Source organism: Periplaneta americana, chromosome 6 (assembly GCF_040183065.1).
Source record: "Periplaneta americana isolate PAMFEO1 chromosome 6, P.americana_PAMFEO1_priV1, whole genome shotgun sequence".
NCBI lineage: Eukaryota > Metazoa > Arthropoda > Insecta > Blattodea > Blattidae > Periplaneta > Periplaneta americana.
In genome coordinates this window covers 187937686-188081864 of record NC_091122.1, presented here as the reverse complement: position 1 = coordinate 188081864, position 144179 = coordinate 187937686, and the positions used below count along the sequence as shown (strand labels likewise).

Here is a 144179-nt window from a genome sequence, read left to right as displayed (position 1 = left end):
CGGGATCGAACACGACACGTTTCTGTTATACAGTGGAACAGACACGCTACTATATGAGCTACCGAGACAGGACAGTGACAGCTGCAGTCCAGAATGTAGATCCCTTAGCAGGCATTTCCCATTCGGTACAGTGAAGCAATGATATTTTGTGACTCGGGCTATGTTGTCAACCTATCCTTCCTGGCCTTAAATGGCATTCTTTGTGATCCTTATTCTGGTCCTTGTCCTTCTTGTCGTCCTTGTAACAATTCCTGTACTAATTTGTACCATTTACGTCGATATCGAGTGTACCGCGCTGTAGAACTTTAAATTCAACGACCAAGATTCGTCTCATTCCTTTTAAGGGTAACTGTACATCATGTAATTTAATTTATATTCGAATATTTTTTACCCCTTTACCCCTGTACGCCAGTTTATATCACAATGTTTTTTTTTAAATGACTTGACAAATTGTATCTCAAAAATTAAGTACATATTAATTATATTATATCTTATTTTCGCTACAACAATGATGACAATATATAAATTCGCAATAAGTCACTTTTTAATAAATAATAATATTGTGGGATAATTATATTTTAGAAATTAAGACATTGTTCTTTCCACAATGCTTAACTCATTGGCAACATGATTATATAGTTACAATCTCGCAGGTAACACATTTTCGGGAACAACAAAATTTAGGGAGACCTATACTTTAGAGTTAATACAATTTTATTTTCACTGGGCTTACGTACTTTCACATACTACCATTAGTAACATTACAATAATATCATTGAGTTGCTTTTTGGTATGTGTAAAATGCTTTGTTTTCCACTCCTTTGCATAAATATATGTATATAATTTATGTATAGGTGTGCCCACTCGAGAGCAAGCTGCTTATTTGGCAATGTGAAAAACACGGAGTTGAGCAACTGTCCCTAAGCTTTATTTTAATACGGCCATTACAAATGCTAGTCCCACTGAAATTATATTGCAGTTGCTTAAATTCGAAAGGCAAGTTAGTAGGTATCATAGGAATATGTGAAGTAAAAACATCTTCTCCTTTTGTTTTACCAGTTAGTATAGTCACTTATATTTTTTTTTTTTTTTCACGCACCAATTCCTGTTCCATTGCATAATTTTGGCATGGAAATATTTTTACATAGTTCCGGTACTATTGGTTATTCAAAATTGAGTAGGCTATTAAATTATGTGCTTTCAAAGAATTCACGAATTCAGTTGGTTAAAATACAGCCTGCTCACTATCTACAACTCTTTATTTAAAATAAAATACCACTATTCACTATAGTTTCTCTCTGTATCCACTGATGCTTATTTAGAATAAAAATACCACTATTCACTATAGTTTATCACTGTATCCACCGATATTTATTTCGAATAAAATACCACTATTCACTATACTTTCTCACTGTATCCAATCATGTTTATTTCGAATAAAATACCACTTTTCACTATAGTTTATCACTGTATCCACTCATGTTTATTTCGAATAAAATACCACTATTCACTATAGTTTCTCACTGTATCCACTCATGTTTATTTCGAATAAAATACCACTATTCACTATAGTTTATCACTGTATCCACTCATGTTTATTTAGAATAAAATACCACTATTCACTATAGTTTCTCACTGTATCCACTGATCTTTATTTCGAATATAATAGTACTATTCACTATAGTTTCTCACTGTATCCACTGATGCTTATTTAGAATGAAAAGGCACTATTCACAATATCTTCTCACTCTATACTGATGCTTATTTGCAATCAAATAGCATTAATCACTATAGTTTCTCACTGTATCCACTGATCTTTATTTCGAATAAAATAGCACTATTCACTGGTGTTTCTCACTGTATCCACTGTTGCATATTTAAATTCAAATAGCAATATTCACGATAACATCTCACTGTATCACTGATGCTTATGTAGAATCTACTAATACATTAATAAGATATTAGATAGGCTCCAAAACTAGAAACGATTAGGATTTTACAGCTTGGAGAGCACAGCAGCCTACTTTTTTTAACTTGGAACACTTGCAATGGGTTTCATTCTTATCTTTCAGTGCCTGCTTTTCATTTTGGACCTTACACTATTTATTAATGAATATGTTGGCCAATACCTTGCTGCACTTCATTGCTAATAACCCATACTCCTTGTTAAAGTTTCAACTTTCCTAGGAAAACTTATAAATGTGGGGCTTAGAACAATAAGCAGGTAAGTGACAGTAACATAGTTTTGAGGAAATTGCAGTTAAAGTTCTACATGCAATGGAATATTATATACTAGCTTGGTGAAATGATGCCCATATAGCAGCACTGCTCAGTGTGATCACTTCCCTGATTTTTTCCCAAAGGAACATCCTTTTGGGCTATCACAACACGCACTTACCTCATTTTTTTAATAATGTCACTTACCTGCTTTTTGTTCTAAGCCCCTCAAATGAATATGGACATGAAAATGGAAATTTAGGCTATCTTCTCTGATAACGAAATAACAACGAACTTGTTTGGTGGGGTTAAATGTTCACAGTGGATGCTTCTTGTCCACTTACAGTATATCTTAAATCTTTATCTTTCGCAAAAAAACAATACATGTACAGTTGTCAAAAAAAAAAAAAAAAAAAAAAAAAAAAGTGGCCACACTCGTGAACAGCGAATATTTTCTAAGTCCAATTCGGGTCACAGCGATGTTACACGATGCATGTGATTTTAGAAGCAGTTCTGGAACTATGAAATCATTCCATATCTGCGCCTTGTGGACCAGCGGTAGAGTGTTCGCTTAATGATTTGAAGGTTGTGAGTTCCGGCCTTGTTCAACTTTTCATTTTATTTTTAGTTGTTCTTTAACGATAGGTATAAATACATTATTCAAATTATCATTTACGAGGGGGATCCAGGAAATAACGACCGTTTGCGCATACCCGCCGCGCAGCTGACTCCCCTTCCTTGTTTGAAAGTCAACTGGCTTCCTTAACATGTGTTGTCATAATGTTGTGAGTACTGGTTGCAACAAGTCGCCATTGTGCATTTTCTGTTACTTCAAAATGAACGACGTGATTGATAATCCCGCCGACTGTGAGGTAAGGAGTGTGATTCGATTTTTGAATGCCCGACATTTGAAACCTGCAGAAATTTACCGGCAATTGAAAGAAGTGTATGGTGATACTGTAATGAATGAAAGAAATGTGCGAAATGTTCAACAATGGGCAAACAAATGTCCACAACGAAACTCGACCCGAACGCCCATCACTCATCACAGAAGACCTGAAGACTAAAGTGAATGACAGAATCTTGCAAGACAGGCGCACATCACTCGACGAATTGCATATTGCCTTTCCTGACATTTCTCGTTCTTTGCTTGGTGAAATTGTGTCGCAACATCTTGGCTACCACAAAATCTGTGCACGATGGGTTCCTCCGCAACTGAGTGACCAACACAAAACTCAGAGAATGGCCTCAGCATTGACATTCTTGATGCGATATCACACAGATGGAGATGCCTTTCTTGATCAAATTGTGACTGGTCATGAGACCTGGGTGTCTCACTACACCCCAGAGACCAAGCGCCAATCACGTCAGTGGCATCATCCCTAATCACCCAAGAAACCGAGAATATTCAAACAGACTCTCTCAACACAAAAAGTCATGGCTACTGTCTTTTGGGATGACAAAGGTGTTCTTTTGCTGTATTTCATGCCAAAAGGCACTACGATCAATGTAAATCGTTATTGTGAGACTTTACGAAAACTACGGCGAGCCATCCAAAACAAGAGCCAAGGAATGCTTTTGAGAGGAGTTGTGCTTCTTCACGACAACGCCCGCCCGCACACTGCTGCTTCAACTCGAGAATTGCTGGATCAATTCGGTTGGGAAATCTTTTATCATCCGCCCTATAATCCAGACCTTGCTCCTAGCGATTTTCACCTTTTCACTAGGCTGAAAGACTTTCTGGGTGGTACGCGTTTTGGAAGTGATGAAGAGTTGAAGAAGACAGTGAACACTTCGCTTAATGAACTGGCGGCAGAGGAGTATAACACAGGATTTCTAAAGCTAGTGAACAGATACGACAAATGTTTAAATGTAGGCGGTAATTATGTAGAGAAGTAAAGGAAGCTTCAGTTATGTAACAGACTTTGTTTTTTCAAATAAATATATTTTTTTTTTATTATTACAACAAAACGGTCGTTATTTCCTGGATCCCCCTCGTATATTCTGTTATCGTTCTTTATCTATATTAATAATATTCAAGTTATTTATATTTTTTCGTTGCTTTAGCGATATATATAATATTCAAGTTATAATTTGTTATATTGTTATCGTTCTTTAGCGACGTGAATAATATTCAAATTATCATTTGTATAATATTATCGTTCGTTAGCGATATAAATAATATTCAAATTATCATTTGTATTCTGTTATCGTTCGTTAGCAATATAAGTAATATAAATTTAATGTTAGGTTTAGAACAATACAGCTGCCTAATATGAGTGTTAGTTTTTTCTTCTTATACTGTTATATTATTACATTACACTATCCTATAACATAACAAATTGGAAAGGTGTCACGAGCCTGATACATTGACATTTCAATTCCGAATTTCGCGACGTCCGACGTTCCTACGTTCTTCCGACTGAGCTATGTCATTTACCTGGTATTAACATAATTCAGCGCATTGTCAGAAACACTACAACTTAACAGGGACGTATTTTGCGGACTACCAGGGCTACCGGCAGTAGCCCAAGGAAATTACAAAAGAAAAAGTTTATAATATAACATAATGTAATAATTTTGTATTATTAGTTTTACCACATTAATTAAAATTAAGATAATCGTTACATTTTTATGCGCTCTCTGCTCTCGAAAAGAAACAAGTTGTCAAGGCGGCATCGCTGGAGAAACCGCTGCTACTAGGGGTAGCCTGTGACCGTTCCGCTAACGCTGTTCTGTCGCACAACTGCCCATCCCCCTCTCCCTTCTGTTTCCATTGTGCAGTGTAGGCCGGGTGAGTTGCCGCTCTCATGATCGGTTTCTTCGCAGGCACGAGGCAACAATACGCTTAGTACGCTAGCTCATCAATGTGATTGCGTTCTTGCAGTGCAGTATTTTAAATTTGTGATTTGTTCGAGTGTATAAGAGTTATATTAATTGTTCATTATTAAGTTTTTAATTTCCCAATTAAGTGATATTGTGAAAAATATGGCTGAACAAGTTCCTGAGAGGTTTGTGTTGAAAATGACTGTGTACTAGAAGGTTTATTAAAAGTGCCTTTTAACCGTCGTACATACAACGAGAAAGTTGTAATTGTGAAAATGGAAAGACCAACTCCTGAGTTAAATTTGTCCATGGACGTAAAAGAAAAACAGCGTGAATACACACGCCATTTCACTTCAACATCATATGGTAAGTGGAATTGGTTGTGTGGTAGTTCTAAACTATTTTGCTGGCCATGTTTGTTATTTAGACCGGGAAACTAATGTGTGGTCAAAAGAGGGGTTTCCTAATATGAACTCCCTTCGAACGGCAATCGTAAAACACGACAAATCAAAAGCTCATATTTGTAGTAGCACGAACTTTGCAAACTTTGGGAAGACAAGAATTGATTTACAGCTAGATAAGCAAAAAGCTCTACACATCAATCAACACAATGATCTTGTGAAAAAAAATCGGGAGATTTTACTGCGTCTTATTAACGCAGTCTGCTTTCTAGGAAAACAAGAAATTGGCTTTTCGGGGTCATAATGAGCGTGTGGAATCAAACAATAGAGGAAATTATATTGAATATTTAAGTTCCTTAAGTGAATTTGACCATTTACTGGCCAATCATCTTGAGAGTTCAACAGTATTTCGTGGTACTTCTTCTGCAATTCAGAATGACTTAATATTTGCTATAAGTGGGGTTATGATAAAGAACATAAAATCTGAAATAGAAGAAACACCTTTTGTGGCCATTGTTGTTGATGAAACAAGTGACTGCTCTAATCAGAGTCAATTGTCCACTGTTTTAAGATACGTCGACAGTACTGCCAATGTTCAAGAACAGTTTATAGGATTCACAAATGTCAGTTCGGACAAAATTGCTGCTGCTTTGTTTCAGCATGTGGAAGGGGGTTATAGCAGAATACAATGTCGGCAATAACTTAATTGCACAGACATACGATGGTGCTTCATTTATGGCGGGAAATATTAATGGCTTAAAAACAAGTTCTAGAAATGTATCCTCAAGCACTATTTGTCCATTGTTACGGCCATGTTCTCAATTTAGTTTTGCAACAAACTACTTCATTCCAGAATGCCGCATTTTTTCAAAACACTGTCGGGTTTAGCTACATTTTTCTCATCATCTCCTAAAAGATCAGAAAAACTCACGGAATTTATGAAACAGAAACTCACAAAAGTAGCACCAACTAGATTGAATTTTACATCTCGGCTTGTAAATACAGTGAAGGAATACAGAGAACAACTGACTGCTTTTTTGAAAATATCATTTGTGATGACTCTGAAGAAAACTGGGATGATGATGTAATTGTGCAGGCTCAAGGATATTTGTATTTTTTTCACACAGTTTCAGAATATATTTCTTCTTGAAGTCTATGCTAGTGTGTTCGCACATACAGATGTGCTCTACAATATTCTTCAGACAAAAAGTCTAGACATAGCATACTGCTTGCAAGAAGTATCAAAGTTAAAAAATACTATATCCGAGTTCAGACGTAGTGGGTTTCCATCCATATGGAGTAATATGGAAAATGAAAATTCTTCAGCCAATACAATGGAACCATCATTAAAGCGAAGAAAAGGAGATGAACTGAAATACAGGCAGCTGTACTACAGCATACTAGATCGTATGCCCATGGAAATTACTAACAGATTTTCTGATTGTGGAAAGCTTCAGTTCACACATCTTCTAAATTCTCAAAAATTTTCTGCTTATAGAGAAAACTTCCCAAATGAGGCACTACACAAATTATTTCAGTCCTATAACAGTCACTTTGATCAAGCGCGTTTGAAAAATGAATTAAGTGTAATATATTCAGCAGAAATCTTTGATTTATCGAACAAACCTATCCATGAAATATTATCTGCCATATATGAAAACCAGCTGAACCAAGTTATTCCTGAAGTCCTTAAATTGGAAACTTTAATTGTGACAATACCAGCTACGTCAGCAACAGTAGAAAGAACATTTTTCTGCGTTGAAGAGAATAAAATCCTACTGTAGATCAACTCATACACAAGAACGTTTATCCGGCTTGGCACTGATGTCCATTGAAAAGTCATTTCTACAGAAACTTCACAAGCGGCCCAACTGTAATTTCAATGACGAAGTCATCAAAGTATTTTCGTCCCAATCAAGACGTCTGGAATTCACATATAAATAAGTAAGGAATTTTATTATAGGGATTTTAAAATATATTTTGCGTAATAATAGGGTCAGTGGTAGCACAGACCCTTAAACCAGTATACGCCACTGCAACTTAACATTCATTTCAATTATATTCTGAATATTTAATAATGATATAAAAAGATTACGTTTGTGGCAATAATATTTATAGTTGTAATACCAATTGCAACAGCAGCAGTGTTAACAGCAGCAATGATTAAGGATGTATTGCGCGGAGAGTTCAATACAGATTTCTCGAAAACAAATTATGACACTGAGGTCGAGATTATATATATTCTTCTTAACTCTGTTGACTTCATGTTTGAAAATGATACAGTTATTAATAAGACTAACAAGTATTTATATTATTATTTCCTAATTGAAGAATATATATTTTTAGTATAATGAATGTTTTGCTGTTATTTTAAGACCTAGGTAGACGCTAATTCTCTGAGGAAACCACGACGCCATTTCTGCCTGTGACTGACTGACAAGACTCCACAAAGAGGTGCAGGAACAAATGAAAGTATAATACGTGCTGTGGTTCATCTTGGTTTTTCGGCATCCGAGGCAGGTAGGCATTTCAACGTTTCAGAAAGGACAGCCCGGAGATGGGTGCAAAATTATCAACGCTCGGCAATTTTTGGCCGGAAAGCTGGGAGTGGTAGAACGAAAATTTCAACACAACAGGATGCCAGATTAGTGGCTGAGCTTGAAAGGAATCCCTGTATACCGCTGCTATTTTGAAGGCAGTTGTTAATTTCCCTGCCCACGACCAGACCGTGAGAAATCGTTTAAGGGCCGCCAATTTGAGATCTCGACGTGCCATTCCTAGGGAAGTTCCTAAGGAAGAGCATATAGAGGAGCATTTAGTCTTTGCAGTAGGAAATGGTGATCGTGATTGGAAAAGAGTAATCTTTTCTATGAAGTCTCCTTTTCTACTGCAAAGGAAGGACCCACTCTTGTATATCGTCCTCCTGGTACCCGATTCGACCACAGATACGCTGCTATGCGTGCCCGCAGTGGTAGAGTATGTGTCATGTTGGAATTCTTCAGTTTCAGCAGGATAATCATCCAGTCCACACATCTCAATTGATTCGGGACTGGTTTGCAAGGAGACAGGATATTGAATTGATAGACTGGCCTTGTCGCTCTCCAAACTTGAACCCTTTAGAGAATATGTGTCAAGTAAAGAAGCATATGCGGAAAAATTGGCACAATCCCCCTCCAAGAATCCCTGATGATTTGTGGAAACTCGTCCATGGTCCCTGGGATGCCATGGCTGAGAACAGTTGTATTTGAAAACACTAGTCGATTCCATGCCCACTCAACTGCAAGATGTGATCGAGATGGGAGGAAGATGGACTAAATACTGAATCGTGGCTTTTTTTTTTTTAAGGCAGATGCCTGTGTTTTGTTTATGCCACGAAAGATATTTCTGTTGAGAATATAATCTTTCTTTCAGTGGCGGCTCCTGCATATTTCTTTAGAGGAGGAAAGAAATTAACGGCACTAAATGACAACTTCTTGAATAAAACATGGTACAAATTAGCCTACATGCATACATGTAAGACCAGGTAGTGTTGGGGTTGGCCTTCCCTTCTGTATAGCAATAATCTGTTCTTGTAAACTGAGTTCCCTAAATTGTTCAAAATATATTATGATTTCACTTCCATTCATTGTTGAATAATTGCACAAATTAACAATTACAAGGAAATTCACAACCTCGTAGCATTTTTCGAGCACACTACAGCATCACACGTGTTGGAAGAGACTAGCTAATTCGTAACGAGAACCATTTTACGGAAATGGGAATGGGAAATAATCTGAGGAAAGCACCCACCCACGTGGCCTGTGTTGCCACATGTACATTTTACAAGTTCGGTATCACATACTTTTGAAGAATGTCAGTTCTTGTAAAGTCATACTGTCATTATTGTTCAAAGCTGCCGGTGGCCGATTAATTTTTTATGTTAAAAATAATGTAGTTTGGAGTACCTAATTTCAGTTTCAAGTATATTTGTACAAAACTGACAACTTGGCTGTTGCCCTGTCTAGTAAACAATGAATATAAGTGAATTTCAGGGGCCAACTACGTAAACTACTTCCTCTTTGTTTTACATAAACCCGACTAACTTTCAAATATCCACGAAAGTTTCAAACCATGAATAGTAGCCTATATAAAGTGCAATGAAAATATTTTTTATTTATAATTTTAAAAAAGTTAACATGGTGTCTTTCATAGCGTTGCGTTAAAACTGTTTTTGTTGTCTCTCCTCCTAGATGTGTTATAGTCCGGTTGAATGCAACATCGTTAGGTGGCAGCGGTAGCGAGCTTGCTGCACAACCAGTCGGTTTCTATTTCCCGCCCATGACTGATTCAGAGGAGGATCTCCTCCCTCTCCGTTCATTTACTTGCCTTAAAACTCAGCTTCCTCCTCTGGCCGCTAGTGCACTGTTGTCTATGTGTGTTAACTGCAGTAGAGGAGGAATGGAGTGCCTTTCCTCGCATCTTTCTCACAGTTTTCTACAGCACATGAGTGCACATCGTTTAAAACTCAATCAACCGAGTTTTTCTTATAGCTGTGAACTTAAAAATTATCGAATCTTCCTCGAATTTCAAGGCACATTTTATTTGGTATTTACTTTCAAAAGAAAATGTGAGGACATTCCTCCCTTCCCTCTCCCGAGGAACCGCCACTGCTTTCTTTCCATTTGCAGCCATAATGTCATAAAAAAAACAGAAACAATTATATTTCCTCTCTCTCCTAAACAAAACAAAAAGAGCATTAGGTTGTGTTCGAACGCACGACCTTACCAACACTTGCCAAAAACGCTACCATTACGCTACAGATTAACACGCAAAATCTTTCATTCTGACTGTAGATATCAGGCCACGTGGTCCAACAACATGTAACATCACCTGTCTCCGAATTGTAGCGGAGATACCCGAAGGGAACTTTGTGTCTAGAGAGCGGCCACTTTTTCTTTTGACAACTGTACCAACGGACTTTCTTAATGATAATTCCATTTACAATCTGGGACATCAAGTAAACATGCCTCCACAATTATTGCGATACCTGCTACACTGTCAAACATGTCTAATCACTTCCACTTCCAGTAGCAGTTCCAGTATTGTTTAGAAGGTCCTGCTATCACCATCCTGTCAAGATCTGTTAACCTTAGCGAATAAAAAATATTTTGCACTGTAAAAGCACAAACCCTTATTTGTATGTAAGACTGCTAGAAAACGATATGTGAAAAAATCTGTAATAACTGAAGAAAAATATTTTTATGGACCCAAAAGTGAAAAAAATTAACTACCCAAAAAATTAAATTATGGAACAAAAATATTGACATTACAACTCTATTTCGTTGTCTCTTATCTGGCAGAATATAATTTTTGAACATAGAGTTTTTAACTTATTAAGTTTGCAAAAACGAATAAGACATGTAGATAACGCATTTTCCAAATACATGGTGATACTTTAAACCTTGATTATTACTAGAGGTAATTCTTATTCACAACAATGATAAATGCATTTGGTTAAAACTCATAACTGCCATGTCACGCTTGAACAATTACATCTCTCTGGTCAATTGTGGAGTCCTCCATACCTGAACTTGTTGAAAGTCTGTGTGGTCCAGGGGTAGGTGTGCAGCTACAGCATGCAATCCTCCGTGACAGAGGCATGGCTATTTACGCAGAGCACAGCCTGCGGGTTCGATGCGGAGGCCAGCCCCCAGTGACGCAGCAACCACTTCAGACAAATGCACCTCATGTTCCCCAGGTAGAAGCTCTGAAGCTTGCTTCAGCATTCTGGATGGCTTGCAGCAGTCGTCTTCCTCCTGCTAGGGCAACGGATATACGTAAGGGTCTAGGCTCCAGAGAATATACTAAACCCAATGTAGGAGTCAATGGGCTCTAATAAATAAACGGAAGAAAGACATCTATAAACTCCAGTTTGACTGAACATAGTGGGCTGCGAGTTCATAAGGGCTCTTTCAACAAAGTGACTAGAATAATAATGTCCTGCGAGATGTCTTTAATACTGTTAATTGCATCTTATCCATACATTTCAAGCATGGAAGAGTCTTTGCATAAGATGTATACATTAGGTACATCTATTAATTTTGAAAATGAGTTAAGCGATGATAGTTCAGATTCTGAACCAACAGCTGTAATGGTTATGTTTCTTAGTCCGAATTATCTATGATTTCAATACTATGTCTACTTCATTGTAATTCGTATCCTTAATTGGTATTTATTATTTCAATTCACTAATTTATAATTGTATCACTCTACTATTTCAAGATTTGCTGAAACTAGCGTTCAGCGACTTCCGCCGATTTTGGAACAGACACCGACGCACTTGAACTCCCAATATAGAAAACAAAAAGTCACACTCAATCGCTTTCACCTTCATCTTGACGGGATAATAAAAGCCTAAACTAACTTAACCTAAGTGCGTTGGTGTCTATTCCAAAATCGGCGGAAGTCGCTCAACGCTTGTTTAACCCAAGATTTTACTTTAGCCCCAACCTCTACCATTACTTACATATTAAAAACTAACCTTTTTGCTTCACACAATTGAACTTCGGCAATTCTGACATCCATCGTTATTGTCTATTTCAATAAACAGATGCATTAGTCCCTCTAGCCACTGCCATCGTGATCTAGACCAGGCCGTAATGCAGGATGTGTGACGTCACTCGATGGGTCGGGCTTTTCTATTTGAGTATACAGAGCTGAGTGAAATATATTACTTTAATGCGTGTCGGTGCTCAATTTTATTTAGTGTAATGTGTGTATAAGATACGCTCACTTCTTATTGCATAATATGTTGCAGAAATAATTACAAAACTGTGTTATTTTAATGTGAACGGAGTTTTACATGTTAACATAACCTGTTTGCATCAACATTTTAAGTTTGGAATGGAAGCTATTTTGAGATTTAATAAAGAAGAATTATTTATATTGTGATTTTAATTTAGCACATCTATCTTCCTTACTTGTGGGTAGAAAAATTTACCACAGTCCCTCCTATGAAATTAGTGTAGGTATGTACGGTTGTGTGTTACTTCATCAGGTAGGTTAGATAAATAGAATTAAATACGGCCCAGTATAGTAGGGAACAAATAAATAAAACAATTAAATTGTTATTCAATGTAATGTGTGCATAAGTTCCATTTATTTGTTGTATAATGTGGCAGGATTATAAAACCGTGTTATTTTTATGTGAAGAGAATTCAGCATGTTAACATAACCTATTTGCGTCAACATTTTAAGTTGAGAACGAAAGCTTTGAGATTTAATAAAGAAGAATATATTTAGGATAAACTTCAGAACACGGTTATCTTCCTTACTTAACGGTAGAAAATTCACCACACTCCCTCCTATGAAATGTACATACGGTTATATTACTTACTAGCTCTGAGGTATAGTTCCGGTAATTTCTGAACTGAAAACAGTTTAATTTATTTTTTGTGGAGATGCATTTAATCCTCTAAGCAAGGCATAATAAAAACCTGAACTAACCGAACTAATTAGTATATGCAAGGTGTATGAATACGAAGGGAACTACCTCAGCGCTAGTTTAGGCCTCGTAACTAATCAGACTGGAGTACCGTATGAAACGAATAAATACAATTGAAGTGTAGACAAATTGCATTTACAAGTTATACGTAGCGTTATGCTTAATTATGATGCATAATTGCGAATATAGAAATAAGGCAAGTACTGATAGAGTAAACATAACCTATATTTTCAACACATCAAAATATGCGTGCGATGCAACTGAAAATTGTTGAAACGTGCTTAAATGAATGTGCAAGAATTTCGTAATGAAGTGAGCATGCTTTAGTTCAATTAATTACAATACTAGATACTGTAACAGTAATGAAAACTATAAGGTATAATTTTTCACAATATACTGTATGTATCTCGCTTTTAGTTCAAATTGTGTATATTATCTAACGTCGTATTATTTGTAATGTAGATTACTTACACATAAGAAGGGCGCAATAATTTAAATTTAATAAAACAAATACGGTAAACTAACAATAATGGATTAGACCGACAAGAGTAACATCCGTAACGCTGCTCTTTGGCCTAATCATAATTTACTTTACATACGAGTCAATGTTTCACTTTCACGTGTATATTATTACACATATTTACTAACACCAAAAATTCACTTAACCACATAAGGGCGCATTGTTTAATCGAAATAAAGGCAGGTATTACACATACGAACTTTGCCTGCAACAACGTAATTTTTACACCAAAAATAATATACCTTACGTTGCAAGTGAACTGTGTCTCAAGTGTCTCACAATCACTGTTTAAAATTTTACTGACGCAATTACACTGCATTTCAGAGAAATATATGTTATTTTTCACGTACTGCAACTAATTGATATGGTTGAAAGACCACCCTTCGCGATCAGCTGTTAAGCGAGTCACGTGGTCTGCCTTACGGCCTGTATTAGATCACGATGGCAGTGCTCTAGCACACATGAAACAGTTGACTCTAATCTGAGGACATTCAGAAAGCGATCAAATTTGCAGTACACTCAAAGACAGCATTTTCAAATCCAGTGTTGCCAATAGCATGTTGCATAAATATTACAAGTTTCCAATACATTACACGCAAAATGAACGTATTTTATGAAAGCAACAATTTTATCTCAAGTTTACTTTATTACATTCTAGATGGCACTCAAATGTGCATGCGATTACAGACATTGAAATTGATGCACAAAAACTATTCCACTTCTGCAATAGGACTAATATATTTCGTATCCTTGAAGAAAAAAAAAAGCAAACATCGCAATCCAGAATACCTTGTGAAACTTCAGAACTCTGATCCGTTGAAATCACTGCTCCGATCCAAACAATGGCTCCATCTAGCAGAGTCTTTAGACATCATTACGCTCGCTATAGTAGCGCCGCCAGTCCATCTATTCCGAACTTGGCCAGGTAATTTATGCTCGGAACAGTAAAATAAATTCAGGAAAACTATCTCACAAGAATATATATTTCCATTTCAATAATTAGTTTCTTCCTTTTGAAGTCTTGCGAATAATTTTTAAATGTTACAATTATTCGTGAGGTGAAATTGGTTACATCACTACACTTCCATATACGTCTTTTGAGCAAACTCCAGCAACTCGCAGGTTGGCTCACTTTGTTCCGGCGCTGTACTACTAATTCCAACTTTGCAGGTTCGAATCTCGCCCAGGTAAGGTATTAAAATTAATTCAATAAATGTACAACAATTGTAGTAGTAGAAAATATAGAATAAAGAAAGCCCAAGGGCAAATTATATAAAGAGTGTTTATGCGGGGCGGGTTATGGAGGGGGTAAACAAATCACATAAGGGAGAGTATCGCAATGTCAACAGAAACTCAGACAACCTCTCTTCATGCATAAAAAATTAGAAGGAAGCGTAGACGGTATGATTCTATTTTAGAAGCAAACTTTCTAAACTTGATTTGTACATTTTCAGAAGATTCTACAAATTCTCTAAAAATTGACAGGTTTTCAAAGTTTGCCCCTCACACGAATGCTTCCTTCACTATTAAGGGTGTACAGTTAACACCCAATTAATTATTTCACTGTTTAACATAATAAGATCTGGAAATTTTTCGTTCTTAAGAGTGGAAAAATTCAAATATCAACAATAACATATAAATGACACTCGAGAGGAAATTAGACGCAAAATAAATGTGGGATACATTAAAAAGAAATACATGTCTTATACCAATACCGTATGTCTCCATGCCCGCCTCTAGATATTCCGTTACAGTTAAACCAACATACCAGTTCATACAATCAATCGTTCTAATAGAAAAAAAAAAAGTTACGAATAAAACATGGGTCATTCCATAGTGACACACGTAACATTTTTTAAGTACCTAACTATCATCTTCACAGGATATTTAATTAAATACTTAGTAAGTCATGAAAAAGACATTACTGTCTTTTAACATAAGTATTCCTAAATATAAACAAAAATTCTTAATGAAAAGGAATAATTAATAATGCAAAAAATATTAAATATTGTATGGTGTGACACACGAACATTTTCTTGCCACTAGATTTATTACCAAAATGGAAAATTGAAAATATCCACGGTTGTTTACAACCATATGTGGTGATATTTCCTGTGTAATGTCATGTGACGAATATGCCAATATGTCAACCATTCCCTTCCTTGGACATCTCAGACACTTTAAATTCTTCGCTATCACAAGATTTTGTAACTTCATATGTAGCCTATATTTGAAGTCTTTTTTTTACTTGGTCATTTAACGACACTGTATCAACCACTAGGTTATTTAGTGTCAATGGGATTGGTGATAGCGAAATGGTATTTGGCGAGATGAGGCCGAGAATTCGCCATAGATTACCTGACATTCGCCTTATGGTTGGAGATAACCTAGGAAAAAACCCAACCAAGTAATCAGCCCAACTTAAATTCTTCAAAATACTATCAAAAAATGTTCAAAATGTATTAATATTTATATCAATAGAAAAACTAATATAGATTTAAAAAGGCCTAACTTTTAGAATTGCTAAATTAATTAATGTTATTAAATAAAAGTATTTTAAATTAATATCAGAAATTTAGTACCATTTACCTAATGTGCAAATAATTATACCAATTTATTTGTACACAGCCCTAGTATGGTGGCTACCTGTTTATGATATAAATGTACTGCATAAGCTTGTTTTTAATATGAAATAAATTAACATAAACCAATTTTTTAAGTTTTTAATTCAAGGAATTAAAAAAATAATAAATATTTTATACGAACTTTAGGCATAAATTGTCTTATGCTAATTTTAGGCCTACACACTATATTTTTACAACAGTTGTTGTTTAGTCTGTCCAAAGACAGGTGTGAACCTCACAATTGATACCAAGAAGGCACCACTTATGAGGCAACTAGACCAGGAGATAATAGGATAGCATGGCCAGTTCCTTTCCCCCTTATAACAGTGTTATGGAACACATATTTTCAAGAGTGTTTAACTTACAGTTTATGTACATTGAAATAAACGTATACAGGTGCGTGTGCACGCACACACAATTATCTAAATCAACAATAAGTATTTGAAATTCCACTATTAATTATGTTTAAGCGTAAAGACTTCCAATAACAAAATTTGTAACTGGATTTTAGGATAAACTTTAGTGACACACGAACATAACATTTTTGTTCGTGTGTCACAGTCGTTGTGTTACGTGTGTCATGTGTTTTTCTTGTAGAATACGTACATAAATCAAAATGTTGTCCATATAAGAAGTTGATTGTTATGTGATGTTTCTCACTTTTACATTTATGAAACATGAAAAACTTAAATGGTTTTGAAGAAATATAAACAAATGTCCATTTGAGCGTGACACACGAACTCTCAACCTTTCCTTGTAATAATTGCAATCAAGCACGAAATAATCATTGTATTACGGTTTCTATGCATTGTAATTATTAACAAAGGTCCGCACTTCATTATTAATTGCATTTAACATACCGAAGTAATGATTTATTTGCCTTAAATGTGCATTCAAATATGTGATTTCTAATAGATAATTTCGCGCTCTTAAACCACAGGGTTCTAGGTGCTTTTTCTCCCACATACGTGTTGTTATACAATCAGTGTTATCAGATTCAAAAAATTCGGATCATAACGAAAAAAATTACATATAACCAGCAGAGATTCGTGAGATTTTTATTTTTCGTGAAAATGTCGCATTTTCGTGGAATGACCCACATGCAATAATTAAAACATTTCTACACAATGATCAGTACAATAATCAAGAGAATATTAAAACTCCACTGCGATTTAATTGACTATTACACGATTAGAAGACAGTATGCTGGCATAAAGAGTACCTTTACCAAAACGTTTCAACGGAGCCGCCATATTCAGTTGGCAGTCTATGCTCTAAACAAATAACGATCGCAAAGCATGTTTTATATTATCGTAAGGAATTTGCAGTTTAAAATTTTGGCAAAAGAAAAACTAGGCTAGGTCAGTGATAAATTAAACAAATGCTAGCGAAGTGATAAAATTGTGCGATATAACGTCTATTAAACTATAAGTCGGCTTCACTTCATATTGGGTATAACTGAGTCAATTTACCACAGAATGATAGACATCAAATATAAGAATTTTAGAACTATTCTCTATGTGTACAGCGATTTATACTAAACTATTGGGCGGATTTAGTTCATATTCAGTATCTACGACTTATTTTATCTGAGAATGATAGACATGAAATATAACAGTTTTAGTACTAGTACGAATCTGTATAGGGATTTCTATTACACTATTGGACGAATTTTCTAGTCAATTTAACACAGAATAATAGACATAAATACTAGTCAGTCTGTGTACAGCGATTTCTACTAAACTATTGGTCCGATTCTCTTCATATACAGTATCACTGAGTCACTTTACCACAGAATGATAGAGATCAAATATAAGAATTCTAATACTAGTCTGTAACTTGTGGAGCCCTGTATACCTGAACTTGTTGAAGGGCTCTATGCTCCAGAGGCAGCATGCAGTCCTCTGTGATGGAGGCAGGTCAGAGCAGAGCACGCGGGTTCGATGCGGAGGCCACTTCAGACGGATGCACCTCATCAAGCCCAGACAGAAGCTCTGGGCCGACTGAACATGATGGAGCACTGCGAGGCAAATAGAAACAGGTACGGTACTCACTCAATAAGGGTCTAGGTGCCAAAGAATATATCAAACTCAAAACAGGAGTCAATGGGCTCTGAAAAATAAAAGGGATAAAACACATCTAAAAATACAGTACAATAGAACCTGGTTTATACCTAATCGCAGTTTTACAGAACATTGTAGGCTGGGAACCCAAAAGGGCTCTTTTAACTCGTCTAAATTCGTTTTAAGCATTACAAAGTGACTATCAAAGAATGTTATTTCCTTTTGGAGTTTTTTAGTTTAATTAGTTGTTTCTGAAGTGGAATAACTATGTGCATATAGGTTTGGTCCTTCGATAATATTCAACAAATTTCAACTGTCGATATAAATTCATCGTTTCATGTAAGCTAATTTGAAAATGACTTGAATTTCAATTTTACGAACGATATCCGTATAGGTTAATGTTAACAGAGTTTTATTACTTCAAAACAGCACATTGGCAATTCAATGACGATAGCATATAAGAGTACTAAACTTAACATTACCTATATTTGTGTATTAATGCTTTCTCTACCTGCAAAGACGATATCCATTGATATGGCCGGGGGTTTATAGCGGGAGGCAAACCCTCCGCTGCCTCCCCAAAATACCTTCGCCATAATCTTTCTATATTATTCCTGAACCGTCAAAAACAGCATAATGTATAACAAACATGATAACAGTATCAGAGTTAATAGTAATGCCTACGAGATGTAAGAGTACTTAAAAAGTGACAATATGAACAGCTGGCGTCTTCTGCGCAATTACCATACCCCCGCTCCGGTGTTGTGCACGCCGAAAACAGAATTAGCGGTACTATAGATACACTGATAATTCAGGTCTACAATTTTCTTGATCTCTGTCAGTCTCGCAAATGTCGGGTTTAACGTCAGTGCGATCCAAAGAAGTTTTATAGTTTAACAATCTAAGGCTCGACTACAGTGTGTTTACGAATAGTACAATACAACATACTTACGGAATCTATGTAGCAAACACCGGTAGGCCTACATGGAATCCATCAGTTTGCGCTAAGATCCCAAAGCTCTGATCTGTTATATAGACTACATGTTGATTAAATAGAGAATTAATAGTGTCTTCCGAATGTTTCCTGCATTTCAATAAATGGCCATTAATTGTGCAATTTATTTTGAGGGAATGTGCGTAACTGTATTAAAGTTTACTTGTTGCATTGTGAGATAATTTCAGTGTTGTTAATGCTATTTCAGGGGTATGTGTGGAGACTTCTTTCTTATTAACATTATCTTTATTCCAATTCCCATTTTTTTCAAAAGATGTATTAGATTAAGTCAGATTTAAATTATTTAGTTCTAAGCACGCCATTATTCTTTCAAACGCCAGAGACAAAACTCCCCGAGGAAACGAGCTCGTGAAGGTAAACTATTAAAGAAAAGTGTTTGTCAGTATTTATATAGCACAAAATGAAGAAAAATTAATGGAAATCAGAAGTTATAATTACCTATATCAACTTACGTTCACCTGGTCTTGATGAGTCTCTAGAACACGACCAACTCATGCGACGCTACATTTCAAATGACGGAGTGACGCCTGTATCCGGTAACGTCTGCAATCTACAACGGTCGTCTTCTATAATGACGTAATTTGGGCGTGTTCTAAAGATGACCGATACATCTCAATCTGATAAGCGAGGGCTTGATGTCAAAGAACACTAACTCCTAGAGATGGCCAATATTTCACAAACCGATATTTTGTCACAGGTATTTTTTTGTCACAGATAAACCTGTAACTGATGACGCGAAATATCTGTGACAAAATATTGCTATCGAAATCTGCTCCGTATTCTGTAGGCGGTGTTGATTCAGTACTCTGTGACTGATATTTTCTCCTCTACCTCGTGGGTTTGCGCATGCGCATGATACAATAACAGCAATCTGGCGGTGATATGAATATTTTTTCGTGATATAATGACGAGTCTGACATTTTGTTTAGTCTCTATATATGTTTTATGTATTCCACGAGATCTTTACATTTTCATATAACTGTGAATTTATATTAACTTACATGCATTTTCCACTCAATTTTTACGTAGTAACAATATTTTTGCAGTTATACTTTTAATTACAAACAGAATAGTTAAATGACCCTACAACATTATTTTAATAACTTTACCTGTACTTCTGTCATTTATGTATGATCCAGTTGTAATGTAAAGCTCTAACACGAACAGTTCATCTTAGTATTAATTAAAATAATTGAACTTAAAACAAAATTATTTGTAATATGTTCATTATGTTGTTTATGGTTATTAACTCTTAGGAAATAGCGCAGTGCTTCCTAACATCGGTACTCATGTGGAGTGTTATTTCACCCAAATTAATAGGCCTAATCAATGTTCTAAACTTTATATTTAGTGATATTTGTCTAGATATTCTTAAAATCATCAACTTGCAAGTAATTTTCAACTTTTAAATATAACAATTTGGGGTAGTTAGCAAAAACTGAAAATACCCCTTCCATATACGAATCTGTGACAGGCCAGGTTTGGTTAGTTTAAGCTTTTATTATGCCTAGACATATACGATCAACGACTAAACTAGCGTTCAGGTAGTTCTCTTCCTACTCCGTGTATTCACCTTGAATATACGAATCTGTGACAGGTTAGGTTTGGTTAGTTTAGGCTTTGTTATGCCTTGCATATACGCTCAACTGCATCTCCACTAGAAATCAAATTCAATGATTTTCACTTCCGAAATCACCGAAATTATCTCAGCGCTAGTTTAACCCGATCAACTACTCTCCACACAAAAAAAAAAAATCCTTATAAATGCAACGATTTTCACGTCCGAAATCGCCGAAACTACTTCAGCGCTAGTTTCACCATCGTACTATAAATGATGCAGTGATTGCACGATTTAAATAATAACGCCATTGGTTACCAGTACTTTATTTTGTGTAAAATCCTGCGTGAACAACTGTTATGTTTTGTAATTATTTTCCAATGATTTTCCGAATACTTATGTTTCGTTAATTTTTATTCTATGACTCAATATTATAATGTTAAAGCACGACTTAAAATAATTTATCCATTATATTACCTATATATAATAAAAAGGATCAATTTTTAAAACGATTAGAATAATCACATAACCTCAATTTCTCCATACCCAATTACATTTAATAATTATCATCTAATTCAATATCTACAATATAACATCTTGGTACATGAGGTTAATTTTCGACATGTTACTGTTCAGTTAGGTATGTATTTATTTGTTAATGGTACATGTACATAATTTATTTGTTGGGTTTTCCCAAATAAATCACTGATGTGTGGAGTGTATAGAGAAATCGTATTCGCATTCAATATTTCCTGTTAATTTTTATCGGTGTGACAAAATATCGGTGTAATTCATGCATATTGTGCTTACTTCTCGATATAAAATATCGGTGTGACAAAATCGCAGGTAAAAGTCACAGTCACAGTTGTCACAGATATTTGAAAATATCGTTTAAGCTCATCTCTAATCTGAGGACGTTCAGAAAGCGATCAAATTCGCAGTACACTCCAAGACAGCATTTTCAAATGCAGTGTTGCCAATAGCATGTTGCATAAATATTACAAGTTTCCAATATATTGCACGCAAAATGAACGTGTTTTATGAAAGCAACAATTTTGTCTCAAGTTTACTTTATTACATTCTAGATGGCACTCGAATGTGCATGCGATAATAGACATTGAAATCGATGCACAAAAACTATTCCACTTCTGCATTAGGACTAATATATTTCGTATACTTGTAGAATAAAAAATAAAAAAAAATACCAAATATCGGGAAACCAGAATACCTTGCGAAATTTCGGAACAACTCTGATCCATTGAGCTAATGTTGAGATCACTTCTCCGATCCAAACAATGGCTCCATCTATCAGAGTCTTTACACATCATTACGCTCGCTATAGTAGCGCTGCCAGTCCATCTATTCCGAACTTGGCCAGGTAATTTATGCTCGGAACAGTAAAATAAATTCAGGAAAACTATCTCACAAGAATATATTTTTCCATTTCAATAATTAGTTTCTTCCTTTTGAAGTCTTGCGAATATTTTTTTAAATGTTACAATTATTCGTGAGGTGAAATTGGTTACATCCACTGCAATCATGATCTAATACAGGCCGTAAGGTAGACCACGTGACCCGCTTAACAGCTGATCGCGAAGGGCGGCCTTTCAACCATATGAATTAGTTGGAGTGCATGAAGAATAACATATATTTCTCTGAAATGTAGTGTAATTGCATCAGTAAAATTTGAAACCGTGATTGTGAGACACTTGATACATAATTCACTAGCAAATTAATGTATAATCACAGTCTACTATATACAGTCACGAAGCTTGAGTTTTGAGGGTGCTACAAACAAAAGACTGTGACGGTACTATTTTGCATTGCCTGTAATGAGGCGATATTAGCGATCCTAGTGGTGAGCAACTACCTAATATTTGCATATTTACTACGTATTGAGCTTCGCGACTGTATATACTAAGACTGTGGTATAATATTACTTTTGGTGTGAAAATTACGTTGTTCCAGGCAAAGTTCGTATGTGTAATACCTGCCTTTATTTCGATTAAATATTGCGCCCTTTTTGTGGTTAAGTTAATTTTTTGTGATATTTTTGTGAAATTAATACTATTTTCTCCCTCCTAGTTTTCTATAAATTTCATATCGGATGTGTATTCGACAAAACATGTTTCTAAAAATAGTTTCACACGACGTAATGTGTATGTTACGATGTTGCCTAAATGTTTAATGAAATATTACCAATGAATCGGACTAGATCTGAAAACTAATAAAAACAGCTTATAATCAAAATTGCAGTTACATCAGTGTTCCACTCACCGTTTCTAATACACATTTTCCCGGCACAGAATACCCTTTCCTACTCATATATGGCTTCCCAGCATTTCTTAAGGCTTTATTCTTATTATACTTCCATTCATGAATGTTTGTTTTGCGCTTCCGGCCTTTATTTCATTGTTTTCCAGCACTAATACTCAAAGCTTGTTCCGTTACTTCCACCATTTTAGAACAAATACATCACTATTCGCCGGAATACCAATATTGAAACAAAAATTCTAACCTTTGAAAAAGAAATTATGTCACTTTATGTCCGCTAGGCGGTGACATTTCTTTAATAGATCACTATTCCACTAAAAACTCAACTTTCGATTTTTTGTTGATTACATCTCTTTTCGGGGTAACTATTTATTTATTTATTTATTTATTCATTTATAGAATCTTTCAACGTTCCCACGGAAATGTCTCATGGACTAATCATAACTATAAACAGAGCAGAAATAAAAAATGAAATTAAAGATGAGAACGGAAAAGATCACGAAAGAAAAACATATATTATAAAATATAATAAACATAGTAAAAAAAACAGATTAAAAATGCAAACCAAAGCTTTTCCAGGAAACAAAGTATGGTACTTATTTTTTTTTTTAAGATGGGACTTGACAGTTAAGCGGCCGAACTTGGAACTACAGTGCTATGTTGCCAACTTCGAGCATTAAAGTATATTTTATGTTCGAAGGTTGCCAATATGGACTTACCACGCTGTCAGCTGATGGAAGCTATACTTCTTTTTATCCTCTCAGAGCTATACCAACAAACACCACCTACAAAGAAAGCCTTGCAACAAAATCTGAATATGTTGTGACGTCATGCTGTTGGGATTTGGCCTAGTGTTTAAAGCTCAGGCGGGAAGTTGGCAGTTTCCTCATGATTCTAGTTGAGATTATTTTATGTTTTAAATGAATGTGCATGTAAAATTACATTCAAGTGGTGCAATATTAACACATTATAAGGCATAATGCCTCAAAAGTGCAGTGTGCCGAACTGTAGAGGCAATTACTTAAATGGACCGAAAGTGAGTGTGTTTTCTCTTTTCCCACCAAGGAAGACCAAAGTTTAAAATGGATTAGAGCTATTCATCGGAAAGATTTTATTCCTACGACGAACTCCAAGGTATGTGTAATGTTAGATTACTGGTACCGAATTCTTTTCATACTAAAATCACATTAGAGGATAAGAGTATAGTTTGCTAACGTAACATAACCTCTCCTTTCATTGGTCATTCACGATCCAGTTTCAATTGTCTTGTAGGTGTGTGAACTTCATTTTAGAGAACATGAGATTGAAAGAACTACAAGCATGTTTGATGAAAAGATTGGAAAGTTACTTACTGCACCTTTGTCAAACCCAAGATTGATAAAAGGTTAGTTCTATATTTAATTTCTAGATAGGGTAGGTCTGCAATGCTGTTAATAATAGCCTATTCATTTTTTCTTAATAGAATATTAATTACAAAGTTTTAAAAAATTTAGATGTAGTTCCATCACAGTTCCCAAACTGCCCTGAATATCTCTCTGACATCACTGCTGTCTGCCGTGAAGACCCAGAAGACAAGAGACGTAGAATAGAAAACCAGTGTTTAGCAAATGCAATTGCTAACAGTTTATGTACATACAATGAACATATTGAGGCAATTACATTGAAAGATTTTGATGAATTGAAGTTGAAACTGGTTGGCAATAGACTTAATATTGAATGAGACTTGATAAAATAAGAAAGATGCATGTATTTCATTCTAATGAACGAGGAACGTAACCCTCATATTTCTTGCTGTGTTAAAATAACACAAGATTTGTATGCTTCATTATTTGTCAATAATTTATACAACAAATGCTGTAAAGAGATGGCATTACCAAAGCATGTTAATACTCTTACAGAAATTGAAACATTGATACATAATGCAAATTCTGTATATGCGTCTTCCACCATGTGTAACAGCGAAGATATTGATGAAACTTTGGCGGTTCTTGATGGTTTGGTCCAACATTTAGAGAGTATGTTTCCTGAGAAGCATCATATGTTGAGCTTCTTAAAAGAACAGATACATTTGCTACCTAAGAAAAGGGTAAAAAAACTATTCCTGGGAATTATTGATCTTCTCTTCATTGGTTCATTCGATATATCCCCACTGTTACAAATTCATACTTGGGTCCAGTAACTTAACTCTTCCTGCTCCACGTACTTTGAAAATAGTGTGTTCAAAGCTTTCAACAAACCCTCTACAGGAGCAAAATGACTATTTTCTGCTGTATATGAAAAGTAGGCTAAATTTTCATTACTCTCTCCAGAAGACAAGTTAGTTCTATTGTCAATGGATGAGGTCCATATTAAATCCCAATAGGATTTTAAACAGAGCAGGGTAGTATGTACTGCAATGAACAGTGATGAATGTGCCACAAGTGCATGTGTTCTCATGATTCACAGTGTACTTTCACATTATAAAGATGTTGGCCATATTCTGCCTGTCAGTAATATTCATGGTGATGTATTATTCATCATTCTGAAAAATGTAATTCTTGGATTACAAGAAATTGGTTTTGAAGTAACAACACTTATTTCAGATAACAGTTCTCTGTACAGGAAAGCAGTATCGTTCCTTAGCGATCCACCTGAACTGAAGCATAATTATTTACATCCATCCAAATGACATGACTAGAAAGCTCTTTTTCATTATAGACAGTCCACATTTTGAAGTGTATCCGAAATAACTGGCTAAATGTAAGGAACAAGCAGTTGTACTTCCCTGACATGGTTGAGTGTGAGAGAATGCATGTTGCGTCATTTAATGTACTGAAAGACCTACACTTACTAGAAAAGAATAATCTTTCAAAATATGGTTTCTCTCTCACATTGATAGCATTGTATCCAACAAATTTGGAACGTCAAAATGTTTTTTGGCATAATTAGAAAGATTAAATCCAGACGTTTGAGATGGGCAGGATATGTAGCACTTACGGGCGAATCCAGAAATGTATATAGACTGTTGGGATGTTGAGGGAAGAGATCTTTGGGGAAGCCGAGACATTGATGGGAGGGTAATATTAAAATGGATTTGAAGGAGGTGGGATATGATTACTGTAGAGACTGGATTAATCTTGCTCAGGATAGGGACCGTTGGCAGGCTTATGTGAGGGCGGCAGTGAACCTCCAGGTTTCTTAAAAGTCGTAAGTAAGTAAGTAAGTAAGTAAGACATTTCTCTTTTGCCTCTTAATCGCAACAACCACTGACCTTATTATCTCCCTCTCCTTACTGTGTACGCTATATTAAAATTAAATTATGGTTTATTTAACGACGCTCGCAACTGCAGAGGTTATATCAGCGTCGCCAGTTTGCCGGAATTTTGTCCCGCAGGAGTTCTTTTATAAGCCAGTAAATCTACTGGCATGAGCTTGTCGCATTTACACACACTTAAATGCCACCATCGACCTCGGCCGGGATTGAACCAGCAACCTCGAGTGTAGAAGGCACGTATAACCTTGTTGCATCTCGTATTACTACCGGCCATATATGTCTTCACAGAACGCAAAATTACTGTAAGTACAGATCACACTAAGCAAGCAAATGTATTTTTCTTTTAGCTGCCCAGATAAGTTGCGCGGACAATAGATGAACACAATCTAATTATTATGCAAAGCTGGTATTAATGTAGACTACTTATATAGGCCTACGTGATTTATTTAAACTTACCTGTAGGCTTTAACATTCTCGGTCGTTTCGGCTTTATTTTCATTAAAGCTGTTCCAAAATCTGGATCAAAATTGTCATCTTTAAATTTTTCAAAGCATAATCTGCATGTATAAGGATTGAATTTATCCTGTCTTTTGCACACAATTACCCATTTTTTTCTAATTCCTAAATCTTTAGGAATGGTAAAAAAAGACAACGCTTTATTTTTATCGTTGCATACCGCAACAGCACACCTTTGATTTGGCATAATGCATTCAAAGCAACAAAACAAGAAAAAACACGAGATATGCTTTGAAGCATTTTAGCTTTGGCGCCCTCAGCTATCTTGTGACGTCAGAATCGCTCTCCTTTCTCCGTCGAACCCTCGCAAACAAGCTCAGCCGGGAAAAATGTACATATTGTGCATTATGACCATAGTTTTAAGTTGATATTTTTTAAGTGTCTGTTTATTTTATTAGTTTTAAATTACTGATATTTTTAAGCGTGTGTTTATTTGATTGGTCCTCAAGAAGGACCGTTCACGCTGAAAAAAACGTGAATTTAACACTTTCAAACACACCCAAACACTGGTAAACACTTTCAATCACTCGCAAACACTGGTAAACACTTTCAAACACTCTCAAACACTGGTAAGCACTTTAAAACACACCCAAACACTGGTAAACACTTTCAAACACTAGTAAACACTTTGAAACACACCCAAACACTGGTAAACACTTTCAGACACTCCCAAACATTGCTAAACACTTTCAAACACACCGAAACACTGGTAAACAATTTCAAACATTCCCAAACACTGGTAAACACTTTCAAACACACCCAAACATTGTTGAACACTTTCAAACACACCCAAACACTAGTAAACGCTTTCAAACAACCAAAAACACTGGTAAACACATTCAAACACACCCAAACACTGGTAAACACTTTCAAACTAACCGAACCACTGGTAAACACATTCTAACACACCCGAACACTGGTAAACACTTTCAAAAACTCCCAAACACTGGTAAACACTTTCAAACTCACACAAACACTGGTAAACACTGTCAAACATACCAAAACACTGGTAACCACCTTCAAACACAACCAAACACTGGAAAACACTTTCAACCAATCCCAAACACTGGTAAACACTTTCAGACACTCCCAAATATTGCTAAACACTTTCAAACACACCGAAACACTGCTAATCAATTTCAAACATTCCCAAACACTGGTAAACACTTTCAAACACACGCAAACATTGTTGAACACTTTCCAACACACCCAAACACTGGTAAACGCTTTCAAACAACCAAAAACACTGGTAAACACATTCAAACACACACAAACACTGGTAAACACTTTCAAACTAACCGAAACACTGGTAAACACTACCAAACACACCCAAACACTGGTAAACACTTTCAAACACATCCAAACACTGGTAAACATTACCAAACACAACCAAAAACTGATAATCAATTTCGAACACACTCAAACACTGTTAAACATTACCAATCACACCCAAACACTGGAAAACTCTACCAATTATACCTAAACACTGGTAAGCACTACAAAACACTCCCGAAAACTGGCAACCACTTTCAAACACACCCAAACACTGGTAAACACTAGTTAACACAACCAAACACTGGTAAACTATGTCAAACACAGCGAAACACTGGTAAACACTACCTAACACACCCAAACACTGGTAAACACTTTCAAACACAGCCAAACACTGGTAAACACTACCAAACACACCCAAACACTTCTAAACACTACCAAACACAGCCAAAAACTGGTAAACACTACCAAACAAGGCCAAACACTGGTAAAAACTTTCGAACACAGCCAAACACTGGTAAACACTTTCAAAACTGCCAAACACTCGTAAACACTACCAAACACACCCAAACACTTGTATACACTACCAAATACAGCCATACACTGGTAACCACTACCAAACACAGCCAAACACTCTTAAACACAACCAAACACACCCAAACTCTGGTAAACACATTCAAACATACCCAAACACTGGTAAGCACTACCAAACACAGCCAATCACTGGTAAACACTTTCAAACAGAGCCAAGCACTGGTATGCACTACCAAAAACGCCCAAACACTGGTAACTACTTTCGACCACACCCAAACACTGGCAAACACTTTCATACAAACCCAAACACTGGTAAACACTTTCAAACACAGACAAACAGTGGTAAACAGTTTCAAACACATCCAAACAGTGGTAAACACTACCAAACACACCCACACACTGGCAAACACTTTCAAACACACCCAAAATATTGGTACACACTACCAAACACACGTAAACACTATCAAACGCACCCAAACTGTAGTAAACACTACCAAACACACGTAAACACTACCAAACACACCCAAACTTTGGTAAACACTGCCAAACACACCCAAACACTGGTAAACACTACCCAAATACACCCAAACACTGGTAAACACTTTCAAACACTCCCAAACAGTGGTATACACATTCAAACATATCCAACCAATGGTATACACTTTCAAACACACCCTAACACTGGTAAACACTACCAAACACACCCTAGCACAGGAAAACACTTCCAAACACACCCAAACTCTCGTAAACACTATCAAACACATACAAACACTGGTAAACTCTACCAAACCTGGTAAACAGTTTCAAACACACCCTAACACTGGTAAACAACACCAAACATACCCAAACACTGGTAAACATTACTAAACACCCCCGAACATTGGTAATCACTTTCAAACACACCCAAACACTGGTAAGCACTAGCGAACACACCCAAACACTGGTAAACAATTTTAAATACACCCAAACACTGGTAGAAACTACCAAACACACCCAAACATTGGTAAACACTTTTAAACACACCCGAACTCTGGCAGACAGTACCAAACACACCCAAACAATGGTAAACACTACCAAACACACCCAAAAAATGGTAAGCACTACCAAACACAACCAAACACTGATAAACAATTTCAAACACACGCAACACTGGTAAACACTACCTAACACTCGCAAACACTTTTCAAACTTTACCAATCACACCCAAACACTGGTAAACACTGCCAAATACTTTCTAACACTGGAAAACACTTTCAAACACAGCCAAACACTACCAAACACACCCAAACACTGGTAAACTTTACCAAACACAGCCAAACACTGGTAAACATTACCAAACACACCCAAACACTGGTAAACACTTTCGAACACATGGAAACACTGGTAAACACTACCTATCATACCCAAACACTGGTAAACATTTTGAAACACTCCCAAACACAGTTAAACATTTCGAAATACAGCCAAACACTGGAAATCACTTTCAAACACAGCCAAACACTGGTAAACATTACCAAACACACCCAAACACTGCTAACACTTTCATACACACCCAAACAATGGTAAACACTACCAGACACACTCAAACACTGGTAAACATTTTCAAACACACCCAAACACTGGTAAACACTACCAAACACACCCGAACATTGGTAAACACAACCAAACACACCCAAACACTGGTAACCACTTTCAAACACACCCAACCACTGGTAAACACCACCAAACACACCCAAACACTGGTAAACTCTACCAAACACACCCAAACACTGGTAAACACTTTAAAACACACCCAAACAGTGGTAAGCACTACCAAACACAGCCAAACACTGGTAGACACTGCATATAACACCAAAACACTGGTAAACACTACCAAATATTCCCAAACACTGGTAAACACTACATAATACACCCGAAAACTGGAAACCTCTTTCAAAAACACTCACAATCGAAAACACTAGTAAACACTATTGAACACAGCCAAATATTGGTATACTATTTGAAACACAGCCAAACACTGGTAAACACTACCAAACAAAACCTAATACTGGTAAACACATTAAAACACACCCAAACAGTGGTAAACACCACCAAACACAGCGAAACACTGGTAAAAACCAGGTAAACACTCCCAAACACACCTAAACACTGGTAAACACTTTCGAACACAAACCAAACACTGGTAAGCACATCCAAACACTGATAACCACCTCCAAACACACACACAGACACTGGTTAACACTACCAAACACACCCAAACACTGGTAAACACTACCAAACACACTCAAACACTTGTAAACACTACCAAACAAACCCAAACACTGGTAAACAAATTAAAACACACCCAAAGAGTGGGAAACACTACCAAACACAGCCAAACACTGGTAAAAACTGGTAAACGCTCCCAAACACACCTAAATACTGGTAAACACTTTCAAACACTCCCAAACACTGGTAAACACACCCAAACATTGATAAACACGACCAAACACACCCAAACACTGGTAAACACTACCACACACACCCAAACACTGGTAACCACTTTCAAACACATCCGAACACTGGTAAACACTACCAAACACAAGTAAACACTACCACACACACCCAAACACTGGTAACCACTTTCAAACTCATCCGAACACTGGTACACACTACCAAACACACCGAAACACTGGTAAACACTACCAAACACACCAAATCACTGGAAAACACTTTAAAACATAACCAAACACTGGTAAACAGTACAAAACACACCCAAACACTCGTAAACACCTCAAAGCTCACCCAAACATTGGTAAACACTACCAAACATAGCCGAACACTGATAGACACTGCCAAACATACCTAAACAATGGTAACACACCCAAACACTGGTAAACACTTTCAAACACACTCAAACACTGGTAAACACTACCAAATACAGCCAAACACTGGTAAACAATTTCGAACACAGCCAAACTATGGTAAACACTACCAACACACCCTCAGAGGAGTAAACACTTTCAAACACACCCAAACATTGGTAAAAACTGCCAAACACACCAAAAGACTGGTAAACATTGTCAAACACAACCAAACAATTGTAAACTATTTCAAACACACCCAAACACTGGTAAACACTACCAAACACAGCCAAACACTGGTAAACACTACCAAACACAACCAAACAATTGTAAACTATTTCAAACACACCCAAACACTGGTAAACACTACCAAACACAGCCAAACACTGGTAAACACTACGAAACACACCCAAATACTTGTAAACACTACCAAACACAGCCAAACACTGGTAAACACTACCAAACACACCCAAACAATGGTAAACATTTTCACACACACCCAAACACTGGTAAAGACTACGGAACACACCCAAACTATGATAAACAATTTCAAACACACCGAAGCACTAGTAAACAGTACCAAACACACACAAACACTGCTAAACACTTTCAAACACACCCACACACTGGTAGACACTACCAAACACGGTAAACACTTTCAAACACAGCCAAACACTGGTAAACACTACCAAGCACACTGAAACACTGGTGAACACTTACAAACATACCAAAACGCTGGTAAACACTACCAAACATAGCCAAACACTGGTAAACACTTTCAAACACAGCCAAACACTGGTAAACACTTTCAAACACATCCAAACACTGGTAAACACTTTCAAACAAGGCAAACACTGGTAAACACTTTCAAATATAGCCAAACACTGGTAAACAATAGTAAACACTACCAAACACACCCAAACACTGGTAAACGGTTTCAAACACAGCCAAACTTGTAAACACTACCAAACACAACCAAACAATGGTAAACAATTTCAAACACACGCAAACATCGTTAAACACTACCAATCACACCCATACACTGTAACACACTACCAATTATACCCAAAAACTGGTAAAGACTACAAAACACACCAAAAACTGGTAACCACTTTCAAGCACACCCAAACACTGTTAAACACTATTAAACACTACGAAACACAGCCAAACACTGGTAAATTATTTCAAACACAGCCAAACAGTGCTAACACTACCAAACACACCCAAAGACTGGTAAACACTTTCAAACACACTCAAACACTGGTAAACACTACTAAACACAAACACTGGAAAACACTACCAATTATACCCAAATACTGGTAAAGACTACAAAACACACCCAAAAACTGGTAACCACTTTCAAGCAAACCCAAACACTGGTAAACACTATTAAACACTAGCAAACACAGCCAAACATTGATAAAATATTTCAAACGCAGCCAAACACTGCTAACACTACCAAACACACCCAAACACTGGTAAACACTTTCAAACACACCGAAACTCTGGTAAACACTACCAAACACAAATACTGGTAAACACTTGTAATCACAGCCAAACACTGGTAAACACTACCAAACACAGCCAAGCACTGGTAAACACTTTCAAAAACAGCCAAACACTGTTAAACACTTTCAAACAGAGCCAAACACTGGTAAACTCTACCAAACACTCCCAAACACTTGTGAACACTACCAAACACTGGTAACCACTACCAAACACAGCCAAACACTGGTAAACACTACTAAACACACCCAAACACTGGTAAACACTTTCAAACACACCGAAACACTGGTAAAGAGTACCAAACACACCCATTTTTAAATTATCAAACATTTTCAAAATTGTCCAAAAATTCCAAAAATGTCCAATATTTTCAAAAATGTTAAAAATTTTTCAAAATTTTCAAAATTCAAAATAATTTCAAAATTTTCAGAATTTTCAAAAATTTTCAAATTTTTCAAAATTTTTAAAAAATTCCAAAATTTTTCAAAATTCGTCATAATTTTAAAATTTACAAAATATTCAATAATCTTCAAAATTCATCAAAATTCCATAAATTTTCTAAAATTATCCAGAATTCTTCAATATTTACATTTTCAAATCCTTTCAAATTCTATAAAAGTTCCAAGTTTTCAAAATTTTCTAAATATTCCGAAAAATTTTCAAAATTTTAAAAAAATTCCAAAAATTTCTCAAAATTTTCAAGACTAAAAATTTCAAAAAATTTTCCCAAATTTTCGGATTCAAAATTTAAAAAAATTTTTAAGAATTCCAAAAATTTTCAAAATTTTAAAAAATGTTCAAAATTGTTCAAAATTATAAAAATTTTCAAAATATGTCAATATGCAATAATTTTCAAAATTGGCAAAAATTTGTAAAATTTTTCAAAAATTTGTAAAATTTTTTAAAAAATTCAATAATTTTCAAAATTTTCAGATTTTATGATATTTTAAAATGTTTTAACATGACGTTGACCTGACCACCGGACTGGCCCAACCTTGACCTGACGTTGACCCGACCTTGGTCTGACCTTTTCCTGACGTTGACCTGATATTCACCTGACCTTGACCTGACCTTGTCCTTACCTTGGTCTGACATTCAATTGACATTGTCCTGACCTTCACCTGACATTGACCTGACATTCACCAGACCTTGACCTCGAACTGACCTTGACTCACTTTGACCTGACTTTAATCTAACCTGAACAGACCGTGACCTGACATTGACCTGATCTTCACCTGACCTTGACCAGACCTTCACCTGACATTGACCTGACAATCACCAGAACTTCACCTTGACTGGACCTTGATTGACCTTGAACTCAATGTTAGGCAAAGTTCAGGTGAAGGTCAATTTCAGGTGAATGAAGGGCAATGTCAGGTGAAGGCCAGGTCAATGCCAGCTGAGTCAAGTCAAGGTGAGGTGAAGGTCAAGGTCAACGAAAGGTGAAGGTCAGGTGAAAGTCAAGTTCAAGGTCAGGTAATGTCAGGCCGAAAAATTTTGAAAATTAAAAAAAATTTCAACATTTTCAAAATTGAAAAACATTTTGATGTTCTTGAAAATGTTTGGGATTTTAAAAAAATTTGAGATTTTTTAAAATTTTGAAACTTTTTTAATAATTTGACATTTTCTGAACTTTGAAAATTTTTTGGCATGACCATACCTGATTTTGAAATAGACTTTGACCTGATCTTCACATGACCTTGATCTGACTTTCACCTGACCTTGACCTGACATTCATCTGACATTGAAATGACCTTCATATGACATTAACATGACCTTGATTTTTGTCCTGACCTTGACCTGATATTGACCTGACCTTTAACTAACATTGACCTCTATTTCACTTAACATTGACCTGACCTTCAACAGAACTTCACCTACCTTGATCTTGACCTGACATTAACCAGACCTTGACTTGAACTTCACCTGACCTTGACCTGATATTAACCTGACATTCTGCTGACTCTGATCTTGACCAGACCTTCGCCTGACATTGACCTGACCTAGATCTGACCTTGCCATGACACCCTGACCTGACCTTCACCTGACATTAATCTGACATTCAACTGACTTTGGCCTGACGTTCACCTGACCATCAACTGACCTTCGCTTGACATTGACCTGAACTTCACCTGACCATCTGACATTGGCCTGAACAGCAGACTTTGAACTTCACCTGACCTTCACTGGAATTTGACTTGACTTTCACCTGACTTTGGTCTCGACTTGACCTTGACCTGACCTTGATGTTGACTTGTCCTTCAACTGACCTTCACCTGACCTTAAACTGGCATTTTACCTGATGTTGAACTGACCTTGACCTGACCTTGGTCTGACATTCACCTAACTGAAATTGACCTGACATTCACCTGACCTGACCAATGACCTAACCTTGTTCTTACGTTGACCTGACTTTGAGCTGACTTTGCCCTGTCCTTGTCCTGACGTTGACCTGACCTTCACCTGATATTGACCTGAAATTCACCAGACCTTGTCCTTGACTTGGCTTTGACCTGACCTTCATATGACCTGACCAGACCTTGACCTGACCTCGATATGACATTGAACTGACCTCCTGACCTTGACCATAACTTAATCTGACATTGACCTGACAATCGCGTTACATTGAACTGACCTTCAAATAACATTGACCTGACATTCACCAAAATTTTACCTTGACTGGACATTAACTTGAGCTTCAATTCAAGGACAGGTTAAGTTCAGGTGAAGGTCAAGATCTGGTGAATGGAGGTCAATATCAGGTGAAGGTCAGGCGAATGACAGGTGAAGTTCAGATTAGTCAGGTCAATGTCAGGTGATGATCAGGTCAAGTCAAGGTCAATGTCAGGGGAAGACCAGGTCAGTGTGAAGGTCAGGTAATGTCAGGCCAAAAAATTTACAAAATTCAAAAATTTTTAAAAAGTTTCATAAATTTTCAAAATTGAAAAACATTTTGAATGTTCTTGAAAATGTTTGGAATTTTCGAAAATTTTGTAATTTTTCAAAATTTTGAAATTTTTTTCAATTTTGAAAATTTTTGAAATTTGAAAATTTTTAAATATTTTGAAATTTTTAAATATTTTGAAATTTTCTGAGTTTTGAAAATTTTTTTGGCCTGACCTCGCCTGACCTTAATCGGACCTAGACATGACCTTGACATTGACCCGTCCGCGATATGTCATTGAACTGACCTTCCCCTGACATTGACCTTTCACCTGACCTTCACCTGTCATTGACCTGACCTTCACCAGAACTTGACCTAGACCTGAACCTGACCAGACCTTCAAAATTTTTCAAAATTCCAAAAAATTTCAACATTTACAAAATTTTTCAAAATTAAAAACAAATAAAAATCTTTTAAAAATTCCAAAAATTTTAAAAATTTTTTCAAAATTCCAACAAATTTAAAGATTTTCAGAAATTTTCAAAATTTCTCAAATGTTTCCAAATTTCTCGAAAATTACAAAAATTGTCAAAATTTTCAAATATTTACAAATCTTTTAAAATTCCACAAATTTTATAATTTTTTCAAAATTCCAACAAATTTAAAAAATTTCAGGAATTATCAAAATTTCTCAAAATTTCAAAAATATTCAAGGTTTATAAAAATTTCCAAATTTTTCTAAAATTCCAAATCTTCTAAATTTGTCGCATTTAAAGAAAGCATAATTCGTAATAATTCCAAAAATGTTCAATATTTTAAAAATTTTCAAAATTCAAAACAATTAAAACTTTACAAAAATTTTCAACATTTTTCAATAATTACAAAATTTTCAAAATTCCAAAAATTTTCAATATTTACAAAAATTTTCAAAATTCCTTTTAAAATTTAAAAAAAATTCTCAATTTCCAAAAATTTTCAAATTTTCAAAATATTTTTAAAATTCCAAAAATTTCACAAAATTATCAAAAGTCAAAATTCCATAAATTTTCACAATTTTCAATTTCAAAACTTTTCAAAAACTCTAAAAAATTTCAAAATTAAAAAAATTTTTCAAAATTGGTCTAATTTTTTTAAAATTTTCAAAATTCGTCAATATTACTCCCAAAAATTATGATGCAATATAAACCTAGAGGACATCGTCGACCAGGAAGACCTTTAAGAAGACTGCTAGATGGGGCCGAAACAGGTCTACAGAGGCCTAATTCGTGAAGGATGATGATGAAAAAAAATACAATAATTTTGAAAATTTCCAAAAATTTAGAATATTTCAATTTTTTTAAAAAGTTCCAAAATTTTCAAAATTTCAAACTTCAAATTTTTAAAAAATTTTCTAAATTTTTCAAAATTTTCTAAATTTTTCAAAATTTTCTAAATTTTTCAAAATTTTCAAAATTTTTCAAAATTTTAAAAAATTTAAAAAAATTTCAAAATTTTTCACAATTTTAAAAAACTTCAAAATTTTGAAATATTTTCAACCTGACCTCGACCGTGACCTGACCTTCGCCTGGCATTCACATGACGTTACTTTGACTTCACCTTGACCTGACATTGACCTGACCTTCATCTGACCTGACTTTGACCTGACAACGACATGACATTGACCTGACCTTCACCTGACCTTGACCAGACCTTCACCTGACATTAACCTGTCAATCACCTGACATTCACCTTACCTTGATCTTGACCTGACCTTCACTTGACCATGACCTTTACCTGACACTGACCTGACATTCACCTGACCTTGACCTTACCTACACCTGACATTAATCTGACCCTGACTTGACCTTCACGTTATCTTAACCGTACCTTCACCTGACATTGACTAGACCTTCACCATTCCTTCATCTTGACCTGACTTCGACCTGACCCTGATGTGACCTTCACAATTTTTCAAAATTCTAAAAAGTTTCAAAATTTTCAAAATTTTAAAAAGTTTCCAAATTTTTCTAAAATTCCAAAATTTCCAAAAGTTTTCAAAATTTTTTTAAAATTTCAACAAATTTCAAAATTTTCAGAAAATTTCAAAATTTCTCAGAATTTAAAAAAATTCTCAAAATTCGTCAAAATTTTTCAGACTCCTAAAAATTGGAAAATTGTCGAATATTTTCAAAATTTCTAAAATCTAAAAAAATTCTTAATTCATCAAAATTAAAAAATTTTCAAAATTGTCAAAAATTTTCTAAATATCCAAAAATTCTAAAAATTTGCAAAAATTATCCACATTTTCAAAAATTTTCAATATTTTCAAAATTTCCCAAATTTCTCTAAATGTAATAAAACCAAAATAATTTCGAAATTTTCAAAAAATTTTAAAATTTTCGAAACTTTAGAAAATTGTCAAATTTTGTAACTTTTCAAAAATATAAAAAAATTCCAAAATTTTTCAAAATTCCAAAAAAAAAATTCAAAATGGTCATAAATATTCAATACTTGTCAAAATTGTCAAAATGTTTAAAATATTTCCAAATATTTCGAAATTCCAAAAAAATTATAAATTTTCAAATTTTTTTTAAATTTCTCGAAATTATCAAAAATTTTAAAATACTTCAAAAATTTTCTAAATTTTTCAATCTTTTAAAAATTTTCAGGATATTACAAATTTTTGATAATTTTCAAGCATTTACGAAATTACAAAAATTTTCAATTATTTTCAGTTTAAAAAAGTAAAAATAATTTCAAATATATCAAAATTTTCAAAATTTTTCAAAAATTTCCAAAAATTTCGAGTTCACAATTTTCAAATTTTTTCATATTTTTTTTTTAAATTCCAAAAATTTTCATTTTTCAAAGTTAAAAAATTTCAAAAATGTTCAAACTTCTAAAAAATCCCAAAAATTTTCAAAATTTTACAAAATTAAAAAACCATTCCAAATTTACAAAAGTTTCAAAATTTCTCAAAATTTATAAAATTTCAATTTTTTCAAAAATTTTGAAAATAATTCAAAATTTTCAAAATTTCTCAAAAATTTTTCAATAATATTAAAAAAAGTTGACAAAATCTTCAAAAAGTTTCATAATTTCCAAAAGTTTAAAAATTTTTTTTAAATTTCCAAAAAAATTTTAAAATTCTTAAATTTTCTCAAATTTATAAAAATTCAAAATTCGCCAAAATTCCAAAAATTTTTTTTAATTTTTAGAAATATTCCATATTTTCCAAAAATTACAGAAATTTTCTGATTTTTGAAAAATTTTCTATATTTTTCAAAATTTTCCAAAAATTTCAAAATATTTCAAAAAATTATAAAAACGTTTGAGTCAACAAAAACTCAAAATGTTCAATGTTATCAAAATTCTCAAGATTTTTTAAATTTTTCAAATTTTTTCAAAACGTACGAAATTTTTCAAATTTTTTGAAAACAAAATTTTCCAAATTCGTCAAAATTCCAAACATTTTCAAAATTTTGAATAATTTTCAAAATTTCTCAAAATTACACAAATTTTCATTTACAAAAATCTTCCAAACTTTCAAATTTTTTAAAAATTCCGTTATCAAAATTTTCAAAAATTTCTAAAAATTCCAATTTTTTTTCAAAAAATATCAAAATCTTCAGTATATATCAAAAATTTCTGTTTTCAAAATTTTCAAAACTGGAAAAATTCCAAAAAATTTCAAAATTTTAAAAAGTTTAAAATTTGCTCTAATTTTCAAAAAATTTTCAAAATTCGTCAATATTGTTAAAATTTTCAAAATTTGCCAAAATTTAAAAAAAATGCAATAATTTTCAAGATTTTCAATATTTTTCTGATTTTTAAAAAATTCCAAAATTTTTCAAAATTTTTAGCAATTCATAAAAAGTTACAAAATTTTTAAAATTTTCAAACATTTTCAAATTTTTCAAAATGTGCTAAATTTAAAAAAAAATCCATAATTCTTCAAAATTTTAAGAAATTCAAAACAATTTCAAATTTAAAAAAATTTTTCAAAATTCCAATAACTCAACATTTTCAAAATGTTCAAAATTTTTCAAAACCAATCAACCTAACCTCGACTTTGACCTGACCTTCGCCTGGCATTGACATGACGTTGACCTTAACTTCGCCTTGACCTGTCATTGGCCTGATCTTCACCTGACATTCTCCTTACCGCTTGACATTGACATGAAATTCACCTTGTCCTGACGTTGACCAGACATTGAACTAATCTTGTCCTAACATTGACCTGACCTTGACCTGACATTGTCCTTGACCTTACTTTGACCTGACCTTCATCTGACCTGACCTCGACATGACATTGACCTGACCTTCATCTGACCTGACCTCGACATGACATTGACCTGATCTTCACCTGACTTTGGCCAGACCTTCACTTGACATTGACCTGACAATCACCTGACTTTGACGTTGACTTGACCTTCACCTGACATTGACCTGACATTCGCCAGAACTTGACTTTGACTGGACATTGATGTGACCTTCAACTCAAGGTCATGTCAATGTCAAGCGAAGGTCTGGTGAAGGTCAGGTCAGTGTCCGGTGGTCAAATGAAAGTCAGGTGAATGCCAGGTCAAGGTCAGGTCAAGGTGAATATCAGGTCAATGTCAATTGAAGGTCAAGTTAATTTCAGGTGAAGGTCAGGTGAATGTCAGGTCAAGGTTAACGTCTGTCGTGGTCAGGTAATGTCAGGCCAAAAAATTTTGAAAATTCCAAAAAATTTCAAAATTTTCAAAATTCAAACAATTTTCAAAATTGAAAAACATTTTGAATGTTCTTGAAAATGTTTGGTTGAAATTTTTCTAAATTTTGAAATTTTGAATTTTGAAAATTTATTTAATTTTGAAAATTTTTTAATATTTTGAAATTTTCTGAATTTTGAAACTTTTTTGGCCTGACCATACCTGACCTTGAAATTGACCTTGACCTGTTCTTCACATGACCTTGTCCTGACCTTGACCTGACATTCATCTGATATTGAAATGACCTTCATCTGACATTGACATGACCTTGACCTGGCCTTCGACTAACATTGACCTGAACTTCACCTGACATTGACCTGATTTTCAAGAGACCTTCACCTTACTTTGATCTTGACCTGACATTGACTTGACCTTCACTTTACCATGACATTGATCTGACCTTCTCTTGACCTTCCCCTGACACTGACCTGACATTCACCTGACCTTGACCTGACATTCACCTGACGTTGACCTGACCTTCACCTTATCTTAGCCGTACCTGACCTTGAACTTGACCTGATCTTGAATTGACTTTGACTTGACGCTCATCTGACCTGACAAGACATTGACCTGACCTTAACCTTGACCTGACCTCCACCTGACGTTGACCTGTCATTGACCAGATCTTCACCTGACCCTAGACCTGGCCTTCACCTGACATTGACCTGACATTCACCTGACCTTGACCTGACGTTCACCTGAACTTGACCTTGACCTGACCTTCAACTAAAGGTAAGGTCAAGGTCAGTCGAAGGTCAGGTCAAGGTCAGGTGAACTTCAGGTTTAGGTCAGGTCAAGTCAAGATCAGGTAATGTCAAGTCAATGTCAGGTGGAGGTTAAGTCAAAGTAAGGTCAAGGTCTAGTGAAGGTCAGGTCAAGGTCAAGGTCTAGTGAAGTTCTGTTGAATGTAAGGTTAGTGTTATTCGAAGGTCAGGTGAATGTCAGGTCATGGTCAAGTCGAGGTCAGGTGAAGTTCAGGTCAAGGTCAGGACAAGGTCAAGGTCAAGGTCATGTCAATGTCAGATTAAGGTCATGTCAATGTCAGACGAAGGTCAGGTCAAGGCCAGGTGAAGGTGAGGTAAGGATCAGGACTAGGCAATTTCAAGGTCAGGTTAAGGACAGGTAAAGTCATTCCCAAAAAATTTTCAAAATTCAGAATATTTCAAAATATTCGTCGTCGACTCGCCGTCTCGTTTCCTACTCGTCGTTTCGTCGTCTCGTTGTTGTCGTATCTTCGTCTCGTCGCCTCGTCGTCTCGTCGTCGACCTGCTGTCTCGTCGTCGACTCGTCTTCTCGTCGTCGTATCGTCGTCATGTCGCCGTCTCGTCGTCGTTTCGTCGTCATCGTCTCTTCGTCGTAGTCTCGTCGAGACGACGACGACGAGACTACAATGAGGACGACTTCGACGAAGAAGACGAAAAGACGACGACGAGACAACGAGACGACGACGAGACGATGAAGACGACGAAACGACGAGGCAACGACGACGAGAGTACATGGCGAGACGACGACAGGACGACTAGACGACGAGAATGACGAGACGAAGAAGAGACAGCGAGTCAATGAGACGACGAGTAGAAAACAATACGGCGAGACCGCGACGAGACGACGAGAAAACGATGAGACGAAGAAGACGACGACGAGACGAAGAATACGACGACGAGACGACGAAGACTAGAGGACGACGAAGAGAAAAAGACGAGTCGACGACGAGACGAAGAGACGACGACGAACGTACGACGAGACGACGACGATACGAAAAGCCGAGGAGACGACAACGACAAGACGACGAAGACGGCAAAACGACGACGAGGCGAAGACGAGACAACGACGGCGACGAGACGACTACGAGACAACGAGTCTACGACGTGACGACGAGTCTACGACGAGAAGGACGAGACGACGATGCGAAAACGAGACGTTGGGACGTCGAAACGACGAGACAAAGACGAGGCGACGACGAGACAAGGACAAGGCGACGACGAGACGACGACGACGAGAAAACGAGACGGGACGACGACGACGAGACGACAGCGACGTCGACGAGACGACAATGACGAGACGACGACGAGACGACGAGATCACGACGATACTTCGAGACAATGAGACGACGAGATAATGACTAAATGACTAGGAGTCAACGATGAGACGAAGAGACGACGACGAGTCGATGACGACTGCGACGAAACGACGATGAGATGAGTCGACGACGAGTCGACGACGAGACGACGAGATGACTAGACAACGAGACAATGAGACGACGAGACGTTGACGAGACAACGACGACGAGACGAAGACGACGATGAGACGACGACGACGAAACGATGAGACGATGACGAGACGACGCAATTATACATTATAATTAAGCATAATGTCATGTATGATACTCCGCACTTTCAATTTGTTTGTATTTTAATACTACAATTGAGTACTGAATTATTGTATTTATCTACTACCTAAGAGACGAAGTAACAATCGTACGTACACCAATTTCATATGAGTGGTACGATAAATTTTCTGTCTTTGTCAAGGAAGGTAGATGTGCTATATTAAAATCACAATATAAATTCTTTTTTATTAAACCTCAAAATAGCTTCCGTTCTAAACTTAAAATGTTGATGCGAAAAGATTACCGTTAACATGTAAAATTCTCTTCACATTAAAATAACACAGTTTTGTAATTATTTCTGCAACATATTATGCACCAAGTAGTAAAGGGAACTTAGGGACACATTACACTAAATAAAACTTAGCTATGATATGCAATAAAGTTATAATATAATAATTCACTGAGCTTCATACACTGAAATAGAAAACCCGAACATACATTACGGCCTGCTCTAGATCGAAAAGGCATTGACTGTGCCGTATTTCGCATTGTTGTGAAAAGTTGTGTAAACTGTGAAATGTTCGTAATCGGTTGTAATAACTGTAACTGGCTAAAATACAATAATTTGAATAATAATATGGGACAAGGAGACGTTTGTAGCACTATACAGTAGCGTGCAAATTAATCCGAACAACGTAATTACTTATGCAAAAACACTCAAACGGGATAAGGATCTAAGACATACCTCACTAATCTATGTGGCCTCCCTTGTTCCTAATAACAGCTCTGAGACGATTTGGCATGGATTCCACTAATTTCCCACAAATATTCTTCATTTCTTCATCGCGAAACCATACACCAATGAGGGCAGAAATCATCTTCTCCTTTGTAGAACAATCCATTTTTTGCATTCTTCTTTTGCAAATTGACAACAAGTTCTCAATGGGGTTGATGTCGGGTGAGTTGCCTGGCCAGGGGAGTACCTGAATATTCTTCTTGTTGAAGAATTCTGTAGTTTTTCGAGACGTATGGCATGGTGCCAGGTCTTGTTGGAACACACCTCTGCCATCCGGAAATGATTTTTGCAACTGGGGTACGATTCTGGTTTCCAATAAGTGAATATATTTGTCAGAATTCATCATTCCCTTGATAGGTATTAATGCTCCAGGCCCTTCATGTGTAAAACAACCCCAAAACATTACTTTAGGGGGGTATTTGGGTGCTTGTTGGAGATGGGCTGCTGTTACTTTTTCGGATCCTTTCCGTACGTAAGAAACACGGTGGCCGTGGACCTCGAAATGAGATTCATCGGAAAAAGAAGTACATTCTTCCAGTCATTCACTGTCCAGTGTTGATGCAATTTTGCCCACATTAAGCGTTTTTTTGCACATAACAGGGGTTAGCAGTTGCTTCTTAATAGGCTTACGAGCCCTTCGTCCAGCTTCCAAAAGCCTACGCCGCATTGTTGTGACGTGAATATTCGCCCCAGTGGTAGCCATTAACTCGCGGGTTAAGTCGACAGCAGTTAGTCTAGGGTTTAATTTACTTTTCCTGACAATTAAACGATCATCTGCAGGTGAAGTCTTCCTTTTCCGGCCACACTTTCCTTTTTTCTGGGGTGTGATGGATCCAGTCTCCCTGTATCCTTTTATGATCGAATTAACAGTAGCCAAACCGATGTGACATTCTGCAGCAATTTGCCTCTGTGCCATAGAAGAATGCTCTGCTAATGTTACAATTTTAGACAGTTTTCGTGGAGTTGTATCCATTTGTGAAGACGACAGAATGTACACAGGATTGCAGTATTAAGTCTTCAACACAACTAAAATGCTTATAAGTACAAAACGACAGGCAAAATGTCACATATTATAAAAAAAATGACAGACCTTCAACAATGGAATTACACGTACTACAGATGTCAATTAAAGCGGTATGAGCAGCTGTGAGGCCAACAATGACAGAAAATGTAAAAATATGTCGTGTTCGGATTAATTTGCACGCTACTGTAAATTCTAAGAAAAAGAGGTCAGTGTTATCCTTCTTCCGAAAGATCCAGGAAGGTGAGTTTATAAAATATAATATATACTTACTGAAAATAATATATAAACCTTATGTATTTCGTATTTCAATAGTGGAAGGAAGGTGTTAATTTTTCAAAAGAACACGATATCAAAAGTACGATACATTTTATCGTCTGCTAGGGAAAGAGTCTGTGATGAGGCGATAGTAGCGATCCTGGTGGCTAGCAACTATCTATGGATGCATATTGTAACTATGTTTGCATATTTAGTAGGTATTGAGCTTCGCAACTGTATATACTAAACTGTGGTTAAAGCACAGTCTATTATATACAGTTGCGAAGCTTGAGGTGATTTTTTGCAAATCTCGCGATAAAACGCTCCAAGCGGTTAGCAACTAGAAACAATAGACTGTCCACGGTCGACTTTGGATTTAGAGTGGACTGAGTCGTATTTCCATCGAATGCTAAGTCGTTGCGTATTTTGCATTGATGCTTGTGAAGAAAAATCCTAACATCTATTTCTTATTTTACTTCTAGATGCAAAAAGTGGTTAATAAACAGCAGGAGGGAAGATCTAATGACAAAGAATGAAGCATGTCTTTATAATAATATAAAGTTCTACTCTCTTCATTTCGAAAACACACAATTTATGAATGAAAACAAAAATAAATTAATCTGGAATGCAGTTCCGACTTTATTTGATGTTTCAAATAATCCTGTTCTGTTATTACCTGCAGCTGAGAAACAAAAGCTTTGCACTAATTCTACGTCTGTATCAGCTGATTCCTTGAATAATTGTACATTTTCAGACAACTTAGGCCTACTTTTTTTTCAAAGGATATGTTTTTAATTATAGCTTTTAATTTTGTTATTGTTATTTGTTACTTTACTAGAGACGTAGAAAAAGTAAGTCTGTTACAATAAATTTTATTGATCACGTTTTATTTCCAATTCTGGTGTGATTATTATTGCTTAACCTCATCCCACTTCATTAACTACGTAAGCCTACACTACAAGTACCGGTACACGTAAAGTTACTCCCATTAATTCATATTTCCATTATTACTGTTATTATATTATTGTTGTAAAGGGAAATGCAAATTAATATTTATTGGTTTCATAGTTCATTATCGCTATAATCTTGAATGACTGAAGCGATTATAGTAAATTTCAGTTCGTTTTGCACAAACAAAAATAATATTAACCTATTTCTTGCAGGTATCTTCGAGTTTATGGTGGAATTTAATACACGTCATTAAAATAATAAATTAACTTTATCCATTTAATATTTAAATAATGGAAGGAAGGTGTTAATTTTTCCAAAAGAACACGACAACGAAAGTGTAACATATTTTTGTCATCTGCTACAAGAGATCTGTGATGATGAGGCGATAGTAGCGATCCTAGTGGTGGGCAATTACCCATGTTTGCATTTTTACTACATATTGAGCTTCGCGACTGTATATAGTAGACTGTGGTTAAAGTCTCTCCAGATTTCAGACTTCTTTGCATATAGCAAGTTCGTTAGTTTTTCAATCTCAGCAGTAGATGGCAGGAGGAAGTTGGTCCTCACAGAGCAGTGAATATTGGAGAGTACCGCATTCTTTTGATCCAACAAATGCCGCCGCGGCAGCCATATTTACTCCTGCGGAGAGACTGTACAACGCAAGACTTGCGTAGGGACAGAGGTTTCTAGTGCGATAATATTTCATTGTTATCTTGAAGAATGCCGTGTTGTCGTGTAGTTAATCAATGTGTAATCAATTGTCGATGTACAAAATTAGCACTTAGCCACAAACAAAAGGAGGAATATACTTCAATGATTAATTTCTCAATAACATAATATTTTCACTGCGGGCTAAAGCAAGCAGATGCACTATCACCTTTACATTTTAACTTCGCTCTAGAATATGCCATTAGGTAAGTTCAGGATAGCAGAGAGGATTTGGAATTGAACGGGTTACTGCTTCTTGTATATGCGGATGACATGAATATGTTAGAGAAAATCCACAAACAATTAGGGAAAACACGGGAATTGAAGCAAGCAAAGCGATAGGTTTGGAAGTAAATCCCGAAAAGACAAAGTATATGATTATATCTTGTGACCAGATTATTATTCGAAATGGAAATACAATATAAAAATTAGAAATGTATCCTTCGAAGAGGTAGAAAAATTCAAATAACTTTGGAGCATCAGTAACGAATATAAATGACATTCGGGAGGAAATTAAACGCAGAATTAGCATGGGAAATGCCTCTTATTATTCGGTTGAGAAGATTTTGTCATCTAGTCTGCTGTCAAAAAATCTTATATTTCCGGTTGTTCTGTATGGGTGTGAAACTTGGACTCCCACTTTGAGAGAGGAACAGAGGATATGGTTGTTTGAGAATAAGGTAATTAGGAAAATATTTGGGGCTAAAAGGAATGAAGTTACTGGAGAATGGAGAAAGTTACACAACGGGGAACTTCACGCATTGTATTCTTCACCTGACATAATTAGCAACATTAAATTCAGACGTTTGAGATGGACAGGACATGTAGCACGTATGGGCGAATCCAGAAATGCATAGCCTATAGAGTGTTAGTTGGGAAGCCGGAGGGGAAAGATCTTTGGGAAGGCCGAGACGTAGATAGGAGGATAATATTAAAATGGATTTGAGGGAGGTGGGATATGATGATAGAGACTGGATTAATCTTGCACAGAATAGGGACCGATGTGGAGCATATGTGAGGGCGGCGATGAACCTCAGAGTTCCTTAAAAGCCGTAAGTAAGTAATGACATAATATTTATAATTGAAAACATCAAGGTGGGCAAAAGCGGACGTTAGAAACCATTCCAAACTGGTATAATAGTGGTAACAAAAAACAGTTCTTGATTCTCAAGAAATTTGTCATAATAAAGCGAACTTCAAATATCTTATGCTAGATAGATCCACGCAGGATGCGTTAGAAAATTTATTTTCTACTTTCCATTCCATAAATCCAATCCCGGATGCAAAATAATTCAAAATTGCATTACGATTTCTCAATTTTTCTCTTAAACGGAGCATGGATATTACGCAGTTAGCGATTCTGAACAATTAGTTAAGTTTCTAAGTACAGATGTAAGTAAACCCGAAGCAGAAAGGTCTAGTGAAGATGAATGTGAGCAAAAGGAAATTGATATAGGCTAAATTGTAATTTAATTGAAAACAGAAATATTAACTTGAGTGAACAACAAGCTCTTTACTACTTGTTGGGATCAGTTTTGTTCAAAATAAAACAAAATAAATTATAGGCATATGTATTTGTGAATCTGTAAATTTTATTAGCACATTAGTGACTCTCAAGTAGTACAAGAATATGTCACTGTATACCCTTGTAAATCTGTAAATGTAGAAAAATGTGTAACGTTGGTAGAAAATGAGTTTACAGTAAAGGATTTGAAGTCTTTAATTATTAACACTTCAACTCATACGTTCCCAACTTGTCATAATATTTTTTTAAAAAGTCTTATCACTGTATTTTAGAACTAGAATGTAGGCCTATTTATTGTTAAGAAAATTGTCTGTTATAGCAAATGCACTACAGCAATCTGCTAAATGGTGGCAGTCGAAGTGTTGGTACGAGAACTGCGTAGAAAATTGCTGATGTTATCCCTATTGAAATGGACATTATATAAATAATAATAAAGTGTTATCTCTAATCAGTCATCCCGCTATGACAATGTTTATTAATCCTCGTCTCCTGTATTCAATAAACCACAACAACATGTATGATATCGCCTTTAATGACCTTCCTTCTAGCATTACTGCTTATCAACGAGTTAGATACTATAGAGAGGCTGAAGACCTCTGATAAGCGCTCCCTGCGGAGGCCAACAGTACTATGGATCGCTCCCTAAAAAACATGGCGGTCTATAGTACCGCCAGCCTCCGCAAGGAGTGCTTATCAAAGGTACACTGCCAACGAGTTAGATACTTGATCCGAATAAATATTATGAAAACAAATAGTCCTTTAACACCACCTTAAACTTATTACAAATATGAAATTATGTCAAGTAGTAAATTGTTTATAATGTAGCAAACGGAAACAACGGGAGACTTTGAATAAGAAGGTGTCCCGTAGTTTCCAATGAATACTTTATTTCATATTCTTGTATGATACAGTTTCAATAATAATATTTCACAACTTATCTATTATTATTATCATTATTATTATTATTATTATTATTATTATTATTATTATTATTTATTTGTATTAATTGTAGACTTGGGTCAGTGGAAGAGCAGGCTTTAACTCTACCAGGTTAAATAAAATAAATTATTATATTTTTCAGATACATCAATATTTAATTTAAACACTTCGCTATAGGTTTTGTAAAAAGCTGATTTATAAATGAAAAAGAAATAATTAAGACTTTAAAATTTCCAAAAATGTCTCATTCCCTCGGATTTAAATTAAATGTACCGTAAATCATAACATTCGTTGCTGGATAATTAAACCCTCTCAATACAGGTATCATTGCCGCAGAGAATTATAAGATAAGACGGACTGAGCATAAGCGAAATGTCTGTATTAATAAGTTTGTACCGTCAAGAGTTTAGTATTTATTGTGTTTATAGGGCCTACTCCAATTTTCTTTTTATTAATGAGTAGGGCTCTTTTTGTTAACAAAGAGGAAAGTTTGCACTTGCATCACACACAATTTGTCATTATTGTTCAAAATAATGTAAGAACAGTTTTATTCTGCAAAAGCCTCTGCCTAGTTGCAAGACACGTGTGAGATCAATGTTTGTTTCAAATTATATTAGACTACACGATGTCTCCATCACGCGAAAAGAAGTGTAGCTAGCTGTAGCTCCTGTTGTTTCTGATAACAATGTTAATCGTAAGTATCTTATCGTTTCAATAAATGTGGTGAGTTATGATCACGAGTAACTTTCTATTAGTGTCATTCTTTAATTATTATGTTGCATGCTAAGAGGTTATTTGTAGTTTTAATAATTGCAGTTTTCAAAAGTTCTCTGTGTTAATTCCAATTTCAAATGAATTTTTCTCAATAACTTAATTACTGGATATATATTTTTTTTAATTTTCGCCACTATCTTTCCTTACTTTACTCCTATTAGTTACATACGTCGTCTCTCTTGAAATCACCTGGTGAGCACTGAATTACATAATTTCATATTAGGTTAGATTAGCTGTAAGGCAATGAAATTTGTGACGAAGTCAAAAAATTATTTATTTTTCTTCTGCCGATTAAATTCATCCGTCTTTAGATGCTTTGCTTTGGTTGCATCGAGTATAGCTTGTCATTTAATATCTGGGCTATAATTATTTAGTGAAACTAATAAAACATAGACCTACAGCTGTTATAAAACGTAAAGTTTTGTGTGTATTTTACTTTTTACTTATTAACATAGTCTTAATATGTAACTCAATTCACAATAATACTAACTTCATCACAGTCATTTCCTACAACATCCGAGCCACGCCCCTTTGTTTTGACTAACCGAAACATGGCGGACCAATGTTCAATTGTCTCCAACTTTCTGAGGTCTTTGGCCTCTCTATAGTATCTAACTCGTTGCTGCTTATGCATCTGTGCCGAGCCAGGAGTAAATATGGCTGCCGCCGCCGAGAATGCGGTACTCTCTAATATACACTGCTCTGGGTCCTCAGTTCTTCAATGAGGAATGGTTCTCTCAGTTTAATATTTTCGTCACCAGGTGTGCTGCTAAATGAATGGAGTAATTAGTTCTTATTTTCGTTACTTGGTGCGCTGCTAGATGTAATAAGTTCGCCTACTCCCAACAGGTGGCAGAAAGATCAATTTCTACATTAGCGCCTCTAGCATGTGTTACGGGAAACTCAGTAAGTTTCGCCTCTGCCGTGGTTTCGCATCCTATTATATATTTATCGGCAATGGTATATTCAAAGACGTTTTAAGGGTATATCCATGCAAAGGTTGTGAAACAGAAGTTTACGATTTCCAAGCAAAGTTTACAATTTACAAATATTGTAAACATTGTGAAACAGGCCCCTGTCACCAGTCAGCGACGAGAGTGCTCTTTGGTATTGATGAACGATGGAATGAGGGGTACTCCGAGTAGAAAAGCAACATTTTTTAACGCAACCTCAAGCGGCCTGACCGAACAATCAATACAAGCAACTATGCACATTGTGCGCATTTATGATCAAGTTTACCATTGCCAATATTGTAGGCCATGCCTCTGTTATTTGTCTATGCTCACAACTGACTTCAGACCAAGGCATCGAAGCCTATACCTGGTTTCCTTAGTTTGCGAGCTCTTGTTGAGGGTCGCTGGGGTGTGGAAATGAGCTAAACATCGGAGTTTCGTGTGCATGGTGATAATGGAGGAAGGTGCAACAAATGGTACTTCACTTGCTATTGACATCAAGAACTTGAGTGATTTGTATTGTGCTGTGCACATAATTTTGAATAAAGAAGAAGACTAGATGACTGTGTTTGTTGTATGTGCAGGACCATCACTACTTTTTAATAAGAGCCAGTGATGAGTGGGCGTCCTGTCTCGGTTGCCATATTATTTCTTGTAGTTTCTTGCTATAATTAAGTTCGTGTTTAGGAAGCACTCTTCTGAGTGATATATTTTGTTTGTTACGCACTAGTGTGTTACAGATTTTTGTTCATATTTAGGTCTACATTGACTTTAAATCAATATTTTCAATGTTTTCTCTTTTTATGAGGTAGCTCGAACAGTTCTTTACAATTGCGTTACCACGTTAATATATAAGCGTATTTACTTACTTGGCTTCTAGTTGAATCGTATGTACCACAAAGACAAAAATTGAGTACTGACACCAATTTCGCACCTAAATAAGGGTAGAAAGTTGCTGTAAAGATGGGGCCAGCGGAGAGGTGAGTCAGGCGGGATCGCTCCGTCGAGGTGGAATGGAAGGTACAGCACATGTCATCTCGCTTCCGTGCTTTTCCTTACCGATCACAAGGGAAACGCGAGTTTTCATAAGATCGAGGATCAGTGACAAGTCAGATTAGGTTACTTTGGGCTTTTGGTATGCCTTGGAAGAAAGGGCACATTCTTAGACAATTAACCTGTTACTAATTCGACCTTACGAAAACTCTTTTTCTCTGTCATCAATAAGGAAACTCATGGAAATGAGATGTATGTGTACCCTCTCCCTGCCACCTTACTCTTTTACCTCGACGAAGCAATTTCGCCTTCCGCACCTCTCAGCCGGCCACTTTTCACTTCACTTCATTTCATTTCTTGTAGATCTTACGTCAGCATCGAAGCTTTAAAATGTGCAACAAGTTAAGAGTTACAGAATTTCTTGGAGAGATGTGGTGAGGCCGAGGATTAGTCATAGATTACCTGACATTTGCCGTACAATGGGGGAAAACTTCGGTATGAACCCAACCAGGTAATCAGTCTACACCTGTGGAGTAACGGTTAGCGTGTCAGGCCGAGAAACCAGGTGGCCTGGGTTCGAATCCCGGTCGGGGCAAGTTACCTGTTTGTGAGGTTTTTTTCCGGGGTTTTCCCTCACCCCAATATGAGCAATGCTGGGTAACTATCAGTGCTGGATTCCGGACTCATTTCACTGGCATTATCACCTTCATCTCATTCAGACGCTAAATGACCTAAGATATTGATACAGCATCGTAAAATAACCTACCAAAAAAGAAAGACAGCTCCAGATTAACAGGCAATTGAGTTTGCCAACTCAGCTATGCTGATGGCTCTAATGTATAATGCATAGTAAGCAGTTGAACTATACAAAAACTACAAGCCTGAAGAATTCATCAGCTTGAGCCGTAATAGCATGGAGATTAATTCAATTTACAAGCATATACAATTCAATTTAGCTAGTATAAAAATATCAAGCAGATCAATTCAATTTATAAGCATACACAATTCATCAGTTACATCAGTTGGACTATACAAAAATGCAATACACAGCAAACAGATTAATTTTCAATTTACATGTATAAACAATATATATGTATAACAAGCAGATTAATTCAATTTAGATCATACACAATTCATCAGTTGAGCTATACAAAATTGTACAGTAATTACACAGTAAGTAGAGTAATTCAATTTACAAGGAAAAACAATTCCTCATTTGTGTAGAAGGTATGAGTATGTATAAATTTAGTTTATTCTGTTCTGAACTTCCTCTTATGACCCTTCAAAGCTTCAAGATAATTGAAGACAGTAATACATTCAGTGATACTGGATGCAGATGGCAATGTATCTGATTCAGGGGGTAGTGGAATGAGAATATCAGGACCATGAGGTATGGGCCGAATGGCAGAGGGAATGTTAGGATATAGAATATCTTTCTTGTTTTTAGCAGTATATCTGTGTAAAAATAACAATTCTTCTCAATGATTTGTAGGTTCCCTCCAAATCATAGGGATACCAAAGGGCAATAACTTCCATTTTCCATTTTTCCAACTCCTCAACATAACTACGACATACTTTATAGGGACATCAGGATATGGCCTGGTCTCCTAACTTAATGCCAAAATATTGAAAGTGACTATTCTTTACAATAGCTGTTATATTCTGCCCCTGTTTTACTAACGTGTATGACCCACAATATAGCAAAAATATTTGGATCATTTACACAACCTCGTTTCGACATTTCTATGAAACAAAACTAATGTTGTACTTTCGCAGAAAGATGAGTACTCACACACCACTTTTACACGACAACCAACAACATGAAACTGAACCTCTAATTTTGAAACAACTTTTGAAAGGGAATAGGTTTATTATCTCAGTAAGGAAATCTATAACCTCATTAGCTGGGTTGCACTTCCATAAATAAATATATATACAGGGACCCTATGTCATTTCTTTAATTCATTGTTAGTATTAATAGCAATCTCTAAGAGTAAATATTTCCTTCATAATTTTTTATGACCTGAGACACTAAACATTTCAACTTCCTGTTTATAGATAACGTTTAGTGCAGACATAAAAATGTCCAAGAATAAACAACGGATGTCTTAACCTCGATCATTTTAAGGGGGAGGATACAATTTTGTACATCGCCCAAGAGTGGTTATAGTCAGTAGATTTTAATAAATATCAAATACAAACAAAATGAAATATATTATGTCACATTTTAAGTAATAAAGTTTAAATTATAAGCTGTCATGCCTTTTTAACAAACGACTGTAATTTTACTATATTACGAAAAATATTGAAAACATAAAATTTTGAATTGTAAAAAATTCTGACGTGGTACGCAAAAACGGATTTCATTTTTGCAATCAGTGTGAAATTGTAATTCAGAAACGCTCATTTATTTCAAAACAACAAAATGCATGCAGAACAAATTATCACAGGTATATTACATCTCTGCTTTTTAAAATGGCTACGTCTGATGCTATTGACAATAAGAACTGAAAGGTGCTCTACCATTCAGATGCAGTCCATGTGATGTATAATTATGCCTTCTTATAGGACTTACATCTATCAAAGCAGTGTGTGATGCCCCAGGTCTCATCATAGCCCACTCAAGTCGTATATTCACATTCCGCACCCTCCTGTGAAGATTGGGATTCGCATATTGGTATTTCAGTTTTGTTGTTGACATTCTTTTCAGTAGAATGGTTATAATTGTCATCTACGCTATTATCACTATAACTAGTGATCTCGCTTAGGAAATGTTGAACTCAATTGGTCAACAGTATTTTTGCAGGAAGCATTAGATTTACTTTCATAGCAACTTTGCACCTTGTTTTGGTGCGAAATTGGTATCCACACTCAATTTTTTTTAACTTATGGTATATATTCATTCATTCATAGTGTTCTGCCCAAGGGCAGACCTTTCACTGCAAACCCAGCATTTTCCAGTCTTCCTATTTTCTGCCTTCCTTTTAGTCTTAGCATATGATCCATATTTCTTAATGTCCCACATCAAATATCTTCTTCTGCCCTGTAAAAAACAAACACACATGCACGTAACGTGGTAACGCAATTGTGAAGAAATATCGTGAAGATTAACCCTGTGAAGTTGTTATTTATTTTATTTAAATAACTTAATAGTTCATCAGTAATTTGTTTACGTTTATTGTTGCTTGATAGTTATACATAAAATACATATTAGTAATTCTGAATGTGCAAAATAATGTTATTTTCTACAGAAGAGGCTACAGATGGGGCCTCCATGGAATCTTCAGTTTGTGCCGGATGTTTAAACATACTTGATGAAGAAGAGTTTGTCCAAGCCTTGAATCAGGAATGGCACACAGAATGTTTCAGGTACATTGACATGATTTAACATTAGCAATATAATTTCTCTGTTGTTGTCACGCTTGTGTAAGGTGTGCACATAATCTTATTGTATACATTGCGCATTGTGATGTTAGCTAGACCTTATTGCTTCATTTCTTTTAAGTAAAATGTAACTGTTTGAATACATTGTTTTGAATGTACCCGTTCATCTAGTCCCATTTACTTAGTGTTGCCCTAAATTTTTCTTAGTCAAATGAGATATATTTTAAATAGTTTAATTTATAAATACTGTACCAGAAAATAAGTAATGGGCCAATTCTTGGAGGTCGTTTCATGGCGTGATTCTGTAAGGAGATTGATATGCCACTCAGAAACGTGTCCTCATGTGACTGGGCCATCTGCTTGTCATGTTGGTCCTAGCCTCATCCCAGTCAGTTGTTTACTTCCTGAATAACGTTATAACGGAGTGTTGTAATCTTGGAACCAATGTTTCAGTTTATTTAACAAAGTGAATAATTACTGCCTAACTCCTATGGGTTAGCGAAAGTTGAAACATTTTCGGTGGTGCAGAAAAAAAACATAAAAATATTCTCGGGGGGGGGGGGCAAGAAAGAAGAAAGGATTTTCCTCTCTTTGTAATATTCGATGAATTAGCAAGTTTGCAGGATACGAAAAAATATATATGCAGTATGTTCGACTCCATGTTTTAAGTTTGCCCTTTGCATGTCATGTGATGTAGAGAAAAGTTTTTCTCAGCTGAAATCTTGTTTTGGTCATTTCACAGTAACTCAGTTACATTCAGACACATTTGTGAATTTATTAGAATATATTAAGACAAAAATAAAGAAAGATTTTTGGTTTATTTATTGCATTTAGGGACTTTTATCTAATATCAATGAGTCTGGCATGGCCAGGAATCCACACAAATTGCACATTATTATTTCTACTTATTTTCTGTAGTAAATGTTTACAATTTATTTCTAGTCACCCGGTGGTTAAGGAATTAGGGATTTTACAGATATTATAGAGAGAGCTTTTTGAGTCTGAAAAAATTATGTTATGGGGTCATTCCACGATAAGAGTTTCGTTAGTCACAGGACATTCAGAATGTTATATATCTAAAACTAGTAAATATATTCATGTCCTGTTTTTTTACTTTTATACAGCTCAAAATCTGCTACTAATTTCATATTACTTCAATGCAGTATTATTATTATTATTATTATTATTATTATTATTATTATTATTATTATTATTTACTGAGTAAACAATAATAAAATGCATGTTAGTCACAGGACCAAGAAATGTTGACATAATATGAAGATCATTTTCAATCCTCTAATTCACAGCAGACATAAGGAGGATAGGATTGCAATCTTAATGTGCAAGAGTACTGTCATTGCAAAACAAAATGAGACATCATTCATTAATTTATTACTCTTTGTTATAATATTAGGGGAAGAAATGTGGAATGAAGTCACGTTAGTCACAGGACATGGGCCATGTTAGTTACAGGACATATTCGTCCACCAATGTAAATGAAGCTCCAAGTGATCTGTATACGTTTATTTACCGAATGAAAATGACAACCTGGGGCTAATTATTTAATTTGTCACATCCAATTAAAAATTCAGATTTATAATGACCACAGTTATCTCGGATGGGGATAGGTACAGATCTCGTATTTTATCTCTGTCTCTGTGCAGCATCACATTTGCAGTGAGGTGATGGGAGGAAAGTTGTAATGCTTTTAATTACGCTGATGCCCACGTTATAGGAGAAGCTGCTGACTGTACTTTCTTAATAACCGTGTCTATATCAATCACAATTCTGTCCTCAAACTCTGGAAGACAAATTTTTTTTTTTTTTGGTTGGTCTGTCATTCTGTAGCAGATAACTTCAAGTTTTCCCTCTTGTGTCACATTTTTATGATTTGGCCAAGGTACAATTTCATGCACCATGGTACTAAAATAAAACTCCCTATTGCGTAAGTTCCTCCACATTCGGATTCACTTACGAGGTGGTGTTCTTCTGCTTCCAAGTTGCCTATCATCATTAACCACACTGTACTGCCTGAAATGAAAAACAAAACTACAAATAATTAGTCAATTGCACTTACTAGGCCTACTACTAGACTACCCAACTAGTTAAGAACTGAGCTGCAAATTATGTTGGTTTCATTTCAAACTTAGCCATAAACTTGCCTGGATATCCTCAATTTTATGATCTTGAAGTTCATATTGTGTCTTTTCAATGAATACTGAATTCTGTGCAAATTCAAGAACAGGAGACTGCCCATGTCTGATGTAATGGAGTATCCGTGTACCTCTAAAAATTCTTATTTCCATACTTTCCCATTGCCTTTCAAATGCTTCCTTTTCCTTTTATATGGTTTCTCCAGATACATTCATTCATTCATAAGTTTTCTGCCCAAGGGCAGATCTTTTACTGCAAACCCAGCATTCTCCAATCCTTCCTATTTTCTGCCTTCTTAGTTTCTGCACATGATTCATATATTTTAATGTAACCAGATACAGATATATTTAGGTAGAATATGACGGTCTTTCTTCCTGGAATTGGTAAACTCTTATAAACCCGATGAAAGAGTAATGGAACGGAGAAAAACTCTCTCCGGCGCCGGGATTTGAACCTGGGTTTTCAGCTCTACGTGCTGATGCTTTATCCACTAAGCCACACCGGATACCCACCCTGGCGTCGGACAGAATCGTCTCAGTTTAAGTTCCAACTCTTGGGTTCCCTCTAGTGGCCGCCCTCTGCACTATGTCATAGATGTCTATGAACGTAGGACTGAAGTCCACACATGTGCTGAGGTGCACTCATTATGAGTGACTAGTTGGCCGGGATCCAACGGAATAAGCGCTGTCTTAAATCACGAAGTGATTTACGCATATCATATATATTATTTAATGTACCGAAGTACATATGATATTTCCATGCAGATATTCTGCGTCATCATACGATGAAAGACTAATCATATGTACTTTGGTACATTAAATAATATATCTTATAAACCCATCCTCTCCTCAATCCTTAGGCATGTGGCAGAAATGCAATATGACAACGACTTCAACAACTGGCAACTTAGCTAAGTGTTTATCACTTGCACGTTTCTGCAGTTAAGTGGTGAAGAGTGTGACTGTGTGAGGGAAGGCCGTCAAGTTTTGGAGCAAAGTATAGTATTACAAGTCTCCACAGCCATTACAGCAAATTATTCTTCAGTATTTACTACAGCTTGCCCTCTCAAAACTTTCAGCCACATCATCCTTTTCGCTTCTGTATCAACTCCATCTACTATCCCCTTGCCATGGGCTACTCAAAGTACGTGGCTCAGATCTGCTAGGAAGCCACAGTGACCCTCATGATGCAGTATATCGTTGGCTTACTTAGGGTCACAATCAAACCTTACGAAAAACATGATGCATGTAAATTCAGTTCTTTTAAGTATTTCTCCCTGACATTTTATTCAAGGTATCTGTCCTGTGACTGACAACCTAGTGCATGAATTTTCAAAATGATTTCATAATTATAAATTTAAACTTATCTGAATACCAATTCAGCACCAAGCAGCCATGTTGAAAGCCTATCACTGAATGCAGTATTGGCACCATAGGCAACTCCAGGGTTGCCAGATGCAAAGTTAAAATTTAAAAATGTTAGTCACAGGACACCATGGCTATTGGCAAACATAGAAGGTAATTTCTAATAGTGTTTACAGGTTTGAATACATTTTATATTATTCTATACCTTACAGCCATTATGCCAAATTATATTACTTATGACTTTGAAAATCAGTAGAGACCTGAAAAAATATAAAGTATGTCCTGTGACTAACGTGAAGTTGCTGACCGTCATAAGTATAACCATGAAAAGAGTGGTGAACCGAAAGGAAACAGATGTTATGATTCACATATCTTGAAACTACATGAAATAAACTTTCAAGTGACACATAGCAAGAAACTATAAGATGATTTTTTTTTTTTTTTTCACTACAAAGTGATCACTTACTGTGGAATGACCCTATAATTAGTTATGTGTTGTAGTGGTAACAGTGTTTGTCTGCTAGCCACACTTCTGCAGAGTATATTATCCTGTGCTTTAAATTGTTCACCAATATTTAGTATCTCAATGAAAAAAGCTGCCACTGTTCCTTGCTCTGTTTTGGAACTGTCTATGTATGAAAACATAGATGGCATGTTATTTTTATTTGTGTAATTGAATAAAAGTTGTTGAAATCATGGGAGAATCATATTGTCAATTTTGTTGAAAGTATTTGAATCTATGGGCCAATTGGCAAATAGATTCGTAATCAATAGAATAAATTGAAGGACATGATGAGAGTCTTGAACATTTTGTTCGATAAGCTTATAATAAAATTGGGGGATTTTGGATTGCTATCTGTGGAAATATCTTAAGGGTAGATGGTGCGATATCGTAGTTATGAATGCCCACGCCCCTACAGAAGAGACGGGAAGATATTTTTAAATCGATTATTGGAAAAAAGAGCCTACACGTAACTAGTAATGACAATGGAGTTAGGTTAGTCAACTTTGCGACATCAACAAATTTAATTGTTAAAAGTAAAACATTCCCTCATAAGGATATACATAAATGTATTTGGACTTCTCCAGTTGGATTGACACATAACCAAATAGATGACATCTTGATAGATAAACGGAAACATACTAGTACAATAGACATTCGAACTTTCATGGGGACAGACTGTAATTCTGACCATTATTTGGTAATTGGAGAATTAAGAGAAAGACTATTAGTAGCCAAGCGAGTATAGCAACAAGTTAATATTAGTAAATTCAATATTCTGAAATTAAAGGACGAGGAAACTAAGCAACATTATCAGGTCGAAATTTGGAATAGGTTTGCCACTTTAGGAAGTTTTGACGAAGTTGAGAAAGAGTTAGATGTTAATAGTGTGTGGCAAAATATCAGAGATAGTATCAAAATTGCAGCCGAGCAGAGCACAGGTTATTACGAAACTAAGAAAAAGAAACCGTGGTTTGATGAAGATTGTTGCATGGTAGTAGAAAGAAGGAAACAGGCAAAATTGAAATTTTTACAGGATTCAGTTGATGAGAATAGAAGTAATTATTTCAATGAAAGACGGGAAGCAAGTCGTACACTTAGGAATAAAAAAAAAGAGAGGTTACTTGAAGGAAAAACTGAATGAGGTAGAAACAAATAGTAAGAATAAAAACATTCGAGATTTATATAAGGGTATAAAGGAATTTAAAAACGGATATCAGGCAAGGGTAAACGTGATCAAGGATGAGAATTGTAACTTGCTTGCAGACTCTCATTCAATCCTGAACAGATGGGAAAACTATTTTTTGCAACTATTAAATGTACATAGGCCAAATAGAAATGATCAGGACGAAATTCAAATACAAACTGCTGAGCCATTTATACCCGAACCCACACTTTCAGAAATTGAAATTGCTATACAAAAGCCGAAAAATTACAAGTCTCCAGGTATCGATCAAATTCAGCAGAACTAATACAAGAGGGTGAAAGCACATTATCTAGCGAAATTTATAAGCTTGTACTTGCTGTTTGGGAAAAGGACATTGTACCAGAACAATGGAAGGAGTCCATAATTGTACCTATTTTTAAGAAGGGGGGACAAGACTAACTGTAGTAACTTTCGAGGAATATCACTTTTGTTGACGTCATACAAAATCTTGTCCAATATTCTTTTGAGAAGATTAACTCGTATTTAGATGAAATTATTGGAGATCATCAGTGCGGTTTTAGGCGTAATAGATCAACTATTGATAAGATTTTTTGTATTCGACAGATATTTGAGAAAAAATGGGAGTATAAGGGTGCAGTACATCAGTTATTCGTAGATTTCAAAAAGACATGACTCGGTTAAGAGAAAAGTTTTATGTAATATTCTTATTGAATTTGGTATTCCCAAGAAACTAGTTCAATTAATTAAAATGTGTCTCAGTAAAACTTACAACAGAATCTGTATAGGCCAGTTTCTATCTGATGCTTTTCCAATTCGCTGCAGACTAAAGGAGAGGCACTATCATCTTTACTTTTTAACTTCGCTCTAGAATATGCCATTAGGAAAGTTCAGGATAACAGATAGGGTTTGTAATTGAATGGGTTACATCAGCTTGTCTATGCAGATGACGTGAATATGTTAGGAGAAAATCCACAAACGATTAGGGAAAACACGGAAATTTTACTTGAAGCAAGTAAAGCAATAGGTTTGGAAGTAAATCCCGAAAAGACAAAGTATATGATTATGCCTTGTGACCAGAATATTGTACGAAATGGAAATATAAAAATTGGAGATTTATCCTTCAAAGAGGTGGAAAAATTCAAATATTTTGGAGCAACAGTAATAAATATAAATGACACTCGAGAGGAAATTAAACGCAGAATAAATATGGGAAATGCGTGTTATTATTCGGTTGAGAAGCTTTTGTCATCTAGTCTGCTGTCAAAAAATTTGAAAGTTAGAATTTATAGAACAATTATAGTACCGGTTGTTCTGTATGGTCTCTCACTTTGAGAGGGGAACAGAGATTAAGGGTGTTTGAGAATAAGATTCTTAGGAAAATATTTGGAGCTAAGAGGGATGAAGTTACAGGAGAATGAAGAAAGTTACACAACACAGAACTGCACGCATTGTGTTCTTTACCCGATATAATTAGGAACATTAAATCCAGACGACGTTTGAGATGGGCAGGGCATGTAGCATGTATGGGCGAATCCAGAAATGCATATAGAGTGTTAGTTGGGAGGCCGGAGGGAAAAAGACCTTTGGGAAGACTGAGACGTAGATGGAAGGATAATATTAAAATGGATTTGAGGGAGGTGGGATATGATAATAGGGACTGGATTAATCTTGCACAGGATAGGAACCGATGGCGGACTTATGTGAGGGCAGCAATGAACCTGCAGGTTCCTTAAAAGCCATTTGTAAGTAAGTAAGTATTTCGTCCAAGGAGAAAGCTGTTAAAATCTGCACAGTTGTGTTGCTTGCATTCTGTATATTCTCACCTTGGAAAGACATCTTTTTATTTTTATTTTTTATCAGTATTGATTTGCACTGTATTTTCGTTTTCAGATGTTCTGCATGTGATGCAGCGCTCTCAAGTTGGTACTTTGAAAAGGATGGACTATTGTTTTGCAAGGATGATTATTGGGCGAAGTATGGAGAATCTTGCCAAGATTGTGGGCAGGTGAGAATAGTGCATTTGGTATGTGCTTATCTATATTAAGTCTTTACCAGTTCTTGTATGAAAAAGGTCAGTTTTTAAAAATCTCGGTTTATTCCATTCTGTAAGATATCTTAAAATTACATACAAATCAGAAAATGTACTGGCAGGGAGGGCAGCGTGGGATCAATAGAATTGTCAGTATTGTTGAGATTTGCTTACACTGATACTCTGGTAATATTAAAGAACTATCAATTGACGCAGTTACATCATTATACTATAGCTAATCAAATTCTAAATTATTCAGTTTCTACAACAACCATTCAATTTGACTTACATAGATTAAACATGTGACTACTACTGTAGACGTGAACTTGAACCTGGTAATCAGCAAGCCACAATGTACGAGCATAGTGGGATCGAATCTAGTGTAAATGTGGGACTAGCAGTCTGTCTGTTATCCAGGCTTCACTTCCATAAACCAAAGCCAAACATTTTTCATACTCGCAGTCTGGTTTACTTGTGCACTAGAGATGGATAATCATACCCGTTACTTTAACAAATTCGGATAGTTTTATTGGCATGATAGGTAAATGAATAAATTAAATCAAGTATTGACTTGTTCAATAAAAACTTGTTTTATGTGCATATCCTACTTGTCTCAAGCTTAAATACTTTGGATTTCTCTGCATGTAATTTTATACTAAAAAGTGAAGCTGTAGGTTCTAAATTATAAATAGATGTTTGAATATCATCTTTGACTGTCAGCAAAGGGTAAGGTATTTAATATGAAATTCTATTCCTATTGTAACACGTTTAGCATAAAATATATTAATTGTGTGAAGTTACAAGTTAGAAATGGTATACTAATTTAACTTGAAATGTTCACAGATTTTATTATCTACATATACAAAAATTAGCATTAAATATCACTTTCATCCCAGTTTATGGGTGACATCCTGCATGAAGTAACATGGAATGACCCATAGGCAATATCGGCATTGTCTTCAAATTGGTATTAATCAAAATGTACTTATAGTCAGCCAAATTAAGATTTTAAGAGCATAATTGAACAGATTTGAATTAATAGGTTAGACTGATGTGATGTTGCTCATTCAGTTGCCATGGGTGTTACAGTTCATCACAGGACCCGTAATGGTGGCTGGAGATCACAAGTTCCATCCTGAATGTTTCTGCTGCACATCATGCGGTGGTTTCATTGGGGATGGCGAGTCGTATGCTCTTGTGGAAAGATCCAAACTATATTGGTGAGTATTGTATTTTGGTTATAGTGTTTTCTTCAACTAGAAAGATTTAATAAAATTTTCTGCTATAAATTTCTACTAAAAATCTGAAACATTGTATTTAATTCAGTTTTCTTGTAACTCAAAATATATATGTTTACTTGCTTCAGATAATTAATGTTGATAACGCTTAATGTTAACAAAAGATTTAACAGTTTAGTGTTAATTACAATAAAATACAATCCTAGGGACCTCTGAAATTACTTCCTTGTAGTGAAATTTTGTTATATTGAAATACGTCATTTTTTCTAAACAAAAAAGCATGCTTGTTCACGTGCCTCTAGTTATGCCATAAATTCCGCACATTTTGCATGTAAATCTGGAAAATATCCTTAAACAAAATAAAAAAGATAACTTTGCATTGAATTTGAAAAGGGAACACAACACATATTGAATGGTGTTGAATAGCTGAGGTTAGCTTATTTTAAATTGACTGGTGCAACTTTAATTTCTCGGTGACAATTGGAACTTGATATATTGGAAATTTAAAATTTCCACCTGATGTCAATTAGCCAGGTGCTGACTGTGCAGTCTGCTTGAGTCACGTTATTTAACATGACGTCAGTTCAGTGGCTTCATGTATCAGTTCGAACCTGAACATGAAGAGATGTTAATGACGAACCTATACTGGATATTAATTTTGAGGGAAGAAAAAATACTTGATTGATCTAAACATGGAAAATATAATATCATGTGATCTGGTTGCGGGTGTATGTGTTGTGTTGAGAGTGAAACTGTGTGCAAATTACTGTTGCATTGTACAGAATCCAGTGTTTTCTAAATTAATTTTAGATATGCTTGTGTTAAATATTACAAGAGACAGTTTAGCAGTAAAAGCAAGAATGTATCCCAAGAAATAAGAGTCTTCAGTCTAAAGAACCAATTAACTGATTATGGCAGTATATTGCATATAAACAGTCCATTTCTTGGATTAACCCTTGGATTTCTATTGGAAAAAATTATAGATTTGTGATTATTTCTTGTATTGTCTCTACAATACGATAAATATTTCCTGAGCCTGATGGTTATTATGTGGGGTTCCGTCTTTCGCAGTGGCCATGGTGACATTACAGGGTAAGACTCAGGTCGGGCGGGGACCTGTGTTATTCCCATTTAAAACCATTGTTAACAACTTATTCACAACAATGTCACTACAATTAATTTCATTCATTAAGTCAGTAGTCTAAACTTTACATGCAAACATAATTTTGTTGTAATAATATGAAGTGCAATTTTTTAAATGAAGGCTAATGTTTTCTCTAAAGTTCTAAACCGGCACAAATAAAATTCTGTCACGAACTTCTGGATCTGGATCTGACATTAAATTATTCTAAAATGTACATATAAACAGTTACGAGTGTTATGTTGGAAACTGGGTGAACTTTCTTCGACTTAATTCCCCTACATGATGTTTTGTGGAATAGAGATGTAGTCAATTTTAATTTACATAAAAAGTGACGCTTAATTATTTACTTATTTATAAATTAATTTTGAGTGGTAAGATATCACTGATTCATAGAATACCCATCCACTGACGCAAAAATTGAAAATAGGAGCAATTTGAAGTCTAAATTAGTTGGAAGGAGTAAAAAAAAAAAAATTATGGTTTATTTAATGACACTCGCAACTGCCAAGATTATATCAGTGTCGCTAGTGTGCCAGAATTTTGTCCTGCACGAGTTCTTTTACATGCCAGTAAATCTACTGACATGATTTAAGTACACTTAAATGCCATCACCTGGGCCAGAATCGAACCCGCAACCTCGAGCACAGAATGCCAGCGCTATACCAACTGCGCTACTGAGGCTGATGGAAGGATTCAATATCTAGTTAAGTGTACTTGTATAACATTGATTTTTTACAATAATTGAATAGGTATGTCCGTCAAATTGCTTATCAAAATCACAGTGCTATAATTAGCAAAATATTACACATTTACAGTGTCGAAAGCTTTCGACATAAACTGCCATATTCAGAACATGTAACAATACAAGAATATGAATACTTCTTATGCAGAAGTTAGCACACAGTGCGATTATCAGTCAGATTGTTAACTGAAAATAATATATTTGTGTAAGAAATGGGCTATGAATTTAATATTCTATTATTCAATTATTGCAAAAGAGCTTATCGGACACACACATCATGTTCATCAAATTGATATTTTTGTTATGTAACTGAAAAAAAGATATGTTCTTAAGTTGCATATGTGTCCAGATTTGCAAGGAGTTGAAGTATATTTATTAAAAAAAAAAATGTATTGTTGTCACTGTAGGCCTAACTAATATATATAGCACTTGTTAAAACATCAAATTTATTTTTTTTTTTTATAGTGGGCAATGTTACAAGCGTCAAATGCAGCCGCTCAGTAAAACATCAGGTACACCATTTGTACGGAAACCGCATTCAATTCGATTGGTTGAGATTCCTCCTACAAGTGATGGGCAGCGTGGTATCAAGTTGAGTGTGGAGAGTGCCCGAGGTCTTCCCGTTACAGCCGAGCCCTATGGATGTCGTGGCCTCCGTATTTCAGAGTAAGTTGTGTGATGTGCCATGTATCTGTAACTCTTATCCCTAATGCTGAATACTCTCGGTTAAATAAAATACTGTCCTTATTTTCTCTATCTCTCCTTTTAGCCCAGTGACTTGTTGCCTTAATTATCAGTATGTAAATTGTTTATTGCTAAGAAATGACTGGTTTTACTTCAAGTTCACTGATATATTGAATTGTATTGTATTTATTTACATTCTGTGGTATTCTTACATCACTTCACAGCTAGAATATGCAACATGTCAAAAAATCTTAATAGTCTTAATGATAGTCACAATGTAGTTGAAATATATACAGAAGAGTTCTACATTGTACTAGTACAACACAAGTGGTTAGTATCAATGCTTAATACAAGACAGAAATATTCATGCAGTGTTGTTGAAAGTCATAAATTCACCTACAGAATAGAAGACGTGAGAAATTAGATACTTCTTTAATGTGGCTCAATTTTGTACTTACTCCCACTTTAAAAGTTAAAAACTCAAATGCACATGTATTAGCACTTCAGACTCTAAAGGCCCAATCACAATGAAAATTAAACATAACCGTAACATAAACATAGAAGTTGGTGGCCAGGCTACCAAATGGGATCATTCACAATGATTCACATAAACACTGACATTAACATTATTGTAAGATGTTAACGTGAAAGTTTGCAAACTCCAAACTTCCATGCTTATGCTTACGTGATTTGCAAACAGAATACAATCGTGGAGCGCTGAAGTACATATACGACAGAATATGAGGAAATGGCGTCGTTGTTATGTTTCCTTGGTTACCAAATATGTTTGCTGTTATGTTTATGTTCCCATCGTGAATGATGTATGACTTCTTGATTTTACTGTAACATTCTTAAAGTTAACACTTACATTATGTTTAATTTTCATTGTGAATGAGCCTTAAGAACCTACACGAGAGACGAAATAAAGCAGATGTATGCACTATCTTTGAAATAAGCCTTTCATTCAGTGTGCATACTTGTGTTCATAATCTAGTATTACAAATTTCGATAAAATATCCTGATTTTTTTTCTACATGGAATTACATTCAGCTTCATATGTTATTCTGCAATTGCATGATTTAATTCACATGATCTGATTACAAAATTTAGAATGAACTCATATTTCCTTAGTCTAATACAAACAGCATTAATTTACTTGAATTTGTGGTTGGGATTATAATGTCCACAAACTTAAAACTTAAAAATCTTGACATTAGACAGCAACATTTATCACTTTTTGTCGGATCAGATGAAATATGTATTTGTGTGCCCCATGTGTTGAAAGGCACATTATACTGAAAAAAGGAAGTTTTATCCAGTCAAAGTTGTTTTGATTTTACATCAGATATTGCAGAGTTATTGCACAATATATCTTAGCTTTCATTTGCTGCAGCTGTGTTTAAAGTCCATGTACGATTCAACAAATTCAAGAAACTCGCTATGCCTGTACAAAATTACAAAGATTATACATATCACTCAGTTTTAAAAATGTAACACAAATTAATTCTTTTAAGTTAAAAAAAGTTACTTATGGCTTTTATAAAACCCGGAGATTCATTGCTGCCCTCACATAAGCCTGCCATTCGGTCCCTATCCTGAGCAAGAGTAATCCAGTCTCTACCATCATGTTTCACCTTCCTCAAATCCATTTTATATTATCCTCCCATCTATGTCTTAGCCTCGCCAGAGGTCTTTTTCCCTCAGGCCTCCTATATGCATTTCTGGATTCGCTTGTACATGCTACATGCTCTACCCATCTCAAACGTCTGGATTTAATGTTTCTAATTATGTCAGGTGAAGAATACAATGCGTGCAGTTCTGCATTGTGTAACTTTCTCCATTCTCCTGTAACTTCACCCCTCTTAACCCCAAATATTTTCCTAAGCACCTCATTCTCAAACATCCTTAACTTCTGTTTCTCTCTTAAAGTGAGAGTTCAAGTTTCACAACCATACAGAACAACTGGTAATATAATCGTTTTATAAATTCTAACTTTCAGCTTTTTTAAGAGCAGACTGGATGACAAAAGTTTCTCAACCGAATAACAACAGGCATTTCCCATTAAAAAAAAAGTTACTACACAGTTAGTAAAAAGTTCTGCACCACCTAAATTACTTTTGAAGCATGTGGTTCAGTGATATGAAACTCGATGTGTGGGGATAACCATATACTAAGAACTCAATAATGATATTACTGAGTTTTTTCCACTTCCGATTTAATCAGAAGTAACTCCAATTCTTTTATTTTAAATAGAATACCCAATATGTTTTTATATGTTCGAATAATGCTTATTAAGAGCTTTCAAAAAGTACCCACACTAGACACTTCTGTACAAATTTATTATTGCTATAATGAAGAAAACAGAGAAGTGTATTGAATAATAAAATAATAAAATGCTCCTTCCTTAACAAAACTAAAACAAAGTCCAAAGGCGACAAATCTGGGGATCTTTCTGGCTACTCTCCTACTAACCCATCATTGTGGAAAAGCCTGGTACAAGTGCTGACGAATATTCTGTTCATGGTGAGCTGGAGTTTCATCTTGTTGGAAAGAGATGTCATCTCAGGGTTGACTGGATGTTGAAACAAGTTTGCGATAGCCGGTACTACATGATTTTGAAGCAAATCAAAATATATTTTAGTGTTTAGCGTTTTTCTAAAGAAGAAAGAAACAGTGATATGATCACCAACAATACCAGCCAAAACATTACATTTTGTGGATACTGTGTTTGATTCTCCTTCATACATTGTGGATTTACGTCTGACCATAATCAGCAATTGTGTCTGTTGACAAATCCATTCAGGCAGAATGTGACTTCATCTGAGAATATAATTTGTCCAAGAAAAACTGGATTGTTGTTAATGTTCTCCATCATTAATTCACAAAACTGCATTCTTCTATTGGAATTGTCCTCTGAAAGTTCGTGCAAAAGTTAATTTTATAAGGATGTTGCTTGACACTTTTAAGAATCTTGGCAAGTCCTTTATGCTTCCAGTTTCAGTGAATTTCTTTGTCACTGTTGAATGTGAAATTGGATTGCAGTCCGCATGCATATCATTAAATAAATTCGCTGCCTCTCGATGAGATTGTTGCCTGTCTCCATAACCAACCATAATTAAAGTTTGAATTCTTTCCCTTTCGTAGCATCAGTTAGAATTTATTTAATGCACCGGATGTCACATTCAATCCCTTACATAAGATGTTTCTGTATCAAGAAACATGATTCCATGGATATAGACAAAGGACAGTCAAATCACAGTAAATAAAAGAAGCGTTTTACTCGTATTATTCATTAGACCTTCACTTTTCTGTTTTCTTGATCAAGCAACAATAAATTTGTACAGATGTATCTAGTATGAGTACTTTTGCAAAGCTCTTAATGAGCATTTCAGTCTTTTAAGCCCATATCAGTTTGGCTTTAGACCATCATGTGGCACAACTGAAGCTCTATTATATTTTGCTCAAGAAATTTATAAAGCAGAAAAGAAGACCACATTAGCTGTAATGATAGACTTTGAAGCCGCTTTTGATAATACTCCACACAGATCCATTTTATTATAATCTATGAAACTTGGTGTCAAAGGGAGAATGCTAAGATTTCTACATTCTTTTCTTAATGAACGAACAATTCAAACCTCAGTAAATAATCATTTATCTTTATCCAAAAAAATTACAGGTGGTATACCTAAGGTTCTATTTTAAGCCCAAATTTATTTAATATAATGTTACATGACTTACCTGATGTTGTTCCACCTGAGGTAAAAATAAGTATTTATGCAGATGATGTTACAGTATGGGCTACGAACAAAGATCCAAACAAATCATTAAGAGTTATACAAACAGCTGTAAATAATATCAGTAATTGGGTATCCAAATGGAATCTATCTATCTCACAATCAAAAACTGAATATACTGTCTTCACAAGAAGATATAGCTTAAAAAACTATAAACCTCACATTTATTTGAATAATCAAGAAATTCAGTACAGTCCAACTCCTAATATCCTAGAATTAATTTTATTATGAAAAACTTTCATGGAAAACAAATTTAACCAATGTTGCTTCGCAGTGTCTACCACGATTAAATCTCTTGAAGATCATAGCTAATAGAAAATGGAGATCAGATATCACGACAATGCGTCTGTTTTATAATGCTCATATATGATCAAAATTGACCTATGGATGTGAAATATGGGGACGAGCATCAGCAACTCATCTACAAAAAAATTTCTGTTCTTCCAAACTCAGCCTTAAGAGTATGCCTAGGAGTACCAAAAACCACATCAACTGTTGCCCTAGAAATTGAATGTAATATTCAACCAGTCAGACACTATATATTACAAAAGGATCTAAAAATACATTTAAAATTGCAAGCCTCATCCAGATCTCAGATGTTCTTCAAACTGTCAGATGATATCCTGTGTAATTTCTATAAAATAAAAAAAGAAGAAATACCAATCTATATCACAGACACACTCATTGCTAAAACTCCAGTTGTGAACGAAATTCCTCCATGGAAATTGGTGATTCCAGAACATAGCATACAAATTCCAGGAAATCATTCCAAAAATGATCATACATTCATAAGTTAGATGCCATGGAACTACTCTGCAGCACATATAAGGATCACCTTCAAATTTATACAGATGGATCTCTAAATCCTAATAATGGGACATCAGGAGCAGGGTATTATATTCCAAAATATCAAGAAAGTTACTTCATACCATGTTCAGTCTCCTCCAGTCTTGACACTGAATTGCTAGCTATTGATGCTGCTCTTCAGTGTGTTACTCAAATTTCTGAAAAATCTGTTTGCATACTTACCGACTCCAAGGGGGCTATATTTAATATAATTAAATATGTACCAAACCTATATGCACATAGAATTATTCCAATTCAGAAACAACTAAGTAAACTAAAAGAACTCCAAAAGGAAATAACATTTCAATGGATACCTAGTCATTGTGGTATACCTGGAAACGAGAAAGTTGATAATATTGCAAAACAGGCAACATATTTGCAACCAAGACCTCTTCAAGTGATATCTCTATCCAATGCTTTTGCTTCAGTAAAGTCTCATTTTACAAACCTATGGATCAACAATTGGCTCTCTTCTGACAAAAAAAAAATTTTACAGTCTGTACAAAAAAAAAAAAAAAAAAAAAAACAAGAAACAAAATGACCTGGAAATGTAAAAAAAACTTGCCCAGACATGTTCAAACATTTTTAACAAGAGCCAGAACAGGTCACATTGTCACTCAATTGTACCTACACCGATTTCACTTTTTTGATAATCCTACTTGTCTGTGGTGTAATAATCATGATGAAGATCTGGAACACATTCTTCTATACTGTCCATCCATAAACCACAAAAGAAGTAAATTAAAATCATCAGTACCAGTTGCAGAAGACACGGCCCTGCAGTATATATTGACTACACCCAAACTCTGGCTACTAGCAACAGGCATCTATAATGAACACCAATCAAAATACCCCTCATTTCTCGTGAATAGACTACAGTGGACCATAATAGACTTTATGTTGTCAGCAAACAGCTGAATACGTTAGGAAGATTGATTAATGAGCATTGTTCGAAAATATAAAAATATGTTGGGTATTCCATTTAAAATAAGAGAGTTGGAGTTACTTCCGGTTACCCGGAAGTAGAAAAAAAGTCAGTAATACCATTAATGAATTCTTATTATATGGCTATCCCCACACACCGAGTTTCATGTCACTGAACCACATGCTTCAAAAGTTATTTAGGTGATGCGGGACTTTTTACTAATCCTGTATACAACAAATAATATACACGTGGTACCATAGTGCAGTCAACAAAAGTTGAAGTAATTCTCAAGTTTAGTTTGGTTTATTTTTCTCAAACTATTGAGGTTCACCCATTGGCATAGAATCAATAATTGCTAGAAACAATGTGGACAAAGATCATTTGCAAGCAAGGAGCTACACTTTATATACAATACTACGTTTTCAGTAGTTCAAAACAAAATCTGCAACCAACAACAGAATATAAAATAAGGATGTAAAAGTTAAAAAAAAAATATCAACTTAAAAAGTTTTTGTATGTAAAAATAAAATGATTACAAGTAATGATAATGTAAAAATGAAATATCTTCGCATTGTAATGTATGGGATTTTAGTGGGTATTTAAAATATCTACACAAAACTGAAAAGTGTGCTAAACTGAAGTCCACAATACTGTATAAGTAATAGGTGAAATTTACATTTCTGTGCTATATATTAGTGCAAATTTATTTTGTTATCAGAAACTTTGTACCTAAAGTTTTTACAAATTTGGTAATTTTGTTTGGAATGTCTGTGTCATTTGTGTGACTGAGGCAGTAACCAAGATAGTTAAATGAATTTACCCTTTCTAATATTTTATTATCAAGGTATATCAGTCATGAGACCATCTCTAATCCAGAATCAACATTTACAAAACTCTAGCCCACCCTGTCTTGGCTTATGGTAGTGAAGCATGGACTGTCAGAAAATGTGACACCTCTAGAATTACAGCAGAGAAATGAGATTTATGAGATCACTGCTTGCTACACAAAATGGGATCATAAAAAGAACAAAGATATTCTAGAAGAGTTAAGGATAGAATCGGTACTGGAGTACATTACAAGATTAAGGAATAACTGAAAAGATCATGTAAACAGAATGCCTATGCGAAGAATCCATAAGGAGATCTTGTGGTATCGCCCTACAGGAAAAAGACCTATTGGACACCCAGCTAAGAAATGGCATGAGACTGTAATGGACCACGTGGTCTTACACTTGGGTGGAAGATGATGATGATTAAAAACTTTGTATAAATTACACATGTCATGACATCGAATATATATATATATATATATATATATATATATATATTTTTCCAGTTCTGGTCCATAAAAGATTTCTCTACGCAAGAGTAGTTGAATTTATTAGCGAGTATTGCACATGCCTTGTATATAGGAGTGAAATTTTATGGTAACTAATGGTTAATGTTTGTGTGTATTTAATCAGAAGTTATAGGTGATATGTAATTCGACAACTCAATTATATCGGAGTTCCATTAATGGCCAAAGGAAAGGAAATTTTGTATAAAGCAGTGATGCATGATGTTGAGTTATGGAATTGTGTTGTTTGGTGTCATGTGTTACTTTTGTTAGATTTTCTTAATTTTTCTTCAATAAAATAGCTAATAAAATTCTATAGGCTTCCTTTCAAAATCAATCTGGTCATGGATTATCCATGCCCAGTTCAAGTCTTCGTAGTTTAAGAAATATCTTGTATACTTCCTTATTGTTGGACCTTGTTACCACATTAATTTTGGAAGGAGATTCGTTTGGACTTTGAGCCTGGTAGTGCTCAAGTTTTGTAAAGATATTATGATCTTTGATCTAGATAGTGCTTTATTTCTGAAAAGAGATCATATTCCCTTCAGTGTCAGGGTAGAATTCAGTGTAGGTTATGTTAGTATTCCTTCTGGAAGAGCAGCATATTAAATTAATGCATTTTGACATTAATGCCAGGTGGGATACATAGTTTTAATTTCTAAATGACCGGCTGGTTTTGTGTCAGAAATTAAACTACTTGCCAAACACAGCTGTCTATTTCCATTTATTGTTACAGCCACTGTAATAGTACACCTACCATTCTTACATCAGACAGGATCAAATAATCCAGTTGGATTCAATAGAATTATTGACAAAATTCCATTCCACCCATACTTTACAATTAAAGGTATTGCGGAATTTATTATTCTAATTATATTAACAATCTTGTCATTAAAAGAACCTTATATTTTAGGAGAGACAGACAATTTCACTCCCTTAGCAACTCCAGTACATATTCAACCAGTATGATATTTCTGTTTTGCATATTATGTATCCTATTATTCGATCAATTCCTAATAAATTAGTAGTTACAGTTCTGAAAGTGATTACTGATTAGTTTCCATTCTTTGGGTAAATCAACAGAAGTAATAAGGCGTGTTTATTCATTATAATACTACATGCTAATTTTCATTAAATGTTGTTATTGTTGTTGTTTTCTGCACAATTGGCAGTTAGGGGACTGATATATTCCAATTCTATGCAGGTGTTTGGCCAAACAATCATGGCCTGTTGCCAATCTAAATGCAGCTACAGACGATTTTCGTGGTAAATCGGGAATTAACTGTGGATTTTGATGCAGAGAGTTCCATTTTTTCCCTTGGGATTGTGTTATCAAATTTTGTTTGTTGAAGTCTAAGTATGTAGATTTAATAAATCTTTTTACAGAGGAATACATAGATTTAGTAACAGGTCTGTAAGTAGCAGTGCTGCCCTTCTTTGCTAAAGCATCCGCATTCTCGTTTCCCAGGATTCCACAATGGGATGGTATCCATTGGAATACAATTCTTTTATTGAGTGATATTAATTGAGAGAGCATTTTAGTTATTTCTGCTGTTTGAGATGAAGGTGTGTGTTTAGAGACTATTGATAGAATAGCTGCTTTGGAGTCTGACAATATAACTGCATTCCTAAATTTACTGATGTGGCATGAGACTTTCACTTATTGCAATGATGTCTCCATCAAAACTTGTTGTTCCATACCCAAGTGATCTATAAAGTGAGAAGAGACAGCACGTAACACCTGCACTGGCACCTTGTTCTCTGGAGATCAAGGATCCGTCAATGTATAAATGAAGCCAGTTTTGTGGAGGGTATCTAATATTAATTGTCTCTAAAGACAATTGTTTTAGTATTTCAGTGTTTACTTCTGATTTCAGTATTTCTTCTGTTAAATTTAGATTATATTCCATATTTAATAGAGTTAAAGGGTTTGGTTTAATTTGTAGGTTTTCTTTTAAATTCGGGATATTGATTTTCTGTTTTAATTCTTGAACAATGGATATGAAACTTTTTTGAGTTTTCAATCTACAGAGAGGACTGTATGAATGCCAATTGTTTCCTGGTAATCTAATAAGTTTTTCATATTGAATCAGTGCTTTTTCTTCTATTGTCATTTTGATGCTGTTAATATTAGTGAGGAATCTCATAGAATCTATTGGAGTTGTTTTGATTCCACCAGTAATGAGTTTGAGAGCTTGGTTTTGAACATATTCTATTTCGTTAATGAAAGGTGAAGTAATTAAAATTTCTCCGTAGTATGTCAGCACTGGCTGTATAAACATTTTGTATGTAGTGTTCAAAGTATTCCTAGAGCATCCCCATTTCTTTCCTGCTAGTCTTTTTAGAAGGGAGAATCTTTTACGAGCTTTTTCAGAAATGTATTTCAAATGGTTGCTCCATGTTAACTTACTATCGAAAATAACTCCAAGATATTTGGATTCATAAGTCCTAGGAAGGTGTTGGCCATTGTATTGGATATTGAATTCTCTTTCTTTTTTACCAAGTGGAAATATTTGGTAGTTACTTTTGCTTAAATTGAGTGTCATCAAATTTGATGTATTCCATTCATGTAGTTGATTTAGAGCTTTAAGAGCAGAATTTTGAATTTTGTCTCTATGTCTGTAAGATCCAGAAGTCCGCAAAACTATATCATCTGCAAATAGTGCTGTTTTCATGTTGATTCCTCTAGTAGGGAGGGTAAGTCATTTATATAAATATTGAATAAAGTTGTGCTGAGAACAGCGCCCTGAGGTAGACCTCGATATGTTTGTCTGTAACTAGAAAGTGAGTTATTGAATTTAGTGGCAATGAATCGTTGACTAAGGAATTCTGATATCCATCTGAACATATTGCTGGAGATACCTAATTTCTGAAGTTTTAGTAATAATTTATTTCTCCAAACAGAGTCATATGCTAGCTGAAAGTCAATAAATATTGCCAAGGTATCTTCTTTCTTGTTAAAACTGTCTTTTATTTCTTGGCCGAGGTGTATGACTTGTTCATTGGTAGAGTGTAATTGTCGAAAGCCGGCTTGTCGTGGTGATAAAAGATTTTGGGATTCTAAATACCAAGTTAATCTGTTGGAGATCATGGACTCCATGGTTTATGCTATCATGCTTAATAGTGCTATTGGTCGATAACTATTAACATCATGAGCAGGTTTCCCTTTTTTGTGAATTGGTACAATGATTGCTTTTTTCCAAGCTGCAGGAACTGAGGTGTTCCATGATAAATTGAAAATGGATAAAAGTACAGACTTGGCTTTTTCCCCCAGATGTTTCAAAAATTCGGAATGAATGTTATCGGGGCCAGGAGATTTCTTGGTTTTTAAATTTTGTAAAGCTAGAGTTAATTCTTTGGAAGTAAAATTTTGATGAAATATTTCAGGTTTTGTACTAGTAATATTGTTTTTATTATTTTTATGTAATTCTCTTTTGATAAATTTGTCAGTTTTTTTGGTATTGGGATGTAATCTGTGAGAGTTTGAGTAGTGTTTATTAAATGCGTTTGCTATATCTCTACTATCTGTTAGTGTTTTGTTATTATGAATAATAGGTTGGCTAGTATTTTCCTGTGTATTGGAAATATTCTTCAGAAAGTTATATGTTTTAGCGCTATCGGTTCTGTAATTAACATTTTCAATAAATTTATTGAAACATTTCTTTTTTGCTGTTATGATTGCTTTTTTAAGAATGGCAGTCTTCTTCCTCCAATCTTGAGTATCTTCTGGTGTTTTGCTATGTTCTGCTTTGGTTCTTGCTTTATCTCTATCTTGTTTCAATAAATTCAGGTTTTCTGTCCAGAATGGGGTGTATTTTTTTGGTTTGCCTCGTGGAATGTGCTTTTTTGCAATTTTAAGAATAGATTCACAGAAATATTTGTTCAATCTATCTGAGTTTGTATTTTCCATTAGTGGTGTGTTGATCTTGAGGTGTTAGTCGAGTTCTGTTGTAAATAGTTTCCAATTCGCTTTCTTAAAGTTCCATGTTGTTTTGTTATTGTAGGGTTCTTTTCTTCGGTTTTGGTGGAGATGAATAGAAGCAATGATGACTCTATGGCCAGATCCAGGGTCTTCAATTATTTTTTTCTCGGTTTCGTGATGTATATCTGATGTTACTAGTAATAAGTCTGGATTTGTACCAGAACCAGAATAATGAATGAAAGTAGGGGGATCTTCTTTTCTGTAGACAAGTTCTGCGGTTGTAGTATTTAGGAGGTCCATGATCATTTTTCCAGGTTGGTTTACATTATCGTAGCCCCAAAGTTGAGAGTGAGCATTAAAGTCACCACTTATGATAGTTTTAGGTTGGATATCAAACAAAGTTAGATCAAGGGGATTATTAGGTGGGTTATAGGCACTGTAGATTTTGAAATGTTGTTGATTTTTTCATAACATTTTCATTAAATGTACCATCCTTAATATACTGCCTTAATATCATGTAATGTATAATTGTATTATGTCTTTTTAATCTTGTATATTGATGTCTCCTACTATTTAATGACTTATAATATAATTGACTAGTAATATAGATCATATTTCTTTACATTGATACAGTAATTTCCTGATTTAATATTATTTACTTCAGTGTCCTGCTATATCTAAACTTAAACTCAATCTGACATTGCTCTTGAAAGTTTTTCTGGTAGTCCTTGTCTCGGTATCCTGGGTCGTATCATAAGTGTTGGAAGTTGATTCTGTTGACAAATTTCAGAAAGTCCTTCTTGTGAGTATTCAGCATTGCAGTTTTTGATATTGGCCATATTCCACCTTTCTTCTCAATTTGGTTTTTGAACTCGTTTCTTTCTTTTTTTAATTTTTGGCATTCATATATTACTGTTTGTTCTGGAGCATTGCATGTGCACTGTATACGATAATGTATGTGTGCGTGTGTGTTTGTATAAACTGCATTATTTATGCACTTCCTGATTGGTAGTTTATTAGTAAGGTCGAAATTTTTAGTCATTTTTTTTACAGATATATACATGATCAAGTCATGTAGATCTAGCACTTTTTAATTTCTTTACTGTATACATATCTTTTCCGTAATTCACAAGTGCCAATTATTGTATATTCAGTTTATATTTGTTACATGTAGGGCATTTAGGGTGAAGAATCTGTCATATCAGAATTTGTGTCTGAACATTCAAGGCACTCATTTATGTTGAATAGTATGCATATGATGTATTTATTGACGTGTGCTTTAAGCTCTATATTGTACACTCTTTCATTAGATCGGTTTTTTCGAACTAATATTAATAAATTCAGAGTAAAATAAAGAAATTACATTAACATTTCAATAACTGCTATTAATTATATTCTATCATGAGGTAACCAGTTTGTGTCTTTGTTTTGGAAGAACAGTAAAATGAGTAGTGGAATTCTTGTTACTAAAATTCTGTTTGTATTTCCAATATCAAATTGGTCTTTTGTGTGTAACATAAGGAATATTTTATGGACAAGGTACATTGTGTATTGTAATGAGTGAACAAACACATGCCAACGGTATTAATAAGTAAAATATTGACCTGTCATGTACATTAGATACTAGTAGTTGAAATATTGCACTTCCTTCAAGCCACCGGCAATGATTATGTGGAGTTTCATTTGAGTTAAAGCTGTTTCTGCTCTCCAGCACAACTTAACTGTTCGGAATAGCTGTTACGCAGTGGTCATTATTTGCAGGATTCTCAGCATTGTCCACACCAAAGTGGGCAAATTTGCAGTTTCTCTTCTTGAAGCAGCGTTTAGGTTGTGCTGCCATCTCTCCCGTTATAGGTAAAGAGTTGGTTCAACTGCCTGATTGCCTGCTTGTTCTGTTTGTTGTGTTGGCCAACTAGAAGCTTGGTTGCCTGATGCGAAGTGATCTGTGGGCATGGTGTGATGGTGCACGAGATTTATTCTTATTCATAAAGACATTGCTCTCAGACTCTCCTTCTTTAGTTGATCGTTCTGAGTGATATATGCCAAGATTATTTGATCAAGAGTCTTGTATATGGCATACATCCACAAAACTACTTAATTCCATCCACCACTGTACATTACATTTAGGGAGTAGGCTGTTGTCCAGATAAGCAGTGATGAACAAGGAGACAATTGAATTACTGATGTGCATAGCAAAGGCCTCAAATAGTAATGTGCAGTTTGCATTTTTGTGTGCTATTTCTATCATTTTGTACAAAGGACATATTTTGATGCAAGATATTATGGATGGCGACAAGAAAACAAACCTTTATTTTTTTAATAACGTTATTTAAACTGCAGAAGTGGTTATTTATAGACATGCGGTCTGCCTTTCTGTATAATTTGTATTTGAACAACCATTGCATAGGACAGATTATGCTGACTGAAACAGTGTAGTCTGTGTTTCCAAAAAATAAAGATATCCATTTTCGAAAGCTGGTGATGACCTATAGAAGCATACCATGATCTTACTGGGAAAGATTGGACAGGGTATATATTACGTGTAAAAGATTGACTAAACTGTTAGTGCATGCAAGACAGTGTTTGTGTACATGCATTATAACTGTTAGTCAAATCAGTGTTGTACAAGAGTTCACCTGCTTATTGTGAAGGTACAGCACAGTAAGGGAATCATCATGAATTAACATTTTAGCATGATTGGTAGAGTTGTCCTGTATCAGAACTTCTTTCAATGATAGGTGGCCCATCAAACAGCACAACAGTCAATAATTCTTGGGTTTGAATTCGATTTACAAGTTGGATCCCTGTAAATTAAAGGCATATATTTAGGTTATGTTATTCATATTTTATTATTAATAATCAGAAAGTGTAAAAGATACCGTACCTAGGAAAAGTAAAAATAGAAAGATTGAGAATATTGGAGTTTTCAGAATTATCAGTCAGCCGTGGACAGGTTGGCAACTTGTGCTCCTCACTTCACCAGCACACATTCTGTACTAACTGCAGGAAAAGTTATTATTTGACCATTGTTAAAGTTAATTATCTCCAGAAAGTAATCAATTTTCTGTAGGGTAGGAAATAGGAGAATGCAATTCGAACAGTGTGTGAGCATGATGTACAGTGATGAGAGACTGGGAGCAATGTTGAGTTAAGATATGCACCTGTAGTCAGCACAAGAGACTTGCTTCAGTAGTGAGCTCTTCATTTCATCTGTAAAATTATGACGTTAAATTCATATGTTTGTGTATATTGTTTATAAATGGTTGAAAAGGAATTGTGAGGAATGTTACCTAGGAGCATTAGCATGTTCTACGCTGCAAGCAGAAAAAAGCAACACTTGACAAAATTTGAATAGTTAAATTATAATGTCAATTTTAACAGTTATGCTGAGCTTCTACGGCCATGTTATGTCCTGGGTGGATATGATACTCTCTTGTCACCTTCAATCTGTTAAAGTTTATGGTTTTGAAAGGAAGAAACCAAAGCAATACTCCCACGCTATAATTTTGTTTCCTGTTTATGCTGGGATTTGATGAGATTCTACTCTGTTTTAAACAGCATTTAAGAGAGTTAAGATGCCTTAAGTCCCGAGGACTCTGCTACAGCAGTCGTGTCAGTAGAAGATGGGCACAGCTTGCATTATGTGGCTAAAATATTGTGTACTATCCCTTCAGCAATTTCATGTACTGTGCAAAGGTATTGGGAACTGGGTTCATTTTCTTGAAGATTGGATGGGATCAATTTTTGCAGGGATGAACAGTTTTTGTGCCTTTGACCACTATATGACTGTGGTCAAAGCAGAAATAGACTCTAATAAGTGCGAGCTGTGAGGAGAAGGTTACTTGATGCTGAACTGGCAAGACAACATCATCAGGCTCGTATACGTTGTGTTAATGATTGACGAACAACGATAAGTCCCGATTCAGCTTCAGATTCCCAGATGAACGAGAAAGATATTCTCTATGCACCTTTTGATCAAGGACAGCATTTCATTGTGGGGGATCTCTTGCTTCCCAACCACATATTGATGACGATTTTGTGCTCATGCAGGAGAGTTCACACCCTCTTGTGGCGTGATGTGTACTCCAGTAGGAATTCAACTCATGTAATGGCCAGAATGGAGTCCATATCTCATTTCATTTGAGCATGTATGGGACATTTTATGAAGAAATGTTCGTAAAAACTCTTCAGAGACTCTGGAAGAGCCATAGGAAGTTCTTAGGGAAGATTTGGGAGCTCATCTCCTAGGCAGAAATTGTGGCTGTCATCAAAATTGTGCCCCAGAGGTTACAGGCTGTTATGTGAGAACGCGCTGAAAGTGTGAGTGATGGCACAGAATTGCCAGAGAAATTGCAAAAATAAACCCATCTTGAGTAAACATTTTTTCCGTGTATTTTAAATTTCATGAAAAAAAGTGAACTGATATAAAAGTTCAATTACTGTGAATAATTTCTATTAAAACTACTCTTTTTTTTTTTCAGTGAAAATTACATTGAATTTTTAGGACAGTGAAATGAACAAGATTAAAATAGTTTAATCAAATACATAGCTTTGTTCTAAATTTCTCAAGTGTTGCGTTTTTTTGCTCGCCAGTGTATTTAGAATTCTTTCTATATCAAAATGTATCTTTTAATATTGTTTGACGTAAAAATGCGTCCTTCCCCAAGTGTGGGTGAGGGGTTATGTACAGAGTTTTTGATATCCCGAGAAAATTGAAAATTTGAAATGCTTACTGCATGGAAAATGTAAAAGCTATATGAATAATTTATTTACAGTTGGTTAGAGGACAGATATCGCTTTTTAGCAATTAGATGCGTGAGGGGCAAAGGGGAACATCTTTAGTGACCAGTATGAGTCAGGGCCAATTATTGCATCAGTGGAACTTGAGATATGGAAGCACAAGGACAAAGCTATAAGTAATACATACCATTTACCAGAGTATAAGACCGAGTAGTGAAAATATCAAACATGCAACCAGTGAAATGCACCAACAGGCACAAAGGATTCAGAAAAGGCCACATTGTCGAAAGCCGAACAAAAACCAGTCACAGATGTAGTTCTGCACTTAATGGAAATTTGTAATAATAATTGTACAGTTTGCTTAATTTTGTTAAGTGTTTTTTCTGAGAATTGTTAACTTTTTTGTACGGAAAAAGTCCTATTTACACATTTGTATTATGTGCATTCAAAATTTGAATAACACAGTAGTATTTTAAAAATAGAGAATATGGTTACTTTTTCATACAGTATTCATAATTTAATTATAAAATATAATTAAAATTATAAAATAGTTCAAAACAGTCATTTGAACACTTAACATGGCGGGGCTGATCTTCAGTTATACATGTTTCGGGGCTAGTGGTGCCCCATCTTCAGTAATGTTTTTGGGTTGTAATTACATTTTAAAGATAGCAAATTTTAACGTCTCGTGACAAGAACATGGTGTGAAATGGATATATAAAAATTGGAAATTTATCCTTTGAAAAGGTGGAAAAATTCAAATTTCTTGGAGCAACACTAACAAATATAAATGATACTCGAGAGGAGATTGAACGCAGGATATGGGAAATGTCAGCTATTATTCAGTTGAGAAGCTTTTGTCATCCAGTCTGCTTGGACTCTCACTTTGAGAGAGGAATAGAGATTAAGGGAGTTCGAGAATAAGGTGCTTAGGAAAACATTTAGGGATAAGAGGGATGAAGCTATAGGAGAATGGAGAAAATTACAGAACATAGAATTACACACATTCTATTCTTCACCTAATGTAATTAGGAACATTAAATCCAGACGCTTGAGATGAGCAGGGCATGTAGCATGTATGGATAAATTCAGAAATTTGTATAGTGTTAGTTGGGGGACCTGAGGGAAAAATACCTTTGGGTAGGTCGAGATGTAGATGGGAGGATAATATTAAAATGAATTTGAGGGAGCTGGAATATGATGCTAGGGACTGGATTAATCATGTTCAGGATAGAGACCAATGGTGAGCTTATGTGAGGGCGGAAATGAACCTCCAGATTCTCTAAAAGCCATTTGTAAGTAAGTAAACAAATTTTAATGTAATTATTATATTTAAACAAATTCCATTTAAAGATAATATTGTAAATCACATCAAATTGTAACTGCATTAATCAAAATATGTGTTGTATTTTTTCTTTGAAATACCGGTACATTATTTCAATTTTAGCAACTTCAAGCACTTTCATTAAATTACTGAAGATGGACCAGCACTAGCCCCGAAACATGTACCCACCGTGTTAAGTGTTCAAATAACTGTTCTTAACTCATTTGTATTTTGTAATAGGATCACACCATGCACAAACGTGTATATGTGTAGGCTTGCATTCACGCATGCCAGATTAGCCCCAGGCTGCTTAACGACTCTGTTTCAAGTAGTGGAATAAAATGTTTCATTTATCAAAGGAAATGAAACTCGCGTCCATCATTGATTGGAGATCTCAGAACTGAAAACTTGAAATTGTCTCTCTTTTGTATTTTCATCAATGTATTTGTTATTCTTGTTTTAATTCAAATAGCCTGTGGTAAGGATTATTTCATAGCTCATCTGTTATAATTTTGCAGTGCTATTCAGACTCTATTTATGCCATTTGTTTTAATGCCTTCCCGTCTCGTAATGTCATGTTTTGCTTATATTTCCGTATTTTTATGTATCTTTGTTGTATTTTCTTCCTGTCCCTTTTTTGCTGTTCACATAAGTTCGATGTTTTGCAGATTGGACATGAGCAGTGATCTGATGTCGTTACATATTGGAGATCGGATCCTGGAAGTGAATGGCACTCCTGTCAAAGACCAGCCAATTGAGAATATTGAGAATCTCATTCGTTACTCTGATACAATGCTACAGGTAGGATTTTAATATGTATGTGTATGTATTTATTCACACTGCAAATGGGTAAATACCCGGTGGCAGTGGTAACTAATTACACTCAATAATTACAATAATAAACTTATTAATTAAACATACAATTAATAATACTAATAATTGATACTAACAATAATAATAATAATAATAATAATAACAACAGGGAATATACTAAATAAAATGAAACGATCACTTAAAATAACATTTGAAATATTCTAATTTGTATCTTAAAACTAAGATCGAACTAAAACCCACGAGTATGATATGTTCATATCTGCACACGTACCTTTCAACATTACACTAATTTCGCTGTCAACTCACTCACTGCACTGGAACTACGACACATTTCACTGATTCTATCCTGATTTCACTAACACTTCAAAAACATTTCACTGTTCACATACTTTGTACTGCCACTATAAACTATAAAGCTTCACTGACAGGAACACGTTTCACTTACACAGCACACTTCACTGACACGACATGCTTCTTCACCAATACAACACACTTCACTGACACAACATAATTCTTCACTGATACAACACTTCAATAACAACATATCATTTACACCCTTTAAATACTGTGTATAATTACCGTCTATTAGTAAGGTCCTTAAGACTATTTTTAAATGCATTGGAGCTTTGATTGTTGTCAATTCGTTTCACAAGACTGCAATGGTTAGTCTGTTATGAAAATAAAACCGAGCCATTATAACTTCGAGCAGGAGTATTACAAGAAATAACATCCCTTAACACTATCATCAGTTACATTATTGTTTTTTTGTTATTTTTTTTTAAGTGAATTATTTTACAGACAGTCACCGACAGCCAAAAAAGGGAGATCCTTTAGCATGGGGGTTGGGCAAAGGGCTATAGCCAGGCAACATTCAAAACATAGTGCTTCCATTGTTGAGTCGCGCATGATGTCATTGTTTCTACATGGCTTAATCCCGACTCCAGTCTGACCGGTAGGAGCATTTGGTTTCTGCACACTATGAAATGTGTGTTGCCTGGCTATAACAAGCCATCACCATGAAGAACAGCTTGTTATCAAATCCCAACTTAGACGAAGTATATGATTATGTTTTATGACAAAAATATAGTACGAAATGGAAATACAGAAATTAGAAATTTATCCTTTGAAGAGGTGGAAAAACTCAAATATCTTGGAGCAACAGTAACAAATAAATGTAAGTGACACTCGAGAGAAAATTAAATGTATAATAAGTATGGGAAATGCCTGCTATCATTTTCTTGAGAAGTTTATGTCATCCAGTCTGCTTTTAAAAAACTGAAAGTTACAATTTATAACACAGTTATATTACCTGTTGTTCTGTATGGTTGTGAAACTTGGAATCACTTTGAGAGAGGAACAGAGGCTAAGGGTGTTTGAGAATAAAGTGCTTAGGAAAATATTTGGGGCTAAGAGGGATGAAGTTACAGGAGAATGGAGAAAGTTACACAACGCAGAACTGTATTCTTCACCTGACATAATTAGGAACATTAAATCCAGACTTTGAGATGGGCAGGGCATGTAGAAATGCATATAGAGTATTAGTTGGGAGGCCGAAGGGAAAAAGACCTTTGGGGAGGTCAAGACGTAGATGAGAAGATAATATTAAAATGGATTTGAGGGAGGTGGGATATGATGGTAGAGACTGGATTAATCTTGCTCAGGATAGGGACCAATGGCGGGCTTATGTGAGGGCGGCAATGAACCTCCAGGCTCTCTAAAAGCCATTTTTAAGTAGTAAATAAATAAGGGTTATTTTACGATGCTTTATCAACTGCTATGGTTATCTATCATCTGAGTGAGATGAAGGTGATAATGCCAGCGAAATGAGTGGGTCAGCATTTGTTCTTAATGGGTTGAGGAAGAACCTTAATCAGGTAACTACATTATTGTCAGGTTATTAAGATTTAACGTATGCCATTGACGTAACTCAGGTGGTAGCGCAGTTGCCTGCAGATCCAGAGTTGTGCTCGAGCATAGGTTCGATTCCTGCCTTGTCCTTGGGTTTTTTTCGAGGTTTTCCCCAACCTAACCTAACAGATAAAACTGAATGAGAACAACTTATATATTCGTTAGAAGTTGAAGCAAAAGTGATTTTGTTGCCTAAAATCAGTGATGAATTGCGGTTCACAGACAATGATTGCTACTAATGCTTAAAATGGTTTCCATTCGAAGTCACACTGTTATTAATTGTCCCAAAGAGAAAGATAATCCTTCTCTTGTGATCGAGAATTTGCCTTCGAACTTCTCACATCTGTTGGTATCCGGAAATTTTAGTTCAACTCATTCTGCACCAATTGTTGGTAATCATCATGTTCCATCTGCTCTTAATCTGTATTCACGTAATAGTGAAAGAATTGAGACCAATGTTGTATAATAAAAAGGAAATTTACTTCTTAATATGCCGTGTAGATGGTTTTATTTTGAAAATATGCATGAACTTTCGGATTCTAGAGGTGACAAGAAATAAAGGACTGTTATCTTCAGATAACAGGATAAAGTAGTGATTATTGTATATAGCACACTTTTCATGTTAATTTAAATGGGCCCATGCGAGACAATTTTATTCTTTCATGTGTCATATTATTTACACACTATAATTCTCATGTAATTTAATTCAGTACATTTTCTTCTCAGCTTACAATTGAACATGACCCAGATGCCTTGAATCGACGGCGTCCAAGTTTCCCATACCCAGCATCAATGATCACACCTCCATCAGTCCCTAGTACAGGCTCAAGAACAGACCGGGAGAGACTGTTCAAGCGACGGGATGAGGGATACATCAGTGGATCTCGCAGCAGACAGCTTCGCCGTGGGAAGGGTAGCTGCAGTAAGGAACGCTCTTCCTCCATGTCTCGACTCCTAGAAGGGTAAGACGTACAACAGTACTTCATTTATTTGATACAAAAGTAATTCTGCTCAACCAGATTCTGTGGAGAAGGATTTTGTGTATAAAATGCCGCAACATTGCCTGACTAAATTTTCACAATATCTGATGATTCAAATGATGGGAGGTTCGTGATGAACGTTGATATTTCATGTAATACAGTAGTCGGACTCATTTCATTGGGTACAGCTGGAGAAGGCACAATTGCATCACTGAATATAATTAATTTAATCTTAATGGTAAAGAGACTTGATTCTTTCCAAAAATTCCATTCAATTTTCAACATATGACTTCACACTTTTCAAAATTATTGTATTTGTGGAACGAAAATAATAATATATTTGAAAAGTTTCTCTACTTTTCCTTTTCACGTTACGAATTAGTTTTGAAAAGTGATAGTGGAACTGAAATGCAAAGTGAAAAGTTTGATGGTGGAATGGGTCCCTGGCACAGTTTACTTCTGTTTGTAGTGGAATAGTGGCTGCCTGTACCTTGTTTCAAAATATGAGAGATTGGATCACTTCTTCTCCTGCAGTGTACTTCTAACAGTAAGTTTTAAAACAGAAAATTGGTTTCGTTTGTGAAAAAGATCCTTATATTGTTTCATGGAATGCCACTTTTGAATGTGAGTTTTCTACAAATAAGAACTTCTAGTTCAGAATCTACTGCAAGAATCTCTTGGACAATTTTCCGAGAATGTAATAAGTTCCATAAGTGGAAATGAACTTTGTAATTTAATTACTTGAATATCTTCTAGGTTGACTCTCTGGAAAAAAATGTGACTAAAGCATTGTTGTGATCTTGGGCTTGTTTGCGTAGGTTTTAGTGTAGGTTTGGATGTATTTTGTTTATTTTAATACAGACAAGACACACAAATAAATCAAACTTTACAGGTTTATACAAACTATCATGCAATAGTTGCAATGACTTCTACATTGGACAGATTGGAAGATCATTTCAAACACGTTACAAGGAACACATCTTAACCATAACCAAACCATACAACAATTCAATCTTCGCAGTGCACATCATAAACTCCAATCACAACTATAGCAAATTAGACAAAGACATGAAAATACTACACATCCAGCAAAAAATGAGAAACTTTACACTCTAAAACAATATGAAATTTACAAACATACAAAAACACACCCCACCACAACAGGAAACCAGAAGATAGTGCAGGACCTCACTAGGCTAAACTAGTCAGCCAGGTAATTTTCAAATATTAACCCCTTACCACATTCTGGGACAGATGTGGCACATACCGGTTTTGTATTTATATAACTTATAATAAAAGTATATAATATTTCAAACTGGATACTGGGACAGATGTGGCACATACCGGTTTTGTATTTATATAACTTATAATAAAAGTATATAATATTTCAAACTGGATACTGGGACAGATGTGGCACATACCGGTTTTGTATTTATATAACTTATAATAAAAGTATATAATATTTCAAACTGGATACTGGGACAGATGTGGCACATACCGGTTTTGTATTTATATAACTTATAATAAAAGTATATAATATTTCAAACTGGATACTGGGACAGTTATGGCACATACCGGTTTTGTATTTATATAACTTATAATATAAGTATATAATATTTCAAACTGGATACTGGGACAGATGTGGCACACTGTCAAGAATTGGATTTAACATATGTGACATCAGTTGAGAAAGAAAGAACTACTTAAGTTATCTGAATATAAAACCGGTGTGTGCAAGACTGTCCCATGCGGTAAGGGTTAACACAGTAAAGAAGTTACAATGGTAATCAGTGATTAGTCAAGTGGTAAAGGAGTGTATCCAGGAATGAAAAATAAATTAACAACTAAACATAAAAAGAATAGATAAATAAATAAGTAAATTAATGAATAAATAAGTAAGTAAATAATTGAGTAACTAAATCCCATGATTTTAATGTATTTTTCAAAATAATTAATATAACCCTATTAGCTGCTATGGGAGGCAGTCTTTGTAGGATTTTGTAATATGATATGAAAATAAGGCAAGCAATGAGACATAAAAATTTTTAATAAACCAAATAATGAGACATTCATTCATAGTGTTCTGCTCAAGGGCAGGTCTTTCACTGCAAACTGCAATCTTTCCTATTTTCTGCCTTCCTCTTTGATTCCTCATATGATCCATATATCTTAATGTCGTCTATCATCTGGTATCTTCTTCTCCCATTCACCAATCCTTCCAGTGCGTCCTGCAGAAGACAGTTTCTTCTCAATTAGTGACCCAGCCCTCTTTCTGGTCAGTTTTCAGCATTCTTTCTTCACCCACTCTTTCCAACACAGCTACATTTCTTATTCTGTCTGTCCTCTTCACTTCGTCGTAATGTCCATGTTTCTTCCCCATGTAATGCTACACTCCACACAAAGCACTTCACTAGTCTCTTCCTTTGTTATTTCTCCAGAGGTCCGCAGAAGATGCTCCCCCCCCCTTTTTTTTTTTGTTAATAAAAGCTTCGACTTCCTGGCAGCAGCTCATGTCACTGCTTATAGTACACCCCAAGTACTGAAGCTGTCCACTTGCTCTACTGCCTCATTTAGAATTCGCAAGTTTAGCTTCTTTACTTTTCTTCCTATGACCATGCTCTTCGTCTTGTTGGTATTTATCTTCATCCCATACTGCTCACAGCTGTCATTTAGCTCCAGTAGCATATCCCTTAGTATCATTCCTCTTCTGCTAATAATGTCATATCATCAGCAAATCTTATGCACGTTATTCTTCTTCCTCCTACTATCACTCCTGCCATATTCTGAAAACAGTCCTTCACTAAATTCTCCAAGTAGATGTTGAACAATGTAGATGATAAAGGGCATCCTTGTCGTACTCCTCTTCCTATTTCACTTCCTTCTGACATTTCTTCTCCTATCCTGACTTTGACTCGTTTCATATAAAGGTTACTGAAGAGCCTTCTCTCTTTCCAATCCACGCCATTTTTATTTAGAATCTCCATCAGTTTATACCAATCCACTCTAGATTTTTTTTTTTTTTTTTTTTTTTTTCAGAAAATAACAGGAGTCAAAATATTGCAAAGAAATATTATTTTATCCGTCAGAAAAGTAATGAGACATAGAAGTTTTTAATAAAGCAAATAATGAGATATAGAAGTTTTTTTTTTTTTTTTTTTTTTTACATTTCAGTATATGACAGGAGTAAAAATATTGCATTATTTTATCCGTCAGAATGTCACAATATCGGGTTCATAGATCTTCCTAGTGTTAATGTTGCCCATTTTTTTTTGTGTGTAGATCACCTCCAACACGGGAGACGTGTGATCTTTCAAGAACTAGGTCATTTCGAGTGGAACCCAAAAGTCAGCGAATTTTCCGAGCATCGGACCTTGTAAAGGGAGAACTGCTTGGTAAAGGTTTCTTTGGCCAAGTGTACAAGGTGACTCACCGAGACACAAATGAGGTTATGGTGCTGAAGGAATTGTACCGGGTAGATGAGGAGGCACAGAAGAATTTCCTAAAAGAGGTGAGTTGCAGCTCTTGTCATCATTACTATGAGAACTTGTAATCCGTTAATATGAATCTCAAGAGAGGTAATCTCATTTCTTCTATTGACATGACTTTTGTGAGTCTGTAACAGCTTCATTATAGACCTTACCATCAGGTACCATAAAATCATATCTTAGGACTAGCCGAAACCTGGTTAAAGACGAATGATAGATTATCAATGAAAGGTTTCAAATGCTTCAGTAAAGTAAAAACCGAACAGGGCAAAATAGAAGCCCGGAGGGGGAAGGTATTATGTTTCATACAGGAGAGAATAGCAAATGTGATAGAGCAGATTAGCACAAGTCGAGAGAAGCTTTCGTTGGTTAGGAATATTAGTTTACAGTATGCACTTATGTACAGCCAAGATATCTGAAAGCCTGGTTGACGTCACAGGGGAGAAGCGGGGGACAGAGCGGAAACAACAACAAATATATGCTAAACATCTAACTGAAAACAATGACCTCTTATCTTGAGCTGCTCATCCATTTCGTCACAGTTGTCATCACTGATACCACCGAGGTTTATGATAATTGGGTCTATGACGTCATCAAACAATACTTCCTATTCCATATAATCCTTTGCTATTTTTTAAATTTTTTCACAAAGAGGACGCCAATCGAATACAGTCACATAGTTCTCTCATTTACAATCTGTGTTTCTGGAGAGCACCCACCCCTTCACTATTGACCAGATGTTCTCGATCGGGCTTAGTTCAGGGTGATAAGGGGGAAGTTTAAGTGGAATATGCCCGGAACTTTCAAGAATGGCATCTATGGAATATTTGACAGATGAGGGTTTGTGCATTTGTGTAAATTCGTATAAAGTTGGTTTCAACATATCATCACCATAGGGAATTCCCCCCTTTTCAAGCAATTCTTTCATTACAGTTTTCGTTGAATTTAAAGTGGGAGCCGTGTTTAATGCAACAGAATTTGGGGGCAAATTAGGAATCAGCTTTTCTCGAGTCCATTTCTCATAATTAATTTGATTCATTTGAGAGTGGTAATCCCCAGATTTCCAAATTAGTATGACATTGGGGACAAACCGCCTGGCATGTATCATTATTAGGTGCTGTCTCTTTGATACCTGCGCTAGAAGTCCATGTGCTGGGTCTTGTGTTGACAATGTAAGATTCTTTGGGCTACACAATATTTCTTCCCTCAGCTCGATAATTAGAAATTCGCGTCATGTAGTTTATCCTCTTTTGCCTAATACCGTATTATTCTACTAATAACAATCTATTTGTTTTCATTTGCTTCCAAGAAAATTCCAGTTTTTTCAGTAGAGTTCTAATACTAGTATTGTCCCCATTAAAGCCAATTGCGTCTTTCAGTTTTATTCTTAATGCACTGACTGTTGGAATGTGTTTCTCAGTAGTGTAAAAGTCATATACTATCCTATGCACTACGCTTTCATCAAACGCAGCTAGTTCCAAGACACTCTTTTTAATTGTTATCTTCTTATCTGGCGTTTCGAAACACTTACTGTTGCCACTATCTATTTTCTTCGCTTCTGCCACAATTTTTTGGATGCTACTACAAGACGTCTGTAGCCACTGTCACTTGCTTTTGAACTTTGTGGAGGAATGTCTGTCCCTTGAGAAGCTTCCTTATACATAAACACGAGTACTTTGTTCATAACCTCTTTAGTTTGACTGTGAAGCTTCTTCCCTTTTAATTTTGAAATAACTGGAGCCATTTCCCTAACAATAGGCCTATTAGCAACTTATAAACACTTTAAACTAACTCTGTATACACAATTTAAATGTCATATACAAGGTGGAGCATAAGTCGCTGTACTGCCATCTTGTGTTCGTTTAGGCAGACGGGTGGTGATCCTGGCGGTTGTTCTCTTCAAAGTGCTGCCGATTTTAACATAGCAATAAGTTATCTGTTACATATATGATCTAGGCTTTAACAAACGAATAGCTGATGTAATAAGTGGTGAGTTGGCAACCATGTTCTTGCGTCAATTGTCATGTCTTGAAAACAGCCCTTGTTTTGCTGATATGCAGTTGATATGACAACAGGATGGAGCACCGCCTCATTTTGGTGTAGGAGTGAGGGACTTCTTGAACCAGCAATTCCATGAATGGATTGGCTGTTGTGGCACAACAAAATGGCCACCCAGATCATGCAACCTAACAAAATGTGATTTTTTGCTGAGGGGTATCCTGAAAAATGATGTTTTTGCTCAGAAACCGCAGGAGCTGCATCAATTGTGACAGATGATCGAACAGTCATTCGTGAAAATCAGTGAACGTCGTGAGTTATATTGTGCCATCTGTAAACCAGGGGCGAAGTGTGCTGTGAGATATTGAGCAGTGTCTACCCAACTTAATTTGTGTTTATAATAATTAAAATTCTAAGCTATATTAATATTTGGAGTTCTATGTTACTGGTTACATCGATCAGTCAACATGACTTCATTATCGTAAGACAGTTTGTGCTCTTCCACAATATTCGACAAGTTGGCCAGCCTGTTGTAAGAAGAGAAGGAGACACGACTTTACACTGTCTCTTGGGTCTGCCATTCGGCTGGCTTGAGGCATGTGGATCGATAACAGGCACTGCATAGCACAGCTCGCCATCAGACCTGTTCTGAACGCTGTGAGACATTTCCAATATTGTCTCAAGTTCTCTCGCATCTAGCATGGCTGATAGGCAACAGCCTAGCAATGAAAGCTTAATTTCTAGCGTGCCGAGTGTTAATGTTATGGTGGATTATTAGTTATCAGTTATTTTATAAAGTGTGTGATCAAAGCAATTCTGATTCAATTGTCTTTTTATTAAATACAGATTTCTCGTCATTATTTTATGAACAAAAGTGCAACATGAAAAATCGAAAACCTACTTCCAATTTAAATATAATTCAGAGAGATAGTAATTTAAACAGAAAATATAAAACACAATGGTATTCAAAATATAAGTGGTTGACTGGTAGCACAAATAGAAATAAATTGTATTGTTTTGTTTGTGTTATTGTTTGAAGGTTAATCTGAGTGGAGTAAAGATAGTAACAAATTTTGAATGTAAAGGCTGTAAGCATCACTCTTCACAAAAACATTTAAAGAACAGTGAAAGTTTTGATAGGTTAGGCCAAACACTCTCTGTCAGAAAGTTTGCGTCTTGTTGCTATTCAGCACAATGAAAAAGCTGCTAATAACAGAAAAATTCTAGGTCGCCTTATCCAAGCAATTACTTACTTAGATAAACAAGAACTCCCACTTCACGGTCATTGTGAAGACGAAGATTCAGCCAACGGGAAATTATTTACAACTTTTAGATTACTAGCTGAAGAAGAACAAAATCTAAAAAATCATTAGCACTCCAACTACAGTTTTAGAGGTACTTCTAGCGACATACAGATCGACTTGATAGAGTGTATAACTGATGGGCTGCAAGAAAGAATAAGGAATGAAGTAGATGAAGCACAATTTATTTCTGTTCAAGCAGACGACGCAACAGACGTCTCGTGCAAAGCTCAGTTGAGCATTATATTCAGATATGCAATACAAGACAGATTGAGGAAAGATTCTTAGGATTCTTTGATGTCTCAAAAAACAAAAGTGCACAAGGATTGTCTCCATTATTATGGACAACTTAAAACTATGGAAAGTAGGGAATAGACTAGTATGCCAGACTTACAATGGGGCTTCCACCTTAGCGGAGGTCTTAAAGGTGTGACAGTCTTATCTGCATGCCTATCAAATGAATCTAGTGTTATTGAATGGCTCGAAACACATTAAACAAATTAAACTGTTTATTTGTGATCTCACACATTCTTCAGTAGATCTACAAAATGGAATGAACTCTTGCGGGAACAAGGTTTCAAACTCCCCCCCCCCCCACATTATCATTCTTATCATTCTTGAGGCACTGCAACAATAAGATCTCATTTCTCAGAATTGAGGGGCACTAGAATATGTAAAGACGATGATGATTGAGATCCAGTGTCAGTTAGTTGCAGGGGTCTTGTTAGGAAATTAAATGATTCAACTTCAGTGTTTTTGCTGTGCCTTTTTAGCAAAGTGTTTTTGTTCACTGATAATCTGTTCAGTGTGCTTCAGGCAAAAGGAACATCTGACATAAAACTGTGCAACAGTGAAGTATTATGCATGTATTATGAGAAATGAAGCTACAGTCCTTCACTGTTGTAAGCAAGCAAAACTGTTAAATGACAGCATTGAGCATAAGGCAGAAGATTTCACCAAACTGCATATTCTCACTTATGAAATTTTAGATTCATTGATTGTTCAAAATGAAAAATAGATTTCAAGATTTTGAAGAAATAAGTTTTGTGGAACTGTTAAATGTATTGTGAGTTCCTATCATCATGGGATGACGCGTTCTCAGGTTGCGGATCGAGGAGACGGCCTCCAGATATGAGTCATTCCGCGTCAAATCGCACAAAATTATACAAATTTTGACCTTCATATTTCTGATTGCGTTTATATTTTTTTTTACCAACTCTATGGGTCTCATAAACCAACAAGTGTATTTTTATTTCCTCCTAAGTCCACATGTTTTTAAAATATTACATGTTAAAATTCGTTAAAAATGTCGCACACTGCAACATTTAAAGCGTCATATTTCTGACGATATTGATGTTAAATTTTTTTTGAAAAATGCATTTAAAAGCTTTGAAAAAGAAATGATTAAAAAAATAGGCCAAATTTTAAATTTATTTGTGATAGGCCTAAAGTAACAAAAAGTGTTGTATTTCGTCTTTCAAATGCGCCAAACCGCAAATCTCAATTATATGTAGACACAAAGTTCCAAGCGAGTTTATGTAACAGTGCGCGCATAATTTGCGTAACTTCAAATATTCATAACTACACAAATAATTAATAATTGTGAAAATAAAAAAATACGGGTCTCCTTATTTGATGTCTGGAATTCATGAAAAAAAATTCGACCATTTCCGAGACGGTCGTGTTTTATTGCTATGCGATTTGACGTGGAATGATTCATATGGAGGGTAGCTGTGGATATATTGAATAAGCAGTCATAAAGCAAAGTCAGAATTAATCTTTTATACAGAATGATATAAAATCTGATGTAGAACAAAAGTATATTCAACTTATGCTATAACTGTTTTTCATTACTAGCTACTATCTGCATGATGGAGAGGTGATAAATGCCCATTCTGCAATCCCGATAGATATTCTACTATCTTGCCTGGAAAATATTTATTGAAGAATCGATGCTAAAACTTACTGTAGGAATAGTATATATTGAAAATTATATAGATCATAACTGAAAGAAAATAGAAGACACTAGGCCAATTTTCATATATATTATAAAGAAGAAATGGGAGAAGAAAACATAACATACTGTGATATATTAATAAGAATTAGTTATGTGAGGAAAAAGAGGCAATTGTTAAGAAATAACTAAACATTTGGTTAAGATGAGTCCCTGGAAAACAGGAATGTAACAGGGCCGTCATTAATCTAATGGATGATGTATAAAATGTATATAATTTGATGATAATAAACATACATACATACATATTGATATTCCAAAAATTTTCAGTAACTTTCAGAAAGAGTTTAAGGTGCCTAAGGAAATTGTTTTATGATGGTGTTGCTCTGCAGCAGATATCTTCAGTGATGAGGTCCACTGGTTTACTGCTGTCAGTGCAGTCCGTGCCCATTGTTCTCGTTTGGGACAGTGGTGTTAGGTTGTGTGTACGTGCCAAGATTTATTAAGTGTCAAGCCCTTTCCTTGCAGTTGAAGTTGTTCTGGTGTTCGTGAATTTCTATAGCTTCTCGATTGAAGTGTTGCTGAGGATGTCACGTCACCTCCTTGCAATGCATGTTCTGTCACTGCTGACAGTTCGTTGTGTAAGCTGAGTTTTGATACTCCAATGTACACAGCACTTCTTCCTCCTCTGCATTATTCTTGATCTTGCTTGTGTCAGTATCATTATAATTCATTTATTTACTCTGAAATTTTGTGTGATACTTGAAAGTAGTGTGAGTATTAGTTGCTAGCGTGGAACAGTAAACCAGTACAATGTATGTATCCAAATAGAATCCCAAAAGCCATGTTTCATTACCATCCACATGGGAAGGAGATCCTTGATCCATCCAAAGAAGAGGTAGGCTGACAATTCAGCAGTGAGAGTGAAACAGGCCTTTGGATCTTGAAATTGAATGTTGGATGGAATATGATTATGATGATATAATAATGATGATGATGATAAAATATGAATCGATATATCATTAGAACTAAAAAGCAAATCGGACTATCAACTGGGAAAGCAAAATATGAATATTGTTTATTATGCTGATGACACCATTCTCATGACTGCTACATGAATCAACAAAATAGCCAAATCATTAGTATAATATGACTTTTTCATCAAAATAAATTGTTAGGAATCAAATAGCTAACTAACATCACTTCTCTTCGAACCTATAATATGTATGCAGTGCTGTTAATTAATAAGCATGACTTGCAATTAATTTGGCACTTTACAGAAAGTGTTTATATTTGGTATTACACGATGACTTAAGCCTTTTTGTGCCATTGCACATGAGCCTATCTTATTTATGTCATTTGCTGCAAGCTGAGTATAAAATAGCATTATATCAGAAGGTTTGCAGTTTGTTGTTTTCTTGTGGGACAAAATAGGATAACTAAGGCACTACATAAGACAAGCCAGACATTTCTGGACAATCCAAGCAACAATAAGGTCGGACAACAGGTCAAAGGTTCCAGTGTTTCAGGCTACACCAGGAACACAGTGAGAAAAAATAAGTGCGCAAGTACCAAGAGAAAGGTAAAAGTATACAACATTAATTACAACTTAGTGATTCCACAAATGTTGTTTTTTTAACAACAAATTTTACACAGTAAAGTCTGTGTTAAGTTTAATAAGAAATTGAAATGTCATAAAGCGTGGAAAGAAAATAATAGTGAATACTTCTTACAAAAAATGTAGACAGTTCAGTTTCAACTGTTAGTTGTTTGATCCACAGGTTGCAGTGCTGCGTAGTCTGCACCACAACAACGTGCTCCGGTTCATTGGTGTGCTGTACAAGGATAAGAGGTTGCACCTTGTCACAGAGTTCATTTCTGGAGGCACTCTGAAGGATCTCATCCATGACTTGAATGAGGTTCTGCCCTGGGAGCAGCGAGTCAATTTTGCCAAGGACATAGCATCGGGCATGTCATACCTTCATTCCATGAACATCATCCATCGTGATCTCAACTCTCATAATTGCCTCGTTCGAGAGGTATGTGTGAAGAGTAATTAGTAGGCCACATAATAATGAAATCTGGAAATATCTTTAACCTATGCATGTTTTGTAAAAATTATGATGTTCGAATTTACAAGGGAAAAGAGGGTATAGCAGCAGAAAGAGGCCTTGTGCAGATATTGCTGAAAACATGTATCTAAAATTTGCTAACACCATGAGCATGTAGTAATGATAAATTAATAATATATACCATACAATAGAAAAACTGACTAGAAAATAAATTAATGTATTGAATTATAAAGACTGTAAGACATAAATTAAAGGGAAACATTATTGAGGTTTTGTAAAGTAATAGCGGCTTTCATGAGTCTGAAGCAGAATGGAGGAAAGAAAAAGAAATTGAATTGACTGTGATGAGATTTCTATGTTTGAATTTACTCTCTTGAACAAGCAAAGAAATAATTTTACATTACAATAACTAAATATTTTTATGTTAAATAGTGGATGCATTGAAGAACAAAACTGGACAGTGATGCGAATACATTTTAAAATTGAATGAAGATTACCAAATAGTACATTATGCAATGAGCCTATAATGATAGTAATTAAGACGCAAGTATGGTTGTTTATGAAACGAGCGCGAGTTTCATAATATTCATACGAGCGTCTTAATTACCATCATAGGCAAGTTTCATACGACTTTTTATGCTCGACCATATTTCTAACTTGAAATTATTCAGATGTATACATTTTATTTATATCTGACAAGATCGGAAGTGACCTTGTTCTAGGTCATGAATTGTGAGATGTGCGCAGACGCGAAAGTATTGATTTTTTCCGAGGAACAATAATGTCATTGACCTTGATGTAATCCCGTTAAACTTGATATAACCTTGATTATTGAATTCGACTTTGAAAAACGAGATGACAAATTGAATTTATTTGAATATTATTTACAATTAACGCTAATTATTATAGTAACAGAACATAACCTTCTGCGACAGTATTGGATTTCCAGCCTCTGTGACTTTTCGCTAATTCTCTTTCGATTACATATCCGAGAATAATCGATACTTGCGGTTTTATAACGGTACAAAGCTGACTTGTCATTGGCTGAACACCTGTAAGCTGAGTTGTCATTGGCTGAACACCTGTACTTTAATGAGTAGGTGTACTTTAATGACCTGCATTAAAGGACTGCTACCAGGTGTATAATTACTACATTTCGGCATGGTCGAGCATAAAATTAATTATTCCAGGTTTTAAACCGGAAGGTGATGACAGCTTGTCACTTTTCATCCATTAGATCTGTCCCATAAAACCTTCACAAGCACTGAGCACTGGGCATGCTATAACTAGGGCTAGGATTTTGATGACCTAAAATCATGACAAAATGCCCTAAAAACAATGCATGACATAAAAATCTTAAAAAAAAGCCCTAAAAATTGTTCTTACATTCTAAAATTGGGTTAGTAGGAAAAGAGATTTTGTGCTGCTTAATATTTAGACTAGTAATTAAATTAAATTCTAGTACCAACATTCAACTTTATTTAATTTTACATAACTTTCTAAGTAGCATACTTTAATTATTTTACCTGATGTAGTTTCCATGTAGTTCATGTTACTTTGCACTTACTGAGCAATTGCGTGATTACAGTGTACAATAAACACCTTATGTAAATTTTCAGAATTGAAACTCTGACGATTGTCAGCTAATAAAGTCTTGTACATAAAAAATGTCCTTTCTACCTCAACTGAAACAATAGGCGCATACTTAAAATACGCAGTGTCACTGACCAGTAAATCACAACCAATTGTCTTCAGTGAAAATTGTTCCCCAGAGAGAACCTTTGATATGGAGTACATCATTACATAGCCTACATTTTCATTTAAAGCTTTCTTAATTTTTTCATTTATGCAAGATCCAATATGTCCAGGAACACCCTCTAACTTGTTCACTACATTTTTCACCAATGCTAATTGTTCAACCAGCTTGACACCAGACTTCTCCAAAGAAGTTATTGCAGATGATAGAAAACCAAAATTAGATCTAATGTGGCAGAGTTTTCCTTCAATCTCTGAGTCAGAAAAGAGTTTCTGTACAATCCTGATGGAAGCAGCATCACCACTGTCGAAAGAATTTACCACCTCTTTCACACGCTTGAAATATTCTCTGTAATATACACAGGCTTCAATCCAAGTTTCCCACCTCGTGAGGATAGGTGCAGGCAGCATGACCTTGAAGGATGCTACTCTTGACGGTGCCTTCACAAACACTCTTTACATTGCCGATAAGTTGGCCTAACATGGGAAACAGACTTCGCACCTCCTCTGTGACAAGTGCACCATTTTCGAGTAGACTGCCCTAAGGGAATTACCTGCGTTCACCATATATGACGCAAACAAAAGTACATTGTCGTGTTTTATCTCGCCTGGCCACAGTAAATTCATTGACCTATCAAAAAGTTTACAGATTGTGGAATAGTTCTCTTTCTCAAGACACTTACTGTTCAACAGAAATGTTGAACCCGGTCCTTCTTCCTCCATTGTTGCTATCACTACATTGTTTACAAATCACCCCATTAAATTGGTGGTTTCATCCATCAACACCCATATTTTCTTTCCATCAACAGCTTGTTGGGTATTTGCCATTGTTTTTTCGTAACACCGATATACGTAGTTTTTTCGTAGTGGTAGAATCTGGTAGATTTTTTCCATGAATTCTCGTAGTTTCACGTTGCTCAGTTTACTCAATGAAATATTGGCACTAATGAAGGCTTCGCACAAATTCTCGTAAAACTGTGAATGATTTGATGAACACTGGCACAGAACTAGCTGCTGCTTATTTTTTTCCTTGAAGTCCGCACTTGTGTTTATCGCAATTTACATGTTATTCTATGGTGAATTTCTTTTCTGCTGCCACTTTATACTGCAGAACTGGCAATACAACACTGTTCCGTCTGTGCTAAAAACTTCATAATACACTCTGAATTTAGTACACCGCCTTTATCCTGCAGGCAATACTAAGAGTTAAGTTGAAATTTCTGCTTGTCCGACCCTACAAAAGTGAGGGTAGTTCCTGCATGCGTTACAGTTACTGTAGAAGTCGACTGTCGCAAAACATATTTCTATAAACATTGCTCTCCATGCCCAGGTGACATGACAACTGATTTTGGTAAACATTATTATAGTGACAAGAAATCACATAGTGACCATTACTTGTGGCTATTCAAAAATTATGCTGACAAACATTCCTTTGTTGATTTCCAAATATCTCGGAGAAATGGTCTCTCCAATCCTCTCAATAGTCTAAACCAGTGGTTCCCAATTATTACTTGAGATTTGTGGACCCTCTTTTTATTTTTAAAGCAAACTACAGTCCCCACACCTTTAAATTTTAGTATCTGCGTGGAAGTAGTAGTTGAGAAGTATGTAGCAATATTAACAACAATTAAATTGAACATATATAGCATATACTTGTAGTTGAATCTAAGATATCATGAGAAAAGTCATACCTCTCTTTGTTTCAGACAATTCTTTTCACATCTGGTTCAATATTTGCTACTTTTAGCCTTAAATTAGGTTCAATGTCGAGCAATTTCTATGTTTGTTTTTCAGGAAACAAAGTATTAAAATTGTTTGTTCACAAAGATATGTGATACAAAGTGGAATTAGATGTTTCAATGCCTTTTCTCTTATTTTCTTATACTCAGAAAATACTTTCACCCAAAACTGATATATACTCGAAAGGATTTTTATCCAGATGGAGAGCAGTAATCTCTGAAGCTAGTCTCTGAATCATTCAGATGCTCAGTGATGACATGTTGAGCTTGTGGCAATTCTTCATAGAGGACTCCAGAAACGACTTCAATGTTGGGAAGGTGCTGAGATTACCACCTCCAGCTTGGCTTGTCCACGGCCATATTTTTATAATTGCTGCCTCAGTCCTGTTCCAACGTCAAAAATATTAATACCGCTACCTTCAAGACTCTTATTGAGTTTGTTCAAGTATGCAAAGATATCTACTAAACAGGCTTCCAATCGCATGGAAATTTGGTATCACTCAGAAATAGTCGTGCTTCATCACTTAACTCAAAGAATCATTGCAAAATTTTTCCTCTGGATAACCAACGCACTTCTGTATGCAAAAGTAATTCGTATTGGCTTTCAATTTCTTCACACAATTTTGAGAATTCTGGAATTCAAAGATCGAGATTTGATAAAATTTATAATCTTAACTACTCATCAAGACTTTCTTTAATGTTTGTGACATCATCTTGTAGCCAAGGCTTCTAGATGAATACAGCAGTGGTTCCGTTTCACATTCTTCACTCGAGGATTAAGTCCAGTTTTTATGCTTGACATAGCATGCACGCACACCAAAATTGAGTGGGTTATAAATTATGAGGTGTAAATAATCCCACGGACCCCCTCAAATTTGTTCCACGTATCTCCAGAAGTCTGCGGACCACCAATTGGGAAACATAATTACTGTAGCCACATAAGCATGTAATAACTAATAAGTTGGTTGTAATGTTTTGAGAACCTCATAACAGAAAAAGGAAATAAACATATTCAATATATGGGCCTCTTTGTACATACAAAGGAACAAGGAACAGCCTGTTATATATGGTTCTTGCTTGTGCCAGTTGTGTTTCGTGGTAGTGTACGGGCTGTACACAGGTACTGATGTGAAATAGTCGCAATAGAATCAGATAGTGGCCCTAGTACGTCCTACTCCCAAAAAATCCACATCCAATTTACCTAAATATACAGAACGGAAATAAAATTGTAGAAAATTATGGTAAAGAATTCCTTAATTTAAATCTTGAAACAAACTGTAAAAGGACTAGATGTAGGTTCTGTTCCTGCTGTTGTTGATCCTCCCAAGGTAAGGAGACAACGAAGTGTTTAAGAAATCATTGTATATGCTGGTATTTAATTTTTAACAATTATTTCTTATAAGAATTTTAAAAAATCTTTTAAATAAAACACTGTGGAGGAAGTTTAGATAAAATAATCAAAATAGGCCTATTTCATATGTAGTATACGATCCTCCAATCAAAAGTACGGTAATTTGGAACCAATTGTGTAACATACAGACGTGGACAAATTATTAGCAAAATTGAAGACTTTTATTATATATTTTTACAAAATATGATTCTTCAATTTAGACTACAGTTGACATTTTTGTGTATTTCCAAATAATTATCCAAATTGAAGATTTGTATTGAATATTTTTCAAAATTTAACTCTTCAATTTGGACTACATTTGATATTTTTGCATATTTACAAATTATTAGCAAAACTGAAGGTTTTTATTGTACACTTTTACAAAAATAACGATTCTTCAATTTGGATTGCAGTTGACATTTTGGATATTTCCAAATTATTAGCAAAACTGAAGATTTTTGTTTTACATTTTTACAAAATTTGGCTCTTCAATGCAGTTGACATTTTTGCTAATTTATACGTTATTACCTAAATTGAAGATTTTTATTATATATTTTTACAAAACTTAACTCTTCAATTTAAACTACAGTTGACATTTTTGCATATTTCCGTCTACTGTAATGATGGAAATATCCAAAATTGTCAACTGTAGTCTAAATTGAAAAGTCAAATTTTGTAAACAGAATTATCATAAAAATCGTCAATTTTGTTAATAATTTGTCCACGTCTGTATAAGTGAAGACTGGATGATTGTTCCCATGTAGGACAAGACTGTTGTAGTGGCAGATTTTGGGCTAGCACGCATCATTTCCCAGAACAACAATTCCAGTGGTGGAGGTGTTGGTGGAAATATGACAGACAGACGTCGTTATGGCAACAAGAGAGGGGCTGGTGGGGGTGCTGGAAGCCGAAGATGTGAACGTAAGAAACGTTACACTGTGGTGGGTAATCCATATTGGATGGCACCAGAGATGATGAAAGGAAATAAATATGATGAGAAGGTTGATATTTTTTCATTTGGCATCGTACTTTGCGAGGTAAGCAACATGCTGTTCTTTATTTACATAATCATGTGATTTGTTTGTTCATAATTCGTATATATTTTAATTAAAGGTTCCTGAAAAGACTCTTGAGACAATTGCATCAGCCATTTTAAAATCTTCATTGAACATCATCAATCACCATCTCTATTCATCTTTATAATATTCAATGTATATTATTTATTTTCAATACATTTTTATCGTTTTGATAGCTACCACATCTTGTCGCAGAATATTCTTTTTTAAAATTTCATTATGTATTTTTTTAACATTAATTTACATATTCTTTTTTGTTCATTTGAATTGATTAGGATGCCGATATTTTAAATCCAAGATTTGGACGGCTATCATTTCGATCATGTAGTTTGACTGTATTCCTTTAATCTAATTTGGCATCATACTTTGTTTGGCTGTTCTTTGTTTACATAATCATATGATTTGTTTGTTCATAATTCGTATATATTGTAATTATTATTACGTTTGACTCTGTTCTTTGTTTACATAATCATATGATTTGTTTGTTCATAATTCGTATATATTTTAATTATTATTACGTTTGACTATTATTTCTTAATTTTTTTTCCTTCATATTGTCAGTAATGATCTTAGTGTTAAATGTTTCTTTTATCTTTGATACACACATACATACAGGATGTAATAAAAATATATGTCAAAACTTCGAGAAAACATTCCTCATATCTAGGGGATGGAAATATATTATATGAACAGAGGTCTGGAAATGCTTTGTTTCGTTGTTAAAGCTCTTTTTCTACTTCCTTTAGATTGTATGATACACAAGCTAGTTTGTTTTTGTGTGGTGTGCAAGTGCACGGGCGCATTTGTTTACCTCAGGCAAACTGTTGACACACGTTATACTCACAACACACATCATGCTTTGAACGCAGTGGAATTATCACTACAAGCATGGATCAGTATTTTCAGACATTTCTTGTGCTCTTTTTGGCTGTCATAAAACGATTCTAAATCATAAAAGCTATTATTCAAAACTTCATAATGTAAGCAATCATCTGAAATTCCTTTATCAGTTTCTGGTTATAACTAGGGCTACCATATTCCTTGTTTATCCCAAACTGTTACACAATTTCACGTTGTGTCCAGGACAGATGAAAATATGTATAATTTGTCCTTGATTTTTTTTGAAAACTGAGGGTGGACATCTGTAGTCAGATGTGTTGAGCCGTAATATGATTGTGCACACTGGCAATACTTGTACTGACGTGGTCGAGCTCAGTTCACTCTTTGTGCCTGTGTAGTTGTAGTGCTTTGAAATGTAGTTGTTGCTGTTTAGAAAGGCGTCTAAAATGCCGAGGAGAATTTTCGTGCAACATAAAGGACGTGGATACATTCAAGAGCATTTGAATTAAAAAAAAAAAAAAAAAAACAGAAACATCAATGAATCTAAAGCCAGAAACTTATGGAAATGTAATAAACTACTGTATGTTCTTATTTTTAGTCCCTCAGATTAACTTAATGTTACAGTCATAGACACTGCACGATGGTATTTTTTCACCTCATTTAAAATATAAATTAAAAATTCGATTTAAGTACATAACTAAAAAAAAAGAACTCCATTAGGAAACACTACATGCCTAGCCTCTATGATATCACAGTCGCTTCTGTTTGCTCTTACTGCCGGCCAAGCAAGCCAGAAATGTACCAATTTGTGCTACGAGGAACACATTTGAGTGGATTTGCAGATACACAGCTCTTTTAACCTATTCCATATCATTTTGGCATCAATAGTGCATTACATTGATATTTCGGTTGGAAGTAAGCTTGTAGAAACATATGAAAGTTATAAATTTTATAAATTTAATTGCAGTACTTTAAAATATGTTATTGTGATTTTCAGAAAATATATTGTTTGTTTGCAAAAGATTATTGTTATTGTGTGTTTGTTAATAGTAAATTTAATGGTTGTATGTAAATATGAAGTAGTTAAATGGTCTGAAGATGTTGCAATTTCTGCTCTCAGCCCTTGCTTGCTTATATTAAGTGAAAACTTCCTTTTAAGAAAAACACGCCTTTAAGGAAATAATGATTTACTGTTAGATGCCATTATTAGGTTCCTTGACTCGTGCATATGGCTGACATCAGAATCCCTGCAGTCATTAGAATCCACCAAGGTTCATCACATTTTGAACAATGCTAGATATGATTTTACATCTAAATACTAAATTTGGAGATTTTCACTTTATCATCACGATTACAAAATTACAACCTGTTTGTATTTTTAGTTACGCTTACTGAATTTGAAGCAGAGCCAGATACAGTAGTATTAATGTACTCAAAACTGTTGTGTTCATATGGAAATGGCTCTCATCTGTGAATTTTAGGTCTTTCAGTAGTTCTGGAACTGTCCGTAAAATGATCACATATGCACAGGTATCATTATGAAAATGTCTAAAGCGTGTTGAAAAGATCTCAAGTCAAGTATAATGTAGTGTTGTGAAGAAAGTAAAAATGTGCGTCAGTCAATCTTCAACACTGAATTCTCTTATAGCTTAATTTGTACTGTTGCTTTAACTTGTGCAGATAATAGGTCGTGTTCATGCTGACCCCGACTATCTGCCCCGTTCGTCTGACTTTGGTTTGAATCAACATGTGTTTCGGGAGAAATTTTGTTGCTCATGTCCTGAACCATTCTACCGAGTGGCCTTTTTGTGTTGTGATTTAAATCCTGACAAAAGGTGAGTCATCAGCGTGGTCTTGAATGTTGATCAATGCTTGCTCTATTGTAAAATGGATACATTAATTACTATTACAAATTTACAATATTGCAGTATTATATAGGTACAGATAAACTGATTATATTATAAATACTAATATTACTTACTTAAAATTTATTAAATTATGCTAATATCTCTATTAAAGTAGGTCATTCTCTAGTTTCAATGGCTACAGTGATCATATTGTGAATTTACCTCACATTCCGAAGTGTGCACTTTCCTCATTTCTCTGTTTATCACTATTCCTTTCCTCCTTTATTTTGTTAATATTGAGTAGAGATACTTTAAAGAAAATGTTCTGAAATGGTACTGTGGTATGTTCTGATTAAATAACAGCATTTATTTACCACAAAGTATTCAAGAGTCTTTCCTAGTTCTTCATTGAGTTTGTTGGTTCCATGCTTTTTAACCCCCCCTCCCCTCCACAGTGTTGAATGAATTGAATTGAATTGAATTGAATTGAATTGAATTGAATTGAATTTAAGAGGGGGAGGGCTTTAACAGCCCTAGTACTGCGACCTAAAAGATCTATTGCACATCCCCGTCATAATATCCCATCAGTCCAATAGTTTGATTTCTTGAAGAACTGAATCAAGCTATGGACTGGGACAGTTGATAGCTCATCAAGCTTCGGAAAATGTTTTCCATAGATGAGAGCTCTTTGATGAGCGAGTGCATTGCATTCGCATAATAGACTGTGAACAACGAGTACAGGATGGATTTATATTATGTCCCATCCTATACAAGTTCTTCTTGAGGGCGCAGTGTTCTGTAAGGAATCCAACTGCCCAGTGAAGCTTTTTTTTGCTCACTTTTAACAGGTCATTTGACCTGTTATTATTAAAAATCTCTTATGAGGGCCTTTGAGTGTCTACAGTTGTCACTTGAGTGCCAGTGATTATGGTGTTTTTTGAGAGCCCATTTCCTGATAACCTGCTTTACTGGTCTTAGAGATAGTCCCAGGTTCAGGTCCTATGAATGGGATCTCGGTTCTCTTTCTGGCAGCCTCATCTGCTCTTTCGTTACATGTCCTGGCAGTTGGACTGTGTTATGTCCAGCCAGCAACATGAGGCACTTCAGTACAAGTTTTGACTTACCAAGGGGGCTTCAAGTGCCTTGACTATCTGAAAGTATAAGAATTTGTCTACGATTGTAGTCTTTCCTAATACTTTCCCTAACACTGGCTAAGATAGCAAAAATCCCAGCCTGAAAGACCATGGCATATTGACCCAAGCTGAAAGAAAGCTTGGTGCCATTTCCAAATAATCCAGCACCAGTTCCTGATTTGGTTTTAGAACCATCAGTATACCAGACTGGACCTTTATTATTCTCAGGCTTAACCTGACTTACACTGCTCTCTGGGTAAGTGACAGTGAATTTGTTGTCAAATGAGACCCTTGGTTCCAAGATGTTGGTTTTCACATATTGAGAATCCGATAAACATCACTGTCCCAAGGGAGTCTAGGCAGGGGCGTATTGAGGCCTAGGCAGCTGCCTAGGGCGGCAGATTTGAGGGGGTAGCTTTTAAGCTGCTACTGTTAATTTTTTTTTTATATTTTTTAAATTTTATTCGTAACTCTTTAAAATATAACGTGCAACTAATCTAATGTCGAAAATGAAGTTCATACTATGCTCCTTCCTACTGCAGAATTTCTGTTAGTTTACGGCATTATTTGGAGGATGAAACAGTTGTTGTCATATTTTATTCTGTGAAATTTTCTGTTGTACACATAGTTTTTCCCACCTTATATTTTCTGATTTATAATTAAATCAAATGTAGGCCTTTCCAACCATTTTACTTCAATTTTTTCGTCCATATTTCTCACAGAGAATGGATTAGTTAACAAACTCTTGACTGAATTCATGTCAGTCCACAGAATAAAACGCAAGAAGATAATATAACATATTTGAAGGGTACACGGGAAAAACAATCAAGGTCCATCAAAAATCGAAATTTAGTTAATAATGCTATCTTATAGTGGAAAGGAAGTACTATCATCTGGTCTAGCTAGTAATAAGAAATAATCGTTCTTGGCATTCCACTACGTCAATTTCTATTAAATACACACATAACAAAGTATTAAGTGCTTAAACTTAAATATTCGTTTTTCTCGAAACTTTCTAAAATGGACCTTGATCGTTATTCCCGTGTACCCTTCATTTGTTAGCCTTAATAATCACAATAAATTCATTGCATCGTCTGCTGTAATAATAATAGTAATAGTAATACTATTAATATTAATGTCATTCAGCTCGAATTCTCAAGAGAAAAAAGTATGTCTACAAATTATATATAATGTGGTCACTTTTAAACAAGCTTTACTTTTTAACTTAATTGTAAGTTCGGCATCAGCTCGTAGAATTGCTGGCATATCAAGAATATTTCACTCACTACTACTGATGCTTCCAACCAACCCTAGGGTTAGGGTTCTACTGGGAAAATAGCGCACTACTGACTGGTTTCTCGTACTAATGCTGGAGAATATGTCATTTGCCTGAGGGTATTTTAACCTTCGTCAACATTCACTGCGCACGCAACTCTCACTACAGTGAGACTCAGCACACTGTATAATTGTTTGCAACCTAATGCCATCTGAAAAATGAGCGAATTCATAATGTTTTTACAGAATAACATTTTATATCATCAACAACAACGATATTTCTTTTAACAAAATTACGAGTGTGCTCTAGTGCAATAGCACATTAGGATGAGCCTCCCCTGGATTCGACACCAGTTTATGTAGGATGTATTGGCATGTAGTGAACAGTGAAACAACAGTAAGCAGCATTGAATTTGGATCCTTGACAAATGATCAGATTTCGGTTACTGATTCAAGTAATGTTGCCACCATCTTATAGGAAAACTGTCAAATTCTCCACGCCAGAAATTTAAAATAGTAATAGGACTGCTTTTGGAACACTATAGATCTGAGAAGTGTCAACACATTAATGCAGTTTCTGTTACTGTTGTACTCCCAACCAACAAAAACCACACACATCATTCTTCACCTGTCAGTATGCTAATAGTGGCATCAGATTTATTTGGTAATCAAAAGTTGGTGAACCTTTAGTATATTCTTTCATAATGTGTATCTATTCTACATGTTTCCCGCATTATATGTTCTTTCTTTCGTGATTTGTTTAGCACTTATTAAAATTTTAAAACTTCATTTTTATTGTATAAGTAATTATTTGTTGTTACATTGTTGCAGTGGACATTGGTTCTCGAGGTTTTAATTTGAAAATACGAATGAATATTTTTTATTTGAGAATGACATGAAAAAGGAGTGAACATTTTTTATGTGAAGTTAGATTAAATTTTGTTTAATGATCTTTGATTTTATTACGTAGAAATGTTTGAGAATTAAAATATATTATACATCTTGATTACACAAATATATTCAAGGTGTTGAAATTGTTTAGCTCAGTAATGTGTGTGATATGTCTATTAATAGTAAAATGTCTTGCAGGCCGCCTTTCGAAGTAATGGAGGTATGGCTGGAAGGTCTGGCCATGCATCTATCTGTTGGAATGCCTTTGCCACAAGACCTAGAATTTGACATATACAACTATACAGGTGTGTACATGAAAGTTCTTTTCTTCCTCTTTCCTCAAAATGTTGTCAAATTCTCCATGCCAGAAATTTAAAATAGTAATAGGACTGCTTTTGGAACACTGTTGATGTAGGAAGTGTCGACAGATTATTGGGATATACAGTAAAACTTCTTTTATACACTTCACATTTAAGCATTGTTAAAATGCGACCCACTTTGGAATTCGTGGAAATTCGAAACTGCCCATGCTTGCCTGCACCAGTCTCTTATAGTTTAACAATGCTGTTATTACTTCAGAAACAATTGAAATGTTTCGTATCATATCATAATGTAACAGAACAAACAGTTAATCACAATTTGAAAGTATGGTGTATTTCTTAGGAGCAAGCAGTCCAGAATAGCTGACATTTTTGTAAAATAATCGTAAATGAAGATCACAGTAAGAACAAGATAAATCAATTTCGTAAAATTTTCTGGATTCTGAAATATAATACTGTATCAGCCAGTTCTGGCTCTAACCAAACTAAGATTTCCTACAAATAACCTTATACTGTATCCTTCAAGAGTATGCGTTATAAATAAATAGCGGAATAACATTAAGATGTAACTATGCATTAATTTATTACAGTACAATGTTACAATCCATTAATGGGACTTTCACAGTACACTAGTTTGGCCACAGATATAGAGAGCTTAGATTGGCATTGCTCCTATCTTCCTATTGGAGTGACTGAAGCTTGCTGCACCTTCTTATCCAGATTGTTTGTAATGGTGGGTTTACGCGTGCATGGATTCACTGGCGCGCAAGTAAAAGCAACTTTCTCGTGTAAACCTTTAGTGGCGTGCAAGTATAGACACTGCATGCAATGTTTCGAAAAGTGAGTGGCATTGTAACTTTTCAATGCGCCAGTGGCGACGCATGCACAAGCGGACATTTCTGTTGCACATGTAAACATGAAGTTTCTCATCGGCACGCCAGTATTGTACAGTACATAGTCCACTGATGTCTTTGCATCAAGTTTTATAAATTTGATTTATAAGAATGAGTAAGTGCAATTCTGAAATAGTCACAAAGTTTCTTTACGTATATGAAAAACACGAGTGTTTGTGGGATCTGAACTCTAATCTTTATAAAAAAAAATAGAGATGCCAGAATAGAGGCTTACGAAAACATGGCAAGGACAATGGAAATTGATGGATTCGGAATTGCCGAGGTGAAAGCAAAAATAAAATTCATATGAGATGCATACACTCTGGAGGTAAGGAAAAAATAACAAGAACCATGAAATCTGATGGTGGTTCAGATGACATCAACAAACCTAAACTAACATGGTTTCCAGTTGCTGATAGGATTTTGTACCAAGTTGTGCAAATAAGAGAAAGACAGTGTTCAGAAATTTTGGGAACTTTGTAAAAAAACATTACAATCTTAATTTATATACAATTTAAGACTGAAAACTCAAAAGGGGCTAAGTGCCATCTACTGAAAAATGAAATCTTGACGTGTATGCGTGCTATTTATCTATGCAAATACTATACTCATTCATTTATTCATAGTTTTCTATCTAAGGGTAGGTTTTTCACTGCAAACCCAGCAATCTCCAGTTTTTCCTATTTTCAGCCTTCCTCTTAATCTCCGCATAATATGTGGAGATTAAGAGGAACATATTATGTTCCATACATTTTAATTACATGTCTATCACGTGATATTTTCTTCTGCCTCGAACTCTTCTCACGTTCACCATTCCTTCCAGTGCATCCTTCAGTACGCGTTTCTTCTTAGCCAGTGACAAAGCCAAATTATTTTTCTCTTCCTCATCCTTTCAGGATTTTTCTTTCGTCACACGCTCCATTCTTCTTCATATACACATTTCAAATGTTTCCAGTCGTTTCTCACTTCATTGTAAGATCCATGTTTCTGCCCCCACACTCCACACAGGGCACTTCACTAGTGTCTTCCCTAGTTCTTTCTCCTGAGGTCAGTAGAAGATACTCAATTTTCTGCTAAAACCTTCCTTTGCTTCTTGACTTCTTGGCAGCACCTCATGTTACTACTCGTAGTACACCCCAAGTATTTTAAGCTGTCCGCTTGTTCTACTTAGTGCAGTGTAGATGGTATCTGAACTTCTGGCTAGAATTTCGATATTGTAACTTACACTTTGGAACAGGATACAAATATTAATGATAATAATAATAATAAATGTATTTATTCTGGTGGTGTTAATGCCCTTCCACGCAACCAGATATATGTATACATACAGCGTAAAAATGAAAATTTTATAATGAAGCAAAATAATTTCCAGGTGCCAAATATAGCAATGTAATTTCCGATTTCAATTTTGGAAGTAAAGCATCTCTTATGTCGGTTGCAAACTTTTGAATATAATGATACTACTAAATGTTGTAGTGGTCCCATGCCATGGCGTAGTGGTCTAAGGCATCCTGCCTAGGACTCACGTTATGGAATGCGTGCTGGTTCGGGTCCTCATGGGGGAAGAAATTTTCTCATGAAATTTCGGCGAGTGTATAGGACCGGTGCCCACCCAGCATCGTGATGCACTTTGGGAGTGGGGGATAGGTAGGAAATTCGGTTGCGAAAGCCAGGTATAATGGCTGGGGGATTGTCGTGCTAACCACATGATACCTCCATTCTGGTTGGATGATCGTCCACTTCTGCTTCTGCATGTGAACGTGAGGCCAGCAGCTGGCTGGCGGTCTGGACCCTTCAGGAGCTGTGTCGCCACGGATTATTATTATTATTATTATTATTATTATTATTATTATTACATGTTGTAGTAGATTGTCAGAATTGTCGGCTGCCATCTGTAACTTTAGTAGATATCTGTTGTTAAGTTCTTGTAGAATTCTCGCAGATGTATCTAAATTCTCCCTCTGAACAATCCATTTTTTCACCCATAATATGCAATCTTCTTTCATGTCTTTTGTTTATTCCAAGTTAGAAATCATCTCAACCAACAAAGTTACGACTATTAGGCAAATGCTATGAACAAGTTCAGCTTCACTTGACATGTTATGTCTTCGTGCAACATTCAGGTAGCAGCCTCACTTGAAAATGGCACTGGCGAGGCAAAATAAAGAAACCCGTGTAAACCTCTACTGGCGCAAAAGTACGACTTGCGTGTTAACTGGCACCAGTAAATCCATGCACCATAATGCTAATAGGAAACGTGGTTTTTTCGTAATTTTTTTTTGGTGTGTGTGTGTGTGTGTGTGTGTGTGTGTGTGTGTGCGTTTTTTTTGTAGTTACTTCTTACATAATGTTATAGTGGTACACTTTTACGTTGTATTTGGATATTATTTTTCCTATTCACACAGGAAGAAACAAGGAAAAGAAAGTATTTCTATATTGGTGTAAGTAAGGTAGAATCCATTTGTGGCCTCGTGGTTCAATAAAGTGCCTTTGTATTGCTTGTTTCCTGCAGTTTTTTATGAAGTAGAATAGGAATGGTTGCTGTTATGCGGTTTGCTTCAGCCATTACTCAGCTTTTCACTGGAATGAAGAGCTGGACATTCAGTACCAGCTTTACACACTATTATGTACATGTTCAATGTTTCAGGTCGTAGTCCAAGTTCGTCCGAATCAACAACACCAGAAGCTTTAACACCGTCAGCTAACCCACCCTCTCTACAGCCAATTAAAGAGGGCTGCTGTCAGCAGAATCATCTACTCTCATCAACTCGAAACAGAGTAGGCGGTGGAGCGACACCTGTGCGGTCATCTTCACCAGTGGAGAGCACCGCACTCTGAGCTCTTAGTGACAGCAAGCCAAGAAAAATCGTATTACGTTGATATTTCGCTTTGTTTGCAGTCATCTGTGTCACAAGGTATTTGATCAGCAGGCGGCATGGGTTCATGTTCAAAATGATTCAGTTACAGTTTGTGTTGCAATGGTAAGTATTTGTAATTCGTTCTTAATCTTCACACTTGTTTGATTACTCTTTCTCAAAATATGAAGGGAAAAAAAGTTTATTTGACAAAGAAATTCGTAAAGGTAAAGCATTGAATTGTTTTAATACATGTGAAATTGATTTTAGAAATCAATTAAATTCGTTTATTAATTTATTTTTGTTTATTTTGTTTATTTATAAAATGGGTCGAGAAAAATGAGTCTGTGAATATTATTAATTGACTTCCGCTCGGAAATAAAAAAACAAGGTATGCCTAGTTCAAGTTGGAGATGGGCCATGGAGAAGAGAGGACTGGAGGAGAACCTGGAAACGTGCAACTACTCGAGAGTGGAAATGCCTGATGGTATTTATGTTCTTGTTTGTTAGTTCATGTGCTGTACCTCGTATTCAAATACTAGAGTCTGTATGAATATGAATCGTGCTGCCTATAATACTACTGAGTTTGGTGCTATAATGGAAGTTGTTTGAAAGTGTATTTGTCATAGATGTATAACATGTTCCACATTTAAGATACTCACTAGAATATAAGAACTGACTGAAATTCGAGAGGATTTGTTGTTGATGACGAAGTCTCGATACTTCTCTTTGTATTTCCTGATTTTCCTGTAAATGATATCTTAATAACAAGTCCAGAATTTCATGTCTATATACTGTTTAAAATTTGTAAGTTTTTCGCTGATATCATATCTTCTGTAACTTCATCACATAACATGTTCAGCAGTGTCCATGCACAAATCAGCAGTGGGTAAATAATGTATGCATTTAATCCAAATCAGAATATGTAATAAAGAATTTCCCACAGTTTGAGATACATGCCACATTGAGAGTGAAGTTGAAAACATTGCCCAGTCACTGTCTCTGAATAACATAAGTAGTTGAGCAACAGCTTAAACTAGTGTTGCTCATTAAGCATCCTAGGAAGGCAGTTGGATTTGCTCGCCATGTAATGTCACATTTGCTAGCATGTAACAGGCGTATCTGCTTCATAGGTTTTATTCTCGCCTTTCAAGCCTCTCTTTGTTTAGAATTTAATTGTTTGTACTTTATTTTACCAGATTTACATTTGAACAACTCCCTCATTTAGATCAATATGCTAGTAAAATATCTAAATAAACACAAAACTGAACTTAAAATTGTTTAACGACACATTAAAAGTGTTAAAATTTTTTAAAAAGGTTATGTAACTTAGACAAAACTGAACTATAGACATTTGCAAAACCAGACAGTTACTCAAGTTCAAAGTGATTTTAAAGCAAACTGACAAAACATTGCACTACAATGATTTATGATTATGCATTTTTCTGCGGTATAGCTCTTAATATTCTAACATTAAAATATATTATTTTGTTCTCCATCAGTCCTCTTGTACCTGTCTGGGCTAATCATTGGACAAATATACATGGATAACTGAAAACACGGATAATATGATTTTCGTTCTTTACTTAATATACTAGACGTAGGCCTACAGCACTGGGTTTGAAAATGCAATATGTCAAAGATTTAACACATTCAGTTATCACTGTAAACAAAAGAGGAGTCTAACATAAAATTATATTATGTTTTCTATTTTGGCAAAAATGTAATTTTCTCTCTTCTGGTGGAAAGTAATCAGTAATGTTCTTTTGCGTTCGAGATTCATTTAAATTCTTTCTTATTCTAGTAGGAATGTTACAAAGTGCAGCAGCATTCATCACATGCCAGGTGCTGTGTAGTGGAGATCGTCGTCTGTCATAGGCCACACACATCCACGCACAACCATTTTTCAATGCTGAAAATCAATGTGATGTTGTTGTTGTTGTTGTTGTCTAGTGCCTTGCATTTGGCAATGAAGCCATTAGCAGTCGTGCTTTCCAATACTTTTGAACTGTAGTTTCTTCTGATCTTAATGCTTCACAGGTCTTCATTCATTTCTGCTGGATCGTTACACAGGACACATATGGGTGAAGCTGAGATACCTATTCTGTAGAGATGACTTGCTAGACAGTCATGATTTGTCAATAGTCTGAAGGCTGCAACTGCTGTTTTCCTTGGTCTCTTGGGGATTATATCTGGGTTGGAAAGTAATGTAATCCAGCATGATGATGTCAGATGATTTATTTGTTTTTAACAAAGTTTTAACGAGAACTTTAATCAATGATTTATTTTCTTGTGTAGCAAACCCTAGAAGTCACCTTCTGCTTCTCAGCCATCATTCATTCATTCATTCATTCATGTAATAAAACTTGCCACCTGGGTCTGACAGAGAGAGCAGTTTCCTTTCATAGGTCAACCTTACTCATTATTGTACATACAATTATAACATGTATTCAACCACTCAGTTTACTCTGTTTCGTGTTGTCATAAATAATAAATATATCTTGTAAACAACATTATATTACAAAAAGATTTGCATGACGATAGAAAACAGGAAGAGTTGACTTTTTACAGACAGACAAAAATAAAATAACATAAATTCCACATACAGATACTCAAGAGTTTCTTGTAAATATATGCAGAATTACATATTTTGAAACTCTTGGGGTAGAATTATCATGAACAATTAAAGCTACCTGTCCAGTATGAGAAATATTAATGACGTGAGATTGTTTTATTCAAGAGGCAGCACACAGTCTTATCTAATATTCGCTTGATTTTTCATGAGAACTAACTTTACATTATATATATTAAATTTAATGGCCTTTCGTGTCAAAGAACGAATACATGGTAAATTAGTTTGGATAACAAAATTTTGGAAAAAAAAGAAAGGAAGTGTTTTGAAGTAGCTTGGATACAGTTCATCATTCCTGGAAGAATTGGATATTTCAGAAAAAGTTGTTAAATATAATAAATGTTTGGGCATCATAAACCACATTTTCAAGCCAAAACACACACTTGCATCTTTACAAAACTTCTGCAAGATCTGTCCTTTCCTATGGGAGCGAAGCATGGACCTTCTGACAGTATGATGAAATGAGAACAATGAAGTTCGTGAGGAAAATGAGAGGATTCACCAAGTGAGATCATAATATTAGACGCGAAAATATACTTAAATCTCTTGAAACAGCCTAGGATACATGTGTAAATACCAGAGAAATCGATAAGAAAACATAAAGAGAATGATTAATACATGGAGTCCTAGAGCAATTGTGCATTAAAAGTTCATTTAGTTGTTCCATGAAAATATGGGACGAAAATTCGTATCTTCTATATAGAGCATAATAGTTCTCATAAGGACTACTGGAAGAATTTATTCTGCTAGCAAGGGAGCTTTCAGGTGTACACGAAACATTACTTGGAATATACCCTTTTTCCTTGTTTGGGATCGAAAATTAGAATTTTAACTATTCATAACTTAATTTGCTTAGTAAATGAAGTTGTTAAACTGTTAAATTCGTACAGTTGTTGAATGGTGATGGTATCTCTAGAACAAGATGAAAATTAAGCAAACAGGCCTATACCTTGGAAAGCAACATCTACTGGATGAATGAAATTGGCGAGCGTTGTGGTTATCAGTGGTTGCATGGCTATAAGCCAATTGCTGAGACAGTGCAATATCAGTGATTTGATGCACAATGTATTATTAAACATAAACTCTTAAATTAAGAGAGCAGATGCTGAAAATGTCTGCCTTCTCATTCACATCACTCACTGCAGTTCCCATCAAGAAATGGAGGTGATATTTTTGCAGATTCTGGCTTCCAGTTTTTCCAGGGTATAAGGGTTACTTTCATACACTTTGTCTTTTGAAATCACCCAGAGGTAATGATCCGTGGATTGAGGGGGACCACACATTTCTACTGATGATCCTATCCTCAAACACTTCACAAAGCACATCCATGGAATTATCAATTGTATGTGCTGGTCGCTGAATCTTGTTGGAAAAATCAAAAACTTTGCTTCTGCTCTGTTAATTCATGGAAAAAGAGACACAAAATGTTTGCCACATATCTCTGAGAAATGATAGCATCTTTAAAAAGAATGGGGCCTATTATTCTCTCACCAGTTACTGCACCAAATATATAGAGGCTCTTCATAGAGGATATTGGGCTTTTCAGAACTGCAGTATCTATCGTTTTGGATATTTACAGGAAACAGGAGGAGATAGGGTCGATTTCTCCATTGTATACATTATTTAAAATCCACTCCTGATGGTTGGATCATGGGTCATAGTTATTGCACCACTGTTATTTTGTAAGGTTTCATCTTCAATAACTTAGAAGCTCTTTACATGGAACCACAGAACATGCCCATTTGCTGCAAAAGACAAGGAAGTGCTTTCCAAGCAGTGTCCAGTGTCATCCTTCTCTTTGAGAACAGTGTGCCCTCTGTGATACTTCTTATTGGAAACATTGGAGTCTCTCGAAATTTATTCACAAAGTTGAGATGGAACGGAAACAGCTGGCATTCTTCCTCAATATCATCTTCATGGGCTGAATTTGTCAGTACATAAACATCCTTACTCAATGCTGTATCCACGTGCACACAACCACATAAACATTGCATCAGCAGCTGCTTGCATTGTTGCAGTCCTCGATAAACTGAAGTTGCTGTGTTGTGGGATTGATTCACCCAGTGTACTTTGAAAGTAAACTAGTTCTTCATACTGTTTTTGAGTACCCATAATACAATATGAGAGTGGGCTTACAATTTTCTGGTTGGGATAAATTGTGTATGTAACTGTGATATCCAAGTTATGTTCCTGTATGAATTGGACACTTACCTAATTAACTAGTAGAATTTTTTCTTACAATGACCATTGTAAGTTGCCTTTGCCTGTTCCTTGTCACCACCATCACATCTACGTCTGCAACCTTGGCTTCAAACCTTCCTCGTGTCCCTGTCGTTTCTCTTAGTAGTGTTTGATGGCACTTATAATTCTTTCCTTATATCTTTCTTTCGTTTTTATCTTGTTTTGTTCTGTAACTGAGTGCGAGCATATGGAAAAGTCCTGTTTTCACTTTTTCCTTATTGCAATTCGTATGTCTAGTTCTTACTTTGAATCCTGTAGTGTTGAATTCTCAAACTTGTTGTATTGTTTTCTCTTGAATAACAATTTTAGCTCCAGCATGTTTTCATTCTACATTTCAGCCTCTTTATTTAGTATATAGAAGCAGACCGGGCTTCCCTAGCTTATAGTGTTGATATGTTTAATATTCATACTCAGATCATAAAAGCAACGTTTATTCTCATTTGGACTGTTAAATGCGTGTTAAAGGAGACTATGCAATGTTTTGCAGTCTTTACCTTCTTTTCAAATTGATGTGTTTCATGAGGAGAATTAGACGAAGCTTCTGCTTTGCTATTGAGGTGGTCGCCATTTTCATAAAGATCATCTGTGTCTAATAGGCTCAAGTAGGCTATAAAGTCTTAGGAGAAACTGTATGACTACTATTGTACTATAGCTGATATGAAATTTATATTTAGCAAAACTTTTTTGTTTGTATGTGCTTATGCTTTTGAGATTCATAAGAAAATCCACGCTCCAGTTGACTAGTTTACAATGCTCACCAACCACTAGCCAGGAAGATGGTGTTCACATCTGAAGATGGAAAATACTTTAATATGTCAGAAATGATTTTAAAATGAACAGTACTTCCATCATCTTGTTTGAGTGAGGCTAGCAGCTTTCAATAGCATATGTTTCACCCATCGCATGCTTGTTCAATTTTTGAGTCACCGTCATGACTACACAAATACTTCTTAATTTCCTTTTTGCCTTCACCGTGTATTACTTCCGAGATGGAACACTCATCTAGCTCTTCTTTTGGTGGTTGATAAATAGATGTGATGGTGGTAATGGAATGAGAAAAACGCGTCCTGTTTGGATAAGATTATATTTGGAAATCACTGTGTTTTCGCATTCTCAATAATTCAGTAGTTTTAGTCTTGCTGTGCTGAACGAAATGGCTTAGCTGTGATGCTAGGATGAAGTTAGAGCAGACAAAAGACAAATATACGATTTGTATTTATTGTTTTTGTATAGTTGTACATAACATTAGATAACGGTTTTGTATTCAGGAATTTCTTGATGACCAAAGCTCAGTGAATGATCGTCTTGAACAGATGGAAATGAAGCACATGGCCTACAAGCAAACTCTTGTTATCCATCTGTCTGTTGGCTGTATTGACGATTGACTTTGCTGACTTGATAATTTCCCCTTTTGTTGAGGGAACTGTAACATATGTGATGCATTCCAAAAGAATGACTATTTGCACTAACTGACTCTAGCTAATTGTAGCATGTTAAACAGTCATTGTTGTTGTATGGACAGTATTTATAAGATTGTTTTTATGATAGTTGTTTTGTACCTGTATATATTAAATAAAGTGATAGTGTTTTATGAATGGTGCCATTTCGAAGTGGAGGGAGCAGATTACTCCTGCACCACTTGTTGTTATGTACACCAGTGCCGTAAGGAGCTACTTGTCACATATTTTTTCTTTCCTTGTAAGAAAACTTCACTGTTTAGCAGACAATAAGACTGTGATTTGTTATGTGCATACAGTTCTGTGCTGTAAGGGATTATAACAACTGTGCAAACTTTCAGTCTTTATGTGTACTTAGATTATTAGAAGCTGTGCATTAAGAAGACTGTTGAAACACCAAAACGAATTATTTGTATGTCTTACTTGCTTCGTTATTCAAACTTCAATATAGAACGCATTGCTAAGTTGTATATGTTAGGTAGTTTTTATACTTTTACACAGAAATTTTAGTAACCAAACTTCTTGTATGTAAATAATACATTATTATATATTCGGATTTAAATGCAGTAACAAAGTTAGTAATTTGATGTTGAGGGGTAGGTTCAAATTGTAATTAAAAATTAAGACAGTTATTTACTTCATTGAAAAGCCTTAAGGAAATTGACTTAACATGATTTTGGGTTTAATGGGTACATGTGTTTGTAGCTGTTTAGTTGTAAGACATATATACTGCACTTCACAAAATTGTGTGTAATGCTTAGTTCCAGACCAGTGACAAGTTCTAACCCTTCATTAGATCTTGATAATGCTCATGTGGCTATGCTCTTTATCCACATAATGGAGGTTGTACCAAAAGTAAAGAGCAAATGATTTCTTTTCTTTCTTTCTTTTTAGTTTCGCCAGTCATGATGCTTAGAATAAAGAAGTCCTAAGTTTCCATGGTGTATTGGGAGCAAATGTATTTTCTCTCATCATCAAACTTTTTCACACAGCGCTTAATTTCACCTGTAAGTTCTTTGTTAGTCTCGAATTTGTTGATGCTTCTGTCTGCATTTATACACATGCGAAATGAGCTAGTCACAACTTCAGCTCTGATTTTTGGCATTGCCCCCATTATGGAAGTTATTCCTGGCTGTTATAACAAGCAGTAATTGTTAATATGGGAATATACTGTGTAATGAATTACTGCAGCACTTTTTGGTATTCTGGAAGTTTGCACAGCTCAGTTGGCTTGTATGCAGTTACTTAGAATTGGTGCTTCTCTCACTATAATATTGTATATTTAATTCACCTACTTGATCTGAGCGAGTTGTTGTGATAATGGAGTGTGAGGTTTAGTTGTTGGGTGCATGACACTTATAACTGTCATTGCTTCCAAATATACTTAAAAATGTAAAGCTTAATGACTGAAGGACTGAAGTATTGGAAATCTGGGAATGTGTGAAAATCTGATGGTGGCAATAATGCTATTTGATAAGAATGTAATTAAGCGCATTGTTTTCTCTCGTAGCCATTGTAAACTCTATCGTCTTGAATTTGTAAATTCACTGTCTGAACGAACATCTTTGCAAGTCATTTTAATTTCAGCTCCATAGATTAGCATAATATATGTTTCCAAATGATGATATCGCTTAAATATGAAGAAAGTAACATGGTACACGTCATTTTATAGTCAAACTTTCAAAGTTTCAAATTCTAATTTTTGAAAAACGTATTATTTCTGTTTTCATGGGAGACATTGTTGGAAAATGCCAACTCCACAATATAAATCATTTTGCTTCCTGCTGCTTGTGAAAACAAATTCAGTAACAATGATAACGAAGATTGTTTCATAGACATGTACTACATTGGATTGATGATCTGGCATCTCGCCTTTGGCCTCTCAGGTGATCAGACTTGACGTAATGTGAAGGACCTTTATCACAAACTCTTGGGAGAGGAAAGATATCAGATCATTCAATGATGTATTTCTGAACAAAAATGTGTCCTGACTCTGGGATTTTGGTAGTACGGAACAGTAGTTGTTTTCATCGTCGCCGTCTTCTTCATAATCATAATAATCGTCATCATCATCACCACCACCACCACAATTTCCATAGGAATGCTTACGGGATATTAGACGAGAATACATGGGTTCGAATCTAGATAAAGAGATTGTTAGATCTGCGGAGTAACCTCACTGTGAAATTGTTTCAGTTGAATAAAATTATATATATATATATATATATGCAAAATTTAACGATAATATGAAAATCAGAAAAGTGACCTGGCGCCACCCGGCCTCAAAAAATAGTGCCTTGGTGCCACTAGACCTGAGATTGCATCCATAAACAAAGATATGTTGGAGAGAGTGCAGCAAGAATTTGATGATTGCATTGATGTATGCCATGTAACATAATTATATGCACAAAGTTATTGGTTCATTAATGCTTACTTAGTATTATTCGACTGAAGCGAGTGAAGCCGCGGGCATAATGCGAACTACCGTGATGATGTATTACGAATGCAGAAGTAGTACAAGTGGCACTGGCCTCGGTCGAGTAATATTAATCTTATGAAAGTGTTATCATAAATTTGAAACTTGGTGTTTTATAATAGGCCAGATGGAAATAAAAATGACTTTAGAGATGTATAGTTTCAGCAGTGATTTAATTTTATCTGAAATTGAGTCTCATGTTTTCTTTTACATACGATTTATTTAATTTGGAAACCAGAAGTATCTAACTTTCAGAGTAAGGCAGGTAAGTTCAGCAGGAATAATGGTTTATAGAAACATGACCACCTTACTCCTTCAATATTTTTAGATACTGATTTTCAGGTTTTATTACAAAATTTAATTTGTGGTGTCAAATGAGTATAATGCAATTTTTGTATCTGGACTCAGGGATAGATCGAGTGTTAACAGTAGGTTTAATTCTAAAGTAATAAATACTCGATTCAGCATCTCTTATGTTTCACAGTATTTGGTATAGATACATGAATGCATGGTTTGCATTATGTTAGAGATCAAAATATGTAGATATGTGTGTAAACATTGAACAGCCAAGACATTGTAAATGTACAAACAGGATAACAGACATTGTGAAGTGCTGCGTAAAGAGAGGAATTGTAATGTTTGTATACAGTTATTAAGCCTCGGTAAAAAATTCCTCATGCTAATTTTAATAATCTTATTGGTGCCACTTACGAGGTTCAAATCTATCTTTGGACAGTTGACTAAACAACAAAAATAGAAACAAAATAGAAATGCAACAGCAGTTGATCTTTATCAATTTTTTCAGGTGTGTGTGTGCGTGTGCACGTACGTGCGTGTGTGGAGCCGTTCTCTCTCTCTCTCTCTATATATATATATATATATAGGCCTTGCCTAAGACAACACAGTACAACCCAAACATTCATGACTGAGTGGGATTTCAACTCACAATTGTAACCTCCCGCAGTGTCAAAGCTGCGGTTAACATGATCAGGGCTCAAAAAAAGTGTACAGTGACAAATGAAATCAAGTAAAGAAGAAGGGGAAGATTTTGACAAGTTTTCCTTTGGAATGAAATGGAATGGAATTTTTGGGAGGGGGCACTATGACCCAGCACTTTCAAGATCTCTTGCACTAACCCTCAAGCTAACTGGCTGACTACACTAAGGTTCGCATGTTTCAAGCAAGCCACCTCACTCATCCCTAGACCAGCCTCCTCCATGCATACCCCTACAAAAAGAAGGGTTATGTCAGGCAATCTGGGTGGTCATGGAACCCTTCTGTGCCAATGTGTGGAAGTGCGCCATCTTGAAGGAAGATGAGGTAACACGAATTCCTGCAGCCTGTTCGGATATGTGATGGAAATGTCTGATGACCATCTCTTGTAGGAGGCCACACCACATGTCTCTCTTTCAGACTCCATGATCTCGTGGAGAATTCATACATCATGATGGTTGATTGCCCTGACACATGAAACATAGCGTCACTGGAAAAAATAACTGAAAATGGAAACGTGGGATCTTCAGCAGAAACTGCTCTTTTGGCCTATCACTCATGCAGCAGGTGTACAGCTTCATAATTCTGTGGTGTAGGCGATTTCTCCCTTGGGTTTTTGTGGCTTTAGTGATGTGTTGCTCTTCTCTTCCACAATCTTGGTTGGCCATTGCCATGCTTTTTATTCTATTCCCATGGGGAGACTCTTGCAGTAATCTGATAGAAGCGTCATTGCATAGCTATGACTTGTGTCTTGTGTGCACGTCATTTTCACACACCACTGCCATCTGCCTGGAGTGCCAGACTCAAAACTCGTACAGCCACTTGTTTGGTAATATGCCAGTATATGTCTTGTACATTAATTTATTGTCACAGTTGCATGTATTTCCTTGAGATGTGAGCCTGGAGGCCAGATTTATGTGTGAACACATGTTGCGTGTAATATTCTCTAAAATATTATTTGTTGAAAATTATACCTTTGTTGTCAATTTTGATTTTGCTCTTAAATGCATATTTCGATGGAGAAATGTATTGCGTGCATATTTTTTATACAAGTAAATGCATATTATTCCAAGTTGAAGTTCATATAGATTAAAAATGTTCTTTTTTGGTATTGTGATAACAGCCACTAGAAGGAAATCTCGGTTGTTTTAATATATTGTGTGCACTTCAGTTTTACAACCCAACTGTTTCTGACCTGGCCACCCTCCCCCGTTATCTCCTGGCTTAGTTGTTTCATGAGTGATGCTTTATTAGTGTCATGAGGCTCAGACAGTTGACTAAACAACCACTTATGAGTACTGGTAACTTTTGTGAAACGGCAACATTTTCACTGTAACAAGTATTGAAGTATCACTTGAGAAAGAAACCAATTCCTAGACTGTTAGCATTCTAGGTAACTGTAACATTTGTGCATCGAGAGACAGTTTTTAATATTCGTAAATTATACACTTTTAGGTATGGATTTTAAAGGGATGAAGTCACCACATGTTAAATATTCTTGCTGGATGTGCAAGTTAGCATTGAGTGCAAGTACAATAAAACCCGTAAGTGATGGAGGTTACTAAGCATTGTGATGCAGAATTAACAGCAACTGCATGATTGGCTCATTTTGTCTGAAATTTGAAGATTGCAATTACAAACTTTATGTTTCATATTACATTTTGTGGATTCATTTTCCCATACCCAATTTGTTTTTTTCATGTCTACTTCTGTGTTTATATTCAGAAAAGCAAACGTCTTGTCTTCATCCTCCTAATTTACGTATTACCCTCCAAAGCTAGAAGTCGCATCCTGCAACAGAAAAATTGGTTTGTTATAGGCTTATAAACTTAAGAAACTTAATTTGATTTCCAAAGCTGTGGAATGAAAGAATTGTGCAGGTGGTGATGCATTTTCACTAGGCATGACAGGTCACAGTTATGTGCCTTGATATGGAATTATGTTAAACATCTGTATATAGTTAGGTTTTAGAATTAGATGATGCTTACAGAAATCCCGTTAGCTGTATGTTAGATGATGATTGAGGACAGATTCTTACAAAGATTCTGTTAGTTGTATATTTGTGTGCACAACACTGTTTGACTGTAATGCCCATAATCTGTAAATAATATTTGGATAACTTTTGGGTTTGTTCTCTTCCATTGGGTTTCTCAATGAGAGTGTAATATAATAACTCAGGAAGAGAAAATCAGTATTGGAATATGACAAACATTCCTGTAGTTTATAGTAATGTGCTTTCCAAATGGCATATATGTAGAAAATACGTGGACTAGAACGGGAATTAATTAGAAACAGATGTATGTTGTGTTACATTTGTTCATTGTATGTGAAAAAACAAAATCATCTGAAAGAGAATTAAAAGACTTGTTTGCTGCATTTATTATGAAAGCAATGCAACTCTTATTTCTCTGTAAATATATTAGCTTCACTTTACACATAGGAAACTTATTTATGTTATGCTTTGGATTTAAATTGTTTTGAATTTTTTTCCCTTCTTTGGTGGTTTTACATATATGACCTAAATGTTTGACATTTATACACTTCCTTACTTGCAGATTTAGAGTCTCTTCATTAAGAAAAAAATAATTTTAAATAGATTAAATAGACCTGCGTTTTGGTGATCAACTACAAAGTCAGTAAAATACTTGGGATGATTTTTGACACTAAGCTTATTGTCTTCAATTAGTTACAGGAGCTGTCAAATATACTTCAATACCTGCAGTGGAACTAATAGTTTATCAGTCTGCTGTTAAAAATATGAACTAGAAAAGGATGCTATTATTCAAAACGAAAAATTGATCTGAGCTGGAAGCTAAGAAACTTCATAGTTAACTATAAATTTCAGGAAAGCTTTCTCTTTAAAGTACATGAAATTAAGAAAAAGATAAATCTCACAACAAGTAAATTGATAAAAGTGACTATACAAGCAATAGAAGTAGAGTATTGCCTAGACCTGGGTGAAGATACCAAGAAGAGTGACACTCCAAAAGATGTCCTAAAATGGCTAGCAATGGAAACTATTCAAAGTGGATTTCCTATTATAGTAGATTTTTACCGATGGATCCCTACTGTTCAAAGAAAATGGGGTAGGTCTGGTCTACATGTCCACTTTTCTCGTTTTATAAACTTTGTCATGGAGCTACAAATTTTGATGGAGACATTGAAGCCATCTATCTATTCAACACTTCAAAGTCTGTTGCACTGGATGATTTATTTTCACCGATACTAAAGAAACTATTACTGCTATAACAGTCAATCTGTGACCTAAAAGTAAAAGAAATAACTGATTATTGGAAAATTATACTTAGTTTTTCAGTGGGTACCAGCACTGTAGGTTATCTGGTATTGAAGCTGCTGACTGCTGTGCTAAGAAGAGAAATACTTTCTTACAAAACCCCATGTCAACTTTACCATTCCCAACAGTTAAAAGATTAATTAACTCAAAATATCAAGATATAATATCATGTCATTTCCACGAAATTTTAGTTAATAAAAGATGGGAATGTCTCAATGTAGGCTACAACAAAATATAATTCTTGAGTATCCAAGGAAAATGACTGTCAAAATACTTGAACAAAATTGGAATTTTTTCTTCACATTTTCCAGTGTGCAGTCTTCAGAAAGAAATGGATCAGAATCTTCTTCAGCCAAGTCCAGCCCTTTCACTGTGTGTGTGAGAAATATTGGAGAGCTTTATTGCCAGGAACTCAGGATTCCAGACTTCCACTGAAATGCACATTTCTGGCATCACTGAAATGCACTGTCCATCTGTCCATGCACAGCAATTTCTCGTAAATTATTTGAGGAATTTTCCTCGTATTCAATATACACAAGTCAGTTTAACTGGGAATGATATGAGTGAAATATAATTTTGACGCAAAAATGAGTGATGTCTTTGTTTAAAATCAAAAGTGCACAGTAGTAATTTTGTCGAAATTGGCTGTGACTTTTTTTATTATCTTTTTATGTAAGATGTATGATGTACAGTCAGTATGCCTTTAAAAATGTTTGTCGAGTAATTAATTACATTATCACTTATACATATACTGTGTGACACAGAAGTCAGTTGACAAATGGGAAACATTACTCTAATTGGAAATACAATTGTGGACAGTATGTTCACTACCGCACATGTTCAAAATCGGCTCCATTTACTAGAAGACAGTGCCTGACATTCTTAGGTCACGCTTAAAAGTGTTGCATGTGGGATGTGTTGGATAACATTGTTTCAAGTCATCTGTAAATGTAGGTTCTATCTGAAAAACGTGCTGTTTCACAAATCCACAAAGAAAGAAATCAAAGGGTGTGAGGTCTGGTGACTGTGGAGGCCATGACTGAGGTCCACCTCGTCCAACCCATTGCACACCGAACATCTCATTTAGTTTTTGGGGTGAGCCGTTAGAGCATAATGTGCCATGGTCCTATCTTGTTGAAACCACATTCTTATCCGTTTGTTCAGTGGCAAATCATACAGGAATGCTGTCCAATAATTTCCCATGTGTATGTTGGTTTACATTTTCATAAAAAAAAAAATGTGGTCTCACAACCACATCACCTAGTATTCCACAACACACCATAACTTTTGGAACACCAGAGTTGTTAGATTCATGCATCAATCTTAGGTTTTCGTTGGACCAGTATTGTGCACTTTGTGTATGAGCGTGGCCATCCAAAAAAAATAAGCATTCGTCATGGAACAGAACATGCTAAAGGAAGGATTAATAAGTAAGCAAATGCCTCTTCTTGCATTGTATTATGCTGCAATTTGTAGGGGTGAAAACATGTAGATTTCAACATTCTGCAAACAGATTCTTCACTGATGCCACTTTCTTGAGCCACGCAGTGCACTGATCTTCTAGGGCTGGCTGTCAGCTTCGCAATCACGTCTATTGAATGCAAATTTGGGATGACCAATTCGTTTCTTGAGTACACTGAAAGTTGTTTTAAATGTATGCAATAATTTGGCCTCATTTTGATATAATGGTATTGGGATGTCAGAATGTTGACGACGAAACTCGTCTGCAGCTTCTCTGGTTGTCCCCACAGAGCAGCACTATCACTACTCGCTGTTCAGGAGTCAACATGATCTCTTCAACTTTCAATTAATGTGGTGTCAATATTGCAACGGAAAACAATAAACAATAATATTATCTTCAACTCAAAATAATGACTCCGTAACTTCAAACAATAAATGAAACAAAACACTAACTGTAACATTGTTGTTTACCTTAACATGGCCTACTTCAGTTTATGTACTGGTACTGTATTCATTTTACGTATTCCACAGAAACTAATTCCAGAAAACTGATAGAGAGACAAAAGATGGAATATAATACAATAAATTTAGCTTCCCTTATGAAAAGGTTGCCAGATTTGACAAAGCATATTACATATAATTTGGAAACACACCTAAAAGGTAAAATTATATACATTTGAATCGGTTAGGGAATCAAATATGCAAAAGGAAAATATGTACTGCCAACCTAACAGTACAAATGAAAAGGTTCAATCAGATTACGGACATCTTGGAGGGAACACATCATTACGTTACTTTGTTTAATAATTATTTCAGTTTTACAGTTAGCAATATTTCCCATTTGTCAACTGACTTCTGTGCCACACAGCAGTTATATGTTACCGGTACTCGAAAATTAGAGAAAAATAAACTACAAAATTTATACTAACATTTTAAATAAAAAGTTCATGTCTGAAGAACAATGGCTTCCAAAAAAGCCAATTGTGCTGTGATGCAACATTTACTTCAAAATTATTAATAGAGAAAAGGAGAGAATATAATCTAGAAGTACATGTTGTTTTTAGATTCTGAAGAAAACTCCAATAACTTAAGTAAACAAAAGCTCTTTGAAATCATAGAATCAAGAATTGAGCCATACAAAATAACTATAAAAATTAATACTAATAATAAGATATTGACAAGGGAGAACGATAGATATTTGTTCACTTTTGCTGACATTATTCAATATTTACATGGATGATATTCTAAACAAGTGGGCAGAACTGAATAATGGAGAAATTCACATTACCAGAGCGAAGAAAACTTCAACTACCAGTATAGTATTCATAGATGATGTTTTTTAAACTGACAAATAAATTTTAAGGCCGGAATAGGTCAACAGTGAGCTGTATCTTTGAAAGCTTATGTTAATCTAGATACAAATTTGCGTTAAAAATATCGATGGCATTGCTTTGTAAACTTAATGTAACTTTATCTGTTATATAAATAGAGCTAAAACATTTATTTCCTCAAAACATTATCTACTTCATTACATATCTGTTTGAAAATGTTTTGAGATGAAAGCTTTAGGGCTTCAAGGTACCTACACAAATTAATTTTCTGAAGTAAATGTATCCAAAGTCGTCATGGGACTAAAGCAACGAAAAAGATGCTGAAAGTAAAAGAAGAATAAAATTGGCTTGTAAGAGATCGGAGAGACACATTGAAGTAGGCTATCATAACATACAGTCTGAATTTTATTCTCAAATGGTTCGTCATCTTGGAGGATTAGTTACCTAGTCTTCATAGTCATTGTGTTCTAGAGGTGATGTCCATAAATAGTTGCCAAATGATATTCATTTATTTTGTCTGGTAGAGATAAGGCCATCAGGCCTTCTCTTCTCTACCAAGGGATTACAAATACAGTATTAAGAATACAATTAAAAGTATAATTACACTTGTCAAATACAAGTGAATACAGTGTAGGAAATATGTATAATGAGAATTGGTGTAGGCCTACAGTTAAGTACATAGTCTACTGAAGCCATATAATTTGTGAAGGAAATCAACTGTCTTGCTTTCTTGGATCATAAAGATATTTTTATGTGCATTTCGAGAAACGAAAATGTTCCTTCTCATTTCGGTGTCTAGTAAATGACTTCACTTCTATTCATCTTTTAAATGAGCGTTCAAGAAAATAAATTGCAAACGGTAATATCATTCACAATATAATAAAGAAATTGCATTGTTGCAAAACACACAAAAGCATGTCTTATTTTGGACTGTTAATATTTTTGTTTGTTTACTTATGGATACAGTAGAAGGTAACTGTTAAATTAATAATGAAAGGGAAGAGATTTGATTAATTTTATCTTATGAGAAGCAGTATTGTATATCTTCTAATGCCATTGTTTTCAAATTATAGATATACATGTTGGGAATTTCATGAATTTAGCCTGGAACAAGAAAGGAGACTTATGTTTGGTTCACAATTCTGCAAACTCTTGACACAATCGTGAAACAGATGCCTTGCGATCTGTGCTTAAGCATTGCCTTTTTCATCAGCTAAGCAAGATGAAAATTGAGATTCATATATCTGCAGAAGTTTGTAATTACCAGTCATGGTTCTGAGGTGGAGCTACTCCAATAAAAATCTAAACATATCGTCATCCCAGTACTGTACTTCACTATCTCAAAAATCATGGTTTCAAGAAATCGAGAGAAAACACTTTGTATTCCCTCAAACAAATATTCTAAATACAATTCGGATTTAAATACGAGAATATTAAATAGTTACAAAGTTTTCATGATTATATACGAGGAAGATTATTAATGAAAAAATATCTGACAAGCCATGAGCATTATTTGTAGTTTTTTTAAATAGTCCTAGATTTGGCACCTATTATTATTCTAATTACTCTTTTTTGTAGTAGGAATGTATTGTTACTATCTGTGGAATTTTCCCAGAATGTTATTCCAAAACTCATTACCGAGTGGAAGTATGCAAAGTATATTGTTTCTAAGGTATCGATATTTACTGTATTTTGCATAGATCCAATAGCAAAACATGCTTATTTTAGTTTGGGAGTAATTTAATTGATATGATTTTTCAAATTTAACACATTATTGATTTGTAAGCCATGAAATTTGGTTGTTGTTTCTATTAGGGACCTGTTGTTAATTATTGCGCTTGAGATTTGCAAGGTTGAATTTGGACAGGATTTAAATTTAATAATTGAATTATGTTAGTTTTGTTACAATATAATACTAATTTATTGACTGAGAACCAGTCACATATTTTGAGAATTTCCTTTGTTGAAGATTAGAATGTGTTGGAGTTATTGGCTATAATTACTATACTTGTGTCTTCTGCGAATAATATGGGATGACCTACATCTTTTACTGGGCGGGGGGGGGGGGGGGGAGGTTAAGATCATTTATGAACACTAGAAAAGTAGAGAACTTAATATTGATCCTTGAGGAATTCCATTATTAATAGTTCCCCATGTCGAGATAGATTTCATAGTTGTATTCATTTCGACTTTCTGTTTCCTGTCTATGAAAATATATGAGTGAAACCATTGGTGTGCACTGCCTTTAATTCCATAATAATCTAATTTGTCTAGCAGCATTTTATGATTTATACAGTCAAATGCTTTGGATAAATCACAGAAAATTCCTCCAACTTGTAATTTTTTATTAACTGCCTCCAGAATTTTGTCAGTTAAACTAAATGTTGCATTTATTTTTCCTAAATCCAAACTATTCTGGGATTAAAATGTTGTATTTTTCTAAATGAGATATAATCTTTCATAAATTACTTTTTCAAAGATTTTTTTTAGAAAACTAGTAGAAATGATATGGATCTGTAATTTTCTGGAGATGTTTCTCCTTTTTTGAAGATAGGAATAACCACTGAATATTTTAATCTCTCGGGAAATATACCATTGAACATTGAATAGTTACATAAATAACTTAGTGGCCCAGCTATAATATGTGAACTCACTTTTAATATTTTGCTTGCTATTTCATCATGCCCGAGAAGTTTTTTGACTTTAGATGTAAGTCAAATGATCAGATCTGTGAAGCAATCTGATATAGTGTGCAGCAGTATGTAAGTCAGATGATCTAGATTTTCCTATACCAGTTTATTTTCGAGAATGAATGAAGGAAGGAAATTTATAAATTGAAGTAATGCACTTCCCCCCCCCCCCTTACCTCCTATCCGCTCTCTACCTTCTTCCTGCTCTCTTTTTCCCTCGTGGATGTACTAGTACCATAGTCAAACTAGGCAGTTACACCTACGTGACATAAGAACTTTATTTCTGTTTGGGAAGTGCATACTTCACACAAGACAGATGCTTAAGAAAACATGTAAAATGTGTTTCACTGCAGTTTTATACGTTCCAACAAAACAGCATTAATTGTGGATAAAGAAATTAAGTGTTTCTGCTCTGGTTGTTATTGTAATGAGTGAATAATGAATATGCATTTTGTCGGAATGCTCCATTCCATGTTATTTTACTGAAATATGTGCAGTCGTTTGTATCTTTTTGAAAAAAATTACATTTCCTAAATTTCGTACTTTTCATTCAGTTGTGATTTAATTCATAATTTTATGAATTTTCCTGAAATTAATTTATGAAGAAAACAGTAATATTGCTCTTCAATTTGTTAGTAATGAATAAAATATACCATTACTGTGTAACATAATGATTATGGCCATTGCAAAGGGTTTGTGTAGTAAATGGTTCCTAACGTGTTTCCATTTCTTTATTTGAGATATATTTATTTTTGGCAAAACAGTTTGTTATAATATTTTAAGAAGCAATAATCCAGTAATTCAGAGCAGCCCCCTAATTATAAACAGGAAGTCTGATTGCTCCAGAATGCTCGAGCCTTCCCTTTTCAACACATTTGATTCGAGAGATAATTAGAAGAGACTGCTAGTGGCAAAGAGTAAAGTAAATTGAATTGAAATAGCCCTTACAAATTAATGACATCTTTTCATGTCAAGTGGAAACATAAAACCTGGAAATCAGTGACAGTCTACATCTCCATTCTTACCAGCACTATTTGTTCATGGATTGCATTTTGTAACTGGTAGTGAGGATGACAGTTTGTGTTTCCCTCTTCCATCCACAACATTGTTGCCATGCCCATATATATTAGTTTTGTGACAGTGTTGAATGTCGTTCTATATCACATCATCGCTGAAAGTAACTTATATGAAAGTACAGCTGTGTGAGCATGTAAGTGAGATAAAATTTAAATAGCTGATTGATCAGCCTAATGGACTTTAAAGGCAACCACTTTCATCCAATTTCACTATGTTGCCATCTAGCGACTGCAAAAGAAGTCACATTATAACCCTTACGTAATTGCATTGAGCAACTGTACTTCCATCTAGTGGTTGTTACCAAAAAATGCCTTTTCGATTGTGGAGGTTCTGATGGTTCTCATTTTATGTTGCCATTTCATAACATGGGAATGGCCATCTGATATATATAGCACATATCCTCTTTAATCTCATTAGGATCAGTCTCTTCACATAATCATTGTTCAGATAATTCAATTACCGGATTACATTTTTTGCCATGCACTAAGATTAAAATTTTAAAGTTAAGAAAACTATAATATTGAATAGATAAGAAATTAATTAAGAATGTCGTATTGTTGTTAAGTTTGTAGAGTTGAGTAGGTACTCTACGATAATATCCTAACATCTTTCCTACCAACTACCTCTTCATTAACAAGGAAATTAATTGAAGTTGCCCAGAGATGCAGGAACAAAGTTTGTACTCAGATGCTAGCAGATACTCGCATCATGAATTCTGATAACAAATAGTAAAATGCGAAAACTAAATGACATTAAATAAATGCAGAATTTTCAACAGTAATGTTTCAATTTACGACCCATTTTTCTCATGAAAGTAAAGAAGACATAAAATATAAACATTTTACAAAACATCAACAGTGGAAGTATGAAAGTCAAATGTGAATTATGTATTGCATTTCACAACTGTGCTTCAGCCACACGAGTTAGGTGAAGAACAAATTCACGATTTATTTAGCTTTTACCACTTGTTGCCTTAAGTTCATGACATTATTTTGTAATGTCAATAACAGAAAATGGCTGAAGCAGTTAAATTGTTAAAGTGGAATAATTTTTAATTTGTTATAAAATAGAAGTAAGGTCTCGTTTTATGTTGAAATTGAAAGCTTCCTTAAGCCAGTTAGTGATCTGCTCTCTGTGTTTAGTAGAACTCTTATCTTTACAAATTCTCATTGGTCGCTTTCTTTTCAGTTGTTTCATGTTCACTCAACTACCTGAACATACGTCTTGCTGCTGGAACTTAATTAATTTTAAATTATTCCAACCAGTTTAGATACATCTGTCTTTTCGACCAACAAAGTTACTTTTATACTTGAAATCCTGCAGTAATTTAGAAAATTATCAATAGATTTCTCTGACAGTCCTGAATAGTATGTATGTACCTAATGCTGAAGAGTTAACAGTGAAGTTACTCTCTTTCTTGCTTCCCAATATTTTCACAGTTCTGAATAGTGAATTTTCTTATTTTAGTAATAATAATAATAATAATACTTCATTGCCAGAACAAAGATACAGTAGTGCTCAAAAGTATCTTGTAGTTAAGGTGTTATGTTGTCAGCACTGTTTGCATGCAGCTGTGTCATTCTATGAGTAGTGTCACATTGTTTTGGTTATTATCTAGCAGACAGGCAAGTTCATAGAATAACAATATAAATGTATATTCCATTAGCTCACAAGTATTTTACGGTGGCATGGTATACATTAATACTGGTGTTCAGGTATCTAGACAGTGCTTGTATATTTCTGCAGACCATTGCAAGGAATACTCTGTGGATGTGAGACAAGTTGTTTTAAATGCTTTGAAGAAGAGAAAATCGCAGTCTAGGGTTGCTAAAGATTTTGGTATATCACAACTCATAAGTGCGTGGACTCAATGGCAAAAACAAGAAGGGTCAGCAGACAATAAGCCAAGGTCTGGCCATCCTTGAAAAACACCAGTGAGGGAGGACAGGATAATTTGTGGATGATCTAGAGCAGCACATGGACTGAACCTACATGTCTGCTTCGAAACGTCACCTAGTAGCTGGTGATTAAAATGCTAGATGACCATCATGAAAATCCAAAAAATAGGAAGGCCAGGGTAGAGTTTGCAAAAATGTATCAAACATGGAACGCTACAGACTGGTATACGGTGTTATGGAGTGACGAGAGTAAATTTAATTTATTTTCTTCTGACAGTGTGCAATATGTACGTCGATCAAAAAACCAAAGAGACAACAAAAAATACCAGGTACCGACCATTAAGCACGGTGGTAGTAGCATCATGATGTGGGGATGTTTTTCTAGAAGTGGAGTTGGTTCTCTAGTCCAAATAGAAGAGAATATGGATCGTTTCATGTATAGTGACATTTTAGAAAAGAATATGCTTCCACATGGGAGGAAGAATATGCCACGTAACTGGATTTTTCGGCAGGACAGTGATCCAAAACACACTTCCAGCCATTTAAAAAATTCTTTGCAGAGAAAAAATCAAACTTTTGGATTGGCGAAATCAGAGTCTGGATCCTAAACCTATTGAACATCTCTGGGATGAATTGGATTGACATGTTCGTCGCAGAAGTTACTCAAATAAGGATCAGTTCTTTGCTGCCTTAATGGAAGAATGGTCATTACCTCCACTTGAGCAATTGCAGAATGTAGTGGATTCAATGCCAAACAGATGTGCTGTTGTGATCAAAGCTTGGGGTATGCAACGCAATACTGATTTTTTTCTCAGAGTTTTATTATTACATACTTGGTTGGACTTACAAATTACTTTTGATCCAGAAGAATTTTCAATTATTTTTAGGCAAAATAGCTGTTTAAACTAAATGTATTTTTGTACTAAATGGATTAGAAATACACACTTTTCAATTATCCACTGGTATTTTTTTTCTATTCAATACTTACATTTATGTAATTGTGATATATGCTTTCTACAAAATACTTTTGGTGCGCTACTGTACATATTGATTTTTTATATAAAACACTCCAGCACCCCCAGAAAGAGTAAGTTACATACTCATGCTCAAGGGCATTCCACATAATGTTAAGAGATTTTATTAAATAACAGAGTAAAAAGTAAATAAATAAAAAGAATAAAGAAGGAAAAAACATAGATATCACAATAATTAAACTTTAAATTTTCTCTATAAACATCAATTTTTTAATTTTTGATTTTTTTTATAAGGAGCATTAGCAAATTGTATGTTTGGGAATTTAGCTATTATCATGTTATAAAGCCTTGGGCCCAGGTTGCTACTGTGATTATATGCTACAGTTGTGGTACATTTATGTACTGTCAAGCATATTTTGTCTGATCTTTTTGTTTTATATTTATGCGAATATAAATTAAATAGATTTTGATTTTTAAATATATTTCGGTTTTTGTCACAATAGTTTGAAATCTCGCAACATGACTTCTTCAAACAGTTCTCAGTACTTCACTCTGGCTTTCCAAGAAGATTTCTCATATATTCGTTAAAAACTTTTTATCTTCTGTGCATGTGAGTGTATGTAAAGACCTGCTTGTTAGCTTTTGTTTTGTTGGACTTTAATACATTGGGGCTAAATGCCCTAAATTCTTATCAGTACTTCAGTCCAAGCACTAGTACACTTCTGCATGTGCTGAACTTTATCTTGAAATCTAATTGAATCAGTTGGAGCTAACAGGCATTATGTTGGCTTTTTGTAACTTTTCAAAAGAGGGGGGAAAACTTCTTTTCTATCTTCTATAGTGATACACATTAGACATGCATTCAGTGTCATAGAATACAACATACTACATTTTCCACAAGAAAGAAATAATTGGAATTTTCTACTTGTTTATAAATGTGTATTTTATAAAAATCACGTATAGATGAATCTATAAATGCATACTCGTACAGAGTGTTAGTTGGAAGACCTGAGGGGAAAGACCTTTGGGGAGGCCAAGGCGCAGATGGAAGGATAATATTAAAATGGATTTGAGGGAGGTGGGATATGATGATAGAGACTGGATTAATCTTGCTCAGGATAGGGACCAATGGCGGGCTTATGTGAGGGCGGCTATGAACCTCCGGGTTCCTTAAAAGCCAGTAAGTAATATTTTTTTATAGGCCACTTGGAGGACAAAAATTAGTGTATTTTGAAATTAATTTGAATAGCATTATTTTTTCCCGAGTTACCCTTGGCTCAGGTATTAAGAAAAAAGCATCGGTCATGATTAATCACTCCAAGTAGTTTTTAAAATTTTTAAGAATGAGGGAGTGACTATAGGTGAGGCTGATTTTTCTACAAAATGTTTGTTTAAGAGTTAGGTTATACATGTTTAACATAGAAAATCTTCTTATTAGAACAAAGAAAATATATTTCAAAGTACGAAATCATTTTATTATAACAAAGAATATTTAATATTTCACAGTAAGAATTTTTTAATAGAACAAAGACAAATAAAAAGAATTTGTTCATTTGTCAGTGTAGACCTGTGCACACTTTTCCTTATCTTCATTTGGAGAGCTGTTTATATCCACTTCCCAAATAAAAATGGCTGCTCTTCAAAAGGGCACTCAAAACAGCCCCGAGTGTTGAAGAAAATACGAGGCACTTTCTTTGTATATAACCTGGTGAACCTTCATTTTCCCCACGAAAGGAACTGGACGAAACCTAGGAAGCTTGTTTTCACAGTTCTGAATTCTTCATTCGTCACCATTAAAATGTGCACCTCAGGGTACCTGAAAACAGCAGATCAGAGCCGGGAACATCTTTTCATTCTGCTGCAGTCCTGTCAGCAGATCTTTTTAATATACCTCAGGGGCTCCTTTACTGTGCCCAGCCTCAATGTAGTTCCAAGATAAGTGTTCAACAGTTGGTATTATTTCTTCAAGATGGTTGGATATTGTATGAAACATTGTTTCGTCCCAGTGGCTGGGCTATTACTAAGCATATGGAAGGTACTCATAATTTCATCCTTCAACTCACCATCCCACTGGAAAATTGGTTTAAGATGAGTCATTACAGCAAAAGCATCATGGCATAGGCTCTCGGATATCGTTATCTCCACCTGTCAGCCTTAAGTACGTTACACCAGTGTGCAGTGTTATTTACTTCCTTGAACGTCCGAAATGGAAAGATTGGATTTCTTCAGCATACTTGCAATTGAAATTTTCGCTGAAGTCAACATATAGGACAACTTTATTTGGACATCGTGTAGATTTTAATTTTGAAATGGCATTAAATTGATGAACTATGTTTCCAACATGGCACATAAATTTGTCCATTGATTGATGAAGTAGCTTATAAAGGAATGATCTCTTTTTTTCAAGCATTTTGTTGTTACTGTATCCCATCTTTAGACTTTCACGTCACAGTCTTCAAATTGAGTGTCTGTCATGAGTTCATCATCCCACACAAATGGAATCACTTCATCACTAGTGAGGCAGTATGAGGGAGTGATGAATTCTAACAAAAGTCGTACATGATTCCTTACAAATTGAGAATTTTGAGGTTAGGTTCTACAATCTTAACAAACTTCACTTTAACATTAGTATTTCGGCACAAAACACTATTTTCTGCAATCATCTGTATTAGTAACTGAATAGTGAGGGAGTGACTTTTAAAATAATACTCGATGCAATATATCCACTTTTTACTTTCCAGTATTAATGCGTTGACAAACAAACACATGACTAACAAGTTCAGCTGTTTGTTTCCAGTATCCTACTCTTCAATCTGTTGCCAGTATTATGAATTTCTTTCATCTAATGAAGGAGTGATCATATAGTAGAGGACATGCATATAATATTCCCTAATAATAGTTAAAACATGTGAAAAGTGATTTAAATATCATTTTCCAATCACGAAATCAATACTCCTTCATCCAGTTATCACATTAGGAAATAAATATTCAAAATCATTTTCCCAAGAAAAAATTATTTATTAAGTGGACAAGATGACTGTAGGGACAACATGAGGGAGTGATGAAAGACAAGTTCAAAATCAAACATTGTACAGACTTGGCACATTTTTATCATTTTAAGGATTACAAATAAACTAAAACTCTTCAGCGCTTTATTCCAGAAGAAAAACTCTTGAGTGAGAGGCTAGGGACAAAGTGTGTGCTTAATTGCAGAGAACAACCCATAAATCCTTTTAGCTCTGAAACTGATATTGAATGATTAAAAAAACTTGCCGTTTCATATACTTCTTTAATGACACAACAGTCTGATACTGGTCCAAGTAGTCTATCCTGCGCCATTCCCTTCATCTTCCTTGGTTACTCACACACTAAAATAAAATGTTTGCTAACATGATATTGTTTCAAAAGGCAGCCACTTATTTTTTTCAGGAATTACATCGTAAAATTCAATATTTAACATACTACTAGTTTAAATAATACCTTTGCGTTTGTACCATGTTATAAATACAGACTCTTTAGAAGAAAATATAAAAAAATTTAGAATTCATACCCTATACTGATTTGCCTCAGTTTTCTTCACTTATTGAATTAGTAAACATTTCAGAGTTTAAAACTTCAGGTTCATGTATTTAAGTAGTCTTCTCATGTCTTGCATCTATCGTGTGCTTTTTCTTGGGGCATTGTATTCGTAATTTTTAACTGAAGAGAACGTGTCTTATAATGAAAAATGTATACAAAATGACACTTCAACTACTGTCTTCTCACTGAAATTATAAGTTCTTTTTTTTTTAATAGAGTATGCCACCAGACATCTAAATTCACTATTTCACTATGATTCAGAACAATGTCCTCTTGCCTGTTTTCAATAATATTCATGTATTTGTGGGGTATGTTCACTCTGCCAGTTGACCTGGTTGGCGAGTTGTATAGCGCTGGCCTTCTATGCCCAAGGTTGCGGGTTCGATCCCGGACCAGGTCGATGGCATTTAAGCGTGCTTAAATGCGACAGGCTCATGTCAGTAGATTTACTGGCACGTAAAAGAACTCCTGCGGGACAAAATTCCAGCACATCCGGCGACGCTGATATAACCTCTGCAGTTGCGAGCGTCGTTAAATAAAACAATATTTATTTCACTCTGCCAATCTTGTTAATAAAAAAAATGCCAAACATAAAGAAGGGGAAAGACTGATCAAATGCAAAGCAAACTTGGTTCTATAGAGACATGATCCGATCATAAGCCTCTTACCAGTTTTTAGTTTACGCACTTCACTTCTACATGTTGTTGGATGTATGTGGAGTAGGTCGAAGTGTGTAATATCTTGATATTCTCTGTCATGTTCGAACATTGCACGACATTAGTAGCTATTGTCTCGTTTAGTGGTGATGTGAGATGGAATTAGACATAAAGACAGCAAAGAAGCAATATCTTGAAGATGTGGTTTGTTGCATTTACCATAGATAATCGTTGAATATTTTCTGTATAAAGGTCTTGATTATTGCATTGTTAGTAGGTACTCTTTTAAATACGATGTTTCAGTTCGGTATGATTAAAAACTAAATTATCTGCCATTTTCAGTAATCAAACCTTAAACCCTTTCAGAGTAGATAACAGTTAATACAATAATTTATTAGTCGAGACGTTTGTGTAGTGAGTTATAACCACATTTTAAGGTATTAGACGTCTTGGAGGGAAAATGGAAGTGGTATCTAATGTGAATGTATTTTTTTTTTCAAACTTACATCTCCAAGTGCCATGATACTATTAAATACTTTCAATTTACAATAGGAAATATGAAAGTTGGCTTAACATAAAAATAAATATCCCTTATATCTTATTCTTCCCTATACTACAGGGTGTATAAAATGTTACGATACTCACAATTAATGAAATGAAAAGATAATACAGTAATATTAATATTAATAATAATAATACTCAGTGGTTTTTGAAACTGTTTAGTTGAATTAAGTTTAACTTTTCCATTTCATTGTGACTTCACATTTTTCTGTGTGCGTGCAATTATTTGACAGTACCTAAAGGGTAAATTTATTTTGTGTGCTATAGAAGTGTTATAATTTCTAAAGAATTATGATCTTGCCTGGAAGATTATTAATTTTGTTGTAAAAATAATGTATTTTATTTTTGTTTTACATTCCAATGAATTTTTAACTTTTTATATATAAATAAAATGTATTATTATTTACAGAGTTTTTTTTTTAATTTACGTGACATTTGTAACTAATAAAATTGACTGAAAGGTATAAGAGTACTTTTAATTTGTGCCATACCTAATAGTACAAGCGTTACAACTCACTGTGCCATGAAAGATGATAAAGGATTTGTCATAGAATCCCTATAATTGCGTGGAACGTTTAAGTGATTTGTGGTTGTATGATTGTATTGGTTTGTATGTTTGTAGGTTATAATTGTATGAAATAAATTAGAGATCATTATTCATATTACATTATTAAGAACTAGCCATACCCGTGCGCTCCGCTGCACCTGTTAGAAATAAATATGAAGTAATTACATAATTAAAATAGGGCATTTGATCCAGGGAACATTCGTGTTTGATAGAAGGATAAATCGTTTATTATATTACTTAATTTAAATTGTATTAAAAAATTAAAATGCGATCATTTTGATCCAGAGACCACTCATTCGATCATAAAAATTATTTTAGGAAATACAGGAAACGAATGCCTATCAAGTTTTCTGTGCAAAAGAAGCTATTTTAATCTTACCTGTCTCGATTCACTCAGAAGTTACTGTAATAACATTATGGCATTATGTCCATCTAGAGAAACTACACTTTCCAATGGTGAATTAATAATTAATTATACAAATCGGTTAATTTAGCTTCCGATATTACTTCATACAAACACAGAAACATTCTCTGTAAGCTACCGTATGTTTCATAGCTATCGATTGTTGTTGTCCAAGGCCCCTTATAGGACAAAGTCATTTGTTTTTTATTTATTACACTGCCTTAGATGGCGTTATTGTAATTTTGAAACTCATTTATCTCATTAAATATCAGTCCTATCAACATTTTGCATGGAATAAACTTATTGGAAATTATTTTTAAAGAAACTTTTGTTATGTAATATTTTTCATGAAAATTAATAATAAGGGAAATATTTCGATTTATTTAATTCAAGCCCCCTTATAACACCCCTTTTAAATAGTATATTTTGAATGCCATATAGCCTAAATTCTAAGTTACAACGAACTTAATTTATATTCCAATTTTCATATAAATCGGTTCAGACATTATCGCGTGAGAAGGTAACAAACATCCAGACAGACAGACATACAAAGAAAAATTTCAAAAAAGCGATTTTCAGTTTCAGGGCGGTTAATTATATATGTTAGGACCAATTATTTTTGGAAAATCGAAAATTACCAGAAAAATTTCGGCTACAGATTTATTATTAGTATAGATTCTTTTATTTGTATCCTTTAGGCTATGTTGCGGGTTGCTAAGAGCAAGATGCAAGTGGAGTATTACAGAAATGGTTAATGAACATTTTCCCAATTAGGTGCCCACTTAAACGTTCCATGTTGCTTCATCTGTTATTATTCTTTACCTCGTACTGTAGGACATCGCAATTACATTTCTGTCTGTTTCTGGATTGCTTGGGTTTCAAATTTACTCTGAGCCCATTTTCGGGCTTCCTTACTTTGACACTAGACAGACTCGATGAATATGTCGTAACTAATATACAAAAATATAGAGTAACTAACAAAACAAACTGTACACGGAGTAGTGTGACTTACAAACGTGTTAAATTATCTAAGTGAAACAGTACCAGTGCTTGTTATTTTAAAATTCTTGTAACTTTTACGATGTCAGAAGGTTTTATCGGGTATTATAAGCCTTAAAACAGCTACAGCTGTCACAACGGCCTATTCTGCACTCTCCTCCTAGTAAAACATTAGCTGAAAAGGGTGACTCATGCCATGGAGGGAAGAAAAGTAAAATTCGCGTGACAGTTCCTCTCGCCACCAATGCAGATGGAGCTGACAAACTTCCCCCTTGTGATAGGGAAATCTAAGAATACGAGGTGTTTAAGGGTGTGCAAACAAAACCTACGGAGTGCAAATTTCAAAATGCATTATATAAAAAATCTGGTTCAACATTTAATAACACTGATTGATGCAGGAAATGAAAATCTCTTCATTAACTTACTATAAGCCATGGAATTTATTTCGGCTGCTTGGAAGCAGGTGTCGTCCTCCACAATCAGCAACAGTTTCCATAAAGCTGGTGTCTTATGGAGGCTGTCTCTGATGATGATGATGATGATGATGATTAGTGCTAGGATTTTTTTGAAATTGTATCTTTTTTCTAGTAAGTCAAAAACATTGCTACTTTAGTATTTATGTTGTGATAAACTGAGTGTTTTAAGACATATTTGTTAGGGCATTTTTTTTTTTTTTTTTTTTTTTTGCATTTTTGCCTGTTTCAACTCATAAGAGCATCTTTTGTTTTATTCGGTCATTTTTAGGCATTTTCATTTAATTTTGGCCATAAATTATGTTTATTTCCTTTGATATTTTCTTTACATATTTGTCAATTAATACCCATTACTTTGTACAATATTTAATCGTTTTTCTACACAAATATTGCCATTTTAACGTAGTGCGCCCCATGTAATGGATCAGTCCGACCACCCTTTCAATATAGACTCCTCTATACCTGCCAATTCCGGATAAGAGTGGCCTTGTGATAGACTACATGGAAACTAAAAGTAAAGTAAATCCATGGCGCTACAGCCCATGAAGGGCCAAGACCGACCAGCTGACTGTTGACCTCACGTCCACATGCCGAGGCAGAGGTGAACGATCATACATGGAAACTATATCAGGTAAAATAATTAATTAAAGTATACTACTTAGAAAAAATTATGTAAAATTTAATTTAATTACTAGTCTAAATATTAAGTAGTACAAAACCTCTTTTCCTACTAAGCAAATTATGTAAAATCAATTTTTAGGTCATAAATGCATTGTTTTTAGGACATTTTTTCATGATTTATAG

The 144179-nt window shown here is 35.0% G+C and overlaps 1 protein-coding gene and 1 long non-coding RNA gene across 5 annotated transcripts; both read left to right on the top strand.

Moving 5' to 3' along the window:
• Positions 1-23721: 23721 nt before the first annotated feature.
• On the top strand, positions 23722-46218 carry LOC138702136 (uncharacterized). Its single transcript, XR_011332789.1, has 3 exons — positions 23722-24115; positions 24254-24365; positions 45409-46218. It is a non-coding gene; the product is annotated as an uncharacterized lncRNA (long non-coding RNA).
• A 4882-nt stretch (positions 46219-51100) lies between these two features.
• On the top strand, positions 51101-141338 carry LIMK1 (LIM domain kinase 1). 4 transcript variants are annotated; one of them, XM_069829742.1, is made up of 14 exons: positions 51101-51252; positions 55021-55138; positions 62232-62346; positions 63460-63590; positions 65960-66160; positions 78763-78855; positions 83734-83866; positions 86534-86769; positions 90067-90295; positions 97307-97564; positions 103246-103518; positions 106078-106232; positions 109742-109848; positions 113404-141338. In XM_069829742.1, exons 1-14 carry the CDS (start codon positions 51222-51224, stop codon positions 113592-113594), a joined length of 2271 nt encoding a protein of 756 aa, XP_069685843.1. In that variant the 5' UTR covers positions 51101-51221; the 3' UTR covers positions 113595-141338. The 4 variants fall into 4 exon arrangements, with proteins under 4 accessions (XP_069685843.1, XP_069685846.1, XP_069685844.1 ...); XM_069829743.1 differs by having other exon boundaries at positions 51133-51350; XM_069829744.1 differs by lacking the exon at positions 51101-51252 and adding an exon at positions 51389-51584.
• The last annotated feature ends 2841 nt before the right edge of the window (positions 141339-144179 follow it).

Coding starts and splice junctions, on each gene's coding strand:
- LIMK1 (XM_069829742.1), top strand. CDS start 51,222: ATGGTGATAATGGAGGAAGGTGCAACAAATG. Junction 106,233..109,741: donor GATTTAAATCCTGACAAAAG/GTGAGTCATCAG, acceptor AATGTCTTGCAG/GCCGCCTTTCGAAGTAATGG. Junction 109,849..113,403: donor TGACATATACAACTATACAG/GTGTGTACATGA, acceptor TCAATGTTTCAG/GTCGTAGTCCAAGTTCGTCC.